The sequence below is a fragment of the Rhinolophus ferrumequinum genome, chromosome 9, assembly GCF_004115265.2.
Source record: "Rhinolophus ferrumequinum isolate MPI-CBG mRhiFer1 chromosome 9, mRhiFer1_v1.p, whole genome shotgun sequence".
Lineage (NCBI taxonomy): Eukaryota > Metazoa > Chordata > Mammalia > Chiroptera > Rhinolophidae > Rhinolophus > Rhinolophus ferrumequinum.
This window is the reverse complement of record NC_046292.1, coordinates 30066628-30201119: the sequence shown is the minus strand read 5'-3', so window position 1 is coordinate 30201119 and position 134492 is coordinate 30066628. Positions and strand designations below refer to the sequence as shown.

The 134492-nt window shown below is 45.3% G+C and overlaps 8 protein-coding genes across 17 annotated transcripts in view; 3 read left to right on the top strand and 5 right to left on the bottom strand.

Annotated features, from left to right (window-relative positions):
• Positions 1 to 23894: 23894 nt before the first annotated feature.
• On the bottom strand, positions 23895 to 30895 carry ZNF691 (zinc finger protein 691). Of its 2 annotated transcripts, XM_033113167.1 has the most exons (3): positions 30817 to 30838; positions 27729 to 28180; positions 23895 to 26687 (listed from the first exon to the last, which is right to left on the bottom strand). In XM_033113167.1, the coding sequence occupies exon 3, from the start codon at positions 26676 to 26678 to the stop codon at positions 25824 to 25826; it is 855 nt and encodes a 284-aa protein (XP_032969058.1). In that variant the 5' UTR covers positions 26679 to 26687; positions 27729 to 28180; positions 30817 to 30838; the 3' UTR covers positions 23895 to 25823. The 2 variants fall into 2 exon arrangements, with proteins under 2 accessions (XP_032969058.1, XP_032969057.1); XM_033113166.1 differs by lacking the exon at positions 27729 to 28180 and having other exon boundaries at positions 25208 to 26687; positions 30817 to 30895.
• Positions 30896 to 32786: 1891 nt separating this feature from the next.
• Positions 32787 to 46840, bottom strand: ERMAP (erythroblast membrane associated protein (Scianna blood group)). 6 transcript variants are annotated; one of them, XM_033115723.1, is made up of 12 exons: positions 46607 to 46840; positions 43498 to 43702; positions 42924 to 43262; positions 42362 to 42643; positions 40744 to 40860; positions 40179 to 40211; positions 39154 to 39186; positions 37383 to 37403; positions 36583 to 36603; positions 36458 to 36484; positions 36342 to 36368; positions 32787 to 34726 (listed from the first exon to the last, which is right to left on the bottom strand). In XM_033115723.1, exons 2-12 carry the CDS (start codon positions 43580 to 43582, stop codon positions 34002 to 34004), a joined length of 1710 nt encoding a protein of 569 aa, XP_032971614.1. In that variant the 5' UTR covers positions 43583 to 43702; positions 46607 to 46840; the 3' UTR covers positions 32787 to 34001. The 6 variants fall into 6 exon arrangements, with proteins under 6 accessions (XP_032971614.1, XP_032971616.1, XP_032971617.1 ...); XM_033115725.1 differs by having other exon boundaries at positions 43498 to 43657; XM_033115726.1 differs by having other exon boundaries at positions 42924 to 43293; positions 43498 to 43587.
• A 2825-nt stretch (positions 46841 to 49665) lies between these two features.
• Positions 49666 to 56048, top strand: SVBP (small vasohibin binding protein). 3 transcript variants are annotated; one of them, XM_033113379.1, is made up of 3 exons: positions 49666 to 49736; positions 50566 to 50715; positions 55636 to 56048. In XM_033113379.1, exons 2-3 carry the CDS (start codon positions 50602 to 50604, stop codon positions 55720 to 55722), a joined length of 201 nt encoding a protein of 66 aa, XP_032969270.1. In that variant the 5' UTR covers positions 49666 to 49736; positions 50566 to 50601; the 3' UTR covers positions 55723 to 56048. The 3 variants fall into 3 exon arrangements, with proteins under 3 accessions (XP_032969270.1, XP_032969269.1, XP_032969271.1); XM_033113378.1 differs by having other exon boundaries at positions 49687 to 49877; positions 55636 to 56042; XM_033113380.1 differs by lacking the exon at positions 49666 to 49736 and adding an exon at positions 50021 to 50209.
• A 2157-nt stretch (positions 56049 to 58205) lies between these two features.
• TMEM269 (transmembrane protein 269) lies at positions 58206 to 67956 on the bottom strand. Its single transcript, XM_033114484.1, has 6 exons — positions 67634 to 67956; positions 64275 to 64413; positions 60072 to 60169; positions 59252 to 59395; positions 58426 to 58626; positions 58206 to 58342 (listed from the first exon to the last, which is right to left on the bottom strand). The coding sequence occupies exons 1-6, from the start codon at positions 67647 to 67649 to the stop codon at positions 58206 to 58208; spliced, it is 735 nt and encodes a 244-aa protein (XP_032970375.1). The 5' UTR covers positions 67650 to 67956.
• Positions 67957 to 73698: 5742 nt separating this feature from the next.
• C9H1orf50 (chromosome 9 C1orf50 homolog) lies at positions 73699 to 82105 on the bottom strand. The gene is made up of 5 exons (XM_033114151.1): positions 81917 to 82105; positions 81683 to 81798; positions 76000 to 76086; positions 75218 to 75349; positions 73699 to 74881 (listed from the first exon to the last, which is right to left on the bottom strand). Exons 1-5 carry the CDS (start codon positions 81990 to 81992, stop codon positions 74696 to 74698), a joined length of 597 nt encoding a protein of 198 aa, XP_032970042.1. The 5' UTR covers positions 81993 to 82105; the 3' UTR covers positions 73699 to 74695.
• Positions 82106 to 82260: 155 nt separating this feature from the next.
• P3H1 (prolyl 3-hydroxylase 1) lies at positions 82261 to 99701 on the top strand. Its single transcript, XM_033114933.1, has 15 exons — positions 82261 to 82774; positions 85454 to 85606; positions 86808 to 86997; positions 87198 to 87329; positions 88229 to 88368; positions 93080 to 93169; positions 93712 to 93764; positions 93938 to 94059; positions 96205 to 96332; positions 96462 to 96557; positions 97022 to 97172; positions 97820 to 97937; positions 98336 to 98411; positions 98685 to 98825; positions 99253 to 99701. The coding sequence occupies exons 1-15, from the start codon at positions 82310 to 82312 to the stop codon at positions 99406 to 99408; spliced, it is 2211 nt and encodes a 736-aa protein (XP_032970824.1). The 5' UTR covers positions 82261 to 82309; the 3' UTR covers positions 99409 to 99701.
• Positions 99702 to 105179: 5478 nt separating this feature from the next.
• On the top strand, positions 105180 to 112760 carry CLDN19 (claudin 19). The gene is made up of 5 exons (XM_033114932.1): positions 105180 to 105964; positions 107090 to 107254; positions 107357 to 107441; positions 109239 to 109391; positions 110131 to 112760. The coding sequence occupies exons 1-5, from the start codon at positions 105742 to 105744 to the stop codon at positions 110177 to 110179; spliced, it is 675 nt and encodes a 224-aa protein (XP_032970823.1). The 5' UTR covers positions 105180 to 105741; the 3' UTR covers positions 110180 to 112760.
• A 9540-nt stretch (positions 112761 to 122300) lies between these two features.
• The window catches only part of YBX1 (Y-box binding protein 1), a 20778-nt gene continuing 8586 nt past the window's right edge, over positions 122301 to 134492 (bottom strand). The window contains exons 3-8 of one of the 2 annotated variants that reach the window (XM_033113879.1): positions 131701 to 131734; positions 128904 to 128993; positions 128302 to 128604; positions 127940 to 128022; positions 123484 to 123749; positions 122301 to 122687 (exon numbers count right to left, since the gene is read on the bottom strand). In XM_033113879.1, the coding sequence (XP_032969770.1) occupies positions 123515 to 123749; positions 127940 to 128022; positions 128302 to 128604; positions 128904 to 128993; positions 131701 to 131734 (745 nt within the window). In that variant the 3' untranslated portion in view covers positions 122301 to 122687; positions 123484 to 123514. The remainder of the gene's footprint in view (positions 122688 to 123483; positions 123750 to 127939; positions 128023 to 128301; positions 128605 to 128903; positions 128994 to 131700; positions 131735 to 134492) is intronic. The other variant, XM_033113881.1, reaches the window with a different exon arrangement.

The following is a 134492-nucleotide window of genomic DNA, read 5'->3' as shown; positions in this document are numbered from 1 at the left end:
GAACCTTGTTCACTGCATTGGCTCAGTGAGCTGTCAAGCTGCCTTCTCCCATCAGTTTCATTTGGAAATGCCTTCTGGTTCCAGCTCACATATCCTTTCTAAAGACTTCCGACCCCCCTTTCACATCCCTGAATTTCAAGAACACTTCCTTTCTTTCTTCCCTGTGACACTGTTCTCATCCACCCTTTATTACAAATCCTAATTTTTCCAACTAGTCTCAGTTGAATGGGAAGAAGTCTATTTGATATATCTGAGTTGTCAGCACTAAATGGGCAGGCTTTGGCACACGGCAGGCAGTCAATAGTTGATGAAATAAAGCACCTAGGATATTTGTCCTTAGAGGCTCAGCTGCAAAATCTGGAAGGAATTTGCCTGTCAGAAGCCTCCATAACTGCACACAGGCAAAACTATAAAATCTTGGCATAACGAGGGCTTGTAAGGAGTGGGTGAGAAGGGAAAACAGGTATGTAGTAATTGGAAGTGCCTATGTGGTGTGTATTAGGAAAAGGGAACCTGAGGAGTTATCCATCCCCATATCACAAAATGAGTAGGTTCAAAGAAGGGTTGTACTTTGCCTGAGCCTGGGGGGAGGGGGAAGGCAGCGCGATCAACTGATAAAGGGCTCGGGACAGAAAATGAGGTTGAGTAGGATGAAGTCTTATAAAAAGGCTTCCTGAAAAAGCTATTGAAAGGAGTTATCTGTCGGCTTCATTGTGGGTCACCAGAGGCAGTGTAGAGAGTCGGGCCCAGGTTGCCAGGGCTGCACTCAGGACTTTTAAAATCCTGTGATGGCACTCTGGCTTCTGTTACCAAAGGACGGAAAGAAAACACGTGGGGTGGGAGGGGCGCGCTAGAGGCCAGAGCTTAAGGATGCAAAGCAAATGGCGCTCCGAGCTCATGTGGCTCCTAGGCGCCCACGCGCCCGAAGCTCCGCAGCACCCCGGCCCCGCCCCGGCCTTGGGATCTAGATTCCGGTCTGAAAATGCCCGAGAACATACTGCCCAGTTCCCTTCCCCCACTGGGTTTGCGACAACGTGCCCAGCGCCAGCCATTTCCCAAACCGCGAAGTGCGCGCAGGCGCCGGGAGTCCGGGCCGGATCCAGCTTTGGCCCACAATGCTCCGGGAGGCACAGCTTCCGGTCCCTTGACGCCTTTTCTCTAGGGATCGCAGTACATCACGGCTGTAGATTTGGGGCCGCGACGATCGTTCATCCTCCCCAGGCGCTAACAGCGGTGCTCCACGCCTCACTCTGCTGTCGCGCAACCACATCGTTAGCCTCCTTTCGTCGCCTCGCGTGAGGAGCGGGGCTATGTGGTGTCTCCACCAATCAGAGCCGCACTGTTGGGCGGGCACGGGGCGGGGCCCAGGCGCCCACTAATCACAGCCCGGCTGCTCCCCGCGGTGGTCCAGGAGCCTCGCTTAGGAACGTTTTGCACGTAGATCTTCTCGGAGGTGCGTTTACTCCAGGAGCCCGCGGCCGCGTCTTGTTTAGCGCTGGCATCCTGGGGAATGTAGCTCACTGAGATGCATCCCACGCATTAGGTGACGTCAACGGTTTCTTACGAAAAGGGTAAATAGGTAACAGGGCTTCTCTCAGGCCCCTTTCTTTTCCAGTGCTTAAAGTTCACTGACAGTTTTGTGAGATCCTTTATCTGATAACCTGTGTTCAAAAGCCTCCTCTCCCTGGAAATCTGGATCAGGTTTCCCTCCTGGACCCCATAGCGTCCTGTATTTTCTCCATCAAAGCGCACTGTACAGGAGTTGACTGCCCTTCCACCAGATCGAGGAGGCAACTGCTAAGTCATTCCTTTGTCCCCAGCTCCCACCACAGACTCTCGTCAGGATTGTTGAATGAATGAAATTGAATTTAAACTTTAGTGAAGTTCCACAATCTTTTTCCAGTGCGGTTTTAGGCAGAAAATCCAACAATTCAGAATGTGTATTTAATAATAGAGGAAGAATCTTGATTTTCTTCTGTCACAACTACATTTTTAATGCATCCTTTCTCACTATGGTTTTTATTTCTTAAGTCTAGAAATATGACCCCTTTTGTCCATTGCAATTGCTGGCCCTAGTGCGGACCAATCATCTCTCCCGGGATCACTGAAGCACTGCCTCGCTGTCCTCTCTGCTTCCTGTCTCTTCCCCCCTCATTCGCCACACGACAATCTTGGTGATCTTTCTAAAATGCAAATGTAGTCATGTCTCTCTCTCTCCTTAAAACCTTACCTGGGTCCCCAGTTGCCTCAGGATAATGTCCAGATTCCTTAACCTGGAAATTCAAGGCCATTAATGATCACTTTCTAGCTCTCTTACGCAGCCTCATCTCACACCACTGCCCGCCCCCATCCTCCAGGCATTGATCACTCTCTCCTCTGATCCTCACATACTCCTTCCCCTATGGGCCTTTTGAGTTCTCGCCACACAAATTGCCCTCCCACCTACTCTTGTTGTCCACCAGGTTATCATATATCCTATTATAATAGCCCTAGAAGTTGGCTGGGGGAAGCTTTGGGCTGGTTCATCTGTTTCTTGGGACACTGCTGCCAACTAGTGGTTGTTGTATGAACATTTAGGTCAGGGCTGGTTTTAACCTCAACCGCTCAAGGGTTTAGAGCAGGAGTGTCCAAACTTTTTTCAACGTTTTTCACCAAGGGCCATATGCGGTAAAATACACAAACAGCCGGGCCACTCACTCGAGGTGAAGTACGTATTGCCTCACCTGGTTTATTTAAGTAAACTATATTTTTGGAATTTGCTGCGGGCCAATAAAAAATGGATCGCGGGCCGCAGTTTGGACACCCCTGGTTTAGAGAGTAAATTGTTTTGGAGATAACCCTTCACTGGGACATTTACAACAAATCTACCGTGTTTCCCCTAGTGGGACAATCAGACCTAGTGGGAAAATAAGACCTAGTGGGACAATCAGTTCTAATGCGTCTTTTGGAGCAAAAATTAATATAAGACCCGGTCTTATTTTATACTATAAGACTGGGTATAATATAATATAATTAATATATAATAAACATAATACTGGGTATATAGTATAATATATAATGTAATACCGGGTCTAATATAATATAAGACCAGTTCTTATATTAATTTTTACTCCAAAAGACGCATTAGAGCTGATTGTCCGGCCAGGTCTTATTTTCGGGGAAACATGGCGTTTGGTAATCCTTCCCCCGCACCCCAGATTGACCTTCTTAAATTAGTGTCTGACCATGTTACTGTACTGCTTAATGCTCCCCACTGTCTTATGTTAAAGCCCAAATTTCTTAACCCAGCAGACAAGATCTTAATGCTCTGGTCTTTAGAGACCTTATCTCCCAAACACACTTTCAGTGCCCTAAATTCCAGCCAAGCTGGTGTACTCAGTGTTCCCTGAACAGCTCCTGTCTAATCCTACAACTTTTTGTTCAAGCTTCTTCTTTCTCCTGGTCTGCCTTTAGTCTCTATAAGGCTGTTTGATATCAAAAAGACCAAATTAACTGTCACTTTATGAAGTGTTTGTTCATTCCTTTAATTGTTCCTTAGCTGAGCGCACACTCTTTGCCAAACTTTCTCCTAAGCTATGTGGTATCTTGGAAAGAACAGGTTTCTAGAGTCAGAGCTTATTTTAGATTCCTGCTCTGCTACTCAGCTGAATCACCTTGGGTAAGCCACGTCACCTTTCTGATCTTCAGTTTCCTCATCTCTTGTGATATTAGGATGAAATAAGATAATGTATATGTAATGAAGGTGTCAGCAGGAATTACTCCTTAGTCCCCCTTCCACCCTTTTCAGAAAGTCTGGTGCTCACCCCCAATATTTCTGTGAATTCCCAGGGATCTCTTCCTTTCTCAAGGTCATCTCTGGCTCTGCTGGTCAGCATCTGTTAAGCCACCTGGTGCAGAGTTTGCAGCTGTCCTGTCATGGAACTCCAATCTTTTTTTATTAGTTTCACTTGATTCATTTACTGAGCACCTACTGGGCACCAGCCGTTATTCCAGTGCTGGGAATACAACAGTAAACAAAGACTTGCCTTCATGGAGCTTACATTCTAGTGGGAAAAAACCAATAAGGAATCAACAAATGTATAATAAAGTGTCAGATGGTGATTTGTGTTACAGGGGAAAAAGGGCCAACAAAAGGATATAGGATGATGGATTGTGAGGGCGGAGGTAGATGGGTCAGATTTAGATGAGATAATTTGAAAGCCTTCCTGAGGGAGTATCTGAACACAGACTTGAATGAAGTAAGGGAACAAATCATACACATATGTGGGGACAAGGCTTTTCTAAGCCAAGGAAACTGCAAGTTCAAAAGTGCAAAGGCAGTACCATGGTTGGTGTATTGGACAACCAGCAAGGAGACCAGGCAGCTGGACCCGTGTGACAGGTAGATGAGGTCAGAGAGGTAGCAGGACATTAGACCATGTAGGGCCTCATAAATCACACGAGGACTTTGGGTTTGTTTGTTTGTATTTTGTTTTTTTTTTTTTAATGTAAGAAAAAACTTCACAGTTTTGATATTTTGTGTTAATTATAATAAACAGTTATGCTTAGCAGGTTAGTTATCGTAGGGTTACTGAGCAAATCCAACCTCCTAGCATCTTTTACAACTTTGACGGGACCAACACAATTCCCACATTGCAACATACATAGTCTTCTATAATAAAAATATAGTTGTAAGTTTACAACAACTCATAGAGGATAATTATGAAAACAAACTTCTGACTATTACAGGGATTTCGTTACCTTTCCTACTAAGGAAATTCAATTGGTCTCTAAGCTAGAAATAAGTACACTATAAAGAATAAGTATAGAGTTAACCAGACTTATAAAAACTGGTAGGTAAATATTCTCCCATTTCTCTCCTTTCTTTCCAATCAGAGAGTACAAGATCTCTTGGTGTTTTGCATTTTCAAAAGTGTTGTGCCAACAAGCTTTACTCAAAGTTTCTCATGAAGTACCATTGTGGTCTGGGGATTATTCAATTTAGATCTTTCCGCTTTTCTAATGCATTCATTCAACGCTATAAATTTCCCTCAAAGCACAAATTTTGACAAGTTGTTTTCATTTTTATTTACTTGAAAACATTTCATTTCTCTTGAGATTTCTTCTTTGACCCATGTTTTGTTTAGAGTTTCTTCTTATTTAAAGTTCATTTAATACTTTAAGCTCCACGTATTTTGGGATTATCCAGCTACCTTTCTGTTATTGATTTCTGGTTTAATTCCTTTATGGTCTGAGAGCAGACATTGTATGATGTCTAGTCTACTTCTGGGTACACCAAGCTGTCCCAGCTAGGGAGAAGGGCTATCACGGGTGAAATGAAATGGTTCCTCTTACCTGTTTCAATGCAGCTGTTCTTGGCTTTTAGGTTGCCGGAGTACTGTGACTTATCAACTGGTTTCTGGAATTCTCATAAAGGCTTTTTGGATTGTATATTATTGTTAAGTCAGTGTCTCTGTGGGGGAAATCTGGGGCTTCCAATTCCACTGTCTTGCTCTTATCTGTCCTCTTAGGCAGATTAATTTTTGTAAAGAGGACGTGTGGAAGCTGAGGGTCTTTACATGGATCCCCTTTAAGTTAAATATGCTCACACACCCCTTGGAAAGTTTTGTGAACCCCCAAGAGTATGCATACCCAGTGTGAAGACCACTTTACTGGAAGGTCCAGATTACTATCCCACTGGCTCCCCTTGGAGTTTTGGTTCTTTTTTTGTTTTGTTTTTTAAAGATTTTATTGGGGAAGGGAAACAGGACTTTATTGGGGAACAGCGTGTACTTCCAGGTCTTTTTCCAAGTTAAGTTGTTGTCCTTTTCAGTCTTAGTTGTGAAGGACACAGCTCAGCTCCAGGTCCCGTTGCCGTTGTTAGTTGCAGGGGACACAGCCCACCATCCCTTGCGGGAGTCAAACCAGCAACCTTGTGGTTGAGAGCCCACTGGCCCATGTGGGAATTGAACCGGCAGCCTGTGGTGTTAGGATCACTGAGCTCCAACCGCCTGAGCCACCAGCCCCCCCGAGTTTTGGTTCTTAACTCTGCCCCTGATATGCTATCAAGGTGCCAGCTCCCATACTGGGTCTCTCCCATCCCCAGCTTGGGGCATCTGAGTCAAGGGAATTGTCTGGCAGGACTTGAGTGATGAGGGATGGACAGCTGTCCTGGGCCCCCATATTGCAGCAGCAGGGTTTGCATTTGGTTGGGAGGATAGGCTATTCTGTCTTTGTTCTCAAAAGAAGCGCTCTATTTAGCTCAGGCCCACTGAGAAAGGTGTGTCATAGTGGGCTGTCTTCTCTCACTAGCCTCTCCCTCTAGGAAGATAGGAGGGAAAAAAAAATGAGCTGTTTGCTCATATAGTCTCAATGGCTCTTTCTGTAGCTCTGCTAAATGTTTTCCACACTACCTAAGTAAGACTTGGCTTCTGAATGACCAGAGTCAGGCTCTCAGAATGGGTGCAGTTTGTTAAAGACATCCTTCCTCTACACAGCCAAAGCAAAAAGTGTGAGCAGCTCTACTTCACAGAGTCTCAGGCCTCGGCTCCCCACACACCCTCCCTATGGAATTGCCGTGTCTGTGGACACGCTGTTCACTGGGTGTCTGCTTTGACCCAGTCTGCCCCCTATGTCTGTGGTTTGGTAGGTATCTGAGTCTATTTGTGGCTAGGTTCTTCATACTGTTAACAGAGTCATGGGTGTAACCCTGCTCCAGGACCTGGGTCTATTCTGGGAAGCTCCTGACCTGCCTGTCCCCATGCCATAGACCTTGGGTATCAGGAACTCGAATGGGGCACTCAATAAATGGAAAGTGAAAAACTTAAACCTAACTATCATTACGCATGACAACCCCAACCCTCTCCAGGGCTCATTACCAAGGACTCTGGGGTGGTCCATCCTAATCTACATCTGGGCCAGAAGCAAATCACAATAACCGATACCTTCCATCTGTGTCTTCCTCTAGACTGGTTGCTCCTTGAAGGCCAGTGGAACACTGTTTCCAACAGGGATCAGCCTAACAAAGAAGTTATCAATATATGTTTGGGGAATTTGACTTTCCCTCCTTATACAACGTAGCTACCATGCACAATACCATGAAAACCCTTTTCCATCTTCATTTTTCTTTATTTCTTTTCTGAGATAACAAACTCAAGCTCCCATAACCTGGGTTTCATTCATTAAAACAAGTCCCCAAACAGCTTTTATGTCAGTCCCTGAAGAAAGGCAAAATAGATACCTCTGCCCTCAAAATGCAGTCATGGGAAGAATAAAAGATACACAATTAAATTATAGTGTGTCATGATTCTTGGCTAAAAGGAGTGTGTATCAGCAGCAAATGTGACTGATATAGTGAGGTACTCCCAAGAACTTGAAGTAAGAAAGGTAAGTTTGGAATTTCTCTGCCGGGGCCTTTCTTCTTGAATAAATTTTCTAACTTCTGAAAAAAAAAGAAAGGTAAGTTTGCCCATTGTGGTGGACATCTATCTGTTTTTGCTGACTGTCATCCAATCACACCTGACCCCAGGCATGGCCAGTTAAAATATCACATTCCTCCAGTCACTCACAGTGGTTGGGTCCAGAATAGACCGATAAATTAATCTGAGTCAATGAAAGGCAGTGATTTTGTGGGAACAGTTGGGAGAGAGACGGCCACATTCTTTAATTGTACTTGAGCCCAGAGAAAGCTTAAATCATCTTGCATCACAAGGAAAAAGAAAGCCTATCTGAATTGAGCCAACACAGACGGGAGACAGACAGAAGCAGGATTGAGTCTATAGCAACCCTGCTTGCAGCCAGACTTTTCCGTTACATGAGCCAATAAAGTCTCTTTCCTTGAGCCGAAGTGGACTGCTTAGCTATAAAGTCAACCTATAATACACATTGGCTTCCACTAAGTAAATCACTTCGAAGCATTTTATTTGATTGTTCTGAAGTCACTTGACTTTTCAGGGGGTTGATCTGGCAGAAAAACCACATGCACATTGACTAAGAAAGAGCACAGGCTTTAGAGCCAGACATGCCTGGAGTTGATTGCTGCTTTCTCAACCTTTCTAAGCTTTCAGTTTCTTCATCTGTTAAATGCAGATAATAACAGCGTCCGTGTTATTTTGTTTTCAGTCTGAGGGAAGGTTTCATAAGCACAAAAGACTTTTTTACAGCATCTTGGGTTTTAAATGAATATTAAAATTTTTCATCTACAAACTCAAAACCTTGATTTTTATTTAAACCTTAAAAGTTCAATTTCTTTTTTCTTTTTTTAAGATTTTTTCGTTTTTATTGGGGAAAGGGAACAGGACTTTATTGGGGAACAGTGTGTACTTCCAGGACTTTTTCCAAGTCAAGTAGTTGTCCTTTCAGCCTTAGTTGTGGCGGCCCCAGCTCAGCTCCAGGTCCAGTTGCCATTGTTAGTTGCAGGGGGCGCAGCCCACCATCCCTTGTGGGAGTGAAACCAGCAACCTTATGGTTGAGAGCCCACTGGCCCATGTGGGAATCGAACCACAGCCTTTGGCATTAGGAGCATGGAGCTCCAACTGCCTGAGCCACCGGACCGGCCCTGAAAGTTCAATGTCAAGTATATTACTGTATTTATAAATTGCTTATATTTATATAAAAATAATTGGGTTTAAGGGGATCTTTTATTATTGTTCAAGTAACTCAGGTAGAACAATCAAAACTCTGTTAAAAAATTGATCCCATTTTTAAACTTATAAAATGTAATTCCATTAAGCATTTTAAACTGAATTTGTAAATTTACTATATTCTCTTTTCATTTTACACCCTTTATATGCCTGATCAATCAACTTTCATTCCTAATGAGCAAATCCTTCCCAGGGACTTAACAAAAATTTGTTTTTTATATATATATCATAAATCTAGTAGATCTAGTTGTCAAATATTCCAATACAAGTTACAAACTTAACTAAATTTTCTTACATCTAATAGATCTAATATATTGAATTAAGCTAATTGATCAGAATCTTCAATATGCCTTCTTTTTTCAGAATTATACTTTAAGTACTCCCCCACCCGACACACACACACACACACACACACACACTTATTTTAAACATGAAACTATTAATATGATAGGTTTGATTTATTTATCATCTCTATATTTAATTCTAAGCCTTTTCGGGTTTGAAAAGCCACTTACTCACTGAGAAAGAGGTTCTAGCATCTTCAGGGAGTTCAGATTACTGGGTCAACAATTCACAACCATGATAGAGTTACCATCTGGGGGGCCATGTCGAGGTGACTGGCTCAACAATTCATGGCTGTGATATATAGTTACCTTCTCAGGAAGGCTGAGGTTGACATCTTAAACAAGTTGAGGCTATTGGGTTGACAATATATTAACACAAGAAGGTCATTATTAGTCAGAGGCATGAACTGGAGGAGCAGGACCTGAGCTTTGCAGGCCTCCAGGATGATTCTACCTGAGCCACATGTGGATACAGTGAGCCCTTTTTAAAAGTCACCATAACAACGGGGGACTTCTAGTCCATATCCTTCTCCTGGGTTCATATTACACCCTTCTGTAATTTATCTGATCAAAGTTTGTAACCTCACCCAGGGTGCAAGAAAGGAAACTTGTGTCACAATTTGAGTGGATTCTTGAGCTCTCAAGATATTTTAATGCAATTATTCTTTCAAAACTACTGAGGCCTTTCCGCTCTCAAGATTCTGATGCAATTGTTCTGGGTGTGACCTGGGCATCAGGATTTTTCAAAGCTCCCTAAGTGATTCTAATATTGCAGCCAAGTTTGGGAACTATTATGCCTTCTTTTCTAGCTCTAAAGACATAATTTTCTTCCTTTTGGTTTGTTCCTTTTTTGACCAGATTAAGAAATATTTTCCTATCTTGCAGTCACAAAGACAATCTTCTATATTGTCTTCTCTAATTTCTATTTATATTAAGGTCTTTAATACTCTAGGAATTGACTTACATTGTAAGATAAGGATCCGATTTTATTTTCTCCTTAATCGATAATTGTCCAAACACCATTTATTTTAGAAAGTGTGTTTTTGTCTTTGAAATTTTTTGTTTTGAAATAATTTTAGATTCCTACTAGTTGCAAAGATAGTACAGAGGCCATGTATACCCATCACCCAGTTTCCCCCAATGGTTATTGAGTTAGAAAATCTTAGTTTTCCTCCTGTGTTTCTCCATTATTCTCACACTCACTACTATACCCACAACACTTCTGACACCAGAAGTGTGGAGGGTTTTCCCCACAACGATCAATTCCTTGCCACACCAGCTGGGAGTCCTACCATTTAACTCAATTCCGACCCAATCTACCTGAAGATAGCACCAGATCCCACAGGTTAAGGGTTCAGTTCCACAAGACTGCCCCCCCTTCAGATGCCAATCACAAGTGGTAGGTCCCCAGGTTACCCCCCACTTCTGTCCGACCTGGCCATAAATCAGAGGTTCCCATGACCTTCTCCCCCTTGGATTCAATTATTTGCTAGAGCGGCTCACAGACCTCAGGGAAACACTTACATCACCAGTTTGTGAAAGGATCTATATAATAAAGGATACAGATGAACAGCCAGATGAAGAGATGCCTACGAGTAGGGCAAGGTCTGGGAGGGCCCTGAGCACAGGTGCTTCTGTCCCATGGAGTTGGGACATCACCCTCCTGGTACATTGGTGTGTTCACCCATGTGGATGCTCCCGAGCCCCATGTGATTGGGATTTTATGGAGGCTCCCTTATGGAGGCATGATCAATTATTAACTCCATTTCCACCCCTTCTCAGCTCTCTAGGGGTCGGGGGTGGAGGCTGAAAATTCCAAGCTTCTAATCATGGCTTGGTCTTTCTGGTGACCATTCCCCGTCCCGGAGCCCACCCAGAGTCACCTCATTAGAACGAAAGACACTTGTATCACCCAGGAAATTCCAAAGAATTTAGTGCACTGTGTCAGGAACCGCGTTCAAAGACCCAATATTAGAACAAAAGATGCTCTTAGTGCTCTTATCACTTAGGAAATTGTATAAGGGCTTTAGGAGCTCTGCACCAGGAACCGGGGGCAGAGACTAATATACATTTTCTATTATCTCACAGTTGTAGCTTACATAATTATGATACACTATCCAAACCAGGAATATGCCATTGCTACGATGTGTATGTATAGTTCTGTGTTATTTGATCACATTTGTGTAACCACAATCAAGATACAGAACTATGCTGTCACCACAAAGATCTCCCTTGTGCAACTCCATAGTCACACCCCCACCCACTCGTCTTTTTATTCTCTTAACAATGTCTTTCAAAGACCAGAAGTTTTGGCATGAACCTCAAAATAGTTATGCTGAGTGAAAGAACAAACAAGAGTACATACTGTATGAGTCTCTTTATGTAAATTCCAGAAAATGCAAGCAAATTTTCTGTGACCAAAGCAGATTCCATCATCACCTGGAGCCACGTGGAAGGTGCAGATGAGAGGGAGGGATCACCAAACGCATGAGGACATTTGGGGGATGCTGGATGTGTTTATTATCTTGATTTTTGGGGTGGATTTACAGGTACATACCCGTGTCAAAACTTACCAAACTGTTCACTTTAAGTATGTGTAGTTTATTGTATGCCAATTATAACTCCATAAAACTGTCAAAACAAACAACCCATTAAAGATTTATTTCTTGCTCATGTTCCATGTGCATCATAAATTAGCTAGTGGTATTTTCTTCATCCTGACTCTAGGATCCGGCGTGACAGAGAAGGCAGTGTCTGGACAGTCCTGATTGCCATGGCAGAGGGAAACGAGAGCATGTGGCAAAACACACACTGCTTCTTAGAGCTTCCACCCAGAAGTAACAAGGCCACACATAACTTCTGAGGATTTATTAGGTGCTTATAGCTTCAGGATTGTTATACATTCCTGATGAATTATACCTCATTATTATGTGGCCCTTTTTAACCTGAGTACTATTTTTTCCCTTATTGCCTGATTTCTCATATTAACATGACTACATACTGACTTTCTTTTGGTAAGTAATTGCCTGGAATATCATTTTAAATCCTTTTACTTTCAACCTTTCTGTGCCCTTACATTTCATTCATTTATTTAATTATTTATTGTGGTAAGAACACTTAACATGAGATTTACCCTCTTAGCAAATTGTAAGTGTGCAAACAGTATTGTTACTATAGGCACTATGTTGTCTCTAGAACTTATTCATTTTGTGTGACTGAAACTTCATGCCCATTGAACAATACCTCCCCATTCCCTTTGCACTTGGCAATCACCATTCTACTCTCTGCTTCCATGAACTTGAACTTGATTATTTTAGATAAGTGGAATCATGCAGTATTTATCCTCCTGTGACTGGCTTACTTCACTTAGCATAATGTCCTCAAGGTTCATCCATATTGTTGCACATGGCAGGATTTCCTTCCTTTCTAAGGCTGATTAATACGCCGTTGTACGTATATATTACATTGTCTATCTATTGTACATTAATGGACATTTAGTTAGTTTCCATATCTTGGCTATTGCGAATATCACTGCAATGAACATGGGAGTGTAGGTATCTCTTTGAGATCCTTCTTTCAATTCTTTTAAATATATACCCAGAAATGGGATTGCTGGATCACATGGTAGTTCAATTTTTAATTTTTTGAGGAATGTTCATACTATTTTCCATAGTGGTTGTACCATTTTATATTTCCACCAACAGTGTACAGGATTCCAATCTATCCACTATCCACATCCTCACCAACTGATACTTGTTTTCTTTTTTGATAGTGGCCAGTCTATCAAAGGTGTTAGGTAACAACTAATTGTGGTTTTGATTTGCATTTCCCTGTTGATTAGTGATGTTGAGCACCTTTTCATATAGTATCTGTTGGTTATTTGTATGTCTTCTTTGGAGAAATATCTGTTTAAGTTCTTGCCCTTTTTTATAAAAATTTTTTTATTGGGGAATATTGGGGAACAGTGTGTTTCTTCAGGACCCATCAGCTCCAAGTCGTTGTCCTTCAATCTAGTTGTGGAGGGCACAGCTCAGCTCCAAGTTCAGTCTTCATTTTCAAACTTAGTTGCAAGGTTGCAGGCAACCTTGTTGTTAAGAGCTTGTGCTCTAACCAACTGAGCCATCCAGCCACCCTCTTGCCCGTTTTTTAATAGAGCTTTTTGCAACTGAGTTGTAGGAGTTCCTTACATATTTTGGATATTAAGCCATTATCAAATATAGGGCTTGCAATATTTTCTCCCATTCTGTAGGCTACCTTTTCATTTTGTTGATAGTGTCCTTACTGTTCAGAGCTTTTTAGTTTGATGTAGTCCCACTTGTCTATTTTTGCTTTTGTTGTCTGTGATTTTGGTGTCATAGCCAAGAATTTACCAAGACCAATGTCAAGAAGCTGTTCCCCTGTGTTTTATTCTAGGACTTTTAGTTTCAGGTGTTACCATTTTGAGTTGAATTTCATGTATGGTGTAAGATAAAGGTACAGTTTAATTCTTTTGCATGCGATACCCAATTTTCTCAACACCATTTGTTGAGGAAACTATCCTTCTCCATTGTGTATTTTTGGCTCTTTTGTCAAAGATCAGTTGACTGTTTTTGATCAAAAAAATATGATGCCTCTATCTTTGTTCTCCTTTCTCAAAATTGCTTTGGCTTTTGGGGGTCTTTTGTGGTTCCATATGAATTTTAGGGTTGTTTTTCTATTTTTGTAAGAACATGCCAGGATTTTGGTGGGTATAGCATTGAATCTGTATATCACTTTGGGTAGAATGGACATCTTAACAATATTTTCTTCCAATCCACGAACATGAGATGTTCTTTTGTTTGTGTCTACTTTAACTTCTTTCAGCAATGTTTTGTTGTTTTCAGTGTATGAGTCTTTTGCCTCCTTTGTCAAGTTAATTCCTAAATATTTCATTCTTTTTGATGCTGTTGTACATGGAATTGCTTTCTTAATTTTCTTTTCAGTTAGTTCACTATTAATGCATAGAAATGCAACTGATTTTTGTATGTTGATTTTTCTATTTTACTACTTTACTATATTTATTAGTTCTAACAGTTGTTTTTATGGAGTCTTCATGGTTTTCTACATGTAAGTTCATTTGTGAACAAAGATAATTTTAATTCTTCCTTTTGAATTTGGATGCCTTTTATCTATCTGTCTACCTATCTCATTTCTCTGGCTAGGACTTCAAGTACTATGTTAAATAAAAATGTCGAAAGTAGGCATCCTTGGTATGTTCCTAAAATTAGAGGAAAAGCTTTCAGTTTATTATTATTGAGGATGATATTCCCCGTGGGCTTTTTATATATGGCCTTTAGTATGTTGAGATAGATTCCTTCTGTACCTAGTTGTGTGTTTTTATCATGATAAGGTGTTGAACTCTGTCAAATGCTTTTCCTGAATCAACTGAGATGCTCATGTGATTCTTGTCTTTCATCTGTTAGTGATTTATTACATTTATTGATTTTCATATGTTTAAGCATCATGTACCCTGGGGTAAATCCCACATGGTCATGTTGTATAATACTTTTAATGTGCTATTGAGTTCAGTTTGTTCCTACGTTGTTGAGCATTTTTGCATCTCATTCAGTAGTTTTCTTGTACAAGTGTTTGCCTGGCTTTGGTATCAGGGTAATGCTGGCCTCATAAAAAGAGTTTGGATGTGTTCTTCCCCCTTCAGGTTTTTGGGAAGAATTTGAGAAGGATTAATGTTAATTCTTCTTTAAATATTTGGTAGAATTCTCCCATGAAGCCATCTGGTTCTGGACTTTCCTTTGTTGGGAGCACTTTGATTACTGACTCAATCTCCTTAGTAGTTATTGGTCTGTTCAGATTTTCTATTCAGTCTTGGTAGGTTGTATCTTCCCAAGAATTTATCCATTTCTTCTAGGTTATCCAATTTGTTGGTGTGTAACTGTTCATAGTAGTCTCTTAAGAGCCTTCTTATTTCTGTGGTATCATAATGTCACATACTCTTTCATTTCTGATTTTTGTTGAGTCTTTTCTTTCTTTCTTAGTTTAGCTAAGGGTTTGTCAATTTTGTTGATCATTTCAAAAAATCAACTCTTAGTTTTGTTGTTTTTCTAATCTCTATTTCATTTATATCTGCTCTAATCTTTATTATTTCTTTCCTTCTGATAACTTTGGGTTTAGTTTGTTCTTCTTTTTTCTAGTTCCTTGAGGCTAAAGTTAGGTTGTCGATTTGAGATCTTTTTTTTTCAATGTAGCATAAGCTTTCCTCTTAGTACTGCTTTCCTGCATCCCCTAAATGTTGTGTTTTCATTTTCATTGTCTCAAGATATTTTCTGATTTCCCTTGTGATTTCTTTCATGATTCATTGATTGTTCAAGAGCGTTTTGTTTATTTTCCACATATTTGTGAATTTTCCAATTTTCCTTCTGTTGCTGATTTATAGTTTAATTCCATTGTTGTTGTGTCCAGCACAACACAGGCAGTGAGGGTGTGAGAAGGGGCGGCGTTGGGTTAGGTTTTAAGAAAGAAAGAAAGAAACAAACAAACAAACAAACAAACAAACAAGGCCGGCCCGGTGGCTCAGGCAGTTAGAGCTCCATGCTCCTAACTCCGAAGGCTGCTAGTTTGATTCCCACATGGGCCAGTGGGCTCTCAACCATAAGGTTGCCGGTTCAACTCGGATGGCTCAGTTGGTTGGAGCTTGTCCTCTCAACCACAAGGTTGCCAGTTCGACTCCTCGACTCCCGCAAGGGATGGTGGGCTGTGCCACCTGCAACTAGAAACAGCAACTGGACCTGGAGCTGAGCTGCGCCTCCACAACTAAGATTGAAAGGACAACAACTTGACTTGGAAAAAAGGCCTGGAAGTACACACTGTTCCCCAATAAAGTCCTGTTCCCCTTCCCCAATAAAAAATCAAGAAAGAAAGAAAGAAGGAAGGAAGGAAGGAAGGAAGGAAGGAAGGAAGGAAGGAAGGAAGGAAGGAAGGAAGGAAGGAAAGAGAGAGAGAGAGAGAGAGAGAGAGAGAGAGAGAGAGAGAGAGAGAGAGAGAGAGAGAGAAAGAGAGAGAGAGAAAGAAAGAAAGAGAGACTTAATGCAGTTAAATCTCATAAGGCCAGGGGTCTCGCAGTCACCAGAGAATGGAGCCCCGAATCAGGCCGACTGGTGGCTTTTATTGATAATCACACAAGGAAGTAGCATTATCTTTTCCACGGTCTGTGACTCTCATACATCATGTCACAAAAGTGAATCAAATCAATTATCTTTGTCCCCAAGCAGCTGGAACAGAAAGTCTTGTGATGACTTAGGTGAGGTATGCAGCTCCCTGGGGTGCAAGTCTCTCATGCTGTAACAGTTCCGTTGAGATAAGTGGAGAGAGCTGACCTTTATTGCCCTCATGACTTCTCTCACAATCAGGTGAGAGAGGAAAGCCAGAGTCAGCAATGGCTTTTCCCAGGCAGGGGGAAGGGGAGGCAAGGCTCCTTCCCGGATCTTCTAAGGCAGCTCACTGGGGGTCCCCACTCGGTTCCGCCTGTCTCAGGTTGTATCTCACATGAGATAGCTTACCCATCTTTGGCTGAAAACCATCTTTTGGGGACCAAACAGAGAGACATAAGGTGTAAAACATTGAGATAAGCAAAGCCCCAAAAGGCACAGTCTCACAGACTTTTCTTTCCTCAAGGAAAGACACGGGGGGGACTCTCGGCTAGGCTGCTGTGTGACACCACATTGTAGTCAGGAAAAAAAAAGAAACTTGGTATGATTTCAATTTAAAAAAATTTTTCTTAAGACTTGTTTTGTGGCCTGACCTATGATGTAACCTGGGAGATGTTCCATGTGTACTTGAGAAGAATATGTATTCTGTTGATGTTTGGGCAATGTTCTATCTACACATTTTAAGTACATTTGGCTTACTGTGTTATTCAGGTCCTCTGTTTTTGTACTGATCTTCTGTCTGGTTGTTCTATTCATTATCAAATTGGGGTGTTGAAGTACCCTATTATTATTATGTTACTGTCTGTTTTTCTCTTTAGTTCTGAAAATGTTTGGTTTATATGTTACAGTGCTCTAATGTTAAGTGCATATACATTTAAAACTGTTGTATCTTCCTGCTGAACTGACCCTTCTATCATTATGTAATGCCCTTCTTTGTCTCTTGTGACAGTATTTGACTTAAAATCTATTTTGTCTGATATAAATATGGCCACTTCTACTCTCTTTTGGTTACTATTTACATGAAATCTTTTTTTTATTAGTTTCAGGTATACAAAACAACATAGTGATTAGACATTTATATACTTCACAAAGTGATAGCTCCAATAAGCCTATTACCCATCTGACACTGTACATAGTTATTACAATATTATTGACTACATTCCCTATGCTGTACTTTTTATCCCTGTGACTATTTTTAAATTATAGTTAACATTCAATATTATTTTATATTAGTTTCAGGTGTACAGCATAATAGTTAGACATTTATATAATTTATGAAGTGATACCCCTGATAAGTCTAGTACCCATCTGACACCATACATAGTTTTTTCAATTGTTGACTATATTCCCCATACTGTACTTTTTACATCTCCCTGACTCCTTTGTAACTACCAATCTGTACTTTTTAATCCCTTCACCTTTCTCACCCAGCCCCCCAAACTTCCTCCCATCTTGTAACCATCAGTTTGTTCTCTGTATCTATGAGTCTGTTTCTGTTTTGTTTGTTCATTTATTTTATTCCTTAGGTTTGACATATAAGTGAGATCATATGATATTTTTCTTTCTCAGTCTGACTTACTTCACTTAGCATAATACCCTCTAGGTCCATCCATGTTGTCACAAATGGTAAGATGTCATTCTTTTTTATAGCAGAGTAATACTCCATTGTATGTATGTACCACATTTTCTTTATCCAATCATCTGTTGATGGGCATTTTGGTTGTTTCCATATCTTGGCTATTTTAACATAGGGGTACTACAGTGAACACATGGGTGCATATATCTTTTCAAATTATTGTTTTGGATTTCTTTGGATAAATACCCAGGAATGGAATTGCTCGGTCATAAGGTGGTTCTATGTAATGTTTTGAGGAACCTCCATAGTGGCTGCACCAATTTGCAATCCTACAAACAGTGCATGAATTTTCCCTTTCTCCACATCCTCACCAACACGTGTTGTTTTTTGATTTATTGATGATTGCCATTCTGACCGGTGTGAGGTGATATCTTATTACGGTTTTTATTTGTATTTCTCTGATGATTAGTGACATTGAGCATCTTTTCATATATCTATTGGCCATCTGTATGTCCTCTCTGGAGAAATGTCTGTTCAGGTCCTCTACTCATTTGTTAATTGAATTCTTTGTCTTTTCGATGTTGAGTTGTATGAGTTTTTTTAATAGATTTTGGATTATTAATCCCTTATCAGATGTATCATTGGAGAATATCTTCTCCCATTCAGCAGGCTGTCTTTTTGTTTCTTGATAGTTTCCTTTGCTGTGCAAATATTTTTAAGTTTGATGTAGTCCCATTTGTTTATTTTTTCTTTTGTTTCCCTTGCCCAAGGAAATATTTCAGTAAAAATATTACTAGGATAATATCTGAGAAGAAAACTGCCTATGTTTTCTTCTAGTTTTATGGTTTCAGGTCTTACATTTAAGTCTTTAGTCCATTTCAATTTATTCTTGTACATGGAGTAAGAAGGTGGTCCAGTTTCATTTTTTTGCATGTCTCTGTCCAGGTTTCCCAGCACCATTTATTGAATAGACTATCTTTACCCCAGTGTATATTCTTGTTTCCTTTGTCATAGATTAAAAGACCATATAGGCATGAATTTATTTCTGGGCTCTCTATTCTCTTCCATTGATCTATGTGTCTGTTTTTATGTCAGTACCCTGCATGGAATCTTTTTCTTTTTTTCACTTTCAGCCTATGTGTGTCTTTACATATAAGGTGAATCTCTTATAGACAGTTGGGTATAGAGTTTTTGTTTTTTTTTTGTTTTTTATCTGTTCAGCTCCTCTATGTCATTTGATTGAGGAGTTTACCATTTACATTTAAAGTAATTACTAAAAGGGAAGGATTCACTATTGCCATTTTGTTCATTGTTTCCTGTCTGTCTGAGTGTTACTTTGTCCTCTTTTCCTCTCTTTCTGCCTTCTTTGTGCATTGTTGATTTATTTTTTTTGTATTGAAATGTTTTGATTCCTTTCTCATTTTCTTTCGTTCCATAGATATTTCCCCCCTGTGGTTACCATAGGGCTTACACAAAACATCTTATAGTTCTTATAATCTGTTTTAAGCCAATAACAACTTGACTTCAGTAGTGTACTCTTTTGCATCTCTCCACCCCATTTTCTTATTGATGTCACAAATTACATCTTCATATAAATTGTATCCATTAACATAGTTTTCTATATTTGTATGTTTTTGTCTTTTACATTCTAAACTAGAATTAAAAGTGCTTTTGGCAACACCATTACAATAGTACGGTACACTTATGTGCTACATTACAACGTTTCGATGAGCAATGACTACATGTACAATGGTGGTCTCATAGATTATAATGGAGTTGAAAAATTCCTATCACCTAATAACATTGTAGCAACATCACAACATTATAGCACAAAGTATTATTAATGTGTTCCTGGTGATGCTGGTGTAAACAAACCAGCACTGCCCGTCATATGAAAATACAGCATATACAAATATAGCATATCAAGAATTATGTACAGTACATAACACTTGATAATATAATAAACAACTATGTTACTGGCTCATTATTTACTATATGATATTTTAAAATCATTTTAAAGTATACTCTCTCTACTTATTAAAAAATATGTTTACAGTAAAACAGTATGCCATGTTATCTTGGCAGCAGCCTCATACATCTCATGTTTACTGAGTCTCTTATTAGATCATTTTCTCCTGTGCTTGATTTAATCTCGTGTTGTTTTGTACAGTAACCTGGTGTACTGGCTTATAGTCTAGGAGCAATAGGCTATATCATATAGCCTAAGTGTGTAGTAGGCTATACTATCTAGGTTTGTGTAAGTGCATTTTATGATGGTTACACAATGACAAAATCACCTAACAATGCATGTCTAAGAACATATATCCATCGTTAAGCAGTGCATGACTGTATTCTCCATTTGTTTATATTTTTACCTTTACCAACAAGTTGTATGTTTTTATGTGCTTTCATGTTTCTGTCTAGCATTCTTTTGTTTCAACTTGAGTACTCCCTTTAGCATTTCTTATAAGGCAAGCCAAGTGGTGGTGAATTTCCTCAGCTTTTGTTTATTTGGGAAAGTATTTCTCCTTCATTTTGAAAGACAATTTTTTCCAGGTATAGTATTATTGGTGGATAGTTTTTTTTTTCCCTTTCAGCACCTTGAATATATCACCCCACTCACTTCGTTCTGTAAGGTTTCTGCTGAGAAAACATTGATAATCTTGTGGGACCTTCCTTGTATATATTAATAGCAAGTTGCTTCTCTCTTGCTGCTTTCAAGGTTCTATCTTTGAGTTTTGACAGTTTGATTATAATATGTCTTGATGTGGACCCCTTTGAATTAATCATAATTGGAGTCCTTTGAGTGTCTTGAATTTGGGTGTCCATTTCCTCCCTCAGCTCTGGGAGTCTTTTGACCATTATTTCTTCAAATAAGCTCTCTGTACTTTTCTTCCTCTTTTCTTCTTCTGGAACTCCATAATGCATATACAGGCATACCTTGTTTTATTGTGCTTTGCTTCATTGAACTTCACAGATGTTGTTTTTTGTTTGTTTGTTTGTTTTTACAAATTGAAGACAAGAAGCTCCACCAGCAAAAAGATTACAACTCATTTTATTGCAATACCCGCTTTATGGCAGTGGTCTAGAACCAACCAAACCCACAATATCTCCTAGGTATGCCTGTATTGGTCTGCTTTATGGTATGTCATAAGTCCCTTAAGCTTTCTTCACTTTTCTTCGTTCTTTTTTTGGTTTTGTTCCTCTGACTCAATAATTGCAAATGACCTGTCTTTGAATTCTCTGATTTTTTTCTTCTGCTTGACGACGTGTGATGTTAAACCCCTGTAATGAGTTTTTCAATTCAGTTATTGTATTCTTCAGCTCCAGGATTTCTGTTTCATTCTTTTTTATAGTTCCTATCTTTTTGCTATGTCCACATTTTGTTCATGCATCATTTTCCTGATTTTAAGTAGACGGCTTCAGGCAGAGGAAGACCTTTAATAATCAGCCTGGCTAGAGATTCTGGGGACCTCGGGAAGCTTTTTTGGTGCTTATGAGCTTTCTGAGCTTGTAAGGCTAATTTCCCAATTAGAGAGGTTGCTGCTTTCTTTTTTCAGGTTTCTTTTTCCATATCTCTTGCTCCCTCTGGTGTCTATTTGTGGTACTGCAAAGTCTCTGGTGCTACAGCCCCAAGCCATCCCACTCAGCAGCATCCAAAAGTATGTTATGCTCAGTGGCATCCAGACTATTTTGGCTCCCCATCAGTACCCCAGATCAGATGAGACAGAAACCAGTTCCCCAGGCAGCCCTCTGAAAAGTCAGAATGTTGGACGCATGTTCCAGTCTTCTCCCCACTGCCCACTCCCCCATTGCCCCAAGAAGAAGAAAACTGAACTGAGCTGTGAGGGATTGTAGGTTTGTGGCGTTCTCATAAAGGTATCTTGGTCCATGTATTGTTGTTAAGTCAGTGTCTCGGGTGGAGAGTGAAGACTGGGACTTCCTATTCCGCCATCTTGTTGAGATCACTGCCTCATCTCTTTCTTGTAATGTGATATTTCATTTATCTAAAACAGCATCAATTATTAGACACACCCCAATTATGAATATGTAAAAATGTGGAGAAAAAACTGACTAAAGGCAATAGTAAGACACCATATATAGTAAGATGTGCCACAGTCTTATCATGGCAGAAACTTATCTCTAAGTATTAATTAGGGTAAAAGGTTAATGTACTTTAAAAAATAGACCCAACTGGGGCCGGCCCGGTGGTTCAGGCGGTTGGAGCTCCATGCTCCTAACTCCGAAGGCTGCCGGTTCGATTCCCACATGGGCCAGTGGGCTCTCAACCACAAGGTTGCCAGTTCAACCCCTCGAGTCCCGCAAGGTGGGCTCCGCCCCCTGCAACTAAGATTGAACACGGCACCTTAAGCTGAGCTGCACGAGGTTGCCGGTTTCGACTCCCGCAAGGGATGGTGGGCTGTGCCCCCTGCAACTAAAATTGAACAGGGCACCTTGAGCTGAGCTGCCGCTGAGCTCCCGGAAGGTTTGCCGGTTCAACTCCTCGACTCCCGCAAGGGAATGTTGGGTTGCGCCCCCTGCAACTAGCAACAGCAACTGGACCTGGAGCTAAGCTGCGCCCTCCACAACTAAGACTGAAAGGACAACTCGGAAAAGAAAAGTCCTGGAAGTACACACTGTTCCCCAATAAAGTCCTCTTCCCCTTAAAAAAAAAGAGACCCAATTAAGTAGTGGCTTGGAGTACAAAAAAAGTGTATTTCGCTCTCGAAGGAATTCTAAACTTACAAGAAGGGATCCCAAAATGCGTGGTTTGGGAATTTCTCAGGGAAGCCAATGAGGGTGCTTAGCCCTGTGATAGGGATAAAGGGAACAAAACAGAAGACTTGTCCAGACCACAGGAACCTCTGGCAAGAGGAGACAATAAAAGCGTAAGTCCTGGGAATTTGTAGAAATTGTGTTGAGGGTTTGGACTTTCCCATTCTGTGCAAGCATACAGAGCTCTCTACGGGTCAGGGGAGCCGCGACTGGCACCTGCTAACGTGAGCCCCTTTAGTTCATCCTCCATATTAACCTAAAGGGTGAATGTGATTATGACATTCCCCTGCTTTCAATTCTGTTGTCCACAGCCCAAATTTCTTTATTCTGGCATCTAACACCCTTCATGATGTGGCCTCCATCTACCTTACCAGCTCCGTCTGCTCCTCACACAGGACACTCTAAACTACACCAAATGTTTCCCAGTTCTCTAAAACACTAAGCCTTCCCTCACTCTTCTTTACCTAGTAAACACCTATTCATTCTTCAAGACCAAATTCAATCATCGTCTCCAAAGAGTTAGCCATTTCCACCTGTGTTCTCCCAACACCTTGTTCAGGTGGAAGTTTCTTTTCCTCTGGTTTCCTTGTAGGAAGAAGTTTTATTCACTTCTGGGCCCCCATGTCCAGGATGGGCCAGGTTCAGACCCTCCACAGGGCCCCTACAGAACACTGGGAACAACTGTAATGACAGCCATCATCCTGCACTGGTACGCCGGGTTTATGTGCCAATCTCCTGCACTCAGAGAACGTAGGAGCCACGTCTTCTTCATTGTCAATATTCCTAGTAGCTAGGACGGAGTTGGGGCGGGGAGGAAGGAAGGAAAGTAAGGAAGAAGGGAAGAAGGAAAAAGGAGGAGTGAAGAGGGAGAAGGGGAAGGGGGAAAGAGAATGAAGGAGAAAGTAAAGGAAGTTAACAAAAAAGGAAGTCACAGAGTGAATAAATGGACTAGTCAAGACTAGTCCAAACAACACAAAATCCCTAGCCTATGAATTTGGTCAAAAAAGGGCAAATGAGATTAGCCAGCAAGTATGTCCCATGATCAAAGCAGGTGCCTGGTACATTGGTCCTCGGTCTTACTGGTAGCAGAGACCCCCAAAAAATCACAGTAGTTGTCACTAAGGCTCTAGGTCTGGAAGGATAATGATACCACGCTCCCCAGACTAACAGGAGACCAGCTGATCTAGCTCAGTCATGGGTATAATGAAGGGCACGGCCTTGGAATCAGACATACCTGGTTTGGATCCCAGCTCAGTCATAGGTCAGGTCATTTAACCTCTCAGAATTTTCTTATCTTGAAAATGGGGATAGTGCTGGCTTGCAGGATAGTTATGGAGATCAAAGGTAACAGGTGTGCAATAACTGGTGCTCAGAAGATGTTTGATAGATGGTGACTTTTATTATTAGGGCATGTGGGAATTCATACATGTAAGTTTGGGTGACTGTAGTTTAAAATATTTTGGAGATTTTCAAGGAGTTGAAAATGTATGTGAAATAAAAGTGGTTTTTAAACTGTAAAGTGTCCTACAAATGTCAGGGAACCATTTGGGAAGACTTTTATAGTTGAATAAAATACAGGATTTGGATTTGGACAGAAGGTTCAGTTCTTGACCTTGCCATTTATCTACCATGTAATCTTGGGCAAGTCACTTTCTATCAACCTGTTTCTGCAACTGCCAAATGTGGATAATTCTAACTTCACAGGGTTGTTACGAGAATCCAGTAAAATGAAGAATGTAAAGCTCCTGGCACGTCCATTCCTGTGTGGGTGCAGGTCCCACGTGAAAGGTCAGGTCATGGGGGTATCAGTTCCAAGCCTGGTGCCAGATTCACATTCTGTCCGTTAGCTCCAAATGAAGAGGGCCCCTCACTCTGGAGGAGCAGGACCCCAGATTGACAAGGAGAGAGGTGTCTTTTGTATTTGTTAGAGGAAATCTGGGTGAACACAAAACTTCCGGGCAGAAAACACTGCAATCTGCCATGTGGAGCCAGGCCTAAACCACGGCAGGAAGCCAGGCATGATTCCTGCCAAGCTGTGCCACACTTGGGACCTAAACTATTGCTACTAGGGCAAAGACTCTCATGATTTCTTCATCTTATGCCACCCTTCACCCCCTACTCCCTGCCACTGTCATTTTTCCTAGGCACAGAATTAGCGCTGTTAATAAAGCTGAAAAGGTTGGCACTGACTTCCCACAGAACAAATGGTCCAGGGCCCCATCAAGAGGCCATGATAGCTCCCACCTCCAGGCAGTCACGTGGTCCCAGCCCAGCCCCTAAGTGGCTCCTTCAGAAGTCAGCAAGGTGAATGTAGTGAAAAGAGCATCAGCTCAGAATCAAGGGAGGCCCAAGGCTGACCTCAACCACATACCTGCTGTGTGACTTCACAGCAAGTGGCTTCACCTTACCTCACTTGTTTCCTCATCGTATTCCCTTGAGGGTTGCTGTCACAACTAAATGAAATGAAGAATGTAAACGTGACCGGTAGAATCTATGGAAGATTATACAGTGGATGCTCAATGAATGTTACTTCCTTTCCTTCCTCCTCCCTTCTGAGGCCCGGAGACTCAGCCTGCTTTCCTTTGCTCTTCAGAGCAACCACCACTCTATCTTTCTTGAAATTCAACTTCCTTCCAGAGTCACTGCAGAGAGACCATCTCCCCAACTCCCCACTTCTTTGATGCCCCCAAATAAGTACACAGGTCCTTTTCATTGAAGGGTTTTACTGCTAATCATTTGGGGAACAGATGCAGGTTGGGGTGGGGATAACGAGTCACAAACACCGGGAGTGTGAAGGTCCCTGGATCATGGCTCCCTGAGGGTTTCCCTTTCATTCCTAAGGCAGGACTTCAGTCTTCCTCTCCAGGCCAAGGAGGCCCCTTCCTCTGGGAAGGCTGCACCTCCCAGCCCAGTTGGGGCACAGCAGATGGGAACGAGCAGGCCACTGCAGTGCGCCCTAAGCAGTTCATATGTACCTTGGAGGACCTCAGACAGTGATGCCCATCTTACAGGCACTTCCTCAAAGGCCAGGACAGTCACCCTAATGACAGGGGCATTACTAGGCCTATCCAATTTCTCTTTCACCCCAAGGAGACGAAGCCAAGACTGAATCCTCTGACTTTTCCAAGGCAAAAAATTGGCCTGGAAAGGGGCAAGGATTTTTACTCAGAGTCCCTTTGCAGAACTTCCCGGAGATCCTGGCTTCACAGGCAACAGGAAACCATTCTCCAAAGTGGAATGAAGGGCTTGAGGTCAAGGGGCCAGCAGCGGATCCTAATGATCTTCCTACACTAGGTCGGGTCTCTCTCTCCCTCACTCTCCTTCAGCTGGAATCTTTCCCAGCCTGCTCTCCCATGTGAGTTTTCTGGTGGCGGATGAGATTGGAGCTCCGGGAGAAGTGTTTCCCACACAGAGTGCACCGGTAGGGCTTCTCCCCTCTGTGGGTCCTCTGGTGTGCTCCAAAGTTGGAGATATCGCTGAAGGTCCGCCCACATTCGGCGCACTCATAAGGCCTCTCGCCTGTGTGAGTGCGGTGGTGCACCCCAAAGCTGGAGCTGTTGCTGAAGCTCTTCCCGCACTCACAGCAGATGTAGGGCGCCGGCTCAAAGTGGGTCCGGTGATGCACGGCCAGCGTGGCACTCTGGCTAAAGCTCTTGCCACAGATGTCACAGCGGTATGGCCGCTTGCCCAGGTGATCTTGCTGGTGCGTGGTGAGATCCGAGCGCCGCCGAAAGCTCTCCTGACACTTGGGACATTTGTAGTGCTTCTCTTCCAGGTGGATCCGCTCATGCCGGATGCGGTTGGAGCTTCTGGAGAAGCTCTTGCCACATTCAGAACACTTGTAAGGTTTCTCGCCAGTGTGAATCCGCTGGTGTGTTCTCAGGTTGGAGGTATTATTGAAGGTTTTGCCACACTGGGCACATATAAATGGCTTCTCATCGGCCTCGGGTCTTGGATGAGCAATGGGGTCCCCTGGCTCTCCAGCAGGGACAGTGACTTTCTGCCATGGCTTTTTTGGTTGGATCCCTTGTGGCCCCTGTGACTGGCTCTCTTGCCCAGGCTCTTTCTCGCCATCGGGGATCTGCAAACCCTCTGAGTCATCCACTCGCCAAGGCTTACCCCGTTCCCCTTCCTCAGGCAGGTGCTGTTCTGGATCCTGCTCCTTCTCACTGCCCATCTCTGAACCCTGAGAATGAACACAAATGGCCAACACCTTTAATCCTTGGGTCAGGCCAGACCACAGGGAAACTTTTGTTCTATTTGAAGGGGTATATACCTTTCCCATGGAACCATCCATCAGAAATAGCCTCAATTAACTGGAATACTTGCATAGAATGGCTTTACCTACTAACTTTCAAGTGACAAACTTCCACAGATATTTAAAGCTACCAAACCAGAACAAAAAGAAGGCACTGCTTTGTCCACTACCAATAGATGATATTGGTACATGAGTTCAGTTTTTCTGTAAGTTAACTGAAACTCTTTTGATGTTTAATCTTTTTTGAAAAGTCTTCCTTAAAAGCATCCATCTAATTGCCTGCTTTCAAAATGAACATAACAGAACCTGTAATTATTGAGGCTCTCCTAGTTGTTTACAAGACCCAGCTCTGAATCCTCTTAAGAGTTCTACCAACCTCCTCTCCCGTCCCCTTCCTCCGACCTCAACACAATCCAGCAACTAAAGGGTTAACATCGGAGCCCTCCAAGACCTATTGCAATCTGTTGTGACTGGTCAACATACACTTCCACTCGCAAACACCATCCACAGCCACAGGCACACACACACACACTTGCATCACACACACACACTCACATCACACACATAGCCGTACTCACACACCAGACACATTCAGCCATTCTCATACCACTCACACACAGCCACACAGACACATATGCACTGTCACAGCACACACAGCACACATGTACACCAGACAGTCCTCCCACATACAAACACATACACAGCTACACAATCACACACCATACACACACACAGCTATACTATCACACCACATACAATCTTACACACATACACAGCCACATGCTCCCATGCCATGTACACAGACACACAGACACACCAACCACACTCCCCGTCCCACATAGCTACACATGCACACACTGCCCAGCACAAGGCCTACCAATGCAAGCATCAGTAAATGCTTGCTAAGCTCCACAGACTCCTTTGAGGTCCTACAGCCAAGGACAGGGAATGAGGGGAAGAAAAAAGTACTTCTGATAAGAGGACAGCGTGGTGTTTCCTCCGGGCCTTGAAGAATTACATTCCACAAGGCCGAGTGGGCCGGTGAAGATACTGTACAGAGGGAAATGAACAAAGGGATGAGGGCGGGCAGCACAGACTATCACAGGACACTGATGATAGAAAATGAAAGATTGGGAATTCCTTCACGTCAGCAAGTGCTTTTGGAAAACAGCAACACGGGCACTGACTACATTTAGGGTTATAACCCACGTGTGACACATACTGTCTTCATAACTCTGCAACTTATTCAACCACTCTGAGCCTCAACTCCCACATCACTGAAATCGTGAGATGTACCTACACTGCAGGACTTTGTGTTAGAGGAAATGCCTAAAACATGCTCAGTGTAGTGTGTGGCACACACTAGTCATTCAGCAAATGACAGCTGCTATCACAGTTGTCAAAGACACTATATCCCGGCCCTACAGAGAATACAAGAATGAAAAAGATCCTTTTTGTGATCTTGTTACGGAAAAAAATGTTTTAATTAAAACATGGTACAAGACTGTATATAATCTAAATTGTGAAATACGAACAGAGCCTCAAATCTCTAAGAAGTGGAGGTCAGCAAACTTTTTCTGTAAAGGCCAGACAGTAAATATTTAATAACTATTTGGGGCCATAGGATCTCTGTTGCAACTACTCAACTCTGCTGTTGTATTGCAAAAGCAGCCAAAGACAATCCATAAACAAATGAGTGTGGCTATGTCCCAATAAAATTTTACTTAAAACAAAAGGAGGCAAGCTATAGTTTACCAATCCATTAGTTTCTTGTAGAATCTAAATAAGCAATGTGAAAAATAACAGGCTTGCTTCACTTTCAAATATGCAAGTAAATGTCGGAAACAATATTCACTGTTTCCTGACCATCCTTTTCAAAATTACAAATCCCTCCCACACTCTGTCCTCCTGCTGCTCGCTTCTAACATTCCATGTACTTATTACGTCTGTTACTTTATTGTCTGTCTTCCCCTTTTAAACCATAAGGCCCACGAGGGCCAGTGTCTTTGTTTTCTTCACTAATGTAACCCAAACTTCTAGAGTAGCAGCAGTCAGATAGCATAGATCCGTAATAAGTATGTGTTGAATGAGTTGAATAAATGAAGGCTAGGCCTATCTCAGAACCCGCTTCATGCTTGCTTGTGTCCATTCTCACCCATTGCCCTCAGCCACCTCTTGATTCCTGCCCACTTCCTCCTTTATGCCGTCACAGAATCTCGTACTTGCTTTTCTAGTGATTTGCAATGATCTGTTTACATGTCTGTTTCCACTAGTAGTTTATAAGCCACTTGAAGGCAGGGACTGGGTCGTTTTGGTAATCTCTCCCTAGCATAAGGCCCAGTGCTCAAATGTTGTTTTGAATGTATGAGTGAATATGATCTTAATTCACTCCCTGCCCATGGCCACTCCACCTAGGGCTCCAAGCAATGAGCTACACAGCCTCCATTCACTTCCAATCCTTATTCTGAGAACCTATACTTTACCAAGCTCTGACTCTACCCAGGGCTGAATGCTGGGTCAAAATAAGAGCTGATTTAGAATTGTGGTTACCACCCTCAAGCTTATTGTACAGTGCAGTGACACAGGCCGTGAACTCCAGAAACTGTTGTACAGTAGAAGGTTAAGTTCTGGGGGGACAGGACTGTGCCTTAGTCACCTTTGTACCCACTCCTGAGAGCCTCGTACTCACCTAGCACATTACACGGGAACCAATAACAATAATAGGTAACATTTTTTAAGTTCACACCAAGTGCTAGGCCCTGGACTATGCAGCATAAACGAATCATCTCATTTCATTCTCATAACTTATTTTAGAGATGAAAAACTGAGGCTCAGAGAAATTGTAACTTGCCTAAGGGCACACAGCAAGTGAGTGGCAGAAATGGGACCTACGTCCATCACTCCAAAACCAGTGCTTTTATCCACTACACTAGTATTGGGGGAACAGAGAGGGAGGAAGAGAGGGAAGGAAGGAGGGAGAGAAAGAGGAAGGAAGGAAGAAAGAAAGAAAGAAGGAAGGAAGGAAGGAACAGTGCCACTGGAGTTCAGATGACACTGGCATGTCTCCTTAAAGAGATCAGGGATGAGCAGCTTCGTGGAAAAGGTGGTATTCAAGCTAGGACTTGCAGGATAGGTGTGCAAGATTGGGACTCACAGAGATGGGAAACCCACTATCTACTGAGAAGACAGAGACAGACAGAAGCACTTTCATTTCACATTTCAGAGATTTGGGGGAGAAAGGAGCCCACCTGGCTTGTGTTCCCAGGAGGCTCAAAGATACAAGGAAAACCAAGGGTGGAAGGGATTCAGGCAGTGGAGAAGGGGCTAGGTCTGAAAAATAGCCAAGAAGATGGGGCTAGTCAGAAGCTGAAGGCCAAAGGCCTGGGATAGAGGGAAGAGATCAAGTTTGAAGTTGATCTGAAGAGCCAAAGTTCGGGTTCTTTAGAATCAAGTAAAGAACTGGTGGGAGGACGGGAGTAGAGGAGCTTGGAAAGAGCTAAGGTGTTGAAGAAGAGGGAATTGTATAGGAGGGCAGGATAATGGGTCAGAGATAGAGGAGGACCAAAGGAGTCAGAGGTCCAAGAAGGTGGTCAGGAGATAGGGCGCAAACGCTGCAATCAGAGGTCCCAGGGGACCGGGGCCCAAAAGGCTGGCTTGTGTGTTGTGGGTGGGGGGTAGCCTATGGCGGAGTCCGAGGGTACAAGCGTTCTGGAGGGCAGGAGCTGGATTGAGTAGCCGGTGGGCTTGGGACCAGGGGAGTGGGAGAGGAGGGTCTGACCCCAAAGGTGTGGTCAGTGGCAGCGGAGCTGGAGTACTTAAAGGCCAACAGGAGAAAGACCGGAGGGTAAGGGCTGGGGCCAGCAGCCTGGCGCGCGGGCCGGGAGAGGGGTACAGGGATCGGAGCGGTGGGAATCACAGGGCCCCATTTGCCACGACTGCCTATGAGGAGCAAAACAATAGCCTCTGGCTCCTCAAAGAGAGGGAAGGGGCCAGATTCAGGTTCCCCGCGAAGTCGTGTCCTCCTACCCCCGCGACCTCGGGCCCAGCCCGGACCCACCTCGCTCCCGCCGCTCGGTCAGGGACAGCGCCGCCGCGGTGGGCCGGGGGAGGAGCCGGAGCCGGAACCCAGATAGGATCCGCCCTGCCTCTCCAGGATTGGTTTCTCAGAATTGTCTTTCCTTTCCATTGGCTGCTCTAGCTGCCACAACGGAAGAAATCCGGGCAGGACCGTCAATAAGCTTTGAGCCCAGTCGTGGCCTGCTGGGAGTTGTAGTCCTGAGGAAGATCGTAGACGGAGAAATATGCGAAGTTAGGAAACCAGAGGTGGAGATTGGGTTTCCTCCTAAAGTCGTCAAATTTCCTTCTGCGCTTCAGCGTTAAAAGCCCAACGTGCAGGGAAGTTGTACGATAGATAGAGCTAACGTACATGACCTCCAATGGGTCACGAAGTCAGAGTTTCTTCTTTACTTTGAGTTGGTGGCTTGTTGATCCTGTAGTCATCCCACGAAGCCTAGAGTCCCGTGCCTCACTCGAGGTTCACAGAACTTCATAATTTGAAGTCAAAGGATTGTAGAACTGGAAAGGAGTTTAACGATCAGCTAATCCGATTCCACTCGTCTGAGAAGCTAAACGTTCCCTATCCGAGGAGCCACCTCCAGGTCTCCCAACAACCCGGTACAGGGCTTTTTCCAAGTCGTCTGTAGTTAAACCTGACTGGTCATTCATAAATCCTGACTGAACAAGACTACTAATGCATATCCAGGATTAGGATTTTCTTTTCCAGGTTTCACTTTTTAAAAAAAGTCTAAATGAATAGGTAGGCTAAAATTCTATAGACTTCTCAAATCTGCACGGTATTTCAGTGCAGAGTGTATTGTCTTCAGAGCTAGATAACCCAGATTTATAATCCCAATTCTACTACCTAGCCATTTGTAGCACCATTTTTCTCCCCTATAAAATCCCTGGCAGAATTGTGGTAAGGATTGAATGAGTTAACATATATCAAGCTTCTGCCTCTACAAATGTCAGGTCTCTCTCCTGTTGGTAAGTTCTCTTAGGTGCAACCAGAGAGAAAACGTAAGTTAGTTTTAAGATTGTGATATTCAGGAAAATATGTTTGAAACTGAATATGGATGAGTGAAATATAAATACCCCACATACACTATAAGTTTATAAATTGATTTAAATAAAATGCTGAGACAGACTCAGAAATTTAACTGTGGCTTTATTTTTAACTGTGGTTAAAGCTTGCTTGGGTAGATTCAAAGCTGTCAGGAAATCAATCCCATAATGCGTTTTTCTCTTACCAGCCCAAAGCCTTTTCCTACAACTTCTCACTCACGATGAAAATAACAACATGCCAAACAAAGAATACCAAACTTTTATTTAAGAACTGTACAAAGGAAAACTGTACAAAGGAAAAAGAAATTCCAGTTGGGCACTGTGGTGGTGAATTTTTTGTGTCAACTTTTCTTGGCCTCAAGGTGCCCAGATATTTGGTCAAACGTTATTCTTGGTGTTCCTGTAACGGTATTTTTGGATGAGATTAACGTTTAAATCATTAGCGTGAGTAAAGTAGACTGCCCTCCCTAATGTGGGTGGGCTTCATCCAATCAGCTAAAGGTCTCAATAGAACAAAAAAGCTGACCCTTCCCCTTGTAAGAGAAAATTCTTCCTGCTTGACAGCCTTCAGATGGGAACATCCACTTTTTTCCTACCTTCAAACTCAAACTGAAATATTGGTTCTTCCTGGGTCTCGAGCCGGTCAGCCTTCAACCTGCAATTACACCATAGGCTCTCCTAGGTCTTGGGCCTTCCAGACTCAGACAGGAGATAAACCATTGGCTTTCCAAGTTGCTGACTAACCCTGCAGGTCTTGGGACTTGCCAGCCTCCATAATCACATGAGCCAATTCCTTATAATCTCTCTCTCTCTCTCTCTCTCTCTCTCTCTCTCTCTCTCTCTCTCTCCAAATCTCTCTCTTTATATATAGATAGATAGATAGAGATAGATAGAGATGATAGAGATAGAGATGGGTATAGATATAGATATAGATATAGATATAGATTCTGTTTCTCTGGAGAACCCGGACTAATACAGTGACAGAGAAAACTTGTGAGAGAGAGAAAGATCCAGTTTCTGTTGGGTAGAACCGAGTAACCATCTGCAAACTGATAGTCAATATCTCCAAAAAGAGGCCAGATCACATATGTGATGTGACTTGAAAGTGACTAGGCTTCTTTCTGCAATCCACACCAAAAAATCAGATTCATTATTTTATCTTCACACCTGATCTATCAACTTCCTATTTAAAAGCAATACTGTCTGATCTAAGAGTCTGTTTGCTACACAAGAAGTCAAGTCTTCCAGTACAATGCCTTGTGGAAAAAAACAATCCACACTGGTGGTTAAAACTGCTACTTTTTTATCTGGGCCTCTCAGAATCCCAGGCGAGTATTCAAAAGGGCCAGCGCAATAGACTAACTCATCCATGGCTGTCTTTTCAAGGCCACACACAGCTGGGCTGCTGTGTTTCAAGCTGTGCTTCCTAGGTCCCTGATTCTGCTCCTGAGGCTTTTCAGGATCACAGCTTCCACATTTAATGTCCCTGTACCTGGTTATCAACAGGTAAATTAGCTTTGAAAACATGTGCGTTAGCTCTGGGTGTCACCAAGCTATGTTGTAAACAGCATCAAGGAAATATAAAAGGATGGCATGTTTTACCCCTCTGGCCCACCCCACCCTATATTCCAGAAGGAAGAAAGAAGAGTGTGTGATCCAAAACATGTTTACTTTTAAAACACTGGCTTAGGGGGCTAGAGGCCTGAACTAAGAAAAGGAGAAAAGCAATTCTTGAAGAGATAAGCAAGGGGTTAGGCACCGGGCCCTGTAACTTTGCAACTAAAAGCCCAGGTGCAGGATGAAGTCCTTCTAAATAGCCCCTTGATTGGAGAACCCTTGGAGCTCAGTGACCCACATTCAACATCACCACCTAAACCCAATCTGGTTGTTCATTTGGTTTTCAAAAATTCTTCCAGGGCAATGGGAACTTCAAATCCCCAGAAGGAGATAGGATTTATTTAGAACTGAGCCCTGGGGAAAGGTGATACGAATAGAAACCACAAAAGGGTAATGGATTTAGGGGAAAGAGATGAGATGTTCCAGAATCTGACGTCGGCCCAGGACACTGAAATCCAGAACAATGGACTAGATGGTCAGGGGAGCAAGTAATAAGGCACCTCCCTAAAAAGGAGGAAACTCGAGCCCCTGGAGGGCTGGGCCCATATCAGAAGGCCAGGACTGGATCATGTCTTTGAGCGGGGGAAGCTCCGGTGCCGGAGGGGGCAGTAAGGAAGAGTCCACCTTCAGGGCCATATCTCCATTAGCATGGCTTTTTTCTTCTGGCTTGGGGACAGTTGGTTCCTCCGGTTTCTGGAGTTCTGAACAGATGACTAAAGGTGCTGTATTTTTCCCTCCATCATGAAGGCAAGGTTCAAAGAAAGGGCGAAGGGGGCCAGAGAACGTGTGGGTGAAAGTAAAGATGTGAGACTGATTGGTCACATTGTAGAAAGAGATGACGCCTGCTTCGTAATCCAGGAAAATCCCCACACAGCGCGGAGGCTCTTTCAGGCGGAAGGAAGTCTGCGGGGACGTGAGAGCTTCGTACTCATTCCCACGACTCAGTCGCACAAGCCAGTGTCCGTTGGCGGGAGAGGCGGTGACCTTCCCCTTCCTGCTCACTGACTCACTACACACCCCCAGAATCCATTTGGTCTTGTTTCCCACGTACACCTCCCAGTAGTGACAACCATCCATGAAGTACTCGGCGCCCAGGACGCTGACGACGAAATCAAATCTCTGGGGATTGTCAGGCACAGGCTGTCTTCTGTCTCCAAGCGTCACACTCCTGCCGTCCTCAGACAGGAGGAGTTTGGGATGCGCTGTGTCAGGGTCCAGGGTCACCGCCACTGCAGAGAGGCACAGAGAGGTGAGGCTTGGGAAGGCTATGTCTTCCAAGATCTTTGGGTAGCTTTGGAGGGAAAAAAATATCTCTGGGTCTGCAACCCCTGTCATTGGCACTTTTTCAGTTCATGGTCCCCTCCTCCCTCATATGTAGGAGAACCAAAGAAAAGTGTTTTCTGCTTTCTCGATCTCCTGGTTGTGTGTAAAGTAAAAGCGGAGAAAGTTTTTCATCTGTCTATGAAGCTGCCTTAATCCTTAGGAAATACTGCTTTTGTCTTCCCCAAAGGAATCTAATGTGTGATAATAAACATCAGCTCTGATGTTAGACCCAGAAGCCACACTGGAAGTTTCAGTCGCACCTCTGCCACATGCTAGTTATGTGACCTTGGGCTTGTTATTCATCTCCAAACCTTAGGTTTTTAATCTGTAAAATGGGAAAACCAGCAGCACCTGTATTGTAGAACTATTGTGCACATCTGATGAACTAATGCATGAGACGGTGAGTGTGTGATGCTCAGTTTGTTAGCCAAAATTACTGCTTATAATTATTATTTTTAAATGTTAATAGAGAGAGAGAAGGAGTATTCCTTAAAATTGTGGATTAGGAAGGTCACAGTGGGTCTCCCTCCTTCCCAGTACAGAAAACAGGCTCTTTTGGAGAGTTAAATCCATGAAATGCGTACTCTGCCAAGGTGGTGGGCTGAAGCCCGACCATAAGTGTGAGGCAGGTTTGCGAGTTCTCAGAATTCAAACCAAGGTGACCTGGTGTGCTGTCCTCCAGTGGCCTCCCCACCATTTCTACTGTACCTGCCTAAAGGAAGACGGTGGGCACAAAAGCGGGGTGAGCAGCTTGGAAAATTGATAAGGACCCCAAAGCAGTGAAAATAACAGATCATGTACAAACAGCAGCAACAAAATGCAATCTATTTAGGAATAAATTGAAAGAGAGATGTGCAAATCTTTTAGAATAAAACTACGAAACCTGTTGTAGTCTACACACATTCCCTTCTTCTCTGAGAAGGGAAGAACTAACCAGCAAGAAAACTGATCAGCAGAGAAAGAAGAACGTGGCAGATGTGTAGACAGAGATGGGAGCACCGGGCATTTACCCAATTGTGGGATAAGAAGGACTTCCCAAACCTGCAAGCACGGAGGAGACTACACAGGAAAAGATTAATAAATTTGACTACATAAAAATAAAACACTGATATATCATAAAAATAATACAAGGAAATTAAAATGCAAATGAGGAAATCAGAAAAATAATTTGTGACAAATAGGACAGAGAGTTTCCACACTTTACATAGAAAGAATCCTCACAAATCAAAAAGTAGCCACAATAGGACAGGAGCAGACAAGTCACTGAGAAGAAATACCACTTAGGAAAAATCATAGAAAACCCATAAGAAAATCAAACTGATTATTTATCAGTGCTCTAAAAGAGACATTTTCTAAATCGAAATGTGACCCCCTCCCCCCCAAAAAAAAACTCACAAAGATTTTTTAAAATGTGCTAAGCCAATCTACAGAGTTGATAAAAATAAAGAGAGGTAGTCTGCATTCCAAAGGAACAGAGCACTGGGCTCTGAAATGTGGATTGATTCGACTGGTGTCACTTACCAAAGTGCAACCGGGCCCTTCTCCAGCCTGAAAGACATTAAAGGGACTATTAAAGTGATGGAGAAATGGAGAACTCCCAGAGGGTGGGGATCAAGTATTGGGACAGTGCATCTCACCTGAGTTGGCTGCAGCTCTTTTCAACTCTATAGAAAAAGAAACAAGCGGTGTGAGCTATCACTGGAAATATAGAATCAATGGGCGAGAAGTTGGCATGGAAGTTATAAGAACATAGGAAACTTACTCAGTTCACTCCGGAGTTTCTCTAAAGAATAAAAACCATGTGACAAATGAGAACAAGGGCTTTCACATCCCTATAATGCTCCACACCCATCCCAACCAAATTCCCATGTCAGATCCTCACTAGCAATACCCCATGACAGTGCTTGCAATAGCAATGGCTCCCAGCTGTGAGCCCCGAAGTCACCAGCGATATCGCAGAGGGCCAGCAAATTCCTAAGTGAGCCAAACCTGATCTGCAGACCAAATAAATAACACATCTCACGTATCTAGGTAATGGCAACATAAAAGTATGTAGATGTTGTGAGAGAATATCAGTTCATTGAAAACATCACTGAATTTCTGTAAGATTTCCTTATGTATGTTTCCTCAATGTAAAACAAAATAGACATGTCATATGTCTGAAGATTCGTTTTTATTATAAAGAGGTTCTCGTACGTGGGTTGGTGGAGAAGCACTACTCCACATGTTCCATTTAATGAGGATCCATACACTTTAGGCCCCACCTAGGGGAATATCATGCCTGCTGCTAAAGGGGTCTTCCAGATGGATTCACCTACGGGAGCTACATCTCTTCTTGGTTAAACGTTTCCCATTTAGAGACTAGGTAAGAGTTGTGTGGGAAACAGGACCAGGGAATATTTGAGAAAAGAGGCTTTTGAGAGCCAAGAATTCCCCAACCCCATGGCTAGAAGTACCCGAGCCCCCTCTCCTCTGCCCAGGGAAGTGAAACTGAGACCCCCATCCCAAAGCAAAGATGTCTGCTGATGGAGGCTGGTGCCACAGATGAGAAGCAGAACTTACTGAGGGCTTTATGGAGCCTTCCTGAAAAACAGAGAAAGAGGCACGAGTGAGCAGAAGCTCTGCTTTATCCCTGAGCCTAGGAAGGCTCATCTTACCACTCCATTGCTCCCACCCATAATGGAAAGGATGATGTTCCCATCAGCCCCTAGTCCAGTCATATCTACCAAAGGGCAGACGGGGAAATCCAGTGGTGTTTGTGCAACTTTCCCGATGACCAGACTGCCCAGGTCTGTGGTTCCTCTCTCCTTTTCCATTTTTGCCTGGTTTCACTTCTGCTGTCTGCATGAGTGTTTCTGTAGGTTTGTAACTGTGTGCACATAAGTGTATGCCTTACTGCCCTTTTATAACCTACTGTTTATAATATCTGTAGTGAAAACTAGCTAACGGCCTGGCATTGACTTGTTGACACGGCTTTATTATTCTCCGCAGCAACTCCCCTGAAGTTCTGTGGAGAGATTCACAGAGTAGGGGATTCCAGAAGGTTTGGGGATGGATGAGTATGCTTCATATCCTTCAGAAGAGTACTTGTGGCTTCTCTGGAGGGACCAGTTGGCCACCATTTTCCCTCAGCATTGTTTCTGCCAGATCACTGAAGTTACACATTTGAGTCCACCGCCAGGGCCTTGTGTCAAGGGCTGGACATGTGTTAGACATTGGGCATTGGGGCAATGAAGCTGAGTAGGAGCTTATGGTTTATTTTTTACCATTCCCACTACCAATAGCTTCCATTTACTATGTCCTGTTGTCACGAGGTAGGCACTGACCCTCAACAGTGTGAGGTGCATATAATTATTATTCCCATTCTACAGAGCGATGGTCGGAGGCTCAGAGGGATATGGAAATTTGCCCAGGCCATCCAATTAATAAGTCACCAAGGCAGTAGGCTTCAAGCCCAAGTCTGTCTGACTCCTAGTCAGAGGCCTTCACCACTGTACCACTGTATCTTCTGCTCTTGGACAGAACAGCCACAGTGTCCCTGCGATGTGTACCCCCACACGTTCACCCGCTAGTTAGAGATATAACGGAGGAAGAGAGGAGATGCCAGAATCATTGCATGTGGAACCATTTCTGAGCCAGTGACTTGCCTTCCCTGCTAGACTTTCAAAAGAGAGAGCTCTGCCTCTTTGTTTGTACCCTAGGTGTCTTTTACCCTTCGTGGCCCAGAGCAAACATTCAATTAATGAAGACAAAATGGCAATAAGGGAAAGGAATTCCAGACACTCTAATAGGAGTTGTTTTTTCTTTTTTTAAGTTGTCTCTTTTAATCCTGAAAGCAATCGGGTGAAGGGATTTATTAATCCCATTTTACAGATGAGGAAACCAAACCTCAGAGCAACAATGTAACTTATCAAGGTCAGTAAGTGGCAGATGATCTGAGCCAGGTGTCGCCTGTGATGTTCCCATTGTATAACACTGCCTCTCTCAATGCAGAGGCTCTATGGATCCTTGAGATTCTCATACATCACACGTGAGCATATTCATATATTTTTAAATACAACATAGACCTTCTTTTTAGATGATTGGTGCAGCTGAGGAAGGGAGCTCATGACAATCCAGACCTATCAGTTTTTACTATGACCATCCCCTCACCCACTGCCACCAACCCTATCGCCTCTTCATATTGAAAGATAAACTCCAGTAATACTAATGGAGGAGATGTGTGTATACATATATAATGTATGGATAATAATGGACTGTCAGCATTTATGTGGAAGGAGAAAGAATATGTTATTTGTTCCCTACCCCTTATTCTATACATATAATTAATTACCTTTTTCTTTTGCATGGTCTGAGAGAAGATTTTCTAGAGAGGAAGAAAAGTAAAAGAACGTAAGATTCTGTGCCATGACCTTGAAGGGCGCTGATGCAAACTGATTTCTCCTGCTCTTGAACCTGTCCACCTCTATCACCTCCACCTCCTCCCTGATCCAGGCCCTCATCTGGATAACATACATAGCGCCCCAAACTGCCCCCACATCCTGTCTTGCTCCTTCTGGTCTCTTCTCAGACGAGAGCCAGAGAGAGCCTTTCGAAGCATGACGGCAATCAGGATATCCCTGCTCGCTGCTCTACCACCGCCCTGAGGTGAAGGCCCAAAATCCTTCACGTGCTCTACAAGACCTCACACGGCCTGGCCCCTGCCTAACTCTGCAGCTTCGTCCCCTGTCACCTTTCCCCTCTCTCCTGCACTGTGTTTCTTTCTCAAGCTGTTCCTTTTGCTGAGGATGGTTTTCTGTTCCCTCTTCCCCGCGCCTGCCTGTCCACCAGATCAAACATCACTTTCCCTCTATCACTCTCCTGTCCCTGAACCTTGGTCATCATCTTCATAGCCCCCAGAATTTCCATTTGTATAGTCGTAGTTTGACATTTAGTTGTGTATACCTCCCTGACTGGACTGAAAGCTCCAGAACGGCAAAAGCTGTATCCGCTTTTACTCACCATTGTGTCCCCAGCATCTATTACAGTCCAGGGCACTTAGTAGACAATTATCAATTATTTGTTGAATGAATAAAAGCTCGCCCCCACCCAACCCTATTAGGCCTACACAACTCCCACAGAATAAGATCAAGCAATGAGTTCACAGACAAAAATCACCAAACATACTGGAAGGCAAACTATTATAAGAGTCAGCAAAGACCAAACGGCAGGTAGAGACCCCCCACACACACACAATGCTGCCACCAAGGACAGCAGATATTGGTATTTTTCAGTTACAAAATTTAGATTAGTGGGCTCTGAGGACACACAAAAATGAGCAAAACAGAGAAAAATCCCCATGCATTCCAGGACACTTACCTACCTCCATCACCTGTTCATAGAGAAGCTTCTCTGGAAGGAGGAGCGAGAGAGAGATGTCAGCTCAGCTTAAGGAGGGGCTTTTTCTAACAGGTGGAGTTGTCCAGGGACAACAAACTGCCTGAATAGGACTTTGCTCCTTGTCACTGTGGGTGTGTGATGATTGGAGAGTATTAAAAGGGTCTTCAAACCATGAGGGGGAAAGAAGTGTTGGAATATGTGTCTTTCAAGGTGCTGTGCAACCCTGAGATCCTGTGAAATGCAACCATGTTTATCCAGTGGGTAAAACTGGATTTCCTAATTAATTAAAAGACTGGCACGATCAATTATTTTGAATTGTGCAAAAGATGAGAATTCACAGATCTTCCCAGGGGCTTTCTGCACTTTCTTTGATCCTTTCTGCAATATGAGTCCCCAGAGCGTGGCTCTCCCAGTTTTCTCCCAGCCAACTTGCAGTCTCCCACCTATGAATAACCATTACTTCGATGTCTCCTTCCTCCCAGCCTTTTTCTAGAAAAGCCAGTCTCACTTCCTTCCAAGCCAGGCTCCCTTACCACGTAGTTACCTTTTGCTTTTCTTTGCTTCCAGATGATGCAAATGCCCATCACTATGAGAAGCCCCAGGAGAGGCAGGATCATAGCCAGCGCCACTACGGTGGAGGAGACCCTCTCTGGAGGTGGGGCTGAAACAAAACCACCAATGACCATTCTCAGGAGGCATCTCAGCGCTTCTCCCAGGCCAAGGGTCCCGCTCAGGTGGGTGATGGCTCAGGCACATCCATTGTCTCCATCACCACTAGGGAGAGACCTCCAGCCAAGATGGGTGAGATTTTTTGTCTCTCTCAGTAACTCAAACCCTGGATGACCCAGGTATGACTTTAAAGTAAGATGGTCATCTCTCAGGAGTGGTTTCAAGACAATCGGTTAAACTCAGCTTCTTAATCACAACCTCATCCTGCCCTGTAATTCAATGGAAAAATGATCCAGCTTCTTTGGAGAATTGGAGGTGCCTCCTCAGTAATCACCTGTAGTCTTCTCGTGAGCACCACCTGCCTCACTCTGTCCCCACTCTGCTGTCGAACAGCAACCCCTTTGCCCTGAGCCCTATCAGCAGGGGCAAAACTATTAATACTTACATGGGGGCTATAGCAGCAGGCCTAACACCTAGGCAGGAGAGAAAGGAGAAAGGAAAGAAGAAATAGAGAAGAAAAAAAGAACAGAGGAGGTACTAACACAAGTGGTGAAGAGCCTGAGCTGCAAGTGAGTGCTCACTCATCCACTGTGAGACCCTAGGCAGAACACAGAGCTTCTCCGAGCCTGGTTTGCCATCTGCAAAACGGGAGTGATAATAATCTCTGTCCCACTGGGTTGTTGGGAGATTTAAAGAAAGGAGGATGTAAAGCGTTTAGCACTAGTGAGAGGCAGAGGTAGTAGTGAGAAGGGAGGGGGACAGAAAGAGAAAAGAAGGAAAGGATTAGCAGAGGTCCATGACCCCTCCCGACCTGGGACCCCAGGCCACACTCTACAATTCTTGGCTCTAAAACCACCCTCCTTGCCACATAGTTCCATGTTTCTAGGGTCTTTAAAAAGTTCACAATCCTCCGATCCATTAATTCTACTTCTAAAAACGCATTCTAAGAAAATAATCAGAATCACTTCCCGAAATATATGCAAAGATGTCCACTGCACCATTAATTAGAGGAAACATGGAAACCATTCTGATGTCCAGAAATAGGGCTTTGATTAATTTTATTATGCTATAACCTCACAATGAAATACTATGTGTTTCACAGTATTTCAAAATCATGTTGCAGAGAACTACTTAACGACATGGGTAAAAAATGCTCATGACATTGTAAGTAGAAAGGGGGGGAAAAAAACCCTACGCAGAAGAAGACATATACATAACACTCAGAGATGTATGAATGCAAGACTCTTGAAAGAAATACCCCAAAATGTTAGTTTAGGTAGCAGTGATTCTCTCTAGTTTATAAGGTCATAGGCCATTTTTTTTGTTTGTTTGTTTCTTTAAAACGTTCTGCATGCTTTTCAAGTTTTCTACAATAAACGTGTCATTCTTAGCATTTGAAAAATTAAAAAATTCTTTATAAAGTTTCCACGAGGGTATGAGTTTCCTCTGGAACCACAAAGGACTTCACACCTGTTCTCCGCCGCAGCGTTTACCTGCTATGAGCATGGCTGCGGTCTTCTCTTGGCCGAGCGCCGTGCTGCGGACCGTACAGGACACGTTGCCCACAGCGCTGTCCCTGACTCTGCTGGACAGCGCTGTTTGGAAGAGGCCAGCGTCGTCTGGGGAGTAGGCCTCCAGCTCGGACGGAAGCACCCTGCCTTGAGGGTCTCTCCATTGGGCCCACGGCTTTGGGAACCATCCCACCGATCTGCACACCAGCTGGATCCATCCAGCGTTGTAGCCCTTCACGTGAATGTAAGGGGCAGAGCCTAGAACTGGAAAGGAGGGCCACATGGCAGGGCATCAGCAACGCAGGGGTCCCCTGCCAGAGCCCTCTTCTCCACCCCACAGGCCCCCTGGGGAGCAGTGGTGGGGTGAGGGCGGTGGGTGGCTGCTAATGGCATTTGAATGCCTACCCTCTCCCCACCTCCGCTCTCCCAAGCGCTTCCCAAAGCGGTAAGACAGACAGTCTCTGGCTGCATCCTAATACCTTTCCAAATCCACCCCTGCCAGTAATGGCATTCCATAAGTCAGTCCCTTTTAAACTTAACTAACCTGCAACCTGTAGGGTTACGGTGCCCTCTCGACTCCGGTTTCCAATCTGGACCTGACATCGGTATAGTCCTTTGTCCTCCAGCCGGACGTGATGGATCTTCAGTGTGATATTTCCCTCTTGGTCGTCTCTCGCCATCTCCGTCCTCCCCTTATATTCCGGCATTACATCTTCCTCTCGGTCTTTCCCATCCTGGAACAGGTGAACCACCTGGGAGCGTCCGGGGGGCGGGGACCGCAGCCACCACACCTCCGTGAGCGTCGTGGACGGCCACGAGGATACAGGGCAGAGCAGCTCGGCTGTGCCCCCTAGCGGGGCAAGGTGGAACTTGCTGAGGTCCCCTGCAGTGCAGACAAAAAGGGACAACGCCATCTGGGAGGGGTGGGAGAGCGAGAACTTGGCAAGGGAGGAAGAAGGGGATATCTTGGGGAAAGAGAGAGCCTGGTAAGGGCATTGGAAAGGATTAGGGGAAGAACAGAACCCAAGAAGAAATAAGGCCTCTGGCCAGAGCTACTTATTCTTGGGATTCCTTGGTCAGATGTCCCAGGCAGGGAAAAGAGGTTCAGGAACTCCTACCTGACACGTGCATGGGCAGCTGGAGGCAGACGAGTGTGATGAGGCAGCTGGAGAGCCAGGAGTCAGAGGACCTTGCCCTCTCCATCCGAACTAAGAGGCCAGACACAGGGAGACAGACGCCAGAGAGGATTGGTGAGCTTGATGTGAGAAAGTGTACAGCCTAGGAGGTGGGACGGAGATGGAGGCTGCATACACAGCATTCGTTCTGGAATCACATAGACCAGGGTTCAAGTCCCAGCTTTGTTATTCACCGCCGTGTGACATTGTGACTTAACTTCTCTCAAACTCTGTTTCTCCATCTTTAAAATGGGCATACTAACTGACTCCTTGCAGGATGATTGTGAGGACTGAAGGAGGCAAGTACTCAACCCGCAGGCTGGCATCATGGGTAAGTCTATAAATGCCATGAGAGAGGACGATGGTGGAGATGAGGTGAGGACTGAGGGTGAGACACTGGTGTGACATAGAAGGCATAGGGAGGAGTCTGGAAGAGTGAGAACTTACACCCGGAACTAACCTGGTAAACACCAGAGCACTGGCTTCTTTTTGCATTTAGTGTCCCAGGCCAGACTTGGGAAGTGTCTGTTACAAACCAATCTTGCCCCCTCAATGTAGCCTGGAGCTCTTCCCTGACACCCTTTCCAGTTTGACTCTTGAGAAACAAAAAAACCAAGGCAGTGAGGTCCCTCCATTTCATCACGAAGGCACTGATCCCACAAACTCAGGTCTGGAGTTAGAAAGACCTGGGTTCAATCTCAGCTCAGCATGTACTATTTCTGTGTTAAATAACATCTGCAGGCGGGCCTCCAGGTCTTAATCTATCAAGCGGAAACCTTCTTCACATGTGACTGTGAGGGTTCAAGGAGATACTGCTTGAAAAGCACTTGCCACAAATGCCCAGCAGAACAAGTGTTCGATAATTGTACTATTCTTGCCCTTAATTGTTACCAAACTAAAAGAGGACAGTTATCCCTGGGAGGTGTGGGGCCCTACATGCATTAACCACAGGGAGACCCTAAAGGATTCCCAACTATAAAATCTTTCCCCATTGACTTGACTGCCTGGAATTCCTATAGCAGGAAACAAATCTTTCATGCCACCTTTGGGGAAGAAGTTTAAATGTAAAAACACTCAAGGAAGAGACAATATCTTTTAACATCTCTCCAAGATTTCAAATACTTTCCCAAGAGGAGGGTTTCTGTAGAAGTCATCAGGCCAGGTCCCTGAAGGTCTTGGAATAGGGCAAAGATGGGACTTGGAAGAGGTAGGGCTGTCAAAGAGAGGTTAGGAAATTGAAGATGGATTTAAGCTTTGAACACATTTCCAGTTCTGTTTTTCTTGTGGCAAACAGCACACTGGTTGAAGGGTTGTTTTTGTTTTTGAATCATGATGTATATAACACACTCTTCTAATGTCCCAGTGTTACAAATGGCCACATAACACTAGGAGACAGTGAGGTTAGGATTACAGATGTTTTTGTTTTTGTTTTTTTGTCTCTATCCCACCCACTTTCCTACAGTTTGCCAGCTAGTCAGAAACTGAATAACCGAAGTTAGGTAAATGAGAAAAGCTCTCTACCTTATCAATTATCATTGGAGATGGACGTAGGCAGGGCCCAGGATCCCCTGGAGTTACCCCAAACCCCCAAATCCTGAGTTAGAAGGTGCTTTTGAAACACATCCTGAGTAGACATGCCCAGAGTGACACAAAGCTCCAAAATGAATCAGAGCTGTGTGAAATCAAATAAGAGGACCCCCACTCACCATGGACCCATCTTCCTAGATTCAGATAGTTTGTTAAGTGGTCAGAAGGATGGGCTCTAGAGTCAGCCTGGGATTAAGCGCTGACTCTGCCATTAACTAGCTGTGTGACCTTAGCCAGGCTGGTTTACTCCTCCAAGTCTCCTCCACTCACACATGAAATGAAGTTAGTAATAGTACGTACCTCATAGGTAAAGCTATAGTGAGGATTTGTAGAAAATACACGTGAAATGATTTGCACCAGATTCTAAAAATAAAAAAGCCAATGAAGTCCTTCCATCAGATTGTCACTCTTGTGTAATGAGGGCAATTGAGGTGGCTTTAGGAGGGGAATCTCCCTGAAGCACATCACCAAGTTATGATTAACGGAAAGCAACCATCAGAGCAGACAAACCCAGGAGAGGATGACATCAGAAGTAGGATTTTTACTCTCTAGTCATCAGAGAAATGCAAATTAAAACCACAGTTAGATATGATTTGTCTTCCTTCAAAGTATAAAATATTAGAAAAAAATAATACCCAGAGTTACTACACATGTGGACAAACTGACTCTTTTGCCCACTGGTAAACAACTGTCACAAGGATAATGTAGCAATGAGTATCAGATGATTTATAAACACACGAAAGTTTTAATCCAGTCATTTTACTTCCAGAAAAGAATCCTGCTGAAATAAAGATGTCCATAAGGTTTTGACGGTGACAGTGCTCATCACAAAGTTATTTACAAAAAGAAAAAACTCAAAACCACCTAGAAGTCCATTATAACGGGAATGATTAACTATTTGTGGTACATTCTTGCAGTGAAATACTGTATAGCATTTCACAATCACATGAAAGAACAATCTTTAATAGCACTGGGAAATTTTCACTGTAACCCAAACAATAACATTAAAAAGCTCTCCATAGTATGATACAATGTAGGGGGAAGATGCTTAGAAATAGAGACAAGAATGTATATATTAAACAGTGGTTACTTCTGGGCATAGGAAAAAACATTGCAACAGAAGTTCCCTTGATAACTCCAAGCAACTTAAGAAGACCCAGCAAATCTACAAATGATCAGTCTGAAAACACACCGCACAGGACCTGGCTAATAGTAAGGGCTAAATGAATGCTTGCTGTAATAATTAATGATGACAATAACAGCTAAGTGAGAGTCTTTAGACAAAACCCATTCAGCCCCCTTGTCACTTGTCTGCTTTTGTGCTCATTTCCCAATGCCCCATTTTGTCCTTAAAATGTTCTTGTGAATAAAGAGAAAGGGGTTAGTTTCTCCAATGAACCTGAGGATCCTGAGAAAGTCAAAAGACTATAAAGAATGAAGAGAGGGGAGGGGAAGAAGAACTTACCACCTTTGGTATCGGGGCCCTTTGTCCCTCACCAGCAGAGCTGGGGTCTCCAAGCTGGGAACACTCCCTCCGTCCATTCACGGAGATCAGACATCAGGCAGACTTCGCAGGAAGGGCTCTGGAGGTGGGCCTGGGAAATTTCGTTTTTTATTCTAACTTCTGAAGCCCTCAGCCAGGGGCTCCCTCTGTCCTACAGACTCCCTTCTCGCTGTCCCTATACACAAACAAGGCACACCCTGCCTGTCTGCCCCTGATAAAGAAACAGAGCTAAGAGGAGCCTCCCTAAAAGCGAGGGAACTTCTGGGTGCCACCAGGTTTGAGGTACCTTTGCCCCTCAGCAATCTTTCCCTCCCAAGCTAAGTACATACAAATTCCCTTTTATACGTTTTGATCCTAAAACACCCTTTCTGAAAAGCTTACTCTCATGTACTTTCCAAATCTGAGTAAAATTGAAGATTGGTTTCAAAGACACCCACAATTAGCCGCCTTCTTTAACTCACTACCTTTATCTCCAGCTGCACCCTCACGTGTGCTTTCTGACAAGCAAATTTGCTTACTGTTTCCCAACATGTGATAAACCCTTTCCTGCCTGTTTTGACAACTTTCATTATATCCATAATGGTATATTCATAGCGTCCGTAATTGTATCTGTAACAAGGCATTATGTGCTTTCACGTAGTTTTGAGCACATTGTACGTAATTCTCCTTGACTTCCTTTTTTTTCACTCAGCATTCGTTTCTGAGTCCTGTGGCCCAAACCATGTCCCCTCAGATCACCCTATTTCAGAGTAGGTGAGACTTGCAGACACGCTGCCATCAGGCCACCCCAAAGGCCACAGCAGCTCTTTGCTCATTCAGCTCAGGCTCTCTACAAAGCCTGGCAGCCCAGGAGTTCAGGAAAGTTGACCCTAGGGGATCAACTTGTGGTGACAGGAGTCAATAGAGGGGACAGTTCTGAACTGTATTCTACATGCTTTTCAGACAGTTCCCAGTGGGAAGAGCACAGTAGCCCACAGTCATCAGCAGCTCAATAACGCATATTTTATTGTTTTTTCTCCCTTTTCTTCTCACTCGACATTTCTGGTTCCTGGAATCACCTCCTAAATAAACTCTTGTATGGAACGACTTGTCTCACACTCTGCTTCAAGTGGATTATAAATTAAGACACTGATTGAACCTATGTAATTTTCACCCATTGTCACCCCAATGAGTTTAATTTGAAAAATTCTAATTGAATAAATGAATAAATAAATTACGAATGAATATCTTAAAAAAAAAAAAAGACACTGAAATTCATCCAGACTCATTCGCAGAGCTCCAGTACATTCACTGCTGTGTTGGTAGACCATTGCATGAATATACCAACAGTTTGTCCCTTCTCTCGTTGATGAAAATGTGGGTTGTTTCTAGGCTTTTTGCTTTTACAAACAATGCCGCTAGGAACATTCTTGATATATGTTTCCTGGTTCACATGTGCCAAAGTTTCTATAGGACAGCAGTTCTCAATGTGTGGTCTCTGAGCTCTGGGAGTCCCTGAGACACTTTCAGGAGGTCCGCCAGTATCATTATGTTCATAACACTAAGCCGTTGTTTGCTTTTTCACTGTGTTGACATTTTCAATGATGCTGCCAAAGCAATAATTTTTTTTTTTTTAAAGATTTTATTGGGGAAGGGGAACAGGACTTTTATTGGGGAACATTGTGTACTTCCAGGACTTTTTTCCAAGTCAAGTTGTTGTCCTTTCAGTCTTAGTTGTGGCGGGCACAGCTCAGGTCCAGGTCCAGCTGCCGTTCCTAGTTGCAGGGGGTGCAGCCCACCATCCCTTGTGGGACTCAAGGAATCGAACTGACAACCTTGTGGTTGAGAGCCCACTGGGCCATGTGGGAATCGAACCGGCAGTCTTCGGAGTTAGGTGCATGGAGCTCTAACCGCCTGAGCCACCAGGCTGGCCCAAAGCAATAATTTTTAAGGTACACACACACACACACACACACACACACACACACACACAAATCATGCCATTACTACACCTATCAAATTTAACAATTCGGGCAGCCAGTTTACTCAGTGTTTGGAGCGCAGTGCTCCTAACACCGAGGTCGCCGGTTTGACTCCCACGTGGGCCAGTGAGCTGCACCCTCCACAACTAGATTGAAAACGACTTGACATGGAACTAATGGGTCCTGTAAAAACACACGGTTCCCCAACATTCCCCAATTTAAAAAAAAAAAAAAACAATGATTAATTAAGATTTAAAAAAACAAACTTAACAACAATTCCTTGGTATTATTTGATATCCAGTCTACATTCACGTGTTTTCAACGGTGTCAGTCATGTTACACGATTTGTTCAAATCCAATCCAAACATACTACTGGACAACTCTTCTGGCCCAATGCCACCTGGAAGTGCAAAGTAACTCCCTCTCTCTCTCATTCTCTCTCTCATACACACACCTCTCACTGATCCTCTTCCTCATTCTTTCCCTAGCCAGCTCATCATACCTTCACTTTTATCAGTGGCTCCACTATTTTTCCGACCTTCTAGTTTGGCTTTTCCACTCTTTCAAACCCTATATCCAGTCTGTTTAGTTTTTTTTTTCTTTCAATTTTTGGGTTTGTTTATTGAGGAATATTGGGGAACAGTGTGTTTCTCCAGGGCCCATCAGCTCCAAGTCGTTGTCCTTCAAACTAGTTGTGGAGGGAGCCGCTCAGCTCCAAGTTCAGTGGCTGTTCTCAGTCTTTAGTTGCAGGGAGAGCAGCTCACCATCCCCTGTGGGAACTGAACCGGCAACCTTGTGGCCACGAGCTTGCGCTCTAACCAACTGAGCCATCTGGCCACCCCTCAGCATCCCCACCTTTAGAATTAAGAAACTGAGGCTCAGAAAGTTACAATTCTAGTCCCAGGTTTCAGATCTCACCCTTCAGTGCCTAGCAGCAGTCCCAGAAAATACTCCAGGGAAGAGGTTTTATTAAGCATCCCCAACCCCAGCCCCAGCACCTATGCCAAGCTTCCCGGCAGGCTCCCGGCGCACGCGCGGCTCGGCCTGAGGGTGGGGCCTCCGAGCGCGCCGGCCCCGCCCCCGGCCCCGCCCAGGCCGAGGCGCCGCGGCTCGGGACTGCAGTCGGGGAGGTAGGGAAAGGCGAGGGATCCTAGCGTGGCGCAGTGTCCGCGACGCGGCGGGGCCCCAAAGTGCTGAGGCCGGGAGGGAAGGCACCGACTCCCCAGCGCCGCCCGTCTCCCGCCGCCATTTTGCAGCCTCTGAGAGCAGCGGTAGGAGGGAGCCTCCCCCGGGGCCGGGCTTGGGCCCCGGGCTGGCGGGACGGTGGGGGCGGGCCTGGGCGGGGTTGGGCCGAGGGCGGGCCCGGCGAGCAGTGGGGCGGCGGGCTGTCCCCGCGCGGACGGCGAGGACGGGGGGCCCTGCGGGCGGGATTGGGCCGTAACTGTCCCGCAGGGCTGGGGAAAGCGCTAGCCCGTAGGCTGGAGGTGGCGCGAAGCTAGGGCCTCCCTGACGCCCCGCTGCGAGACTTCGGCTGACTTGTCCCTCCGGGCCTCGGTGTCCTCGTAATGATAACAGTCCCACGTTGGGTACTGAACGCTCCAGTGTACGAAAAGCTTTCACATGGGTCTTGTCATTTGGTCTTTACACAGCAGCTCCTGGAAGGAGGCCAGGGAATGGACTATTGTCCCAGAAAACTAGGACTCAAAATGGGGAGATTTACCTGGGAACGCCCAGCGAGGTCGTATTGCTGGGACTCTCGTCTTACTCCTCCAAATGCAGCGCCCTTTCCACCGGGCCACTCTGCCTCACCGGTTAAAGGAAGGGGCTGAGCTAGGGCATTAGGCGAGTGACTGGCAATTCTTTTACCTTTCTTTCTTTCTTCCTCCTTCACTTCCCCCTTCCCATCTTCTTCCCCTAACTCTTCTCTTGCTTTCCTTTCCCTCTTTCTGTACCATCCAGGTCAGAGTTGACTAAGAAGTATTCAGAAGCCAAGTCATGGATCCACCTGCACGTAAAGAAAAATCCAAAGTTAAAGAACCTGTCAGCAGAGTAGAGAAGGCCAAGCAGAAATCAGCCCAGCAGGAGCTGAAGCAAAGACAAAGGGCAGAGGTAAGATTGAGGAGGGGCCCTGTATACCTGTAGTCTGCTGGAGACAATGCTAGAGAAATACCGTGTTTCCCCGAAAATAAGACTTAGCTGGACAATCAGCTCTAATGCATCTTTTGGAGCAAATATTAATATAAGAACCGGTCTTTTATTATATTATGTTAGATAAGACCTCTTATAGTACAATAACACCAAGTCTTACATAAATTTTTGCTCCAAAAGACGCATTAGAGCTGATTGTCCAGCTAGGTCTTATTTTCAGGGAAACAGGGTAATAGAGAGAACTGTGATGGAAAGCCCTACTTCCTTCCAGGCAAAATAGGTGTCTTCCGAGATGTAGAGAGGAGATTGTTGAGGTCCAGAATGGTGAAGGGACAGCTCAGAGTTACATGCCAAGTTAGTATCAGAACCCCAACCAGTATCAGGTCTCCAGATGACTCCTGGTGCAGAGCTTTTGTGGTGGGGAGCCAAGGGAAGGAAGAAGGGAGAGAGAGAAGGGACATGTAAGGCAGGGGTCAGAGTGAGAGAGAGCAAGTGTCAGACACCCCAGCCCAGATGTTCTGTCTGGATTTGGCCTGGAGGATGGCTGCTCATACCCTGAAAGGAAGGTCCAAGCTCTACCCCCACCAATGGGTCCTTTATTTAGTCAACACTTACCATCGATTTGTGAATAAAAAGCTTAAACTGTTTACACTGCCTAGGTTGAACCACATCCAGACATGAGTATTTTATTTTAGTATTTAATATCAAAGGAAAGCTTGATGCACTCTTTTCCCTCTTTCTGTTTAGTTTTTCATTTATTCCCCCCCCCCTTTTTTTGGAAAAATTTAAAAAATACAGAAAAGTAAAATATTATAACAAGCACCTGGGTACTCTGTACTCCAGGTTGATAGTGGTTAACATTTTGTCCTATTTGCCTGGAGACTTTTTAAAGTAAGATAAATAAAAATTACATATAAATTTGAAGTCCCCTTTGTCCATCTCCTGTCTTATACTCTTTTTCCCTCTCCATGGGCAAACACTATTTTTTACATTCAAATATATTAATAGATATCCTTGAACAATATACAGTATTCTTTGACATTTAAAATTTTACATTAGTAAAATTCCATGTTTTATTTTGCGTTTTGCTTACATTGTTTCTTAGAACTATTCGTATTAATATAAGAATCTAGTTTATTCCTCATCACTGCTTGCAATAGTCTTATTTTATGAATCCACTTTAATATATTTACGCATTTCTCCAGCGATGAACATTTAAATTATTTATCTTTTTTTGCTATTACGAACAATGCTGTAGTTAAAAAACTTTTAGATGTCTTCTTTGGCACTTGTACTAGAATTTCTGTAGGGCATGTATAACTAGAAATAGAACTACTGGGTATGTTTCAATTTTACTAGACATTGCCAGATTTCTCTCAAAGAGATGGTACAGGCTTGTACTTGTATTAGCAATGTAAGAGATTTCTCATTGCTCACTTCTTTTCCAACACTTGACAGTGGCAGATTTTAAATGTTTGCTAATCTGATCCATTCATTAAACAAATATTGAGCTGCTACTATGTGCTAGGCACTGTTGTAGGAACTTGAGATACAGGACCAGACAAGGCAGAGGAGAATACCTGCCTGTGGAGCTTGCATTCAGTATGCGAGGCAGGCGGTAAACATAGTAAGTAATTTTAAAAGTGTGTTTGAACTTAATCCATAAACTGAAATCTGCCTTTGGATTAAGGCAGACCATCTGAGAGCTGAGCACCTGGACTCTAACAAATTGTTGTCACCCCTTTTCCTTCGCCTCCCTGTCCCCACCTGGATCCAAGCCCTGATGGTTTGACGCATTGCACTTTGGTGCATAGTTTGAGGGCTGTCCTTTGTGCACGCCATGGGGATAGATGTCCTCACTGATGCCCTTCGGGTGAGGGTCCACAGGTTAGATTTGTCTGACTTCCAATCCCAGCCCCTCTGTAAATCCCAGTTCTTTCCGTGGGACCCCTGCCAAGACACTTAACCTCTCGGAACCTCAGTTCCTCAATTCCTCCTTGGTAAAATGAGGATGAGCTCTACCTCACAAGATGGTTATAAAGGACAGAAATGTTATGTGGAAGCACTTAGCACAGGGCCTGGCACAGAGAGCACTCCGTGAATGGCAGCAGTTGTTGTCAGGGATCACTGTGCTTCCAAGCAGTCGGCTTGCTTTTAGTGTGGGGACTGAGCTGAACACCTGATTGTGTTTGTGTGGACTTGCTGAAATGTAATACTGGAGTTGCACTCTAGCAGCAGCTGCCACTTGTTGAGCTCTTCAGATGTGCAGGCACGGGGCCCACCTGCACATGCATGGCCACATGTGGTGCCCACACCAGGGCTTTATTGTTACTCAGGTATTGTTGTCCCTCCCATTTTAACCTTGGTAAATGCTTCCTGCAGTGAGGTAGGGAGATACCAGATCCAGGGCTCTGTGAAGTAGAAAGTATCCTCATTTTAAGATGAAGTGACATGACCAGAATCCCTAATCAATGAGGAATTGAGGGGCAGGACTGCCATCTAAACAGGTCTTCTGTCCTTCAGCTCCTGCTTTGTGCTTTGCCCTGTAGCTGCCTTGCTGTTTTCTTTATTTGTGTTGCTTGGAATGTCATCTCCTAAAATAGGGAATGTGACAAGACCCCTTGTGGGGAGGCAGAGAGACAGTTTCCATTCAGTTCTGCAAGGATGCCACATTCCAGAAAGGCAGCTGTGAAGGAGAGAAGTGAGGGTGACTGGGAACAGGAGGCCATTTGGCAGTTCAAGCAGCAGTTGACACTCTTGGTGATTCTTTGTTCTTCTTGCAAGTCTCATTCCTTAGTTCGGACTTCCTGACCAGTTTTGAGTCTCTTTTATTTCTCTGCTTCTTTCATTTTCCCTTTTCTCCTCCGAGCCTGCCTCCTTGATCTGGGGGTCTCCAAGAAGCTATTTAATATTCCTCTCAGTCCCTAGGACAGGAAGTAATGTGCAGATTACAGATTTAAAGCATGAGTGAATAAAGAGGTTTCAAAAACTGTGTGTGTGTGTGTGCGTGCATGCGTGCGTGCGCAGCTTACAGAAGATGAGTAAAACAGACACCCTTGTACCTACCCCAACTACAGAAACAGGACATGCCCAATCACTTAGAAGCTTCTTGGGCCCCATCCTGGTTATGTCCCGACCCTTCCCAGTAGCACCTCCTTCCTTCATTTCATGCTAATCACTTCCTTGCTGTTTCTTATTAATTTATAATTTCTGTGTGTACTCCTAAATAAAGTTTCGTAGTGTAACAATATAGTCTAGTTTTGCATGTTTCTGAACTTTATATCTGTTACTGTAGTTTGTGACTGGCTCTCTTCAGTCAGCCTCTTCTTTCAAACTTTTCATTTATTTTAAGTGTGTTTTTCCAGGCCCAGTGAGCTCCAAGTTAAGTAGTTGTTTCAATCTAGTTGTGGAGAGCACAGCTTGTAGTGGTGGCCCATGTGGGAATCGAATCGGCAACCTTATTAAGAGCACCGCGCTCTAACCAACTGAGCTAACTGGCCGCCTGAGCATCTTTTTTTAAACCATTCAAATTTATTCACTTGTTTCTATTGTGGTAATTTATATAAAACTTAACCATTTTAACCATGAGTATTATGTTTTTTAAGAATCATTTGTGTAGTTGTAACTATTTTCATCAGTTTGGAATTTCATTTTTCTTAAAAATTGTAGGCTCTTGTCACAATAAAAAAGATTATAGGATCGTTCAAGCTTACTGTTTAGTCTTGATCATTTTGCTTTCTAGGAATTTATTTCATTACCTTTTCAAACTTATTGACACAAAGTTCATAATGTTTTGTTGTAATATCCATTACATCAGTAATTATGTTTTCTTTTTAATTGTAATAGTATTTATTTGTGTCTGCTCCCTTTTTATCTTGATCATTCATGTCAGAGGTTTGCAGAGTTTGCTTCAGTATTTTCAGAGGACCATCTTGCAATTTTGGTGATCCTCTCTATTGTACATTTGGTTGCCTTTTCATTAATTTCTGCTCTTATTTTATATTTTCTATGTGTCTTACTTCTCAGTTTCTTTTTTTTCTCTGTTCTTGTCTTCTTTTTAATTAATCAAGTTATTTCCTCTGTACACAAACATGCCCCTTCATTTTTTTCTTCTACAAATTGGGAAGTTTTATGATGTTTCTGTTCTTTAGTGGAGACATTGATATTGTAAGGATAAAGAAAGGTGAGGAGTAAGGTCGAGATCCTGCCTTTACCTTAGAATGTCTCTTGCAGTTTTCGTTCCACCCAACTGCCTGACCTCGATCCTATTCCCAATACCCCCGCCCTGTACTGTTGCAATAGATGCCGCCTATAATCTGTGGCCTGTAATCTCTCCTCCCCCCACTGCATCCCGCACATGGTCTCCAGCTGTCCTTCCCAAAGCCCGGATATAACCAAGCTGCTCCCCAGCACACTTGCCTTTGCTGGCTCTCCAGAGTCAGCCAGATAAAGTTCAGACCCCTTGGCATGGCATTTAAGGCCCAACGTACCACTTTTCTTGTTTTCTCTGGCTCCCCAAACCCCGCTCTGTAATACCCTTCATATTAGCATACTTGAAGTTTCCAGAACTAATCCTGTGTTTTTCATTAATTGATTAATTAAATCATAATGTCCCTTCCTTCCCCTATCACCTATCAAGTCCCTTCCCCAATCTCTACCTGTTCAAATCCTACTGATCCTTTGAAGGCCAGATTAAGTCACCTGCTTCATCGCTTGTTTCCTGATATCCCAAATGGAATTAGTATCTACTTGTCCTGTTCCCTTGTCACTGTCCCTGCACTACTGGTGCAGTTCTGGCATTTTCACTTGACAGAGCCTATTGTGTCTGAAGATATGTTGAGCAGCTGCCTCCATTGCGACACATGTTTTTCTCCCATTCAGATCTATGCCCTCAACAGAGTCATGACTGAACTGGAGCAGCAGCAGTTTGATGAGTTCTGTAAACAGATGCAGCCTCCTGGTGAGTGAGCCGAGTGTTCAAAGGAGCTGGACCCTGGAGACTTTGTCTGTGAGCTACCAGTTTTAAGCTGAGATGGCCCATTTGGAGCCTGACAGAACTAAACAAGAAGACATTTGTGTTATTCCTAAAACTGGATAAATCTGAACTTCCTGTATGTAACTTTTGCTTCACTGGTTCCTCCAATCAGAATTGGCCCAATGCTTGCTGAAGAGACTTGTTTTATTCTTTTAAGACAGTGTTCTTTTTTTAAAAAACCTTTTTATATTGTTTGAGAAAAAAAAAATCAGTGTTTCTTGTGAAACTGCAAATTTTCTCCAAAAATACAAATAAAATACTAATAAAATGTGCATTTGCTCATACTTTAGTTTGGGGGTGCCTAGCCATAGAAAGTGGAGTCAAAAAGAATGCAGTAGAAAGAAAAGTTGAGGTGAGCAGAGGGGAGTGCCGAGGAGAGGGGAGAAGAGCGTGACTGCTTCCAGTTCTCCTTCTTCCCGGGCTGAAGCTCCGCAGCCTCTCCTGCCCTCCATTTTAGCCACACAGGTATAAGTCTGTGCCCTCTTACTCCACTGCGCCACATCAGAGGCTGGAAGCGAGGAGCCTCTCACCTTGTGAGTGCAGACAGCTAGCCCCGGACCTGCACCAACAGGGAGGGGAGTGCAGGCACTTTTGCTTTTTAATTTTGGGGTGACTCTCAGGCCCAGAAATAGGTTTATGATGGGAATATTCAGACTGGAATGTCTGAGTTCATGGATATTTGTAAGTTTGTTACCACGTGGTAGTCACCTTGCATATAGCTCACTAGAATGCACAACTAAATAAATTCATCTCCAAAGTAAACATTTTTGAGTGCCAGGCACAGCAGCAGGCAGCACAAATCCAAAAGCATAAGCTGAAGGAACTTAAAATCTAGTGGAACACAGACATAGTCATCTAACAAAAAACATAAATGCTAGAGATACGAATAGGGAGCAGTGGGGAAGAGGAGGGCCTCTGTTCCTGTAGCATCGGATCAGCAATGTGGACGTCTTTGGATTTTTGTTTTTAAATCCTAATTTTAGATTTAATGCATATTTGTCACAAACATTCAAAAAGTTAGCCCTGAGGTAAAAGGTGGTCTGGTGCCCTAGCTGAGGACAGGGTGGACCAGCCAACAATCCTTGGTATCCCATCTGCGGGTGGGAAGTTGAGGCAGTGCGGGGGCTCATCTTTCAGTGGAGCTGCGGTCTTTTTGGAGTATAATGTTAGGGTTCCATGCAATACTGTTTATTTGCTTTGGATTTGAGAATAAAGTGGCATTTACATATCTAGAATTTAGTATTTTAGAGCTTAGGAAACACATAATGAGGACCTGGTACCAAATGATGCCCTCAAGCTGCCATGTGTATGAGCTCTAAACAAAACAAAAGACAGAAGCTTAGACTGTTGAAATACAGAATTTTAAGTTACAAAATCCTACACATGTTCAAGTTGGGCAATGTGATTGTCCTGGGATTAGCTCTGCTCTATGGAGCTAGACGCTGTAAATTCATTGCAGCATTATTTACAGTAGCCAAACTATGGAAGCGAGCTATGTGTCCATCAATAGACAATTGGAAAAAGAAGATATGGTACATATATATACAATGGAATATTACTCGGCCATGAAAAAGAATGAAATCTTAACCATTTGCAACAACATGGATGGACCTAGAGGGTATTGTGCTGAGTGGAATAAATCAGACAGAGAAAGACAAATGCCATATGATTTCACTTACATGTGAAATCTAAAAAGCAATAAATGAACAGAAACTTATAGATACAGAAAACAAACTGATGGTTGCCAGATGGGAGGGGAATGCTGGGTGAGAAAGGTGAAGGGATTAAGAAGTACAAATTGGCAGTTAGAAAATAGTCATGGGGATATAAAGTATAGCATAAGGAATATAGTCAATACTGTAATGACTGGTGTCAGGTGGGTACTAGACTTGTCGGGGGTGTTACTTTGTAAGTTATATAAACATCTAACCACTATGCTGTATATGTGAAACTAATATATTGAATGTCAACTGTAATCGAAACATTTTTTAAAGGAAAAAATGCATTAGTGCCAAACCCCACCCTACCAGTGGAGTAGTGACCATCAGGCAGGGCCAAGGTGGAGGCTGTACTAATTCTGAAGGGTTTCACTCCTTTCTAAGGAATTAATCTTAGTGCACAAGGTCACCCAGGTGGTAACAGAGCTGGAACTCAAACCTGGCTCAAATTTACCTTGGAAAAATATCCTGTTCCACGTGACACAAACAACTGTTGTCCTTAAGGGATTCAGATCCCTGAATAAAAGGGAAGAAGTGAAGGCCGCTGGCCCTACCATGGGTTGTTCTGGTTCAAGGCCATATGTATCTACCACATGCACAACACAGGAACAAGGAAAGGTTTAGTGAAGACAAGGCAAGGCTTGGCCCACCAGGCTGGCATAAACCCCACAGAGGCCAGTGGACGTGAGTAGAGCTCCTTAGTTTCTTTGGTGATGTAGCCTAAGACATGCTGCCTTGCCCCACAGAACATCTGGAAAGAAGATGTAGGAGAGTGACCACATCAGGCAGTAAAAAGCAGTTAGTGAGAATGGACACAAAAGCAGCACAATGATACCTGGAAGAAGAAAAAAGGCAAACAGTTTTTATGAAGCTGTCTTACATGTATTTCCCACCCTCTACTCTCCCATCCCCACTCACCTCCCAGATAAACCATTTTTTTCCACTTCTCAGACTCCAGGATTTCATCACGTGGGTAGTAGCTCTGGTCTATCATGAATAGAATCATGAGTGAGGCCATGCAAGAGAGAATGAACGTGTTGCCTTTGGTCAGAAGGGAAGTGGAGGCTAAAACACAGGAAGCATAGGGGGAGGGTAGACCCTGGTATGTGAGGGTAATGCCTGCAAGAGAAGGAAAAGATGGGGGTTAGCTGCTTCCCACTGCCCTAAAGGTATCCGCATGAAGAAGCCTCTGTCTCTCTGGGTCTTCCTGCCCCCCTCTCCAAATCCCCTTAATCCCAGGACAGTGGCAGACTGTGAAGCATTCAGTTGTCCACAGAGATGATGTGTGCGCTTTGCATTGGATCCCAAGGTCAAGCCGGCCAGCTAGGACCAGACGTGCCCCCTGGTCCCTAGGAAGCCTCTATAGAAGGCTCCTTTGAGATCTAGTCACATCTGCATTCCCTTGCATTGGGATCTGAGCAGTTCCCTCACCAGAGCTCATTCTTCCCATCTGTTTTGGGAAATTGGAGTACGATCTCTAGTTCTAGAGTCTGAATCCATGTGCTCCATCCAGAGTTCACACAGTGAGAAAAAGGCACAGCTGGCCCAAGAAGCGAGGGCCCCCGCCCCCCATACCAGGGCTCTGCCAATGCAGCCTGCAGCCTCCAGTGGGGCTGGGGCACAGGAGAAGGAAGGAGGAGGGACTTTATAAAAGGAAGGAGTCATTTACACCCCAGGCTTCTGGCATCCAGCAGCTCCTCCCCCTCCATTGCCTACCTCAGCCATAAGGCTGGGTTCCACTCACCAGCTGAATAAAAACACAGGCGGAAGGAAGCAGCCAACACATAGATGATGGCCAGGAACGCTTTCAGAGGCCCATCCACACCTAGGAGCAGGGCAGAGGCCAGGCCAAAGGTGGTGAAGACAGCAATGTCATTCAGCTCAGCTCCTGCTCCAGAAGGCCAAGGTTAGAAGAACTTACATTTACGTGTCTTGTACCTTAGTTCCCTCTGGTGGGGGAGCTGGAATGGGGACAAGCAGGGTCTGAGGTCCCAGAGGGCAACAGCTGCCTGCGGTTGTCTACAGATCAAAGACGGGTCTCCTTGCGGCTCTGCCTCAGACTGACCATGTGTCCTTAGGCAAGTCTTTCCCTGTCCAGGTCTTAGCTCCCCAATCCTTTCACATGCAAGGGTTGGACTTCAAGTAGATACAAATTGATAAACTATGTAGGAATTCTTTTTCAAACAAAATCTTACATGGAAATATTGTATTTAAAACCAGCTGCTCTGCTCAGAGTAATTTTTCCCCTCTCCCCTCCTCCCCGTGCCAGCACAACCACCACTCCCACCCCCAGTCCCTGGATTGGCCCCGAACAGGGAGGCAGGGCAGACAAGGTAACTGAAAGCCAGGACAAGGATGGCCAGAGATCAGTACGCGAGCCAACAGAGGAGCGAGAGCTAGGCTGCGGGGCTCCCAGCTCCTGCTCGAAGGCTGCTTCTGCTGTACTCGAGGGATGTGAACAGGGCAATGACTGATGAAGGCCTGTTGATGTTAGAAGATGGAGAAGCTGACCTGACATGGGTACTTCTGGGGTCAGGGATTAGGGGCCTGAGGCCTGGACTCACCCAATTTAGAGCAGATGTTGAGGTGTCTGGTCATTGCTCTGACTGCCATGTCTAACAGGAAGCTGACCAGAAGCATCCAGGAGGCACAGTGGGATTTCCTAAAGTGTAGGCCAGCAGGCCCGAACAGGACAGCTCTTTCATAGTCTCTACGGGACAACCACTCCACACATCTCCAAGACAGGAATATATTTCCTACACTTGCACACATACACACCCCTGCAAAGTCCCCACACTCACATCCTTTCTGATATACACTGTTTTGCACCACACACACACACACACACACACACACACACACCTATATCCCTTCCATACTCTCAACCCATAGTCTTAAACGGGTGCCCCAAATCCCTAGGTAATCACCAAGGTTCCTTCCAACTCTAAATTCCAGGTACATTCAATTGCACAAAGGTCCTAGGATCTAGCCCAGCCTCTGCAACCATCTTACTGTGAATTCTCAGGTAAATCACTTCCCCCTTCTCTAGGCCTCTGTTCCTCCATCTGTAAAATGAGGGATTTATGCCAAATGATTTCTTTAATACATATAAGCCTATTCAGATTATTTCTTCTACTGTGAGTTTTGATAGCTTAAGTCTTTTAAGGAATTGGTCCATTTCATCTAGGCTATCAAATTCGTGGGCACAGTCATTCGTAATATTCTTTTTTTATACTTTTAATGCCCATGGGATCAGTAGTGATGCCTCTGCTTTCATTTTTGATATTGGTAACTTGTGTCTTATCTCTTTTTTTCTTGCTTCGCCTGGCTAGAGGCTTATCAATTTTATTGATCTTTTCAAAGAACCAGCTTTCGGTTTCATTGATTTTCTCTATTAATTGCTTGTTTTCATTTTTTTTAATTTAAAAAAAATTTTTTTTTATTGGGGAATATTGGGGAACAATGTGTTTTTCCAGGACCCATCAGCTCCATGTCAAATCGTTGTTTTCAATCTAGTTATAGAGGGCGCAGCTCAGCTCCAGGTCAAGAAGTTTCTCAATCTAGTTGTGGAGGGCGCAGCTCGCTGGCCCATGTGGGAATCAAACCAGCGAACTTGGTGTTTTGAGCACTGTGCTCTAACCGCTGAGCAAACCGGCCGCCCCAATTGCTTGTTTTCAATTTCATTAATTTCATTCAGCTCTAAGCTCTAATTTTTATTATTTATTTTCTTCTGCTTACTTTGGATTCCATTTGCTCTTCTTTTTCTAGTTTCCTAGGTAGAAGTTTACATTATTGGTTTTAGGTCTTTTTTCTTTTCACTTTTTTTCTAAGACTTCATTTTTTTATAGAAGTTTTAGGTTTACAACAAAATGAAGAGGAAAGGACAGAGATTTCCCATATACCTCCTGCTCCCACATATGCATGGCCTCCTCCATTATTAACTTCTGGCACCAGAATGATACATTTGTTACCAAGGAGGAACCTACACTGATACATAGTCACCCAGAGTCCATAGTTTACCTCAGGGTTCACTCTTGGCATTATATGTTCTATGAGTTTGGACAAAAGTATAATGACGTATATCCATCATCATAATATCATTATAATAGCGTATAGAGTTTTCACTGTTCTAAAAATCCTCTGTGCTCTACTTACTCGTCTTCCCCAAACCCCACCCATTTCTGGCAACCACTGATCTTTTTATTCTCTTCATATTTTCTTTTCCAGAATGTGTAGCCTTTTCAGATTGGCTTCTCTCACTTAATAATATGCATTTAAGTTTCCTCCATGTATTCTCATGGCTTGATAGCTCATTTCTTTTTAGCACTATATTCCATTGTCTGGATTACCATAGGTTATTTTATCCATTCACCGAATGAAGGACATCTTGGTTGTTTCCATGTTTTGGCAATTATGAATAAAACATCATGAACATCCAAGTTCAGGTTTTTGTGTAGACATAGTTTTCAATTCATTTGAAAAAATGCCAGAGTGTGATTACTGGATTCGCATGGTAAGATTATGTTAGTTTTGCAAGAAACTGCCAAACTATCTTCCAAAGTGGTGTACCATCTTGCCTTCCCACTAGCAGCGAATGAGAGTTTCTATGGTTCCACATCCTCACCAGTATTTGGTGTTGGCAGTGTTCTGAATTTTGGCCACTCTAACAGGTATATAATGGTATCTCATTGTTATTTTAATTTGCATTTCCCTGATGGCATATGATGTTGAGCATCTTTTCATATGCTTATATATCATCTATATATCTTTCATAAGGTATCTGTTAAGGTCTTTGGCTATTTTTTAATTGTTTGTTTTCTTACTGTTGAGTTTTAAGCTTTGTATATTTTGATAATAGTCCCTTATCCAATGTATCCTTTTTATTTTTTAAGGGGAGGTTGAATTACACTCAAAATTTCATGGAAGAAGTGTCAATGAACTTGCAAACATGTTTTACTTATTTTAATTAAATTTATTTGGCTGACAATGGTTAGTAAAATTACATAGGTTTCAAGTGTACAATTCTGTAATACATCATCTATATATCACATTGTGTGTTCATATAATACACACATAATAACATCAGGGAGAACTAATGGTTATATCAGTTCTCCCTCCATAACCATATATTTGACCCCCTTTTCCAATGTATCTTTTGCAAATATTTTCTCCCAGTCTGTGGTTTGTCTTCCAATTCTCTGGATGTTGTTTGTCATAGAGCAGATTTCTAATATATGCATTTAATGCTATATGTTTTCCTCTAAGTACTGCTTTCATTGCATCTCACAAATTTTGGTAAGTTGGATTTTCATTTTCTTTTAATTAAAAATATTTTAATTTCTTTGGAGTCTTTTATCCATGTATTATTTAGAAGTGTGTTGTTTGGGATTTTCTAGTTTTCTTTCTGTTACTGACTTCTAGTTTAATTTCCTGTGGTCTGAACACATACTTTGTATGATTTCTATTCTTTTAAATTTGTTAAGGTCTTCTAGCCTGGAATGTGGCCTATCTGGGTGAGCTTGAGAAGAATGTATATTCTGCTATTGTTGGATGAAGCAGTCTATAAATATCAATTAGGTCCAGATGATTGATGGTGCTATTCAGTTCAACTATGTCCTTACTGATTTTCTGCCTGCTGGTTCTGTCAATTACTGATAAAGGGATGTTGAAATATCCAGTAATGATACTAGATTCATCACGTTCTCCTTGCTGTTCTGTCAGTTTTTGTCTCATGTATTTTGATGCTGTAAATGACTTCCAAGAGCTCTTTCTGACCCTACATTTAAGGATTCTATGCTCTGTCCAGCACATGCTCCCAGACCCCCCTGAAAGCAGCCTCCACAGTTTCAGGCAAACCTGCCCAAGAAAGCTATTCCCAAGTCTACACCCTGATTGCAATGCTTGGGTGGCCCAGAGAGCCTGTCCCAGCCCTCAGCTGTCCCCAAACAACTTCAGCATTTCCTTTGTTTAGACTTATACCTATGTGGGAGCTGGGCCCATCATAATGGCATAAAAACCACACTGCCAGAAAATCAAGCAGAACTAAGAAGATAAAGATTTTCTGCTGCAGGTAGGCCCCACTTGATGAGACTCCAAAAACCCAGATTTAGAGAATCATAAAATTTTCAAAGTGGGAGGGAATTTAAAACATCATCAGGTAAAATCATTTTAGGAATGAGAAACAGATCCAGAGAAGTCACCTGCTGATGGTTATAGAGATTCAAACAAATTAGGAGGATGTTATTTGCATTATAAAGGATTTATCTATAAAGAGCTGATTTGCCAAGGCATTGAAATATGATTCAATTTATAAAAATATAATTCACTTACAACATTTGGGGGGCCCATATACGTGTCTCAGATTTTCCAGAACAGTGCTAACTTAAATATTCTACCAGATCATATGTTCTAATTTACGAATAAAAAAATTTGAATGGTATCCGCCCTACCCAAGGATTGTGTAAAGGCTACCAGAGCAGACTCTCTTGATTTTCTCATAAAAACCATTCTAGACTGCCATAGATGGAAGGAACTATAGAGATCATAGTGTAAACTCCTTGTTTTAAAGATGGAGAAGCTGAGGCTCAGGGACAGGACCTAGCCAAGGTCACATATCAAGTTGGTGGTAGAACTGAGGCTAGAATCTTGACCTCTTGACTCCCAACCATGATACTTTCTCCTGACCGCAGGCCTCTGGGCCTGGCTCTCCTTCCCTCATGCCCTTGGCTCCAGCTGTTCGCTGAGACCTTGCTGGGCCCCAAACCTACTTGCAGAAGCTGCAGAAGATGGAGAAGAGCCCCAGGATCATGTTGACCAGGGACAAGACGTTGGTAACATCCTTCCTGGAAAGTGCATTCATCTGGGGCTGACTCTGGTCGTTGGTCAGGAAGAAACTGGTGCACTGACCTAGGGCCGAGGGGAGAGGGGCAACGGGTTCCCAAGATCAAAGAGGCTCCCAAGGACCAGGTAGCTCCTGTTCCCCAAGACCTCATCCCAGAACTGTACCCTGTCAACACTGTCTCACTGGCTGTAATGAGGCAGACAGGAGGTGTATGGAGGAGACCCAGGAGGCGAAGACAAAGGTGTGGAAGCTGAGAGTCTTGGGAAAGCCCATCGGCAAAGCGAATGAACTGGCACAAACACAGTGCCCACCCCTCTCTGACTGCACCCCCTGTCCCATACCACAGCCATTTCTCCAGCCCATATGATGACCCTCCTGGCACCCCCCCATGGCCCAAGGGGTATGGGCCCTTCCCCCATTCTTTGTCACAGAGCCCTTTATCATAGATGAGACCTTCTTCTTCTTTTTTTCCCTTTGAATTACAAAGCTATTTCCAGTACTTTGGGTTGAGCCCCACAGGAATAAAAAACACTGGGAAGGGGCAATGCCCTTCCCCTAGAAGTGGTCCAGGGGGAAAGAGGCTACCTGAGGGGAAGGAAACACAAAAGGGACCGACTGCAAACTCAGGCTCCTTTATCCTGCAAGCCTCGCTCACTCTCTCAGAAGAACAGGGCTGCGGCTGAGATGTCCCAAGGTCCTGGTTCTGACATGCCCCAATCAGATCAGCAAGCCCGCTCCAACAGGGGAAGGGATGAGAAACAAAAAAAATGGATATGCCCAGCACGAAATAGTACACAGGCACTTTTCACTGTGTGCTCTCTTCTGATCCTGACGACTTTGGGGGATGGTGCTATAATTCTCCCCATTTTATGAATAAGAAAAGTAAGGTTCAGAGAAATGGAGACGTTGGCTCCAAGTCACATACTAGGTAAGTAGGACTTAATCCCACCTGTTTGATTCTAAATCTGGTGCTGCTTCCCCTGGGGGCACCGATCTCAGCAGGAGGAGGTTTGTGGGGTAGGGGCAAAAGAGCAGCCCTGCTGGGCAGCTACAGCCTCCACACAGGGGGCAGGCCCTGCCTGGGCCTCCCCACCCCTCCCAGCCTCTCACAGCAGCTGGCCTTGCCCATTTTCACAGCTCGTCTGTTTTCACTCATGCACACTCCTTACCTACACATAAACGGATTGTGACACCAAGTTTCTTTTGGAGAAAGAGCCCCAATGCTCTTTGAAATGGGGAAGCCCCACTGGTTGGTGTAACTATATTACCTACAAATAATAATCCTGCACTTGTGTAAAATATTCAAGTTCCAAGGTGTTATCACGTCTGTTTTCTCATTTAATCCTCACTCATTTTTAGAGGTAAGGAAGCTGAGACTTTGCCCCGACTCAGTACCTCTGTACAGCCCCGGGCCATTCTGCTCTGGGCAGCAGCTAAGACAAAGCCCGTCCTTTCCTATAAAGCCTGCTGCTAAGATGGTAGCGGCTGGGAGGGGCTAGACGTGAAGTTTGGGACTGGGAGTTTACGAGGGCAGTGCTGTGGGCTCACTGCTCCCACAGGACAGCCTGAATCACCAAGGCTGTCAGTGGCCACATCACCAAAGCCACTGGGACTCCTGAGACCTTCTCATGCCAGGGCCTCTCAAAACCTAAGACAGGAAGCAATGCGAGGCAGAGAAATATGGGGTGAGAGGGTGCACACCCCAAAGGACTGGGTGCACACTCCTTTCCCACAAATCTTTCCACCCGGTCTCTCCCAATCTCAGGGCTGACCCAGCAAGACCAAACAGCTCTGTTCCACAGTGGCCCCCTGTGGGCTGGAGGAGCAGTGGCCCAGCCTCTCTGCCTCTCAGGGGCGGTCAGCACATGCCTGGGTCTGTCTGCTGATAACCAGACACACCTCATCTAGTTCACAGTTTGGTTTTGTTTTTTAAATTAATAATCAATTGTCTACTTTGTTAGCTCTTTCCTTCACAAAGCACTTGTACCTCTGTGATTTCCATCGGCCCTGTGAGGTCTGCCAGATAAGGATCACTATCCCTACCTGCTCGACAGGTAAGGCAAAGAAGACTCAGAGAGGGGAGAAACTTGCTCAAGGACACACCGGAACTGGCAGATCAAGACTTACGACTTCTGTAAGTTTCCTCTGGACTCTGCTGTCTACCAGCCAACAGGACTGAGCACTGTATTCGTTGTAAGCTCAGACTGAGCTAAGTGCTGAGAAAACCCTTAGCCCCTGTCATCATGGAACTTCCATGGAACTTGTATATTTTACACAAGTGCAGGATTATTTGTAGGTAATATGTTTACACCAACCAGTGGGGCTTCCCCATTTCAAAGAGCACTGGGGCTCTTTCTCCAAAAGAAACTTGGTGTCACAATCCGTTTATGTTTAGGTAAGGAGTGTGCATGAGTGAAAACAGACGAGCTGTGAAAATGGGCAAGGCCAGCTGCTGTGAGAGGCTGGGAGGGTCTCTAAGGATGAACAAAGCAGGGGGAACTTCTTGGCAAAGGGAACTGCAGGTATGAAAGCACAGTGAGGAAGCTGGATCCAACGGAGAGAGAGGAGTGACTAGAGGGGATGTCGGTAGTGTGGCCACAGTTGTGGCACAGCTGTGTGACCTTGACTTACAGCCTATAGGGAGGCAGTGATGTTTAGTTAGAAAGGTGTCTTGGTCAGGTAGAGGCTGGGAGTGGAAGGTGGTCTGGAGGTGAGAAACTGCAGAAAAAAGACACCAGCCATGAGACTGGTGAGTGAGGAGATGTGAGGAGCAGAACTGGCAGGACACTGGGACTGTTTGCAGAAGGCAGGCAAGGGGACACTTAGTATTACCCTGAGGTTCCTCAGGAAAGGAAATGAATGGCGAGCAGGGTCCTTGCTGGGAAACCCGGGCACAGCACTGGCCTGAGCAAGTCCAGGTGGACCTACCTCTCCAGCAGGCAGTGGACACAGGGCACAATCACTCTAGTTAGAGACGTCCTCCCCCCTCCTCTCTGCCCCCACTCCACCCTCCTGCCGTCAAGGCCAACATTCCCCAACAACAGAGAGCCAGCCTCTCTGGACGCTGGTCCCTCTGAATTGGAGACCTTGGCGCTCCCCTCCCCGCCCTTCCCCGCCTGCTGTTCTGCCTCCAGTCCAGGCGCTACTAGACAATGGCGACACCGCCGACAAGAACGACATCCGTGCGAAAAGCTGGAAGAGATGAAGTTGGGGCTGGGCGCCCACAGCTCGTAACAACTTCTTCCCCCACTCTGGGGAGGGACAAGCACTGCCACAGATGCTCACCTGGGGGACGGGACATTCCTAGGTGGCACGGGGCCGCACTCCTTCCCAGCTTCCTGTGCGATGGAGAGGGGCTGGCCCAAGCAGGGCCGGCAGCACCGGTCCCAAGCCTCTTACCCCTGGCTCTTAGCTCACAATCCCCGAGAGGCGGGGGAGGGGCGGCCGGACTTTAGCTGGCAGAAGAGGGGCCTCAATTTGCAGGGCAGCCCTAGGTCTTGCAGTGGGCGTGGTGCGGATTGGAGGGGTCTGAGACGACTAGCCTCTCCATCAGCGGGCGTGTGGGAGGGCTTGGCAGGTGAAGAGAGCAGAGCGCAAGGTCAGTGGGAGGTGGGAAGATAGGGCTGTAAGGGTTACTGGGGTTCAGCTTGTGAAGGACCCCTAGAATGTAAGCCCCGTGTGGGGAGGGCATTTATTAGCGCTGTGTGGTTCACTGCTGTATCTTTGTGTCTATAAAATGCTTAGGCATACAGTAAATCCCCCCACCCCAGTATTTGTTGGGTGAATGACAAGCTGAGTAATTTACACTCGGTCCTGAAAAGAGTACGTTTTAAGTAGGGAAGTGACCTGGTCAGGTTGGGTTAGAAAGATTATTCTGGCAGCCATTGTGGAGGAAGGCTCTGTAAATCTGCATGTGAGGTGAGGTTGCAGGAGCAACACTTATAGTTGGACAGCAACAGACAGGAGTGGGAAGTAGCCAGACTAGGAGCCACAGTAAAACGGAATCCCAAAGGTGTGGGAGAGGACCGAGAGGGAGAAGGCAAGAGCCTCTCTGAGGTGTCTAGAGTTGGCAACGGTTTGAATAGTGTGCTGCGGAGAGAAACTTGTTGGTACTGGGTAGGATCCCAGGCACCACGCTAACACTTGCCCCACATCCTCCAACCTCGTCGAACGCTCAATTAGAGCAGCAACAGCTCCCAGGCCCCCATAGGAGAATACGCCAAAAGAAGGGGTGGAGCTAGAAGGCCAAGTGACACTGCCTTTTCCTTTCATCCTGGTGGGGAAAGAGGAGTTTAGGATCTAGCATGTCCGGAATGGCTGGCTGCTAGTCACCAACCACAGGGCTTAATGTGTTACAGACATTATCGTTGTTTACTGGATTTTCTCAAATGCCCAACGCTAGTATCAGCATTCCTGTTCTCCAGAGGAGAAAACTGGTTGATTTTATAGCATATGGTTGGACAGCAACTGACGAGAATGGGAAGTAGCTCAGTAATAATTAGTGGAACTGAACAGTCTGACACTAAAGTCAGAATTAAGGTTCTGAGAAACTAAAAGGGGGAACCAAGATGGAGGCAACTAGAGGTGTACTGAGTCCAAGCCAAGAGTCAGGTGGGCTTCTTTCTGTCGTTTTTCTCTTAATTTGTCCATGCCATGTGGACCATTAAAGTGGTCAGTTAAAAACGGTAGCATAATGGTTGTAATACTGGCTTTAACTTTTAACCATGTAACGTTCCAGCTCTAACACTTTCCAAATGTGTAAATTGGAACAAATTACTTTGTTTTCCTGAACCTATTTTCTAATCTGTAAAATGAGATTACATGACATGCTTAGCACAGAGTAAAATCTCCATATTATTATTGGTAGTAGTATATTATTAATATTATTACATGATCATGCATTTGTTACCCTAGACATCTCCAAGGCTTCTTTCAGAAGGAGAGAAGCAGAGGTAGCTAAGAAAGTCCCTCTTCTCCATCTGCCAGAAGTTTCTAGCTTCTTCCCTTTCTGGACATCACAGGAAGTGGAGAACAGAACAGTAAGATTAGACTATCTATACTTGCAATAACATGATAGCCACTAGCCCATCTGGCTCTAGAGAACTTAAAACATGACGAGTCCAAATTGAGAAGCGCTGTACATACAAAATATACACACACCAGAGTTTGAATACTTGATTCAAAAAAATAATTTAAAATAACATTAATATTTTTTACTATTATTTGTTGAAATGTTAATACTTTGGATATACTGGGTTAGAAAAAAATGTACTATGAAAGTTCATTTCACCTGTTTCTATTTTTTTTGTTTTTTAAATTAAAGTTTGTTGGGGTGACAATTGTTAGTGAAGTTACACAGGTTTCAGGTGTACAATTCTGTAATACATTATCTATATACCGTGTTTCCCCGAAAATAAGACCTAGCCAGACATCAGCTCGAATGCATCTTTTGGATCAAAAATTAATATAAGGCCGGATCTTATATTAATTTTTGCTCCAAAAGACGGAGCAAAATATATAATATATAATATAATATATCATATATATATTATATTATACCCGGTCTTATATTAATTTTTGCTTCAAAAGACGCATTAGAGCTGATGGTCCAGCTAGGTCTTATTTTCGGGGAAACACAGAATCACATTGTATGTTCACCACCCAGAGTCAGTTCTCCTCCCATCACCATATTTTTTTTTTTTTCTTTTTCTTTTTTTTTTTTAACTTATAAGAGTTTATTTGTGTCAACCTGATGACAATTGCTGGGAAACAAAATCTCAACAGATTGAGAAAATGCTCCCTCTATTTTTTAATGTAGCTACTAAAAAATTTTAAATCACACATGTGGCTCTCGTTATATTTGTTAGCTACATTGACTAAGATCCTTAGCAGGATGTAATTAAGTGCAGAGCTCCAGATGTCCCCCCATTCATCCATTCGTTATTATTTATTATGTGCCAGGCACTATTTTAGGTGCTAAGGATTAGCAGTAAATAAGACACCATTTCTGTCCTCACAGAACCTACACTCAAGGATGGGGGAAATGCAACCAATAATGTCTGGTCATGGTAAGTTTTGGGGAAAACAAAGCAGGGTCAGAAGTGATTTTGACATGAGAGGAGTTGGTATTTCTGATAGGGTCATCAGTAGAATCATATTCGAGCAGGGGTCTAAATGATGAGAAGATGCAAACCATGGAAAGATCTTGGGGGGGAAATGTTCCAGGCAGATGGAAGAGCAAATGTGAAAGCTCTGAAGTGGGAACAAACTTAATTTGTTAGAACAAGGTCAGCAGGACCATGGTGAGTACAGAGAGTGGTAAATCACATAGTACCTGGGCAAGAAGTGTCAGGAGCAATTCTTGGGTCATTTTTATATAGAAGTGTTGTGACCTGATTTATCATTTTAAAAGATGATGCCTACAGTCTCTGTGGAGACAGAATAAAAGAAGGTGAGAATGGAGGCAAGGAAGCCAAGTTAGGAAGCTACTGCATTAGTCCAGGCTGGGAATGTGGGTGCTGTGGATTAAGGGGATACAGGTGGAGATGGTGGGAAGCAGTCAGATTTGGGATGTATTTTAAAAACAGACCTAAGAAGACTTGCTGATTGTTGTGGGAAGAACAAACGGAATCAGGAATGCCTTAGTTTTTTGGCCTCGACAACAGAGTGAGAGAGGTGTTGATTCTTTAGTTGCAGGGGGCGCAGCCCATCATCCCATGCGGGAATTGAACCGGCAACCTTGTTAAGAGCTCGCGCTCTAACCAACTGAGCCATCTGGCTGCCCCTCCGGCAGCTCAGTGGCAGCTCTTTGTCTTCAATCTAGTTGTGGAGGGCACAGCTCACTGGCCCAGGTGGGAATCGAACAACCGGCAACCCTGTTGCTCAGAGCTCGAGCTCTAACCAACTGAGCTGTCGGTCCGCCCTTGGACATGTTAAGTTTGTAATGACGTCAAGTAAGGCTTTTGGATAAACAAGTCTACATAAAACTCGAGAGGGAGAGATCAGGCTGGACATGCATTCGAGTCAGCAGCAAGTGGTGGTATTTAAAGCCAAGGGAATAGATTAGATCACCCAGTAGAGAGAAAGTAAAACGGGCCAAGGGCTTGGCCCAGAGCAGTTCAAAATGATGTGTCAGGAGACTAACTTGTAAACGGAGTTGGGGGGTAGGGGAGGTCGGGTAGTGGTGTGTGTGTATGTGTTTGTGTGCATACACACAGTCTACTGCTTATGAGTTGTGTGACCTTGGTTAAGTTACTTCTCTGAACCTTGACATGTATCTTATGTAGGCTCATCACTCAACACTCAAGGGGAATACTCCTATACTATCCCACATACACATCTTACACATATACATCTTACTCTATCACTTTCATATTTTAACTTCTCTACCCCCTACACTGAGATCTTCTAGGGCTATCTTAATCTGCCAAAACAGCTGTTTCCACTCTGTAAAATAGGGATCGTATATGCCTCATCGATGGTGAGTTATATGAAAATTAGATCAGACAATGGATATGCTTGACAGAGTAAAAGCTCCCTAAACAGTATTTATCATCTTTGTATCTACAATACCAATATTCTCAATGCTTGTGGACTGATAACTTGAGAAGGTAAGAATACAGTAAGTCCTCCTTCCCTCATTCCAGAACCCTAGGGTGCAGAGAGGGAGGGAGAGTAAGCTGGTACTCACATCCAGTGAATCTGGGCAGGGTCAGCACAGTAGATTACAAAAGGAAATAAAGATTGCTAATTATTCTGGAAAATATCAGGGATGTCTTCCTCTTCCACATTTTATTGAGTGGATCCCCACCATCCACACACTCAAGACAGAAATTCAAGCATTATCTAAGATTCTTTTTTCTCACTCATCCTCCTACATGTTATTAGTTAACAAGGTGCAATCTTCACTTAATGTCAATAGGTTCTGTGGCTTTAAGCAAAACGTTGTATAACAAAACCAGTTGTACTATAGGCTAATTGATATAAACAATAGTTAAGTTCCTAGTGTTTTAACATCAACGTTTTAACAAAACATTAAAAGAAACATTATTTGAAGACCTGCTGTACTTTCAAAATGCCATAACCTCATCAAATCTAAGATGCCTCCATTAAGACACATTATTTGATGTAGCTCTAAGGAAAAAAACTATGACATGCCATCGACTTTTAGAAGCATTCAGGTTTCAGAGATTTTAAAATGTGAGGGAAGAAAAGTGCATCTTACAACTGATGAAATATGGCACCTCATTGTACCATCTTAGTTCAGACCTCCATCATTTTACCTGTACAAGGGATGGAGGCGCCTAATGGTCTTTCTTCCAACTCATCCTCTGCTACCAAAATGAGGCTTCTAAAAGGCCAGTATTACAAACTCACTACCCCAAACCCTTCAATTAGCTCTTCTTCCATAGCCCCCAGCCCACATTCTTCACTTTAAACTGGCTGCAATTCCCTAAATGTTATATTACTTCTGGTATTCATGCCCTTGTATAATTCATACCTTTGTATAATTCATCGCCTTGAGTGTGGACTGGCTTACTTCTGACTTACTTCTAATCAATAGAATATAGCAAAAGTATGAGATTTTACTCTCGTGGTTAGGCTAACTTCTATCCTGCTAGCCGACTGTCATCCTTGTTGGCTTTGATGAAGAAAGTTGCCATGCTGGGGAGACCCATGCGGCCAGGAACTAAGGGCATCCTCTGGCTAACAGTCTGTTAGTAAACAGTCAGTAACCTCAGTCCAACAACCCTGGAAGAACTGAAATTCTGCTAACACCGTAAATGAGCTTAGAAGCAGATCTTTTTCCAGCTGAGCTTTCAGATGAGAACCCAGCCCTGGCCAATAATTTGATGGCAAGCTTGTGAGAAACCTTGAAGCTGAGGACCCCTTAAGTGTGTCTCAACTCCTGACCCATAGAAACTGAAGTAAATGTGTGTTGTTTTAATCCAGTAACTTTGTGGTAATTTATACAGCAATAGATAATTAATGAAGCGCCTTTTCAAAATGCAAATGAGGACCTTCTGGAAACCTGGGAAACTTTCTGTAGTCAGAATCAACTACTGTACCATTGTGTGTGTGTGTGTGTGTGTGTGTGTGTGTGTGTGTGTGTGTGTGTCCCAGCATCCCAGAGGCTTTTGCAGCTTACTCCACAGACCATCCCCTTGTGATCTGATTGACCAAGTATCACCTGGTCAGTTTCTAGCCCCATATGTGCTAGGCCATCATGGACCACTTACAACTCACAAGGAGTGCAACGTATAAGGAAAGACCAGGTTGGGGTTAGGGTTTTACCAAGCAGATCAGCATGAGGGACACCCCTTGCCAGAAAGGAACCTGGACAACTGTGATTTCAAGTACACATCTCTACTTTTAATTCACGCTGTAAAGGAAGTACTGCCATGCTGAATATGCTATAAATTTCATTAATTCCACTGAATAAACAGGAAGTGAGGTGGGTTCCCACAAGAGTCCAATCAGGTTTAGTAACTCAGCCAGAAAGCCTGTTAAGTTCTTGAACAATTTAGGTCAAAATGAGTTTTGATCTAAGTTCATTCATAACCAACGAATTGGCAATTTTTCTTCTCACCCACTGCCCCATTCTCTCTTCCACAGTATTTTAAAGTTCTTATTTAAATGGATTTGTCTTGCTGCAGATGGCTAAACTCTGCATCTCCTCCTCAGTGAGGCTATCAAGTGAGGACTCATATAAAGGTTAGTAGCAGCCTCCAACATCTCTGTGAGTTTAAAATTCTGTGAGTTTAGAGGTTGACCCTCCCCAAACCTGGCTATTGCTGCTGCCTCAGATACTCCGGTCACTCTAGCAAGACAGAAAGAGCAGAAGGGGCAGGCCAAACCTCACTAATAGTGCAGCAATATCAGAATCCCAAATTCTCTAGTGCAGCTAAACTAATTTGTTTACCATCCTCCATTACCCCTCATTCTTGCTCCCAGATGAATTTGAAGCTGGAGTTCCACCATCTGTTAAGTAGCCTAAACCCAATCTTCAAGACTAATTACAGAAAAAACTAAAAAGAGTCGCCTCTGGAGATCCTTGCCAACCTTTCTGTGGGAAGAAGAAACTTGTCTTTCTCTAATGAAGTAAAGTACACTGGCTAGTATGCTGAAACGAACTGGGTGGGTATCTGAGCACCAGAGAGGATCTCCCAATCTCTCAAGTGATTCATTACAGTCCCAACTAAAAGTAATGACAGCATTACAATCACAGAGGGTCATGATTCACATACATGCTCTCAATTCTCATGTCACTTCCCATTAAGGCAAAGAATGGGGGAAACAAGGAGGTGACAGGTCCTTGCTGTGAGAGCCGTTTGTCAGCGTCTACTCTCAGTGAGTCAGTCTCTGGAAGTTGGGTTCAGAGCTCAGAGACAGGGCCAATGGCTGGCTTAGCAACTTGTCCACTAGGCTGATTTTAGCGTCTTGCTTCTCAATGTCCTCATACGGAGTCCAGGAAAAGTCATGCTGTAGCTTGTAGGCACCAAGGAAGTCATGTGGACACCCTGTCCCCCATTCCTAGGGAAGGCAAAGGAGAGTCAACTCTTGATCAGGGTAGGACATAAAGAAACATTTCCTAGTTATGGCACATTTCTTTTTTGGCTTTTCACTTCAGACCATTCAGAATCATCCTCAGAAAGCATTACATTACACATCAGATTTCTCCCTTCACAGAGATAATGGCTGGGAAATGAATTAAGCACATGTATATTTTTTAGAGTCATGTCTAGCTGGGCTCACACCACCTCCAATTTTCTCAGAAACCATTTACCAATGCCCATGCCTACATTTTCACACATGTGCGCCAAGAATTTTCAAAGACTAGATTTTTGTGCAAAAAATACACATTCTTACCGTTGGAGATATAATGGAAAAATACTTCTGACCACTTTCCCGTCTATAAAGGAAATAAATGTTGCCAGGTTTTTTCACTATATTACAAGCTACGTGGTGCAAGTCAGCATCTCTGAGACCATCTTCTAATACCTAAGAACCACAGAGAGGTAACAAATTAGGCTTTGGAGGTAACAGGCACTCACATTCAGTGATTATCCCAATGGAAATCTGGAAACTCTTCAATGTTTATGACCTTGCTCCCCCATTGCAATGAATCACGTTACTGGGATCCAGACGATTTTGAAGAGACAAAATTAGACTATAATTATACTGTGCTATAAAAAATTCCGTTAGAAAAACTGTATTTCAAAATGTTAAGCATTCTTTTTATTCATTTATTTATTTATTTAGGGCGCAGATCACAGTGGCCCATGCAGGGATCGAACCGGCAACCTTGGTGTCATTAGCACCACGCTCTCACCAACTGAGCTAACCGGCCACCCCAATGTTAAGCATTATTATTGGCTTTAAATGTCTTTCTTAGTTTTCTGTAGTAAGTATACGTCTTTTATAACTCAAAACAAATGTTTTCCTTAAAATGCTTTACCTTACTGAACTTTCTCCTAGTGAAAAAAAACGTATCTTATACTTAACTCTTGGGCTCATTCTATTTCGCTCAACACCTCTATATATTTGTAGGAGGTACTGAAGGCAAGCTACAATGATTAAAATAAGCAAGCTCAGTCAATCCTGGAAAGCAAATAAAGAAAATGAAAACCAGCTTAAAAGCCATTACGTACCTTCCTGGCTTGTTCTTGCAAATGTTGGATTTGCTCAGCTATCACTGTCAGCTTGTTGGTGGCATTTGCTCGGATGAATTCATTAGCCTAAAGTTGAGACAAAACTGAACTGTGGGTCAAAAAAGGATCAGACTTCTATGATGTTCTTATTTAGATACCAATGTGAAGAGTTATGGCACCTTTGTGTAGGCCTAAAATATTCTTCCTTCCTCACCATTTCCCCATGAACGCCCATTCATCTCAAAGCCCAGCTCAAACTGCACTGCTTATGAGAAGCCAATCCTGATGTGACCCCACACCACAGAATTAAGTGCTCCTTCTTTTCTATTCCCCATAGCTTTCTACCTTTTCACTCTATGTTCTAGTCACACTGAACTTCTTCAGTCCTCTAACATGCCCTGTTCTCTCTTGCTACCAAATATGTTGAATATGCCCTCTCCTCCATCTAAGACATTTCCCCTTGCTCTTTGCCTGACTAGCTGCACTTATTCCCCTGGTCTTCATTTATTTTCTCATGTTTAAACATTTCTGAAATCATGGATTGGTCTTAATGAAAATCCGAAGACACTTGCGATATAGCTCTTATCACCTGCTACATAGGAATCTAGCTATATATAGAAAGTATCTGTTAATCTGACCATTACCTCAGTTAAATTATTTACATCACACCTAGTTATATTTTAACTTATATTTACATTCCAGTTGTGAATTTTAAAAGACTGCCCTATGATGCAGACCTGAAACAAAGTGATAATGTACACGTAAGACTGCATGTCATATGCTACAAAATGCAACTGAAGGCAATGGAAACTGCTTAAAATAAATCAAATAATTTTCAAAGCTAGGAGAGACTGGTGTTTTCAATTCATGTATTTTCAATTCATGTACTGGGAAGGATTATCACTGAGGCATCAGAAATCTGTCAAAACTTCCGGTTTACTTTCAAGTAAAGCTGATTCACTTCCCGTGGAATACAATTAAGTTAAGGAAAAGAAATTAGAAGGTTAAATCTGAACTGGAATTAAGAAATATTAAGAGAATTTCCTGCCTAGTTGAGGAAGCTTAAGGTAAAAGTAAGGAATAAGCCCGTGAACAGAAACAGTTGAGTAAATTGAGCCAATCATTTACCGGTTCCACAAATATACATTTAGTAACTACTGTGTGTCAGAGACACCATGCTAAGCACTGGATGCACTGGCAAACACGAGAGGCAATTAACTTCGACAAGATTACTGTCCTTGCAAGATTACGTCTAATGCAACTGTCCTTTAGAATATGAAGCAAATCGCATATGCAATTTTTAATTTTCTTGTAGCTGTGTTACAAGTAAAAATAGATCCGGTTCTCCCAGAGCTCTGGCCGCGAGTCCCAGCAGCTCCCGCGGCTGCGGCGGCGGTGGGAGCAGCGGCAGTTGCCAGGCGGCACAGCTACACGAAGGATCTTGGTGCGCTGCGGCCCGCAGGCACCCGGCACGCGCCCGCCCCGACGCCAAGGTGCCCAAGAGGAGGTCAGCGAGGTGGTCGGCTAAACCTGCTCCTTCAAAAGTGGAAACGAAGCCCAAAAAGGCGTCAGGAAAGGATAAATCTGCAGACAAAAAGGGGGAACCAAGGGAAAACAGGCCAAAGTGGCTAACCAAGAAACTAAAGATTTACCTGCAGAAAACGGAGAAACTAAAAATGAGGAGAGTCCAGCCCCTGATGCAGCAGGAGAGGAAGAAGCCAAGTCTGATTAATATCACACCACGTCGTATCAGTGCTCCCTGTCTCTCTTGTACAATCCAGAGGAATATTTTTATCAACTATTTTGTAAATGCAAGTTTTTTCAGTAGCTCTAGAAACATTTTTAAGGAGGGAATTCCACCTCATCCCATTTTTTAAGTGTAAATGTTTTTTTTTTGTTTTGTTTTTTTTTAAGAGTTTAAATCATTTGCTGGTTTTTTATTTTTTGGTCCAACCAGAAAATAGTGACATATTATTGACTATGGAAGGCTTTGACTGTCTTTGGCTCAGCTTAAAATTCCATAGATGGGGGTAGTTTTTATATCCCATAATACAAAGCATATTAAATGGCCACTTGGAGTCGTGCATTTAATACGTCTTGGACATTTTGAATTACTTCTATTCTGTTTTTGGTAGAATTGTTTCCTAAACAAAACCACTCCTTGATCTTGGCTCTCCTTGTCCGGATTTTTTGCACTCTGTACCATCTTTGGTCGCGGTTGTCCAGTTTTTCAGTCATTTCGTGAATGTGCTGTGAAAGACTGAAAATTTGAGTATGTAGTGTATGTAATATTAAATTGTGAATTCGTGGGACTATGATATAACAGCATATCAACATCTGAAGATATTGGTACTTGATATTCTATTAAGGAAAATTAACCTCCAAATTGTAAGCTGAAAAGTCACTGGAATAACTTTAGAAAAGAATCACAACTACATTACTTTATAGGTTTTTGGTACGTACGTTAAAAATTTTGTACAAACTGAAATGTCTGTGTACTTATCCTCAAAACAACCGATAAAATCTTGGTTATGAAAGAAAAAAAAGTAAAAATAAATAAGTAAACCTAATTCTAATAATATGTTATTTAACCCAATATATCAAAAATGATCATTTCAATATGTAATTAATATTTTAAAAATTATTGAGATATTTCACATTTCATATTATGTGTATATTTTATACCTACAGCACCTATCAATTTGGATGCTAAATTTTCATTGGAAATACATGATCTGTATTTCAACTTCGGAAAAGTTACAGATGAAAGAGTTGATTCACACAAATTGTTCCAAATATACTTAAAAGTTTCCAATAATTAAATTATCAGGTTTAAAAGCTAAATGAAAACTACATAAAATTTAAAATTTGGTTTCTCAGTTGCAGTAACCAAAGGTTCCTACTCGACAGCCATTATGTAGCTAGTGGCTACCATATTGTACAGCACAACTCTGGGGAGTAATACAGACACCCAAAAGAAAGATAATCAAAGCTAGTATTATATGTACTCAGAACAACGACAAACTATTATGAAGGAAATAACCATAATTATGTGATAGAAGCAGATCAAAGAAAGCTAATGAGTGAAGTAAGTGGTTTACTAACAAGTAGTGGAACGCATGTGCATAATACTGTCATTTGGATGACGTGGGGTATAGCCCTCTACAGACAAGAAGGCCTCACTGAGGATGTGACATTTGACTTGGGTCTGGACAAAAGGAAAGGGCCAGCCATGCAAAAACTGGAGAAAAATCTTCCAGGCATTTTTGAAACCAGAGCAACTGAAGAGTAGTTAGTGAGGGGGAGGCATAAAAGAGGACGGGACCAAACCAGGTCAGGCCAGCTGTTATGGCCTGGGCAAAAGAATCTGCATTTTGTTCCAAGGACAATGAAGCACCTTATGGCCAACGAGAGATTAGGTGGTTTCTAGAACTAAGGTAGTTCCAGGTTAGGAGCAGCCTTGTAATAAATGTTTTTCTTAAGGTGGTGTCAGCAAATCTGTTCCTTATAAATAAAAGAGCCTAATTAAAACAGAAATGAGCGAAAGAGCACCTATAAACCTATAACTACTAAGCACATACCCAATCATTCTCAGTGAGGCCCTTTACATATAACATTATGATTTAATTCTCATAACACCTTATGAAGGTAAAGATGATAACTTCACTTTCTCATTTTAGGAATTAGACTCAGAGAGGTGAAGCAACCTGTCCAAGGTTTCACAGCTAACAAAATGGCAGTTGAAGATCTGAACACAGATCAGTCTGATTCCAAATTTCATGTCTTCACACCAGGTCTCCAGAGCTTTCTAAACACACAGTATCTAAAAGGCAGGTTCAGAGGTCAGTCCTGCTAGAAAGTACGTTTCAGTATACAGACACTAAATATGCGTGATTCAATTTGTCTCTAGAGTGTCTTTTTTATAGCTTCTCAAAGATTTATAGTATTGAGAAAATGGAGGCAGTACAATAATGAGTCCTCTGTATTTCACTAGATTATAGGCTGAAGTAACAAAAATTGCGTTTCTTCTTTGTTTCAGGCCATTGTAATAAACACGATGGTTACTCAGTTACCCAAGAAAATGTGTGCCTAAGATTTGGCCCTGGAAGCCTCCCTCTCAATAACAGTGATCTGATTAAACACATTACATTCTCCTAATCCATAAAAGTCATACTTTGCTCTCTACCTCTAGTAAAGGCATAAGGTTTGAATCAAAGCAGCTTTCCTAAGCATTTGTAGTCCTTAATTAAAAAAAAAACAAAACTGAAATACAGGGATGTATACGTGAGGCAACTTGAGCAAATTAAATTTTTTTTCTCCCTTCTTCCGCCTCCCCCCGCCCCCACTCCAGTTCAAGCCGGTGTTTCTCAGCCTAGTTGTGTAGGACACAGCTCCCTGGCCCATGCTGGTGTTATGAGCCCTACCCCGCCCCCCCCCAGTCGTTCGCCAGTCACCAGTCGGCCACTCACAACAGTTCAGGTCAGCCACTACAGCTCTCGCCGGATGCCGGCTGCTCACACTGGCTGCGGTCCACTGGCCACTCAGGGCAGGAAACATCAGCTCACACTGGCTCCCGGCCACTCGCGCGGGCACAAGGTAGCCCACCGCAGCACTAGGCAACCCCCAGCTGCTCAGGGCAGCCCAGCTCCAGGGAGAGCGGTTGTTCACAATCTTAGCTGTAGAGGGCGCAGCTCACCGGCCCAGGCGGGAGTGGAAGCCGACCTCCGCGTTAGGAGAACACCCTCGTCAGCCACGGCCCCACCGCCAATTATTAAATATTTCTGAGCAAAACAAAGACCTTTGAACATAATCAAGGCCAAACGTGATAGTGTATACAAGGATAAGGGGACATCATAAGCTTTAAAGCCCCAAGGCCCTATGTAGGTACAAACTGAAGAGGGTTCTACAACTGGAAGTCTTGATAAGAAATCAGATGGAATTTGGTTCTTCACAGCTTTGGATTTAGGAGCTCTCTTCGTTCCAACCCTGCATTTTACAGGTAAAAAAGTTAAGGTCCCGCTAAAGTAATCTGCCACAAGTCACAGTGCAAGTTAATATCAAAAGTGGGATTAAAACTCATCCAAATTCCAGTGTTTTTTCCTGTTATTTCGCATTTCCTCCTTATTTTACTTCTTTTAGCCATCAATACGCAAGCACTGGGCTTGTCCAAGGTTGCGTCCAATGAATGCGGACGGGGGGCAAAGTCAGAGTCCTTGCCCTTCCATAAGATGTTACGCTCTAAAATGCTCCTGAGATGACGATGTTACGGAGAGAAGCAGTTTGAAGTGGACTACGCACCCCTGCAGAATCTGCATGAGTGATCTTGACACTTCCCCAGAAAATTCTCGTCACGTGTCAAATGAGAAGAACTAACTTCTGTACCGCTTAATCCAAAGGGCTGTCATAAGGCCCAAAGGAAATAAATGTCGATTGAAAGTGCTGTGCAAACCTTCCCACGAAGGGACACCGCGCACCGGCACTCAAGTGGCCGCTGAAGGTGCCTTTGGTCTCCGATCAGAGTTCGAGTCAGGCCACTGACGCAATTACAATCAGTTTTCCCCGTGTGTACAATGGAGACGAGAACAAACGCTACCCCAACACGAAGTGTCTGTGAGAGTCGAGCCGTGAGACCCTGAGCCAAACGTAAACAAAGACGGTTATTTCCCCAGCGGCGTCTCCTCACCTTCCGCACCTGCTCTGCGAGCACCACGAGGTCCAAGGGGTCCCCGGACCGGTGGGTGTGGTAGGGGCTCACTAGGGCCATGCCGCCGGGGTTCGGCGTGAGCTCCACCAGGGCTCCTGCGACACACACGCAGAACACAGGCCGTGAGCGCCCGCCCTCGGCCTCCCGCGGAGGCCGGCAGACTAGCTGCTCCCTGAGGGCCTCTTTCCCGCTTCCGACTCCCGCCCCGCGTACCTCCCAGATGTGTCGCCGACTGAACTTGGTTTTCAGGGACCCCCTCAGTCCGCCCGAGCGTTGCAGCGTCCTCCATGACGGGACCTTCTGCTCCCCACTACTCAAGCGGCGCGAGGCGGAAGGGAATGCACATAAAGGCCGGTGGCCAATGACGCCGTGCTCCCGGACCTTTGGACGTCAGAGCGGCGCAACTGGGAGGTGGGGCTCCGGCTCACGCACGGGACGACGCTGAGGGGCGGAGTCCACGCAAGCCTCCGGTACATGCACCGCCCAATTTAGGAGGCGGGGCTTCACTCGGAGGCGGGGCGGGGCGGGGCGGGGCGGGGCTTCCCGGGGGTGGGACTCCGGTCTAGGTGGCGGGTGGCGAACGATAGGGTTAGGTGTGAGGCGGCGATGGCGGCAAGCGCTTTGAGTCTCCTGAGCACATTGCTGACTGTAGTCACGACTGCTTCCCGGGCCCAGGTCGAGTCCGAGGCAGGGTGGGACATGTCGGCGCCGGATCTGCTCTTCGCCGAGGGGACTGCGGCCTACGCACGCGGGGACTGGCCCGGGGTGGTACTGAGCATGGAACGGGCGCTGCGCTCGCGGGCCGCCCTGCGCGCCCTCCGTCTGCGCTGCCGCAGCCGGTGTGCCGCCGACGTCCCGTGGGAGTTGGACCTCAACTCGCCCCCGAGCCTCACGCAGGCCTCGGGCGCGGCCGCCCTGCAAGACCTGCGTTTCTTCGGGGGGCTGCTGCGCCGCGCCGCCTGCCTGCGCCGCTGCCTGGGGCCGCCGGCCGCCCACTCACTCAGCGAGGAGCTGGAGTTGGAGTTCCACAAGCGGAGCCCCTACAACTACCTGCAGGTCGCCTACTTCAAGGTGCCGACCTGCCTGGGCCTGGGCGGCCGGGTTCCATCTGGGAGTGGTTGCAGGCGATGCGGGGGAACTTGGGGGACCAGGGAAGTATCCGCGGTGACGGAAGGTGGTCTCCTGACCTCGGACCCAGGGAGAGCAAGGGCCCTGCCGGGAGACCTACCTCGCCCAGTTCGCCAATTCACTGGTAACCCCAAAAGGTCCAGCCTGGGATTAAGGCACCCACCAAGCAAAACTTGGGTTTGTGTGTTTTCCCCGGGAGGCCTCCTAGAGGGAACTAAAGCGGCACCTTGGGTCTCTCATCCTGATTTCATTGTAAAAGTCTGAGTGAGAAGGTAGGACCTTTCTACAATATCTTCCTTCCGGTTCGATTTTCAGTGATGCTTTTCCTGCCGCCCGAGTGCTGCAGCTTTCTTTGAAGACGCGAGGTTGCCACGTCGCCAGTAGGGGCTGTCTGGCCCTTCCCTGTACGGGACCCTCTGGCTGGTCTGTTAGGTTTCCAAAGAAAATGAGTAATTTTAGGAATTCCAGAGTGCCTTCAGTCCAAGTGTATACATGGATTTGGAGCCCTCTTGGCCTGTTTGATGGTGATGATGATGGAGCCAGCACATAACTTTCAGGCACCGTTTTAAGTACTTTGCTTTTATTAATTCACTTACTCAGATCCCAGCAATATTCTATACGGTGGGTGCTATTATTGGCCTCATTTTATTGGGTGAACAAAGAAGGAGGAGCTGTGCAGCATATTATTATATCCGTAGTGTAACAGACGTTCAATTCGACCTAAAAAGAAACTTAGAAAATTGAGGCGACCTCAGATTCCCACCTCTCCACAAGCATTTTGCATGCACAGTTTTGCTCCATTCCTCCTAGTTAGTCAGCATCGTGCTGGGCTTGAAACCAAAATAACTGGGCTGTGTTTTAGGTCATGTCACTTACCAGCACCTTTAAAAATTCTTTGATAAATGTTTATTGCATACCTACTACATTCCAGTTCTTGTCCAGGTCATTAAAGTGCTTGACTTTATGTTTCATTGTTTGTCTTGCTTTGCTATTGAGAATCACTACAGGGAGGACTACTAAAAGGGTACATACATAGGGCTATGGGAGCACAAAGGAGGGAGAATGTAGCTTTGTCTCGGAGAAATTAGGCTTGAAAAAAGAGATGACATTTGAAGCTGATCCTAGGTATTGCTAGAGGAGAGCAAGGATGGCCATTCCAGATAGAGTGAGGCCAGAGTGGGAAGTGAATTCTGCAGGCTTCAGGGAGCCATCATCAGAATTGGGTTTTAGAATGCTAATTCTGGAAGCCATGTGGAATATGCCTTGGAAGAAGGAGAAAGTGGCGGCAGGGAGAATCATTAGGAGATGAGTGCGGTTGTTCGCGTGAAAGAAGGAAAGTAGGTGCCTCAGTGCTTAGGGAGTAAGAAGGATTGGGAGTAGAGAGAGGAGTGAGGAGATGGGGGCGAACAGAAAGTCAAGAGCAATCTGAAAGATAGGAGAGGGAATACATCCATAAAAGGGATAGGCTTGAAAAAATTCCTAATCTTACAATTAAGGAAACTGAGGTACAGAGATGGGGATTATTGATCGTGGGTCACTTAGCTATTTTAAGGTCACAGCCAGGCAGTCTCCTTGTTTAGTGTGCATTTACTAGTACCAATGATCAGAAAAGAAAAAAATTAGCATATTAATATGCTAAGATTTACATTTACTGAGCGAACATTTATTGAGCACTTACTTCATTTGCGCTCAGCACCATACGTCAGAAGCGTATATATTATCGCCTTTAACTTTCCCAACAATGCTATGAGATTGTGAGTGCTATCTCCAAGTGACAGATGGGGGAACTGGGTTTAGAAACTCAGCTCTTAACTTGTCAAAAGCCCCAGCAAGTGAGTAATTAAACCTAGATTTGTCACTGGTCTGCCTGACACCAAAGCTCATGTAGTTAATCGTTAGATCATCAGTAATTTATTTTAGATTCTACATATGATCCTGTGTAACTTTGGTATGCTGGAGTCCCTTGCTATGGACAGTATTGTGGCCTGTAGCACAATTTTTCCCCCTCAGTTCTGTATAGCCACTTGTTTTAACCTCATGAGCCCTGGACTTTGAGTCAGAAGATGCTGTGTCTGGATTTTATAAAGAATCTAAGGATTTTCCAGCCACCCACCTTTTCCTTGAAAGTGTTGAAAATACTTATTTGATGCAAGAAAAAAGAAAAAAATTCTAGGCACATTCTTAGGCAAAGTCTACTTGTTAACTGCTCTTTCTCCCCTACTCCTAAATCCTTAAAGTCTTAGACTTCCTTCAGCTCGGTCGGTACATCTGAAGGTTGAGAATACATTCTTTGGGCACTTAGTTTTCCACAGTGTTCCCCCTACAATACAACCTTTGTTTTAAAACAGAATGTTCACAGTGTTGAAGCGTTACCTCCTGTAATTCAGGGAACCCCTAAGCCTGATTTGGGAAATAGCTGAAAATCTGCCCAGGGCCCTATGCTCCTAATCTCTGCTATGTAGTTCCTGCCATAGGTGTGTTTTCTGAGCCAGGCGGGGGCTGGGGCACACCGAGTAGAAGGTTCAGGAAGACCGAGATTTCCTGTTTACTGTGGACTGCACATTTGGACACAAACCTTAGGGTTTGCATGTGAAAATTACATTGCCTGTGCTTCATTCTTAGATAAACAAGTTGGAGAAAGCCGTTGCAGCAGCACACACCTTCTTCGTGGGCAATCCTGAGCACATGGAGATGCGTCAGAACCTAGACTATTACCAGACCATGTCTGGGGTGAAGGAGACTGACTTCAAGGATCTTGAGGCCAAACCCCATATGGTGAAGAAACTTTTTCCCTCTCTCTCTCTCTTTTTATTCAAGTGACATTGACGGGTTGTTTTCAGATTACAGAAGTAATATATGTTCATTATACACGATTAGAAAAAGGCAGATACATATAAAACAGAAAGCAATCATGTATAATACTGCCACCTTAAGAAAACTGGTAGTTGATATTTTGACCTATTTTTTTAAGTCTTTCATATGTAATGTTTTAACCTCATTTGGTGTCATATTGCATATGTATTTTTCATCGTCCTTTTTGAATTTACATTACATCATGAGCCTTTTCTCATGTCTTCAGATTTTCTTTCAAAACACAATTTTTAAAGGATGCATGATAGTCCATCTCATGCATAGATCGTATTTATTTACAAGTCACATTTCTTTGGGTCATGTAGGTTTGGCTTTTCACTATAATAAGTGGTACAGTATTCCTCAATGTTGTTATTCTACTTGTTTAGCAGGAAAAGTATGGATTCTATAAAAGAGATTGTGTGTGATGATATAGCATTTTTATAAAGTTTTTATATTCTCTTAAGTTTTAATAGTATAGAAATAGAGGTATTGGAAAAAATAGCAGAATGACTTTTAAAATAAATCGTGTACACCTAGTATATTATACAACCATACACAGCTTTCGGGTTATTTTTAAGTAATTCTGTGATCAATGAAAATAGTTATTGTCCACAGAGTGGGAACTGTGTCCCACAGAGAGCGAAACTAAAGTCTAGAATGTGTTGCATGCAGCAGCTCAAATCATCCCTCATTGCTGGAAAGATTGCTTTCATCACCACAGAGCACATTCTAACATTAAAGAGTTATATATATATATATATTTTTAGCCATTGGTATTTTTTTTTAATTTTATTTTTTAAATTTATTTTTATTAAATTTATTGGGGTGACAATTGTTAGTAAAGGAGTTATATTTTTTTATTAAACTTTTATTTTGAAAACTTTTAACCCTACAGAAAAGTGCAAGCAAATTACATATATCTTTCATCTAGATTTAGTTAAATGATTTTAGATTTCAAAAGAAACAAGTAAAGACCCCTTACGCAAGGCCTTTATTATGTAGCAGCCACCCTTTCCACCCATAGCCCAAGGTGAGCAGGCAATGAGATCCCTCGTGAAGGTGGACAGGAACAAGGAGAGGGGATGTCCGTGGCCTGCGTTTGAGTACTCCCTCCTCCCAGTAGGATGAGTTCCGACTGGGCGTGCGACTCTACTCAGAGGAGCAGCCGCAGGAAGCCGTGCCCCACCTAGAGGCGGCGCTGCAGGAGTACTTCCTGGCGGACGAGGAGTGCCGCGTGCTCTGCGAGGGGCCCTACGACTATGATGGCTACAACTACCTGGAGTACAACGCTGACCTCTTCCAGTCCATCACAGGTGCGTGGCTCAGAGCCTGGCCCCGGGTCAGGCCTGCCTGCGCTCAAGAGCAATGTTGTGAGAATACTGTAATACGTACGCACAGCATCTTCAGGCTCATTCCTAGGTTTCCTGAAAATTGCTTCCCCTTCAGTTTGTTCATCTTAACCAAAGCTTGGGTCCTGAACGTTGACCGTAGGTCCCCCCTTGGTTGCTTTCAGATCATTACGTCCAAGTCCTCGGCTGTAAGCAGAACTGTGTCGCCCAGCTGGCGTCCCACCCAAGTCGAGACAAGCCCTTTGAAGACTTCCTGCCGTCGCATTATAATTATCTGCAGTTTGCCCACTACAACAGTAAGGCCGACTCTCCTCTTTCTCTGCTGCTTTTGTGTACGAAGCCGAAGGCGAGGTAGGCAGGGATTATGGCCAATGTGCTTCTTGAACACGTTCGCCTTCTCTCTGGCCCTGGAAGCTACTGTGCCGCGGGATCCCTGGGTGTTTTGTCCCAAGCCACTGGACGAGGCAGCCAGTACCAGCAGCCCAAAAGCTGGGAGAGGCAGGCTCTAGGATCTCTCTCTCTCGTTCCTTCTATGACATCTATACTCTAATTTTGCATCTGAATTAAGTCACAGCAAAGGCGTCCCACCATTGAAACCAGCTCTCAGGGCATTTCCCAGCCCTTCTGCCTTGTATAGCACCGGTGTTCTCAGGAGGGCTTGTCAGTATCCAGAAAAACAAGTCAGCAGGTCCTCACGGAGTTCCTGCTGTGTGTTAAGCATTACAGCATATTCAAGAGTCTAGGATGTTTATAGTTGAGTTGAGACTAACACATATCAGTAAAGAGGCAACCTGCTATCGTAGTCTCCCCCCTTCTGAAAATCCATAGGGAAAAGAAGGTAGGAAAACGGGAATATTCCTGAATTGGTCTAATATTGAATCCAGTGTTTGAGTTACTGGAGAATTTGTGAATATGTGGGTTTGCAGAGGGTTCTACTTTCCATTTCAATCTCAGGCTGCCCTGAGGACGTTGAGCACCTTAAAATCAATCCTATATTCTATATTTATATAACTCTTGTTACTCTTACTCTTCTATAACGTCTCCTTCCCCCCCATCCGGCAGTTTTATTTTGCAGCTAGGCTACCTTGTTATGTCACCATCGCTTTGAGTTGTAGTGAGACTGAACACTAGTGGTTCCTGGGCCCCAGGATTAGACCCTTTCTCGTCAGCCACTTTTTTTTCCTTCACTTTGCAGTTGGGAATTATACACAAGCTATTGAATGTGCCAAGACCTATCTCCTCTTCTTCCCCAATGATGAGGTGATGAACCAGAATCTGGCCTACTATACCGCCATGCTTGGAGAAGAACAAGCCAGATCCATTGGGCCGCGTGAGGTGAGAGACAGCTGCTAGCTGAACCCAGACCAGAGGGCAGAGAGCGGGGTAGAGAAGGGTGAGCTGGCACTGCTTGGGTGTAGTGGGGACACAGTACCTGGGCGTGTGGGAGTGCGCTGAGCGGTTGTCGCTGGGAGAACAAGGAAACACAGGAAGCAAGGAGCCTTATTAACATAATTAATTAGCACGATTAATTAGCAGGATCTGGGCCCAGATGTCTGTTGTCTGAGTCTTCAAAAGCAGAACTGCAAAGCAGCACATTCTTTCCCTTTTGGCACCCCCTACTTTGAGACTTGGTACCATTTGGCCAAGATTAATCATTTTTAACATAATACTCATTGTTTTTTTGTTGTTGTTTTTTTCTCACTCACTTTCTGTCTTCATTTTCTTCCCTACCCTCTCTTCTTTCTGCCATAGTCTCATCTCTCCCTCTTTCAGCATTATTCCCATCCCACTCCAATACAAGTAGAAAAATCTATATAACACAGTGACCAAAATGAAATGCACTGAAATGTTAGCAATGGTCTTTCTGGGTGATGGAATTATGATGATTTTTGTATTTTGCTCATTTCTAGTTTCTAAATTCCCTACAGTGAACGAGTATTATTTTTGTATTAAAAACATAAAAAATTATTTCTTTTAACTTAATGAAGTTTGAGACTATGAACCTCGATATTTGTACATATGCCTTGCATAGACCCCAGACCCTCTTCTTGAGCAATGAGGTGGATTTGAAGTCACTAATCTGGGCTCAAGTCCTGGTTCCCCCACTTACTAGCTGTGTGATCTTTGGCACGTCATTGTCCCTCTGCATCTCAGTTTCTCCTTCTGTAAAATGAAATTATGGTTCTTGTTCTGTCTTCAACACAGGATAAGTGTGAGGGTCAAATGAGGTAATGAGCCAACAGGCGCGGTGTCATGCAGGGTGTCATGTGGGGTCTCAGCTCCCGCTCCCCACATAAGAACGCAGGACATGGTGAGGCCAAAAAGGAACATCCATGGAGCCATAGATAGGAGAGTCATACCACTATATCCTCGCTGGCGGCTGGGTTGGAGACACAGGAAGCAGGAGCCACACTATCCGCAACCTGCCGTCCACTTCTCTGCCAACCAACCTCACTTGCTAGCTGCAATCCACCCTGCTAACTGCAATCTGCTCTTGCTAGCTCAGCCACCATCTTCTTGCTAGCCCCCATTTTCTGCTAGCATAACCACGGCAGTTATATTAGTGGCCAATGGCTCACTGGTTACAGCTGACGGTCAACTAGCCACAGCTCATGGCCATCCAATCACAGTTGATTGGCCATTTACTACCTGAGTGAGCACCTTTCCACGTGAGGGCGAGAGCCTGGAAACTGCACTCCTGCACTCCTGGCTCTGTCCCCACACGCGGTACCATGTATACAAAGTGTTGTGTGGTTGGGTAGCATCACGGGTGTCTTGCTGATAGAGCACACGTGGCAGGTGGCCAGCTCCCTCACCTCTAACCTCAGCCACCTCCTGGAACAGAGGGTGACCCTCAATTGCCTGTGTCCTGCTGGCCTCTCTCAAACGCCATCTATGTTCTGTGTAAAAATGGCTGTAAACTTTGGAGCAGTTTTTCATCTTGTCAAAGAAAAAATGGTGAATAGCTATAATTACTCTAGAGGCCACTCAGGTATTAATACAACAAATATATTGGAGAAATGTAGGGGGTGAGAAACAGACACACTCATGCACTGTTCATTGAACCGGCAGTGGGACTGCTGCGGATTTGCCTCACGGTACTGGCATGCTGAGGTAAGTGCACAGGTGTGCATCGGAACATTGCCAGGGAAAGCAAAAAACTGGCAACAAGGTAAATGCCATCAATTTGGAGACGGAGTAAATTAATTTTGCTGCATTCATTCAGTGACATAAAAGACAACTATTATATTGCATGAATAGATTACTATGCACCGAAATGAAATTGTCTCCATGATACAATGTTAGGCAAAGAAAATAAAAGATATAGAATTGTAATTATATTAAATTCTATTTATGTTTTTTTGAACTACATATATATGCTTTAAAGTGTAAACTTTCTGGACAGATTGATAAGAAATTGTTAATCGGGATTACCCCTGAGAAATGAGGTCTCGGGTGGGGAGGGAGACTGAACGTTTCTGTTTATGGCTGTTGATACTCTGGGAATTTCTTTCAGCTATATATGTATTACTTTTACATCTTTTTGAATGCTATTTAAAACATACCTTATGGCACTGGTGATACAGAAAAATATAGAATCCAAAATCTATAGAATACTATAGTGGATATATTATAATAGACATGCGTGCAAGCTAGAGTGGAAGCATGGAAGAGAAGTAATAAGTGGCGAGTCAGGGTAAGCCACACAAGAGGAAGTGGTGTTGACAGTTCTTTGTAAAAGCTTTCAGAAAGTGAATGAGGCAGGGAAGGGCCTTTTAGACAGAGAACAGCATGTGCAGACGACCTGGACAACTGTGCCATGTGAATGGAAGATGATACTCGGGAGTTATAGGCTGTGAGGCCTGGGGTGTCAGATTTTGAAGGCTCTTGAGTGCCCCTCCAGGACCTTGGGCTCTAGTGCTTGAGATAGACAGTGGGAAGCCCTCGATGGCTTTGAAGCCTTAGTCTGATAAGATGTGATGGTGATTGACTCCAAATGGGAAGGTACTGGAAGCAGGACACCAGATGGAGGCTATTGAGGTGGGACCAAGGAGAGCTGCCACGGCCCGAGTGAGGCAGTGGCTAGAAGAGAGGAACTGATTAGGTGGAGGTAGGAGGTGGAATTGGCAGACTGGGGGGGGGGGGGGGGAGGGTTTCACTCCTCCTTCCTCTTCTTATCTAATTAGGCGCCAGATTCCCAGCTTGGGAGATGCATGCATGGTGCTGTCCACCTGGCTCAGGAACGCACAGGTCTGCTTTCCTCACAGATCTTCTGGCTTGCCTGAACTGCAGCCCAGGGTGGCTAATTTTTCCTCTGCTCACTGGGAGAAGTAGGTAGATGATGTGGCAGTGAGTTCCATTCGCTTGTTGAGCCATTTATTATTGAAAATAACTACTCATCAAATGTGTGTGGCATCTTACAGCTTACAAAATTCTTTCATCGCTTTTATTTCATTTAATTCTCATAACAACTCGGTGAGGTCGGGGTCACCAACCTATGCTGAAGGGAAAAAACAAGGTTCTTCCTTAGCTCTGGAATCCTGGGATCTCTAGTCAAAATCATCCTCTGGCCATCTCCCACGTGGGGACGGGTTATCTTGCAGTTGTCCTTTTTGGCCACTAGATGGGACCATCTGGTTTGGAGATGGCACTTCTAGTCTCTGTCATGCTGGGTTAATACTTTTTTTTTTCCCCTTTATGGTCACGTTAGTGAGTCTGGGGCAGAGAGGAAAATAAGCCCATATGGTCAATGTACCATTTTTAACTAGAACTCCCCTACTTGAAAGAAAGTAACTAACATTTGTTGAGCCCTGTCCCAGGCCAAGCCCTGTCCTGGGTGCTTTACACCTGTCATCTCATTGAATCATCACAGCCACCCTGTCAGGTGTGTGCTGTTCTTCTCATTTTAGAGATGAAGACATTTAGGCTCCAAGAGATGAGTTAACTCGCACTGTGACCTATGGCTGGTAGTGGTGACTGGAATTTGTTTCCCTGCTTTATACCACTGCTGGCACAGTTCCTGACACATAGCTGATATTCAATAAAATTGGTGTTGAATGAATAAATGCAGAAGCAGGATTTGCTCCCTAGCAGCCTCCCGCTTATAGAGCTGTTGGGAGCGTTAAATGAGATAACATCCCTAGGTTGGTGTCTAGCTCTTCGTGAAGAAAACCAATCATTTAAACTCCATAGGAGAAAATTCCCATCTTCCTCTTGGGTAAATATAATAGATGGTATAAGACTCATTGATGCTGTTAACATTTTCCTTACTGCCCTCATCTTTTAGTTCATCTGATGGTGTCTTGTTTTTCTTTTCCTTTCTTCTGCTGCTTGGAGACTAGCAGGGCACCTAGGGAAAGATGGGATGCCAGAAGGTAGTTTTCGTGCCCTGGGTAAGCCCTACCTGTGAGCACATCTGGGAAGGCCAGATGCCAGACCCAGCTGCTGTTGCTACAGCTGCCCATCTTCAGGGGAGGACACAGCCTGTTCCAAGTCTCAGGAGAGGCAGTGACATAACAAAAAGCACATGGGCTTTAGGATTGAAAGAACTAGGTTTGAATGCAGGTCCCTGCTCTACCATTTCCTACAGTGTCACCTGAAACAAGTCGCATATCCTCTCTGCACCTCAGTGTCTATAGAATGAGGATAACAGACCGACCTCAAAGATGACTGTAAATAAAACACGTAGGTTTCCTTCCTGAGGATTAAACTCCTGCAGAAGTCAAGAAGGAACTCTCCTCTGAGAAACATTTCTGTATCTCCTGAGAATCATCAGATTCTCCATCTCAGAGATTAATGGGGGTGGTGGAAGGGGGCTTTTTCCCTTCAAGGGAAGTGGTTTATGCCACCCTCAGAGGTGCTGCTTGAGCCAAGCAAGAGGAACCCTTGAACGTAGAAGTCCCACTTTTGTCCCAGATGGGGAATAACACGCTACTGGTGGGAGAGGAGCCTCAGGTCACACTGGGAGCAACACGTCGCATGCCAGGGGGCACCCCCAGGAGTTACAGAGCTGATTTCCAGGGCATTTCTTCTACTGTTTCCTCAGAGCGCCCAGGAGTACCGACAGCGAAGCCTGCTGGAGAAAGAACTGCTTTTCTTCGCTTACGATGTTTTTGGAATTCCGTTTGTTGATCCGGTGAGCCAGGGTACAGAGCTAGGGGTCAGGGAGGAGCATGAGGGCACAGGGGATGGGGGTGAGTGGTGTGGCATGGAATTCTAGGGAGAAAGCTGTCAGGGGGTTGAGCCAAGCATGGGATCTAGGAAATCCGTGGATGAGAGACAGAACGACAAAAGGGAGTTCTGGACAGCTACCGTGTTTCCCCGAAAATAAGACCTAGCTGGACAATCAGCTCTCAAGTGTCTTTTGGAGCACAAATTAATATAAGACCTGGTCTTATTTTACTATAAGACCCAGTATAATATAATATAATAATATAAGACCGGGTCTGATATTAATTTTTGCTCCCAAAGACGCATTAGAGCTGATTGTCCGGCTAGGTCTCATTTTCGGGGAAACAGGGTAGCTAGCAGTGACTGCGATTCAGAGACCTCTCACTTTATCTGCTGAGATGAGGCAGCAGATAGGTGGATTCTCCTGTAGGCCCTGTTCTATGCATCGAGACCTGGAACGTTAAGTCGGTCCCTACACTGTTAATTTTTTTCCTCACCTGCTTTTAGGATTCGTGGACTCCAGAAGAGGTGATTCCCAAGAGATTGCAAGAGAAACAGAAGTGAGGACCTTGAAGAAACTGCATGCTTGGATCGGTCTGATGAAGCACTTGAGGCTTCCTGAGCCCAGGCAGATGTGAACTCCTGGCACGGGGTGGGCAGGTCCAGTCTGGAAGTTGGGGTGGGAGCCAGGGCCAGCCCCAGAATCCAGGCCTCAGAGTGGCTGTACTCACAGGTCGGAACGGGAAACAGCCGTCCGCATCTCCCAGGAGATTGGAAACCTGATGAAAGAGATTGAGACCCTTGTGGAAGAGAAGACCAAGGAGTCGCTGGATGTGAGCAGGCTGACCCGGGAAGGTGAGAGGACCGAGCTTGGAGCCATCCATGGCTGTCGCGGAGGCAGCGACGCAGGTCAGCCCCACGCTAGCTGGGCGGCACCAGGTTCACTGTGGGCCAGCGTCCGGATCTGAGCCAGCGTGGGTCAGGGCTTACTCTGCCTCGGTGTCCTTCCTAACTCGCCAAAAGGACGTCCCCCGGAAAGAGCATAAGAATTGGCTTTTGGTAGGAAATAGACTCCTGTGTCGCAGTCACATGGGTTTAGTTCACTTTAGTGAGTATTTGTAGGACGACTCATCCTGTTTTCCTACTTCCAAACTGTTTTCTGCCAACTTCCATCATTCGTCCTGTTACTGAGCCTCAGAGTGTTCCGGGCTCCTTTGGTCCTCTCCCCTCCTTGCCGGTCCCCTCCGGTGCTCGGGGAGACCTACTGACTATAGCTCTGCTCTGTTTCTCCTCGCTCTCCTCAGCCCTTTTCTTTTCCCATTGCCTCAGACCTGCTTCGGGCCCCAGCAGCTCCTGTATGCCCGCATCTTTCCTGTTCCTGTCTGTCCCTGCCCCTGTCTGTCCCTGCCTCTTCCCACGTGGGGGCCAGACCAGCCTTCCAAACACAGGACTCTAACATCCTCCCCGCCGGCCTCGTATGTCCTGCTCCTCCCCAGCTTGCACCTTCTCTTCAGCCACACGGGCTCCTCCTGTTCTTGGAGCCTCTCTCTGCCAGAAGTCTCTCTTCATGCCTATCCCTCCTCCTAATTCACTTCCTGTCATCTCTCCCTGTTCGCGTCTCACATACACCCTACAAAGCCTCCTTAATCTCCCGGCCATTTGGAATCCCCTTCCTCTTTCTACTGAACTTCCAGGGCCCTTTCTTCCTCCTTTCCCCAGGTCTGCCAGTTGTTTGTGTAAGTGTTGGAATGGGTGCCGTCTTTTGGTGTCAACCCCTCGCCTTGTCCAGCTCAGTGCCTGGCACATGCGGAGGCCTCAGTAAATAGAGGCAGTTGGATTGAGTCTCTACTGTGTCCCCAGCACAGAGAGACATCATGAGAGAGAAGAGAGAAATGTCGGCCTTTGCTCTACAGTTGCTTCAATTAGCAGTGATTAATTGAACAAGATTGGCATGTGAAAGAATTTGTCCAGACTTCCTTTGTTTTCAGGGACCTTTCATTCAATATTTCTCTTGATTCTCATAACTACCTGGGAGGTGGGCTGGGCAGATTGTAAGATCCTCGTTTTTGTTTTGTTTTGTTTTTTATTGGGGAAGAGAAACAGGACTTTATTGGGGAACAGTGTGTACTTCCAGGCCTTTTCCAAGTCAGGTTGTTGTCCTTTCAATCTTAGTTGTGGAGGGCGCAGCTCAGCTCCAGGTCCAGTTGCCGTTGCTAGTTGCAGGGGGCACAGCCCACCATCCCTTGCGGGAGTTGAGGAGTCGAACCGGCAACCTTGTGGTTGAGAGGACGCGCTCCAACCACCTGAGCCATCTGGCCGCCCGGGAGCTGAGTGGCAGCTCATTGACTTCATTCTAGTTGCGGAGGGCACAGCTCCCTGGCCCATGTGGGAATCGAACCGGCAGCCCCGTTGCCCAGAGCTCACGCTCTAACCACCTGAGCCACCCGTCCACTCCAAGATCCTCGTTTTAAATCGATGATGATGATGATGTGATGGGAGCTAAATATTTTAGCATTTACTATGTGCCAAGTATTGTGCTAAGCTTTTAACTTGCCTTACTGTTCCTTACATCAAACAGGCATCACCCTTACAAGGTAGATGCTGTTTTACAGATGAGAAAATTAAGGCTCGAGGAGGTTAGGTAACCTACCATCACCATACATGTCTTACATGGAGGATCAGGAGTCAAACCCAGTTCTTTCTGATTCTGGAGCTCATGTTTTAGGAATGTGTTTATAACGTTTCCTCAACAACGTGTGAAGGCCCAAGAGGTAGCAGCTGTGTGGGAGTCGAGCTAAGACTAGGACTTGTCTCTCCGATCTTTCAGCTCTGAGTTCTGCTCTCTGGACCACCTACCTTCGGAAGTGACCGAACCAGAGATTTTTCTGGTGAACAGGAAACAACTAGAATTTCTCTTCCTTACAGGGAAGCAGTATCCAATGGTGAGTGTCTGGACAGAACAGCTCTTGGATTTAGCCCGGTCTTGTCATTGCTTTGCAGGTGGCCCCCTGCTCTATGACGGCATCCATCTCACCATGAACTCCAAAGTCTTGAATGGTTCCCAGCGGGTGGTGATGGACGGTGTAATCTCTGATGCTGAGTGCCGGGAACTGCAGAGACTGACCAATGTGAGGGAAACCCAGTGACCCCTCCTTCTCCCTAAGGGCCCAGCCTCCCCCAACTCAGTGCCTCTTAGGCTGAGGGCCTCAGGTGGTCAACTGCCCTGACTAACTCCACCTGTTTTTTGGGCCTTGTAGGCAGCAGCAACTTCAGGAGATGGCTACCGGGGCCACACCTCCCCACACACCCCTAATGAAAAGTTCTATGGCGTCACTGTCTTCAAAGCCCTCAAGGTAGAGTCAGTACTCAGCGTTGGAGTGTGGAGAAGGGGAGGGGTGGCCCAGGCTTTGGGAGGAGCTGGGGATGGTGCTAGGAAAGGTTAAAGATGTCTACCTGTCGACATTCCAACTGCCATGGAGGGATGATAGATTAAGCTGAGAGAGGTTAACTTTTGAATCCTGGCTATTAGACCAAGTGTAATAAAATGAGGCAAGCAAGACACGACTGATATCCAAAGCTATGAGAGTACTTTCTGAAGAATGGCTGGCTCCAGGGGTCTGTGTTTCTGCATAGCACGCACAATTATTCACAAAGAGAAGTGTGAAGGAGCAGGGCAAGTAAATACAATAGGGATGTGTGGGAAGCAGAGACTCTGCCCCTTTGGTGGGGGGCTGAGGAGTGGGGCGTGGGGCCTCAGTGGTCCCTGTTGGCCCACAGAGGGGCATTCAGGGCAGCTGACCACTGGTCTCCTTGGCAGCTGGGACAGGAAGGGAAAGTTCCTCTGCAGAGCGCCCACCTATACTACAACGTGACGGAGAAGGTGCGGCGCGTCATGGAGTCCTACTTCCGCCTGGACACCCCCCTCTACTTCTCCTACTCCCACCTGGTGTGCCGCACCGCAATCGAAGGTGGGCGTCCTTCAGCCCTGCAGCCCTCCTTGAGCACACACTGTGTGGGCCCTGGCTAGATGCTGAGGACATGGAGAACAGGATATGGTCCCTTTCATCCTGGTTTGGAAACCAACATGAACAAATAATTTGTGGCAACACAGTGTGATAAGTGCAGTGGAGGAAGTTACACTTAGTCTACCCGGGGAGTCAGGAGGGCTTCCTGGAGGAGGCGATGACAGTTGTGCAGGATGAATAAGGGTTGTAGAGTACTCAGGGTGATGGAAGGATGTTCAAGCCAGAGAAAACAGCATGTGCAAAGGAGTGGAGGTGTTGAGCAAGGAAGTTGGGGGAAGTAAGAAAGTTGCCATTCTGCAGAGTAAGGTTAAATGGGGGAGCAATCAGATAAAGCTGGTGAGATCCTCAGAAGCCAAATTATGGAGAGCTACAGTCAAGAGTTGTTTTAGGCCAGTGATTTTTAACGATGGTATTGGGCACACATATGATTCTGTCCTGACTCCTGGGCTGAGATGGCTTAGCCAGAGACCCAGCGTTCACTGGGCATTCCCACAGACCCAGGAACATTTGGAGCAGTACCCCCCATGCAACAGGAGAGTGGTGGTGTCTCCTAAGGTACCTCAGTGCTAATGTGTGTTACTTGGCCCCAGAGGCACAGGCTGAGAGGAAGGACAGTAGCCACCCCGTCCACGTGGACAACTGCATCCTGAACGCCGAGACCCTCGTGTGCATCAAGGAGCCCCCAGCCTACACCTTCCGTGACTACAGGTGCCAGCTCGCCCTGCACTTTGTCCCCCCAACACACACACACACACACACGTTTCGGACCAGCTGTTCCCAGAGTGCAATCCCTTATCCTCAGACTCCCTGAATAGGAAGTCAGACAATCAGGGAATCATTCCAGTGTAGTGATGAATAGAACAGTGAAAGGTGCAGAAGGATCCAGGGGGAGGGCATGGCAGATTCTCTGGTGTGAGAGGGGTCGGGTGGGAGGTTTGGGATACATTTGGGAGGCTTCAGAGAAGGGTCTAGAATGCTTTCTTCCTGTGAAAGGTCGCCCTCCAGCTGCTGGTTGAGAGCACTTGGAGATGAAATCACGGGAGCTGTGGGTTGTCTGGGGAGCGGGAGGAGGAGGTCTGTTCCAAGATGTTCTCTGCCTTTCCCAGCGCCATTCTTTACCTAAATGGAGATTTCGATGGAGGAAACTTTTATTTCACTGAGCTAGACGCCAAGACTGTAACGGTGAGTGTGCCCTTGTCCCACCCCTGGCAGACAGAAGCCCCCAAAGTGCAGGGTAAGGACAGCCACTTGGTTTTCCTAGTGGCCAGCGCTCCCCCCCCAAACCAGGGGGCGTGGAGGTATGTCCCCTGCTCCTCTGACTGGTCACCTTTCCTCTTCAGCTTGGTCTTGGGGGAGCCAGGCTGAGAAGCCACCCACAACCGAGAACCCTGATGACTCCGTGCCTCTTCAGAGGCAGGTGACAGTCTGTCCTGTGTCCCCTTTTGTGCCCTTCAGGCAGAGGTGCAGCCCCAGTGTGGAAGGGCCGTGGGATTCTCCTCGGGCACCGAGAACCCGCACGGAGTGAAGGCCGTCACCAGAGGGCAACGCTGTGCCATCGCCCTGTGGTTCACTTTGGACGCTCGACACAGTGAACGGGTGAGAGGCTGGTGCTGCTGAGACCGGGAAGGGTGCTGTTTGCTGCTTCCACCCCCACCCCCTCACCCCCCTGCCCCGTCCCCTTGCCGATGGCTTTGACATAAGAGGAGCACTGGGCTCGGGAGTCCAGAGAGACTCCTTGCTCCAGCACTGTCGCTGTGGTTGCTTTGCCTCTTCCTTCCTGGCCCTTCTTCCTACTTGCAATGGGAGTCCTGATGGGGGTCCAAGATGGAGAATGACCTTGGCTCTTGGTTCCTCGTTGGCCACCACCTCAGCTGTCTTTGCCCAGAGAGGAAGACCTGCTGGGAAGGAGATGAGCTCAGAGGCCACCGAGGAAGAGCCTCCTGTTCTCCAGGAAGTGGCACCTGAGAGGTGGTGAGTACCTGGTCCAGACGCCTCTCTGAATAGCAGGGGTTTGTCCTTGCAGGACAGGGTGCAGGCAGATGACCTGGTGAAGATGCTCTTCAGCCTAGAAGAGATGGACCTTCCCCAGGAGCAGCCCCAGGAAGTGCAGCAGGGCCCCCCCAAACCTGTAGAGGAGTCTGTCTCCAGCAGTGAGTCGGGGCACAAGGATGAGCTCTGACAGCGTCCAGCCCCCCACGGGCGGGAGACCAGACCCACCGTGAGGAACTGTCTCGCACTCTGCACTGGCCAGCCCTGGGGCTACGTCTGCTGCCCTGCCGAGGGGACCCTGCTCACAGCCGTCTGCTCGGTGCTGCTGCTCTTGGAGTGGACATGGCAGGACGGCCCTCTCCCCTCTGGACCTGGCTGAGGGCTCAGGACACAGGCCCACAGCCACCCCCGGGGCCTGCACAGGCAACTGTGTGAAGCAATACAGTATTTAAGTGTCTGTGTAGACAATCAAAGAATAAATGATTCGTGTTTTTTTTACTCAGTAGTTTGTTCAGAGACTAGAAACATGCCCACCTGCCCCAGAGGTCTCACCTGCTCTGGGCAGGATGCAGTGGCGGACACGGTGGCTCAGAAAGCCGGCTTGGCCTCTTCCCATGCAGCATCAGGCCAGACACTTAACCTGAGGGACCTCAGGGTTGTCGTGTATAACGGAATCACAGTCCTCGCGCGGGCCCCCGTGTGGGCAGTTGTGTGGCCCAGATGCAATGTGGGACATAACAGCACTTTATAAACTGGAGGAGTGGCAGGGATTATTATTAATCCCTCCTGGCGGGGAGCCGCCAGTCAGCAGTGCTCTGGCGCACTGCCCCTGTGTCGGCTACGTGCGTCCTGCTCCGCAGTCTGGCGCAGAGTCCACATACCTCAGGGGCTCCGAGTGGAGGGCGACACACACCTCTGGGAGACAGGAAAGGCACAACTGGAGATTCAGCTCCTCTGGCCATGAGCCCATCTCCCCTCCTGGGCTTGAGATGCGGTGGGGGCGTGAGTTTGGGAACCTGCACTCAAAGCTCATTTATTCAGTCTACTAATGTTTGTTTATTGAGCCCCAGCTAAGTGCCAGTGCTGGGGCTATGTAGCAAACAAAACAAGTCCCTGCCCTGGTAGAGCTTATGTTTTAGTAGGGGAGACAGGTAATAAGTGTGTGTGTGTGTGTGTGTGTGTGTGTGTGTGTGTGTGACAGAGAGAGAGATCCTTTGAGGTGGAAAAGAACAGCAGTAACCTCGTCGGCCACCATGCGCACTGGGGCTTTGACTCATGGGGACAGCAGCCCGCAGGGGGGTGGGGCAGAGAAAGCATCCGAGTTATGTTTTAAAGACCTCCATGAAGAGCGCGTGTGGAGAATGGACTGTGGTGATGAGAGAGGACAAGGAGAGCGGTACGGCTGTCGTAACTCCGAGAGCGATGAAGGTGGTGTGGCCAGAGTGTTGGCAGTGACAGGTCAGGTTCTGGGTCTATTAAAGTAGAGCCAACAGGAGTTGCCGATGGATTGGATGGCAAGAGAAAGAAAAGCATCAAGAAGCGTTCCAGCCTACGCAGTTGGAAAGATGGAGCCGCCCCTTCCTATGACAGGGAAGGTTGCAAGAGGGGTGCTGATGTGGAAACCAGGGGTTTGGTTTTGCACGTGTTGCTTAAGTTTGAGGAGCTCCCTAGGTATCCAAGTGGAAATACCAAATAGAGAGTCAGATGTGTGAGTCTGATGTTCAGGGAGAGGCGGAGGTAGGACCGTGACTTTGGGAGTCGTCACTGACGTGTGGATGGTGCTCAAAGCCGGGAGTAGTCCGTGGAGACAGAGGAAGAGTCAGAAGACAGCCTGGATGGAGGCGACGGGCTAGAGGACAGTGGGATCCAACAGAGGCTATCAGGACCTGCCCTGAGTGGGGCACCAGGAGGGAGGGTGTCCTGGAAGCCGATGGCACTGTCTTATGAAGGAGGAAGGACCTGAGAACCCACTTTTGGGTTTGGTGCCATGGCGATCAGTGAGAACTTCAGCAAGAGGTGTTTTGGTGCGGTGGTGTGGACGAAAGATGGGCCGGAGTGCGCTCAGGTGAGAAGGGGCGGAGAATACGTGGTGCTGGTGGGAATAGACAGCTCTTTTCAGGAGTTTGGCTCTACGTGGGGGCAGAGAGAAGAGCTGAAGGGAGATGTGAAGTGCGGGAACGGTTGTTTTTTACGCTGGGAGCCAGCACCCCATGTGAGTACGCTCATGGGAATGATCCCGTAGGGACGGTCACTGTTCCTTTAGTCACTGATGACCCTGTGTCCTGTCTGGTGACTCACTTGCCTTATGGAGAGAGAAGCATGTTAGTGGGAAGAGCATGAGCTTCACCCACGTGCTCAGTGGGCAAGACGCCCACTTCCACCTGTTGGAGTTGTGTGACCTCCGGGTGTGTTTCCTCCCCAGGGACATGGGGTTGCAGTGCTGACCTCCCAGGATGCTGAAGAGGATTCCGAGGGTCCCTGAGGGAAACCTTATAAAGTGCCTGGCACGATGCTTAGCACATAGCAGTTACTCACCATGACAGAAAACTATAGCCACCTGATTCCGGTCTTCCAGAAGTTTCCACATCAGGGCAAATAGTAACCTTTACTATTTCAATGTATGCTAACCACATGGAGACAGCAGACCATCTCAGCTGAGCTCATGAAAGGCCAAATGTTTTCAACAGCAACAAGACCAGAATAAGTGCATACAGTTAGGGTGGGTGAGCCGGCCCGGAAGCAGGAGGTGACTGCCCGTCAGGGCTGAGATTCGGCTGTGATTGCGCGGTCTGTGTAACGCACGTGCAAAGCCCTGTCAGCCATGGGGAGTCTGCTTGAAATGAAGAGAGTGCCCATGGGGCATTACAGGGGTGCACGCAGGTCCACCAGCGTGGGGCAGATGTGGACGTGGGCCATGTTCACAGCCAGATGGCATGTGTGCCACCGAGGCGCCCCGCCCTGGGTCAGGCGTGGGGCACAGACATGAGGCTGATAGCAGGGCCACAAGGTGCTTAGAGTCCTGGGGAAGGGGAGCAACGCACCAAGCACTGTGAGGGGACCTATGCGGGGATCCCAGATCAGGGGCCCAGCCTGGGAGGGCAGGGTGGCTGGGGGGGCACATTGCTGGCTGAACTGAACTGCTGTCTAGCTGTGTGGCCTGAGGCAAGTCTTCTCCATGCCGAGCCTGTGCTTCCGCAGGAAAGTCAGACTCGGTGGGGGAAGTAAGACCAGCACCACCTCCAATGTTCCAGGTGGTAGCTGCATAGAATGTGCTGCATGGCAGCCAACTGAGTCAGACCCTCCTGACTGGCAGTGGGGAAGGACCCGGGAAAGGGCTCCGGGATTCCATTGGGAGGGAGGCAGAAACACGTAGTCCTCATGCTAACCAGTCAACGATCAACGCGTATCTGCTCAGCGCCCGCTCTCTGCCAGGCACCGCCGGGCAGGAAGTGGCAGTGGGTCTTCACCCCCAGCCAGGACGAGAGGGCACAAAGGGGAGACCCAGGCCGAGGGAGTCTTTGGGGAACAGAGCTTCCATTAGCCACATTTCTTCAGGCATATTATGTTTTCCAAAAGCAGTTCTCACCCATTATTTGATCCCTGTAAACTCTGCCATGACCCAGACAGGGCAAGTGGTATTAGACCTACTTTTCAATTGTGGGACTAGGTACAGAGAAGCTAAGGGACTTGCCTAGTGTCACACAGCTTTCAGTGGCAGAGGTAAAGCTGGAACCCTAAGCTCCTTATAATCATATGTGGAAGCACTTTTTAAACTGTGAAGTGTGACACCCCGGGGCAGTTTCTAGTTGACTCTTAATGGAGGCTGGGAGGGGCCCTGAGCCTGCCTGCTCCCCACATGCCTGGGAGTCACTGGGCTGGGTTGGGGGAGCACCAGGGTGGTAGGAGCCATGCCAGGTTAGGGAACTCTACTCCGGCATCAGGATCTGGATTCCAAAAGGCTTTGGAACGTTGGTGACAGAAGACCATCAGGGTAGGAGAGGACATTTTGGTAGAACAGACACAAAACCTCAAATAAGAAAGACAAGGAAAAACAGAAGGGCTTCACAGGGACATGTGAGCACCACCCTAGATCACAAATGGCTAGAGCCTTTGTTTGAGGGAGGTTCTGGGGCTGCCCAGGATGGAGGCACAGGCAGGCATCCTCTGAGGCCTCAGAGCCCCAAGACTTTGGTCTTGGGGAGAGGGGTTCACTTCCCCTCTTTAGCTCTCATTCCCTCATTTGTCAGTGGAGGCAGTTATAGCCCCTGGTTTTAGGGGCCTGTGCGGCTCTGACACTTAGTTTCTTTGCGGCCTTGATCCCAAGTCTCAGAGACGCCCCAGGTGCTCCCAGGGACCAGGATGGTCCTTACAGAGAGAGCCCCTGAAGAAGGGCAGGAGAAGGGGTCAAGCCCAGCTCAGAGACAGAGCAGGCCTGACCTTTGGGGAATAACCTGTGCCAAGCGGCTGCCATGTGTGGGCACCCTGCCCTCCCTCAGATATTGATCAGCTCCATCGTCAATCATGACCCCATGAACCGGATGTCCTATTTAGAGGGAAGGATGCAGGCTGCACTGCCCGCCAGGCATCACCTCCAGAGCAAGCTCCGACTGACTACCCCCAGTCCTCCTGAAAAGGGCAGGGTGGGGGGTGAACAGGGCAGGAGCCCACAGTTCTGACGGGAAGGCCTCCCCTGCTGCTTCCTACCTTGGGGTAAGTTACCCCACTCAGCTCTGACTCCTCAGTGAAGGGCTGCCTGGAGGACAAAATGATTAATGCATGAAAGGGTGCTCACTGGGTCCCCAGGAGTGTCCACTCTGGGCTCTGGCAATGTCCTCTGCTCCCCTTGATTGAACTGTCTCAGCATTGTCTATGCTGGAAGAGGAATCTGAACTCAGGACTGACTTCTCTACAGCTGTTTAGGCCCTGTTTGATCTGGAGATTTGCAGGCCTTCCCAGGAAGCAGGTTGGCCTGCACACAGATCCACGTGGCTCTGGCCTTCCCAGCAGGGAGGGCTACAGGGGGCCCAGTGTTCAGAACTGCAGGCCAAACAGCACCCACCCCTGACCCCTCAGAGAGCAGGCTGCTCCCCCAGCCCCCACTGCCCGCAGCTTTAGGCCATACCAGGGGCCCACGCCTTGGGCGGGCACACAGGGCAGCCATTGTTTGTGCAGTGCCTGGCACCCTCTCGTTTTGCATAGCCACGTGAAGAATGCAAGGGTGCAGGACGGGGACATGTCCCTGCAGAGGGGCGCTGGGGCTGTGGGGGAGGAAGTTGGCCAGGGTGTGCGTAGGGGGGGTCGGCAGCAGGACCCTGCCTTCCCCCAGTGCAGTCCAGGAAAAGCAGGTGGCCTCTGGAGATGAAGGGGGTGTCCTGGGGGCTGGTGGGAGTGAGAGCAGTGTTCTGACATTCCCCCTGCACCCACTGAACGTGAGGGGATTGCTAATGAGGTGGAGGAGAGTTAAACATTCCCCTGCTCCAGAGGGCTGAGCTGGGCTGGGAGAGAGAAGGGAGAAGTGGGCCCTGGGATGGGGAAGCCTGAACCCCAGGAATGTGCAGAGGCCAAGGCTCCCTCCCTCCAGGCTGTTCTGGAGCTGGGGCCCGAAGCCCTGGGCCCCTCTGGGCCCAGCAGGAGCTGCTAAGCCAGCCAACAAGGGGATTAAGGGGCTGAACAGTCTGCCTTCCTTCAGGCTGATGCCAGAAGGTGCTATCTCCTACCTCCCTGCCAGGCCCCTGGCTGACTGGCAGCTGGGTCTGGCCCAACTTTGACTGGGTCCCTTCTTCTGCCCCTTTCACATCTCAAAGAGACCCCACGGTGCATATTCCCTGATCTGTTTTTGATATGCATGGTCCCCAGGTACCCAGGACCCCCCTCTCCCCAGTACCCTTTCTCCAGCCCAGTCTCTCCATATCTGGCTTCAGAGCCCACTCCCAAAAGTTTACCTTGATGTCTTACCTGCTGCAAAGTGGAATTCCATTTCCTTTCTGTCCTACAGTTAGAGAGGACAGACAGTCCCCAGGGTCAGATCAGCTGTGCAAGAGCAAAGTCCGTCACCTCAGGGCTGGTGCTTGGGGTAGGCATTAGGAGAATTTTAGGGCACTGGCATCAAAGGGGTTTCCCAGCGGAAAGGCCCTGAGGGAAAGCAGGGTCCCTCCTCCTAGGCCCTCCCTTCTCTATCCCTGGTGGGGGCGGGGGCAGGGGCTCCTACCTGGGCCAAGGCCCCGCCCCCTTCCCCAGGGGACTGGGCAGGAGCTTTGCTGGGGACCCTGCCCTGGCTTAGGCGGTTGCTGTGGGCGGGCCCCTGGCCCGGCCAGTGCCTGGGCCTCCGCCTGCATTCTAGAGCCCCAGCCGCTCCACTGCTGTTGCTGCTGCCTTGGCTGGGCTGCCGCCTCTCCTCAGCCGCTGACCACTGCTGACCACCCCATCCCAGCCCAGCTGCTCTGCTCTCCTGGCCATGACCCCAGCCCCTCAGGGACTCTGGCCCAGCCCTGAGCTCTGAGGCCCCCTCCCTCTCCTGTGGGCCATGGCCAACTCGGGCCTCCAGCTCCTGGGCTACTTCCTGGCCCTGGGAGGTTGGGTAGGCATCATTGCCAGCACAGCCCTCCCGCAATGGAAGCAGTCCTCTTACGCTGGTGATGCCATCATCACCGCCGTGGGCCTCTACGAAGGGCTCTGGATGTCCTGCGCCTCCCAGAGCACCGGACAGGTTCAGTGCAAGCTCTACGACTCACTGCTCGCTCTGGAAGGTAGGCCTCAGGCCAGCTGGGTAGGGGTGGGATCCGGGGTGAGGGAGGTCTGCAGCATCTTTCCCACGGCCTGCCATCTGCTCTGGCCTCCACTCTCCAGCCCCCTGCCTCGCTGCGCTTTTGAAAATCTAGGCTAGCCCAGTGTCCCCACACAGGGAAGGAACTCTGGGCTCTGGCAGCTCTGGGTCCAGATCCCAGCTCTGCTGCTGTAACCTTGAAGGAGTCACTGGTCCTCTCTGTGTTCCGGTGTCCTCATCTGTGAAGGGAGTGCTATGACTTCTATAGGCTGATGGGAGGGTCAGGTGAGATGGGCGCCTGGCACTCAAAAAGGCGCAGTCAAGACCCTCCCCTCCACTTCTCCCCATGCTCTGTAGGCAGACATGCTTTGTGCACATGCCAGCCCAGCCACTTAGACAAGCATGCCGGCATGCAGGAGGGTGTACCCACACACATGTACACACCCCCCACACACACACACACACGCATATGCACACACAGGTACTCAGGCCACAGGTCCCTCCCAACTCCTCCTGGGGTATGGAATTGAGCCTGATAAGTTTGCTCATAAACAGGCACCACTGTGCTCTGTCCCTGGCTCTAACCCACCTGCCATCTGCCCAGGGCCCCAGGCCAGGGCTGGGCTGCCATCACATGGCCCCTGTTTATGCCCATCCCAGCAGGTCACCTCAAGGACCCAGATCCCCTGAGTTGCCCCCTGGCCCAGGAATGACCCAAGACGCAGGCATGTGGCTGCCATAGGTGACTCACAGGGCAGAGAGGAAGGTGACCAGAGTCAGAATGGCCAATGGGGGAGGTGTCCCCACCCAAGGGCCACCTGGGCTGAGCTGGGCCTCACACTGTTCAACTCCTCATTTTGCCTCTACTGCTCGGGAGGCATGGGCCAGGCCCAAAGAGAGTCCCCAGCCACAAAGTGGCAGATGAGAGAACTCAAACTGCCCCGTCACCACAGGCCACCTGGAGGGGCCTGCAAGGGGGAGTGAACAGTGAAATCACACGGGGAAGCTCAGCCCCACCCCTGGCTTCAGTACCCCTCACACCTGCCCAGGTGGCAGCCCCTCCCATCCTGGGCTCCCACCACCTGCTCAGTCCCTCCTGCCCACCCAGGTCACATCCAGTCTGCACGAGCCCTGATGGTGGTGGCTGTCCTCCTGGGCTTCGTGGGTATGGTCCTGAGTGTCGTCGGCATGAAGTGCACCCGGGTTGGAGACAGCAACCCCACCGCCAAGGGGCGCATCGCCATCTCTGGGGGCGCCCTCTTCCTCCTGGCGGGTGAGTGCCTCTCGCTCCTTCTCCATCATCTTGGCTATGGCAGGTAGCTGTGCCCTGGGTGGCCAGCTGGGGCAGCTCTGAGCACCCCTCCTTTGTCCTTAGGCCTCTGCACTTTGACTGCTGTCTCATGGTATGCCACTCTGGTGACCCAGGAGTTCTTCAACCCGAGCACACCTGTCAATGCTAGGTGAGTGGCAAAGCATGGCTTGGGCCACAGGCCAGGCTGGGCCTCCTTCTCCACTGGGGCCACCGGTATTTACCCTGCAGGGCACTTGGAGGGGAAAACAGGACGCCCCAGATGCTGTCACTGAGAAGCTGTCTGGAGCAGGGAGCCAGGCAGGATGTGGCTGGGCTCTCTGAAGGGACAGGAGACCTGTGAAGGACACGGCAGGAGCTAAGTGCCCTGGCTCTGGGCTGAAGTCCTAGCTCTGCCCCGCTGGCTGTGTGACGGGCTAGTTCCTTAATCTTTCTGCACCTGGTTTCCTCCCTGTAAAACAGAGGTGGGACCTGAGGACCCAGCTCACGTGGGATTGTGAGGGTTCAATGAGATATGCAGGTAAGGGCCTCAGCACAATGCCAGGCCCTGGAGAGCACTCAGTCAAGGGGGCTGCTGTTATTCTTGCAGGAAGCAACTGTTACTTTGGGCAGGAAGGGGGTGGGGGTGAGGCTGGAGAAGATAGGGCAGATCATGGAGGGCCGTGCAGACGTAGGAAGGTCTTATTCCCCACCCTGGGGTGGAAGGCAGCTGACACTCCTTCCAGCTGTGGTATGAGTGGTGAGGAGAGGGTAAGGGCAGTAAGGCACTGCTGCAAAGGTCTGAAGCAGAGGGTGTGGCCAAGGGTGCTAGCAGGGGACAGTAGGTTCAGAGAGATTTAGAAGGTAGAATGGTCAGGACATGTAGGTCAAGGGTGTGGGAGCTGAACAGGGGACTATGTGCAGGGCCTGGGCCTCTCTTGCTCCTTCTTCCCCTCTCAGCGCTGCCAGGAGCAAAGAACGAAACAGTGTCAACCCCAGACATTCCAACAGGCCTTGGTCCTGGGGTGGACGGACGGTGAGGAAAGATGCCTGGGCTGTCTAGTCAGGAGAGCTCGCTGGAGGAGGCAGAGGTGTGGAGAGGGGAGGAAAGGGACCTCAGGTGAGAGGCTTGTTCCCTGGGGCTGGCAGCTCTATGAAGACCTGCCAAACAAGAGGCATCTCAGCTCAGGGATGCCAGGCTGGCACTTGTCCCTTCATCCCTTCAACACTCCCTAGAGCCGCCTGGGTGGCAAGCCCTGTGCTGGGCCCTGGGGACACGGATGAATCCGGAGCTGTCTGCCCTGGAGGCCTTTCCCCATGAGCCAGACAAGCAAGGGACTGAATGGCCACCTAGAGAGAGTCAGCTTAAGGCAGGAAGCACAGTGGGGTCTGGGGAAGTCCCCTGGAGGAGGTGGCATCTGAGCGGGGCCCTGAAGTAGCGCAGGAGACGCAGAACGGGAGACATTCCAGGAGGGGGCGCCTCGTGCGAAGGCGCTGAGGTCGGGAGACCCCGGGCGCCGCTGAGAGCGGTGGGCTGGCCTGCAGGGCCCGGGTGAGGAGAGCCCGGGAGCGCTAGGGGGAGGGGTGTGACCTTCTCCAGAAGGCAGTGGGGACCCCCGATGGGAGTTCTGTGGGCCGGACGGTGACAGAGATGTCAGGGATTGTCCTGCCCCTCCGGACTAGACCTGTGGGCCCTCCCCTCCCCACTCCACTGGCGGGATGGAAAACCAAAGCCGAGGCAGTACAGAGCAGGCCTCTGAGCCTGGGTCACCTGTGGTGTTGACATGCTGGGGGGTTTGGGGGGAGAGGAAGGATGAGCATGCATCCCTGCCTATCGGGAGAGGCTTCAAGGCCTGTGAGGCCCCCAGTCTCAGCTCCTCTGCCCAGCGAGGCTGGGGAGCCCCTGGGGAGCACTACGGAGGGCTGGGCTTGCAGCCACACCTGACGGTGTCCTCCCTTCCCCTTGCAGGTACGAATTTGGCCCGGCCCTGTTCGTGGGCTGGGCCTCTGCTGGCCTGGCCATGCTGGGGGGCTCCTTCCTCTGCTGCACGTGCCCGGAGCCGGAGAGAACCGACAGCAACCCGCAGCCCTACCGGCCTGGCCCCTCAGCTGCCGCCCGAGAGTACGTCTGAGCCCAGCCCACCCGGCCATGCTGTCCCACCCAGCACTCCGCTGACCCCTGCAGCACCCTGGGCAGGACCAGTAGGGCACAGGGTGTTTGTTCCCCGAGCTCGGTTACAACCCTGAGCAGCTTGTCCCCAGCACAGGCACCTGCCCTTCGCTCTGAGACCCAGACTCAGATACTCAGAGAGAGGCCAGAGGCAGGACCCAGCCACAGGTGCAGGCACAGCACCAGGTGCCCACATGGCACCAGGATGTTTCTCCACACCAGCCCAAGTGCCAGTCCTTTTACTGGCAGCTTATTTACTCACTGAAGGGATATGTGAGTGTGTACTCGGCTGAGCCTTGGGGACACAGCAGTAAAGATGGGACACAGCCAGAGCCCTTGGCCTCCCCAGGCCCACAGGTCCTCACAGCCACCCCCCAAAGGAAGCAGTGTCCCCTCATTACACATGAGGAAGCAGGTTCAGAGAGACCATGAGGCTTGGCCGTATTGTCTCTGAATTCAGGTCTCAGGCTCCTCCCACAGGCTCAGCGCTGCATGGACACCCATAGAGAAGTTTACCCCAGACTGCATTGCCCCTGCCCCCAGGAATGGGCCCCAGGCCAGGCTGCTGAGAGGACCCAGGTCTGACCCTGCTGGCCAGTGCCTGCGCCTGGGCCTGACCCCATAGCCCCTGCTCCCTTTCCTCCACTGCTGCTCACCCCACTAACCAGCTCTCCTCTCTTTTGACTTTCAGACCAATTGTTAAATTGTCTGCCTCCGCCAAGGGTCCCCTGGGTGTATAATGTCCAGGTCCCCAGCCTGGCTCTGTCCCCCTGCCACACCTAGACTGTGTGTTTGGTATTTTTTGGAAAGAGAAGTGAACGTCAAGCCCCAAGTGTGGTGTCTGTCCCTGGCGTGGCTAGGGTGGGGCCTAGCTCAGAGGTCAGAGCAGGTCCTCGGTTTTGTTGGGCATAAAAATGGGGACACAGAGGTCCAGGGTGGGTTACAAAGCACATCCAAGGCTGATCAGGGCGGCTACCCTATGCCCAGGGCCCTCCCCAGCCTGGCCTCGGGTTGGCACCAGGACCTCCGCGATAGGACACGCTACTCTGAGGCCGGGTCCAGCGCTGAGAGCCAGCCCCAGGGTCAGGGAGCCTCTGGTCTGACAGACACACAGCCCCACCCCTGTTACTCTGCCTGCCCCTGGGAGCCCTCCTGGTGGAGGGGAACGTCCCTGGGAGGCCCTCCAGCTGGGTTCTGGAGGTCAGAGCTGGGTTTGCCGGGAAAGGGTAGGAGTTCGTTAAGTGGCGAAGGGACTGGGGGAAGGATGGCAGGGCCTTTCGGGCATTTGGACTGTCCCGAGCAAGGTTGGAAGCTCCAGCTCTGCTCCCACCCAAATGCGGCCCCTTTCCCACACCCACCATTCCTCCTCTCCGGTCTGCGCTGCGAGGCTCGGCTATATTCCTGTCCTAGAACCAGAACAGGGAGGGGGTGGTCTGATGCTGCCCGAGACTGGCCAGAGCTCCATCCTCATGCAGAGGTGCAGCCAGAGCCAAAGGGCTTTCAGGCTTGAAGTACAGGGAACCAACCATCCCCTTCCTCGAAAAGGGGAAATGTCCTCAGAGGAATGTAAAATTAACACAGATCAGCTCCTCCCCTATGTTCAGGCCTCTCCAACCCCAAACATCCTCCCTAGAGCCTGGGTCTCTCTCTGACCACTTCCTCCTTTCTCTTCCATCTGGAAAGAGCTGACCATAACTGTCCCTTGCCTCCCCCACACCCTCCTCAACCAGCTTCATTCTGGTTTCCTCTGCCAGCATATGGTGCCACATCTCCCATCAGGTCACACATCCCAGAGACACAGCTCCGCCTTCCCGAGCTTAAATCTGAGAGGCGAAGTTGTGGACTCCAGTGGGGGCCAGAGGGATGGGAGGAGGGAAGAGCTGCAGAGGGATAATTTGTGCGGCGCCCTGGCCTGGCAACTGCCTGTATCCATGGGAAGCCTTAGGAGAGGCTGTTGCATGAGGCCTGTAAAGCCTCTGACCACAGGGGAGGGACACCTAACCTAAATGGGTTTACCAGAGTCCTGCCCTCCCCAATTGTGAATGAGAACTATGGAAGTCCCACTAGGTGCCTGAGCTATAACGCAGTGGATGCACATTTGAGTCACCTGGGGAGCTGACACCCAGGCTCTACTTCCAATATTTCGATTTAATTGGCTTGGAGTGGACCTGACATCTGAGTTCAGGCAGTTCCCTGAACGGCTGCAATGTGTGGCCGGCAGCAGTTGGGGCCTCATTTCTCACCACTCTGAGAAGGCTCAGAGGGAAAAAGGCACCTACAAGAACAGAAGAGGAAAGTCAAGTTCTGTCTCCTTCTGCCTTTCCTGAGACCAGGCTACTCCATGAGATTCCCACATCCTCCCCATAAATATGCCCTTTCGGCTGAAATAAGTTTGAGTTTGAGTTTTTGTTACACACAACCAAAAGACCCCTGACAACACCAAATGTGGAACCTGGACACTGAGTGTCGCAGTGAGAGCTCCTGTTATGGGTGCCAACTGAGCATGGTGGGACGCAGGGCACAGAGGCTCCACCTCCCTGTCCCAGGCTGGGACTCTGTCATCCCTTACTATCTGGTCATGAAGCAGTTGTCCAGGAAATGGTACATCGTCTCTTGAGGTTCAGGGCCTACCAGAGGCTTAGGACTCTTACCAAGCAAGGGTTCACTGCTGATGTGCATAGAAGCCACTACTATGGCACCGGCTTTTGAGAAAAGAAAGCAGCTTTATTTGCAAGTAGATTGGCAAGACAGGAGGCAGGGCTCAGATTTGTCTTCCTTAGTCCAGGATATGGGGTGGGGTTTTAAGGGGTAGCACTTAAGGGTTCACGAGTGTTACCTTACTCCTGAGTGTAACTTTTGTTCTGGGTCTTGTCGGAAACAAGATAAAACCAGGTTCTATGCGTATAGGACTTGGTAGGAAGATATTGGGATAGACTGTGCTGTCTGCTTCTTGCGGCTTTCAGGGACAGGCTGTGAGAGAGACAAGCTCCATGCCAGCGGGCAGGCCTGACAGGGATAGAAAAAGCGTGGGTGTTCCTTTGTGAAGGGAAGCCCTTTCTGCCCCATAGCCAGAGACTGGAGACGTGGAGTCAGATCACCACATACAACCCAGCTATAATCATACACTGATCAACAGCACAGTGGGGTGCTGGCCATGCGTAGGAGACGTCTGGAAGAAGTTAGAGGGCTTTGAGGCTAGAAGATTTGGGGAAGCCTGACCCCCCCCCCAGGCCTCTCTGAAGCAACCTCTTTCAAATGTCCACATCAAAGTCACCTGGGGGGCCGGCCCGGTGGCTCGGGTGGTTAGAGCTCCATGCTTCTAACTCTGAAGGCTGCCGGTTCAATTCCCACATGGGCCACTGGACTCTCAACCACAAGGTTGACAGTTCAATTCCTCGAGTCCCGCAAGGGATGGTGGGCTGCGCCCCCTGCAACTAAAATTAAACACGGCACCTTGAGCTGAGCTGCCTCCCGGATGGCTCAGTTGGTTGGAGTGTGTCCTCTCAACCACAAGGTTGCCGGTTCGACTCCCGCAAGGGATGATGGGCTGTGCCCCCTGCAACTAGAAAACGGCAACTGGACCTGGAGCTGAGCTCCGCCCTCCACAACTAAGATTGAAAGGACAACTTGACTTGGAAAAGTCCCGGAAGGACACACTGTTCTCCAATAAAGTCCTGTTCCCCTTCCCCAATAAAAATCCTTAAGAGAAAAAAAAAAAGTCACCTGGGCTGCCAACCTGCAGCAGGGCCAAGTTTGCAGCCTCATGGCTGGGTCCCTGTTTACTGTCCCAGCCTCAAGGCTAAAGGATTGGACGGAGACCCAGGAAGGTGGGTCAAAGAGCATGATCCTAAAGCTTTTCCATTGTTTATTAGCAAATCGTTCCCGAGAATGAAATCGGCATGCCATGAAATACGGTTTGGAGAGTAATATACCTGTGTGCCAGCTCCTAAGGAATGCCCAGGTAACTAGGGGGAGCAAACCCAGGGCACTGAAGTTGCTGGTCAGGGGACTCATCCATTTCCTGCATCTGAGAGCATGGATATGGACTGGGTGTTAGCCGATGTCAAGGAATTAGGGTTCATTTTGTTCTACGTATTGTTCACTTGTGTGATGACACTGGTTACTTTTCTTTAAACCCGTCTCTGTTTGAGGTGCACACTGACATGATACAATGGCTGGATTTGCTTTTAAATACTCTAGGAACAAAACGGTCAGGGGCAGGGGAAGTAAGACTGGGAATCAGTGGTGCTTAAGGGTTCACTCTATTCTCTCTGCGTGGACATTTCAAATGAAATAAGTAAAAGGTTAAAAACCCCTTCGAGTTCTGCTGGTTGTATAATTTAATGTATCCCTGCTGACCATGGGAATAAGCAGGATGAATAGAGATTCACTACTCAAGGCACAGACCTGACAGCAGTGTCACGTGCACATGTTGGAAATATGGCATTTCTCAGACCTCACCCCAGACGAAGCGAAACAGACTAGGCATTTTAACAAGATCTCCATATCCAGGTGATTTGTGCTCACACTGAAGTTTGGGAAACGCAGAGACCTACGCTAGTGAGAGCTGTGTGGTGCCTGTCTTTTTCTAGAGGATTTCAACTGAGCTACCTTGTTCTCCTCCATCATTTGGATTCTAGGTGTACTGGAAGTGGGTCAATTTATGATTTCGTCTAGAGTTAGCAAGAGTAGGGGAAGCCCCAACTAAACTTGATTCAGGCAAAACTAAAGAATGGACAATACCCAAAGTCAGGCTTCCTGACTTTTCTTCTCCTCCTAGAGCACATACAAATAATATGTTTCAATTCACGAGAAATTGCAGGCAATTTAATTCTGGACAACACTCCTGTTGGAAACAACTAAAAATTGTTTGGGAAAGTGTAAAAAATTCCTTAAAGCATCAGAAGGCTGAAATGATGCTATGGAATCACCAAGTCAAAATCTGAAAAGCACTCCCTCTCAGCCACATAGTGGCCTACGTGGCCACCACAGGGCGGAGGCGTCCTTGCCTGGCCGGGCGGAGATCGGTGACATTGAACAGGTTTGAACAAATAAGTAAATATACTGAAGATAATGGAAGCCAGGCTTCTTATGGTCAGAGAATCAATTTACAAAGGTGAGAACAGGAAAGACTAAGATAAATCCTGTGGTGGTGTATTGGAATTGGAGGTGTCTGGATGAACTCCTGGCTTTTAATATATGTAGATAAGTATCGAAATAGTTATAGCTGTGTATGTACATACATGCATGCGATATACCTATATACATATATCTATAAGCTCTATCCCCTCGGAAGGACTAAAAGCAATGACACTCTAGCAGCAAGCCCATATCTTGATTTCTGAATCCCATTCTCCACTGAAAGGTACCAGACCTCCATGGAGAAATGGCTGATTTGAGGGGTGGGGTAAGAAAAGTACAAAACAAACTTGGAGTGTCTTGTTCCAGAAAGTGAGAAAGTGCTCAAGGAATGATGAAGACTTGTCTAAAGGATAAAGATTAAAGGAGTTCCCACTGCCTTTACCTGGGACAATTTGAGCATTCAAATAAATAATGACAGTAATGGATTTTAACTTAGTGAATAAAAATCAGAATTCTGAATAAAAATAAACATAAGTCCATACTGATATGAATAATTAAGAAAAAGCTCTACAGTAAAATGCCAACTAATGTGAATAATTTATTCTAGTAAGTACAAAATATTTACTTTACAGTGGTGAAACATAGCAGACATACCTTAATTGATAAGAGTTAACACCATCAATAAATAGGACAAGTCATGTGTCCCTTGATATAATGCACTGAGATCACAGCATCATTTATGATATTCCTGCCAAAGGTATATAAACTGAATCTACTTATGACAAGTCAGAAAAATCCAAATTGAAGTTATTCTATAAAATAACTGCCCGTACTCTTCAAAACTGTCAAAGTTATGAAAGACAAAGAAAAACTAAGGAGCTATTCCAGACTGAGGAGATTGAAGAGATATTACGACTGAATACAATGAGTAATCCTGGATTGGATTCTGGACCTGTAAAGGATTCTCTTGGGACAACCAAAGTGAATGGTGTCTGTGGTGTAGATGGCAATACTATATCAAAGTTAATTTCTTGAGCTCGATAGTTTACTGCGGTTTTGTAGAACAGTGTCCTTACATTTTAGGAAATACACACTGAAGTAGTAAGAGGATAATGAGGCATCAGAAAAAATATTCATAGATACACATGAAGAGTTACAAGACAAGTATTGACAGTGTAATAAATAATTGGGCAATCTAAGTGAAGGGCAGACAGGAGCCCTTTGAACTATTCTTGCAATTTTTCTCTAAAGTTTCAAATTATTTCAAGATAGAAAGTAAAAAAAAAAAAAAAGTGAAAATAAAAAAAGTCTAAGGAAAAGCTAGAACACTCTATTGCTGCTATTCGTAGAGGGCATTTGAAAATCCGGGCAAACGTAGATGCCTCGCAAGATGGAGATGGAAAGGAAAGCTTTGGGTTCACCTATGGTGAAAACAACAAAATATTTATTTCATGCTCATTTTTAAAAGATGTTTTCGCTGGGTATAGAATTCTGGTTTGAACCCACCCCCACCTCCCACCTTCAGTACTTGCTGGGATATAGCAAAAGTGAAAAAAAAATAGACAAAACCCCTAACCTTATGAAGCTTACCTTCTAGCAAAGACAGAGAATAATGTAAATGTAGATTAGCAGGTGAGAATATGCATTACCGAAAAGAAATGGAGCAGGGTAAGTAAGGTCAGGGGATCTGGGTGGGGGAGGGGCTGCTACATTAACAGTTCAGGAAAGTCCAGACTAGTCAGAGACCTGAATGAACTACTAAGGTAGAAAGTCCTTTCATTTTCTGAGGAATCTTCCTGTCAGAGGGAAAAGCAAGTGTAAGAGCCTTCAAGTGGGAGTGGAGTAAACCAGGGAAGAGCAGAAAATGGGAGTGGGGTAGGTGGGGACACATTGTCAAAGGAGGACTGGATGCGTCTGGAAGGTTTTGAGCAGAGAAGTGACACAAAATCTGACACGGTTTTTAAGACACCTTGGCTGCTATGTTGAGAACTGCCAGCGGGAGAAGGGTGGGGGTGGGATAGAAGGTCACAGGGAGCTCACCTTGGAGGTTACAGTTGTCCAGGTGAGATGATGAAGGTCCGGATCCATGTGGTTGGACGTGGTCAGATTCTGGAGGTTTCAAAGGCAGAATCAACAGGCTTTGCAGACTCATTAAAGGTGGAGTGTAAGGAAAAGTGACAAGTCAGGATGGATCCTCAGGGTTTGGGCTGGGACACGCCCGATAGGCCGGTGGTCACTGAGATGAGGAAGGCAGTGGGAGCAGCAGCTGTCACCCCTCCGTCTGCCGCAGATGGAGCCACATTTTCACAGGACTGCTCTCCTCAGTAGTCTCCTTGTTGCTAAACTCAATGGACACTTGTCAGCTTCCACCTTCTTGGACCTCTTGGCTTTGATGGCAACTGAACCATTTCTACTTTGTTCTCTAGGATTCTATGCTGCCCACCTTTCTGGATGTAACATCTTTTTCTGGTCATCCCTTTATGTCCTTGGCCTTGTTCCACAAGTTTGGGCCTCTCCCCTCTGCTCTTCGCAGATGCTCCTTGAGTGATGTGACTTCACCCATGACCACAGCTTTCAATAGCCACCTGACGAGTGTCATTCAGCTTCAACCTACATCTCAAACTCCAAATGTGCTTCCTCAAACTCCCCACGGATGCCCCATACGCACTTCAAACTCCAAATCTAAAACTGAACAGACCCCTTCCCTTTTATTAGGATGGTGCAAAAGTAATTGTGATTTAAAAGGTTAAAAATAATTGCAAAATCCGCAATTACTTTTGCACCAACCTAATAGTCTCTATTCCAGCAGATGGCACCATCTGCGTCCTTCTGCAGTAATGCTGGATTCTTTCCTCCTCCTCTTCCCTACATTGCCACCTACACCTGTCAATTCCATTTCTGAAAACATGTCAAATTGGAGCCCCTGTCCTACTGCTATATTTATGGTCCAGGTCTCATCATTTATCTGGACTTCTGCAACAATGTTAAAATCGGTTACTTTTGATCAATTTTTTTTGCCCCAGAATAATCAATCTTTCTAGAGTAAAAATCATTTAAAAATCCACATTCCCGGGGCCAGCCCAGAGCCTCACGCAGTTGGAGCTCCGTGCTCCTAACTCCGAAGGCTGCCAGTTTGATTCCCACAATGGCCAGTGGGCTCTCAACCACAAGGTTGCCGGTTTGATGACTAGACTCCCACAAAGGATGGTGGGCTGCGCCCCCTGCTACTAGCAACGGCAACTGGACCTGGAGCTGAGCTGCGCCCTCCACAACTAAGATTGAAAGGACAATTTGACTTGGAAAAAGTCCTGGAAGTACACAGTTCCCCAATAAATTCTTGTTCCCCTTCCCCAACAAAAATCTTAAAAAAAAAAAAATCCAGATTCCCCATCGATGACCAGCTCTTCAGCCCAGAAGAGAATTCAAGTGCAGGTGAGCTGTACCAACTAGTTGCCCTGAACCTGTAAGAGGTGTTAAAACACCATTTGGATAGGTGTAAATACGGTGCAAATTAACGGCCTATGAGTTTCTCCTGTATTCTTTACAGCTTTTATAAGCAGGTGGCCAGAAGGAAATAGGCCTTCCTCTACCTGGAGCACCATTTAGAGTACGAAGCAGCAGAGTTCCTAAGACTACTCCTTCCCCAGCCACAAGCCAGCCTCACTAGTGTCATACTAATCCTTCCTCTAGGACTAAGCTTGCTACAAGCTATACTTCCGTTTGCCTCAGTTTCTACCAGATGTTCAAGCTTCCCCCCATTCAGCTGTCACTACCTCAATTCCCATTAGCCCTTGTACTAATCTGACCCAGTATTTGCTCCCTTCCCAAACCTTCCACTGTTCTGTCTAGAATTCAGTCACCACCTATTATTATTCACCTTTGTACTCTACCTCTAACCAGACTCACCCCTTAGGACACTATTTCCCTTGCAGCCCCTTCAGTAGTGGCTTTTTCCTTCTAATCCTCCAAGGAGCATGGTGCCTGCTGGTGGGCTGGGTCTCTCGTTACACCATCGCCACTTCTAAACCATTTTCCTCCCTTGTAATCCCTCAGAAACTCCAATTTCTTTGAAGCCCACACCTGCAGACTAAATCCGTTATCTAGCAGCATTCCTTGAAGATTTTAATTCCAGGGTCACCATCAACTTCTCCACACCCACTACTTCTACCATCACCTGCAGCAATTTCAACACCCAAGGAGATCCTTTGAACACCATGGCCCATTTTTAACCTCTTCACTTGCAGTAGTTTCTCTTCCTCTTGTCTTCCACTCACATGACCATAAGCCAAACTTTGTCACGACCAGTTACTGCACATCTCGAGGTTAAGCAAGCCAGTCTAGGACCATCCCATATTCTTCCAGCTCTTTAACTAGTACACCTATTCCACTGAGTCAATCTGGAACACTGGCCAACTCCTGGATCAATTCATTACCAATGTTCTGGATCTGGGCTGGAAGCAAAGTGGATGCTGGGAACATTACTGTCAACTATAACCCTACATTCACTTTCAGTACCTTTGTGCTTTTTCTATTGAATTGAGTTAGCAAAGTCTTGGTTAAACCCAACCCATCTGCTGGCTATTCTATTTCCCTAGTATACTTGTTTCTCGTTCAAGACAACTATGTCAGTCATGTGCTGCGTAACAATGTTTTGATCAATGGCAGACCCCATATATGACAGATCGTCCCCTAAGATTGTAACAGAGCTTAATTTCCTGTAAGAAACGGACAGGTGGCTCAGGAGGGATTTTTCCTCTGATGGGAACACTATCTGTGGGACTGGGCCACAGACCCCATCTCTCTCAGCACCTCGATTGTTTTTCCTAAAACTTTTAAGTGTTTTTCCAGGACCCATCAGCTCCAAGTCGTTTCAAGGTAGTTGTAGAGGGCGCAGCTCACACTGGCCCATGTGGGGAATCAAACCGGCAACCCTGGTGTTACGAGCATTGCGCTCTAACCAACTGAGCCAAAGGACACCCCAGTACCTCGAGTGCAGATTATATTCCAGTCACTGAACTTTCCCAGCAGGAGCCTGCTCCCCTAGCACTACAGCCATCCAGATCTACCTCGATGGTCCTTCAGAGTACCTTGCTGTTAAATTCTTGGTGGAGGACCTCAGATCCTGTACAAGGACATTGCCACGGAACTACCTTAGTGAGGTGGCACTGTCACTTTAACAAAAGCTTTCCGTGGTAGTGTGCAGCCAGCCTGTCCCTGGACTTTGGGAATATTTTCACGCTGTAATGATGTAAAGCATAGGTTAAGTTTGATTTCTTCCATCACTTCAATGCTCGAGAGCCCTTTGTGCCAGACGGGATCAATGAAACAAATTTCCAAAGTCAAAATACGGAGTCCCCAAATTCTAATCCCTCTCCATGTTAAACACCCCTTTTTAATACTGCAGTTCCTTAATCTGACCTCTGCTCCAACATGCAATAGCCAAAACCACACTGCTGTAACAATTCCGTTCCTTTATCCCTCCCATCTTAAATGTTCCTTCTGACCCCCAAGGCACCACCTTTCATTCCCCCTCCTGACAGTCACTATTAAGGTGATCTAGGTCCTACCTAGCCAGTTTCTCCTTGGTATTTCCAACCAATCCAGCTCACCTTCCTGTTCATGGAGCCCTGTTGACAGCTTTGATGTATTCCTGACCCTGCTGGAGAGCAGGGGGAGGGCTTGTGGGATAGTCATTACCAAGTCTACAGTCGTGTAACGTCCTAGGCCTTCATTCACCATGACTCACCCAGAGCAACTTGCAGTCCTACAAGCTCGTCACAGTAAATGCCCTATACATACTGCATCTGTTCTGTTTAGATACACAAATACCATTGTGTTTACAGTTGTCTACAGTATTCTATACAATCTAGGCTGTTGTAAGGGAACTCTGTTTGTACAATGAAATCATAACCTACCCCACTTCTCAGAAGGTATCCGTTTTTACCATCGTAATATGGCACATCTTTTTCTCTTCAAATCTCCAACCTCTAAGATCACTCTTTCAAATTTATTGAATTGACATCGTCTCAATACCCATGAACATGAAAACTTCAATTTTTTCAACCTTTGCTTCCTCCCAGACTTTGAAAATGTTAGTTCTAAATATATTTCCTCGATATTATCATGATGTACGTTTTACCAGCTTATATTATATGGAAGTTTTAGCCATTTACTAAGTTATCCATTAATTTGACTGTATTCTTGGTTTCTCTGTCACCAGTATCTATACATGACATATTCTTGCCAATTATTTTTCTCACTGTACTGCCTAAGCCCATCAGTGCAATGAGCAACAGAAACCATGACAGCAAACGTCCTCACCTTCTTCCTCACGTCTGATGTGATATGGCAACTAATTCCTTACCACCCTCCCATGCTAACTCTGGCCAGCCACATAGGTCGTCTTCTAAATTAGGTTGGTGCAAAAGTTATTGCGGTTTTGCATTTGTTAATTTTTTAAACACCAATTACTTCTGCACCAACCTAATAAGAAGATGAGGTATTCATGGTTGTTAAGGATGGAGAACCAGGCTAAAGGCCCGTCAAAAATCTAAGAGGCAGAGTTGTCAGGTGAGGAAACCACTGCTGCTGCTGCCGCAAAGCAGCTTCCACCCTCCTAACAGACTTGGCTTCTCCCAACTCTCATGGGGGTGCATCTGACAGGTGGACCATGTTCTAAACCTGCTTTCTGCTTGCAAGAAAGATGAATGTTTTCTCTGGGTGGTCTTACAGTCACAGGCTATATAATCCTTACACAACATGAAAGAAGTGCTGGGCAAGACACAAGATAAAATACATAGGTAAATTTTGTGTTAACACTAACAGAGTATCACAAAAAACACCCATTGCACTCTTGCCAACACAAAATATCTCCCTAAAAGGCAGAGTTGATCCCAAATTTGGAAGGAGTTTCAAAGAGTGTTGACTGATAGTAGCCTCGCCTACTTAAATATCATTTTCCCACTTATTCACCAGTCCCCTAGAATGAAAGTACCAGCGCACTGTAATCTGTTCTGCAAATTCTGAGTACATTCTGGATAGGGAACCACCACGTAGACTTAACACAGCAACGCAGGGCTCTTGGACGTACCACACTAGCCTGTACCCCCACCATCTTCCCCCGACCACTCCAAAGCTGGTCAGGATGATTCAGAAGGTGTCTCTTCATAGCAGTCACTAATTATTCCATAAAGTATGTCAGAGAGCATCTAACAAGACATTATAAAAATATACCCAGAACAGGCTTAGGCTACAAGGAAACTGAGACCACATGATTAGTATCGTTGACCTGCGAGTTCTTTTAGCAGCCTTCTCAGGCATTATATTATTTGTTGTTAACATCTCTTCTCATCACACAAAGGAGCTGAACATACCAGGCTATGTGGCAGACATCAGGCAACCCGTCAAGTAAGTATCTTCAATTGGCAGGCTGAAATAACTCCCACAGGGACAGAAATAAGGGGCTTCCCGGGATTAGAATCTGGTTAAGTCTCTGCTACAGCAGGCCCTCACCACATTACCACTGCCTCCCAGCAAAAGGAACTTAATAAAAAGGAAAATGGCCAGATTATCCTAGTAAGTATTTTCTAATTTTCAGTATGAACCCACAGGTATGTCACTCAATGAAGGATTACACATTAAAAGACTTTCCTGGAGTAATGACCCATGAGCACCATCTATTTTCAGATAGGTTAAATTTACACAAAGACAATTATTTAAGAGCTAAGAGTCCTGTAAACCATCTAAGGACTTATAAACTAAAATAGAACCAGACAGAAATTTACACAAAGACAATTATTTAAGACCTTTATTAACAGGTGCTTGCAGTTTGTTGACTTTTTTGAAAAAATCAAGTTGTAAACTTTTATTACAAATTAAAAATGAAGTTCTTAAAAATCTCAGCTTGACCAGATATGAAACAATTTAAAAACCTTTAAAGGTGTATTGAGAAAAAACAGGTTTTTTTTTTTATTAAAAAACACGTTTGTCATTACCAAAAAGAGACGTCTTTAGGTAAAAATAATAAAAATCCCATGCTGCATAGATAATGCAGATAGTTCTAGTTATCTGGTCAATGGGCAAAAAGCAAGCACTTAAGGTCTTTAGCTCCACTCTTTCATTTCTTATTGCTGGAATTTCATATTCATTTCTTCTTGGATGACTAAACTGCAAAAGAAAAAAAAAAGATTATCTTGTACAATTCACTGCAATATTCTTTTAGTATACCAAACTGTTCTAGATCACATTAGCTAAGTAGGGAAGGCATTAACCAATCTCATATTGGTTTATCCTAAGACAGTGATTTACAACAGGCAGGGGGACATTGCTGTGACAAGAATCGTTAACTTGTAGGTTCTAGATGATCTTTTGCCACGCAGAAAATAGTATAGGGGGGGAAAAACCCCAAAACATCACTGGCTAAAAGTGTTAATTCCAAAAATAGAACAATTACATGCCTCTCAGTATCAAGTAAAAAAGGAATTCCTTAATTTTGGAATTAATAATATGATTAAACTCATATTAAACTCACCACTTTCCCTAAACAGACTATACTGGTCATCATCATCTAGCTTTATCAATTCTATTAGTTATCCCACTTCTTTTTGAAAATGCAGAGTAACAATGTAATTAACATACTTCTTAGGACTAGGTTACCAAGACTCTTCTCGGCTTACTGGTGAAATCACAGAACGTCCAGAAAGTTCATAAAAAGCTCTAATATTCAACATACAATGTGAAGACAGGCCTCCAGGTGTTAGAACTGAGGTGGATAAAAGGCCAAGTATGGCTCTGATACATGCCATTACCAAAATGGGATATTTAGGTAATTTTAAGATTAATTTGGGAAGACGTTATAAGTAAAAATGGCTTACCAGATTTCATGAACTGGGATTTTCTCTCTTGCATTAATGAACACTACTCATGACTGCTCAGAGGCCAAAAGGCCATCTAAGTTACTTACCCGGATGATGGTAGAGATGGTAAGCCGGCATTTACTCAGCCCCGCCCTGCTCAGCCTCGGGAGCGGACGAATTCTCAGCTGGTGGATCGGCTGCTTTTGTCTCTTTGCCATCTTGTGGTTTAGGGTTTTCTGGGCGTCTGCGTCGGTAATTAAAGTTACGGCGGTACCGACGTTGAGGTGGCTGCTGACCTTGGGTCTCATCTCCTTGATTTTCTTTATCTTCTTCATTGCCGTCCTCTCTAGGCTGTCTTTGGCGAGGAGGGCCCCTGGAATGAACATTGTGCAAACCTGCAGTGATGAAACTTCCTTTCCCCAGTGCCAACACACCATATCTGGTTTTTCTGTTTATCAAGTGGTCTGCAGGTAATTTAGCCAAAACAAAAGAGCAGACTTGATCTGTATTTTATAAACTGAGTGTGGTGACTTTGTATAAGGCCTTGGAAGTATAAACTAAAAGATGAGCATTTAACACTGGTTTTTGGACTAAACTTTCACCAATAGCGTAATCTATTAGAAAATTAACCATGAAATGATTTTAAAAGTGGCACAATACCAACACTTTATGTCATTTAATAACACTTTTAAATGGGTAACCAGGTTTGGGAACAACTATTAACTTATATAATAGATGAACACTTGCTAAAAAAGTAGGAAATCCAAACCAAAGATGCCCTCTTCATATAAATGAAAGTACACAGTCACTAGGGAAATGCATGAAATACCACTTCATATCCACTAGGACGGCCATAATCCAAGGGTCAAAAAATAACCAGTGTCGGTGAGGATGTAGAGAAATTAGAACCTCAGACACTGCTGACGGGACTATAAAATGGTACAGAAGCTTTGGAAAACAGCTTGGCAACTCCTCAAAATGTTAGTTACTATGCGACCCAGCAATTCCACTTCTAGGTCTATATCCAAGAGAATAGAATATTCACAATAAAAAGTTTTTAAAAAAGCAAACAACCCAACTGTCCATCAATTGATTAATGAAACAAAATGTGATACCCATACAATGGGACATAATTTGGCCATAAAGTACTGATCGATACACGCTGCAACATGGATGCACCTTAAAAACAGGCTAAGTGAAAACAAGCCAGACACAAAAAGCCATATATTATATACTTCCATTTATATTAAATGTCTAAAATGGGCAAATGCAGACACAGAAAGTAGATTAATAGTAGCGGGGGGCTGGGGTAGAAGGAAATGGAGAGTGACTGCTAATTTTATTGGGGGGGGGGGAGATGAAAAATGCCTGGAATTAAGACAGTTGTAATGGCTGCATAATTTGGTGACTAAAAGTTCAAGTGTCAACATTCCAGCAATTATCTTCAATGGCCTAAAATTAAAGATATCAGGATCAAAGATAGTGTTAGAACTTAACCGCCAAGGAGAAGATACTATGATTTCTTTTGCTGCTGATTATACATGTTGATAACAGTGATTTTTTCTTGGCCTCCCCCCATCCATATGAACAGCATCCCAGAAAGCCCTATAAACACCAAGATTTTTGACTTATTTGGTCATCATGGGCTCCAATTCCCATTTAGATCTCTACATTCCATCTTCACCGCTAAGCTCCCAACCCCCCATCCCCAATGCTTACTCCCCACCCCATGTTTTAGAACTCATGGTCTGTCTTTGGCGAAATTGCTGTGGCTTTCCGCTGAAGCCACCAAGTGGCGGCTGTTCCACCCCTATCACTGTGGCTTGTAAGTCAATTCTCCCCATTTCTTTCTAAAACGCTAGCTTTCAAACCTTATGTGAGGCTATATGGTTCAATTTACTTTCCCTTTTTCTGTTGTACTCATCATGAAAACCCCAAATAATCTAGGCTTTTAGATTCTTTCCCTTCCATCTAGTTGTCTTCCACCTGGGTTTTCTCAATTTCAAGCATTCCAGTCTCCAATCACTCCCTATTTTCCCAGTTTCTCTCTTCCTGTTTTCCCATACTCTATTTCTACTAGGACCTATAATGCTATCACCTGTTCTGCCCCTAACTCTCCCCGTAATCTTTTTCCCTCCTCTACCCCCAATACAAAGTCACTGATTAATCATAATCAACCGCAACCCTACCATCTTCATTTGGATAAACAAATGCCAGACAAATCTAACTCTCTGCTCAATCTGAGCCTGCTGCTCAAATGGCTGGAAAAACACAACCGTGACGGTTAACATTTTAAATGTGTGATCACTACTCTATTTGATTTCCTCTATTTCTCTTTCAGAGAAAATTTCACAACCTTTGTCCCAAATTTCCCAAACCTCCTCTTACTTCTTTCAACTCCACTAACAAACCAATGCCCAAGTACTCTGGCTTCTTACACATGAAACAGCCATGGTTCAGAGTAAAAGACCAACTTCTTACTTGTGGACAAAATCCTGTCCTAATTCATGTTTCAGCACTCACTTTTAACAGTCTTCTTCTTTTCCATTTTTTTCAGTCTACAAATACACTGTTATTTCTCGTAAGCAAAAATCCTTTCTTCACACTTTCTCCTTATTGCTACCTCATTTGTGTCTTTTCCAACAAAATTGCTAATACTTGTCTCAGATTTCTTTCAATTTTCTCTTGGACTTACACCACTCAGGATTTCTCCCCACTCATTACAGGCAGTGTATGTCATTTAACTACTCATTGGGGGGGGGGGGGGAATTAAATTCCTGGCTACACATTTTGAAAGCTCTGCATTCAATGTAAATGTAAACTTCAAGGCAATTGTATGTCATCATAGCAATATCTGGCACTGTCAACTAGTCTATCCATTCAGACTATTAAGTCAACATAAACCAAAAGGCAAACAACAAAACTTAAGCTCTCAACAACAAAAATTCATGTGGTTATTTAATTTTAAGGACAACAATGAAACTAGACAGAAAATTTAAGCCAGCTCCATAGTGCAATAAAACTAAACCAAGGAATATGCTGTTGGTACCCAAGGATGTAATGGATAGACTACCATGAGCTTGTTTAGACCTGCTTTAAAAACATTTATTACTGTTTTAAAAATGGCATTGTGGTATTATTTATAATATTTCAAAAGGATTTATGCCTAGGTTTAAAAATTCGAACCATAGTTCAGTTCAAGATCAACAAAGCCCAACAATCTATCAGCATCAAAAATCATCTTTCCCACTGACAGTGGAGGCCCCATCAATTTCCAACATGCAGCACGTGGCTGACACAATGTGGTGGCTTGAGAATTAGAGACCTCCAATTTTAGTTAACAAGCTAGGACTCCAGCCCATTTCATTAATGAAAAACTCAGGACAGGACATACATACATCAATGAAGAAAAAAAAACCATTATAGATACTGACTATCACAAAACTAAAATTGTACATATACTGATGTAGGTGGTAAAATCTTAACTGGGTTCCCCAGTTACTAAAGCTTCACTGAATGCTCCATCTTTGGTAAAGCATACCAAAAAAAAATCACATCTGGACACTCAATGCTTTGATGTAAATAAGACCCTTAAAAGAAATAACCGTTACATTCTAGCCTACCATTGCCAAGACTGAGAATATTGCCTCAAAGTGTACTACATTTATATACTAACCATGTCTGGCAGATGGAACTCCTCTTTCCCAATTACTCTGTATTCGAATAATTAAACATCTTCTGTTAAAAAGGACACCCAAGTAGGTAGGTTGGTTGGTTAATTCAAGTCTAGAACTGGGTTTCTTTTCCCCAAAATGTAAATTCTTAATGGAATGGTTACATTTTGTAGCTTTGACATAACAATCCAAAAGTACACACCTAAACTGAGGAATGATTAATGCAAAATTATGCTACCTCCAGAGGTAAAACTGTCACTTCTTCATGTTTGATATGGTACAGTTCAGATACTCCTAATGCTTAACAGATAGTTCTTACCTTTGCCTTCTCCTTCCCAAATAGAGTTTCCAGGCGGGAATTCCTGCCTGTTCTCAGGAATTTTTTCCGTTTTCCCGTGCCCGAACTATAAACTGTTTTCTGTTCTCCACAATGAATCGTTTCCACAAAGTGATGGCCGATACTACCAACCACCTGGGTTCAAGGAGCCGATTTTCCCGATTTCCCGACCAACTTTTCTCAGGATTCGGGAACGGGAAAGCAGAAAACAATCATGAGAACGAGCAGGAATTCCCGCCTGGAAACCCTACTCCCAAAGAAGCAAATCTTAAAGATATAATATAATGCAGTTTAAACTACTCTTTTACCTGTTCGAGGACAGAATATTTGAAATTCCATACCCTCATTACAGAACAAAAACAAAACCCTGTATAAAGTAGACCTCATTTATGCAAGCTGTTTTTAACCAGTGCCAGCAAAAAAGATGCACAGAACATTCTCAAAAATAACTGACTTCAGGTTCACCAGAAAAATGATTCAAACAGACTGCAGGGGAAGCGTGATGCAAAGTCCTAAAACATGGCTCAGGAAAAATTTTAATACAAACCGTACCTGCGGAATCGTGGTCTATAGCCTCGATACATATTCTGTCTCACTGGTCTACCTTGTTCTCCTGCACCCTGGTTGTCAGCACCCTGAAAAGACAATGGAAATTAAGCGGAGTGGGTCAGTAACCAAGTCAAAACCCAACCAGAAAATGCAAAGTCTGAATACAGGAGTTAAGAATAAACAAAATCATCTCTAGTAGTGTGATTATACTATAAATTAATCCTTTTGGTTGTTAAAAAAAGTGCTTCCCATCATGATTAATGGCTCCAATGTAGGGGAAGTCAGCAAGAAAATGCTTAAAATGCAGTACTGTCCAAAGTTACTACATGCTGTTGTTGATCGTTTTACTTTTTGGTGAAACTTACCTCCATCACTTCTCCCTGCACTGGAGGGTTGGAATACTGTGGTCGACGCCCGTAGGGTCTCCGCATGTAGTAAGGTGGGAACCGTCGCCTGCGGTAGGGCCGGCGCTGTTGGGCCTGGCCTTCGGGAGCGCTCTCCGATCCCTCATTCTTTTCCCCACTCTCACTGTTCTGGTAATTCTGCTGGTAATTGCGTGGAGGACCCCTGCGACGTGGATAGCGTCTATAATGGTTACGGTCTGCTGCATATTTACTGCCTTGCACAGGAACTCCACCAGGGCCTGTAACATTTGCTGCCTCCGCACCCTACAAAAGCCATCATATATTGACAGTGACCGTAGAATTAAGTATACTTAACAAAATTTACACAAAGCAAATAAAAAAGGGTCTATGTGGCCAGGGGTGCATAGAAATGATTAAATATTAGCTCCTCACTTTTCTGAAGAGATTGCCCTCTAACTGCAGCCAGCACATTAGGCTTGATGCACTTGTGTTCATGGAGTCACCGGACCCATCCATCCACATTAAAGCCACCATCCTAGCGGATGAGATCTCCAAAACATTTCCACACTGAAGTCAAACCTTTACACAAAAAGCATCCTCACCTTTTCTCCTTCAACAACATCAAACTCCACAGTCTCTCCATCTCCTACACTGCGAAGGTACTTCCTGGGGTTATTCTTCTTTATGGCAGTCTAGTAATATCACATTCCAAAAATAGATTAACAGGGGAGAATAATGTGCTTTTTCATTTAAAATGTACCAGAGTCAATATTATTTTAGCTTGGAGACACACTTAAAATTAGCTTTAAATAAGACCAAACCATCAATAAATTAAGGAAAACAAGGACCAATGCTAACCCCCAACCTCAACCAAAATACTCCAATCTTACAAGGCCCCAGCATTTTACCACTATTTTCCAAACTAAAACAAGTAATTTAACACAAGACACAATGTGTATATATTTTAAATGCTTTTAGCAAAAGCATTACATGTAGCTTTGAACAAAATGAGGATTTCCACCTATGCCCCAAAGACTGCACTTAGTAGTAGAAGCTAGCCCCACGTAGGGCCAGTTTAGATGACAGGCGAGTTTAGTTTTGCATGCTTCAAAGTTGACCAAACCAACTTTGTCCCTGTGCTACTATATCAAACTTAATTACAAATGTCAACCAAAATCCCTTCGGACCTATCTGTGATAATACTTCAATGGAAATGCAACACACGTGTTTTAACTATGCCACTTTTGAAATTATCTGACTGCGTGGGACAGTTGGTTATTGGCGCCCACAATATAAATCTCACATTTACTTCTTCTCCAGACTGCTACAACAAAGTAAAAGGGGAGAATAACACCTCACATTTGTGTAATATCTACAAAGTTCTTTCACATATTTCCTATTCAATCTCATTATGACAGATGATGTGAGATATTATCACTCCTTTTTTTTAACAGGTAAAACAGGCTTTAAGAAATTCGGTGACTTGCCCAAGGTCACACCAAGAAGTAAGTGGCAGAGTGAGGACTTTTCTAAATCCAGGTCTTGGGACTCCAAATCCCATGTTCATTGTACTACCTCACAGCAGTCAGTATCCATTACAGGATCACTCATGCATTTCCATTCCAAAGGAGGCAGGACAACCAACAATCTGAAGCTGATTAACAAAGTTGCCCAGAACTGCAGTCTCTTTAATACACCACCAAGACCTGAGCAGCCAAAGTCCCCAAGAAACAACTAGATGTTGAAACCACTTCCAAAATAAAGAGGAAAGCATATTGGTGAAACCCCAAAGGTCAGTACAAGTGGGTGACACATATTCAGCCAAATAATTGATCTCATCTGTCATCTAAACTGTCACAAAGTTTTCATACCTTTTCACATATAGCCAACTCTAAATTACCTGCAGTCATAGGGGATAGCAGAAGTATGGATAATTAAAATCCCCATACTCTGAGTTCAGGCAGCATCTTCAACACCCTCCCCAATGTCCCCAAACCCTTCCTTTAGTGTTGCTAACAGGCAGCAAGGCTGACAGGCTTTGCTGTCTCTTGTTCCTAAGTCTGCATATTCCTTTGAACACAAAGAAGGGAGATAAGAAACGCGTAAGAGTTGGTATTCAATTTTATAAGAGAAACATGTTTTAAAACAACATTTTGTCTGAGCAGTCCTGTACTTATGTTTAGAATGTAAATGTTTCCACACTTACATTTGACCCTTGATTACCTGATAGGGTTTTGGGTGTACTGGAAACTGACCTACCCTCCCTCTTGATTGCCAGTGAATACTGTGTATGACACCTCAAGAGAGCTACAAAGCACCAACCTAAGATAGCCTTTGTTAAGTGGTATGCTGCCATCCAAGCTCACAAAGGCCTGAAAAAAGGTTGTGTTTGGAAATTGACTTTAGTCTTTTGATGTCTGGATTACAGTAAAAAAAAAAAGTGGCTAAAAAGTTCTTAAGAGTGATTTTCAAATACAAGCTGACAATATTTCTAGTCTTAGTAAAACAAACCACATAAGTATACATATACCCCACCCACTGCACACCCGTGAGGATAATTAAATCCAATGGAGCCTGTGATATAATGTATGGGATACTAAAATAGCGTTCACTGCGCAGTGGCTCACTTTAACAATAAAATCCTTAATGCTCAAGCATTTTTCAAAATAGTTTCCTTATACGATACTTGAGAAAAGTTCAGCATGTAGAACCTACACTGTTTTTTTCCTCTCAAAACACTGAAGTCAATCTAAAAATTATCGGAGTAATTACCAACTTTGCCACACCGCCTCTTTCCATTTAACTTTAAATTAGTGAGGAGCTCTAAACTTTCCAAGCCAGACAAAATTCTCCAAAGGTAAAAATATACCTGACCCATTCAAAGTGCTTTAGACTAAATAGAAGGACCTGTTACTTTGCTAGTTTTCTAGCATTCACTTCAAATTAGTATCCTGCAGCTTTGTACTGTCTCCCCCATGATTCCTCTAATCTGTCCTTGCCACAAAGGTAAACCTAACCGCATCTGAAGACATCTTCAAGTTTCTGGGTATTTTTGGTAGCGTTACTAGTTCAAATTCAGGTTAGTGGAAGTTTTTCACTCATCTGAAATTAGGTTTGAAAATTTACTGTAATGACTTAAGTGATTCAGTATTTTAAAAAGCTACAACTATTAACAAAAATACCAATATGAAACAGCTATCTTAATTTAGCAACCTACCAATACAATGTTTCTATGTATACATTTATGCAGCCACCACTCTTCTTGTAGGAATTAAGTAACTTGCTTGGTGGTTGGACTCAGCAAGCTACCTTTTTGTAAGGAACAAAAGATGGGAAAACATCCCTTTTTCTTCCCAAAAACCTTGAGCTGAAAGTATAAATGTCCACATAAGCACTCACCTGGTGTACAAATACGTCTTCCTTGGTGTCATTCCTGCAAGACAGGGAATCAAGTTGAACAGGTTAGAGAATGAAATACATTTCATGTTGCCAAAGATTAAGAACTCGCTGGGGTCATTTTATGCATCTCCCTCTATTTTTCCTACTCTTAGACTTTCTGACTGCCAACCAGCCATTAGGAAACTTAAAAAATCGAAACAAAGAAAACAAAGCTAGTAAGCCACTACAATTTCTGCTTTAAAGACTAAGCAGTTGCCAACAGTTGTTCACCTCACCACCTATAGAACGATAAAACAAAGTATAAGAAACCAGTGACCTACTAAGCCATTAAGAGGGTAAGTGACTAGCAACATCTACTGTCACGCCTTGTACGACTAAACGTCACCACTGTTCCAGCACACCCCACTCTTACCTCTAGAGCACGGTAGGAGACCACAAATATTTCCTTCCATTAATTACTAGCTTTCTTCTTTCTTCTTCCTCAATCATTTCCTCTTCACTATTTCCAATTCCCAACTCTCCTTGAGGTCATAAAAATAACCACTGAAACCCCCACAGAACGCACACCAGGAGTGAGTTCTAATGTAAACTATGACGTAAACTATAGCCAATGATGATGTGTCCATGCAGATCCATCAACTGTAACAAAGTATCACTTTGCGGCAGGATAGTGGGGGACTTCAAGCATGTATGTTATGGGGTACATGGGAACTCTGTTGTCTGGTCAATATTGTCATGAACCTAAAACTGCTCTTAAAAATAAAGTATTAATTTTTTTTTAAAGACCACGGTGAAGTGCAAACATGGACACCACCAATACGCACCCACATCATTCACTTGGCAAGCATTATACTGGAAAACTAAGGAGGTGAAGATGAACGAGCCTTTTTTTACTAGCACACACAACCCCTTCACTTCACGTTAGACACCATTTTACATCAATCCTTACTCTAGTCAAACTGTTGATAAATATAGTTGCAGTATTTACTTCAGAACTTTAAAAGTAGTTGTTAACGAAGGCATTTACCCTAGGTCTTAAAAAGGAGTTTATAGAAAATGAGAAAGATGTTCCAGGTAGAGAAGGCTATGGACACGGGAGAACAAGAAACCAGTAAATTCAAAGCAGGCTGAATTCAAACTGCTGGAGCATAAGCAATATGGCTGTGTGAGAGGATAAAGAACAGGTGCTAAATCATCATGCAGGTAGAGGAGCCAGCAAAGGCTTTAAGTTGAACTAGAATGTGACACCACAGACTTATTGGATGTTAAAATCTAGTGGCTGCTATTATGGCAAGTTTGATACCAAGAGTGTCCAGTTAGTTAGAAAAAGCTACTCCAGAAGTCCAAACCAGGACTGTGTATGATAGTGTATGTGATATCTGTCTTGAGGTAAAATGGGAAAAACTGTGGATAAATGGATGTTAGATGGGAGGGGGGAAGTAGAGAATGTTTTGAGTTTTTAACTTGGAGATTGGGGTAAAGGTGATGGTACTATAAGCAAGAAGAACCACTGGAAGAGAAATAGATTTGCAGACCTTTATATTGACTTTCTCCACCCTCTTCATGCTGGTAGTGTATCAGAGCGGAGAAAGGGCTCAATAGTAGTTTCTAGTGTTTAATGACAGAAGGAACAAAGGTTACATATGAACTAGACTGGCTGACTGTTGGCTCCTTGCTGATCCATGGAGCAATGCATGCACCAAATACATATAGCTTGGAATATCATAACATGAGGATATTTAAATTTACGGGAACAGGACAATTTTAAATCTTCAGAACAAAAACACACACAAACCCAAGAACACTACAAAGCTACTCAAGGCATGTGATTGAAAACTGACCTTACAAGCTAGGTGAGTATTAGGTGCACCTAGGGAATTAATGGCTGGTTATAATGTCCATCTGCAAATAGGCATCACACAAAACAGTTCCATAGCCATCAATAGTTTTCATCTCCAACACGATTTAATTTCAAGCCCTAAGTTCTAAGGGGACAAAAAATTGGTAATTTAGAAAATTGGTAGAGAACAATAGAAAAGGTGGGCCAAGTCTAGAACAGTGATTCTCAACAGTCCTAACCACCACAGGGCCTTTCAAGTTCTTCTAACTGACCTGAAAACTAGGTATTTACATATCAAAAACACACACTGCAATAAAAAGAAATAAAAGTAGTTATCTATGAATTTTATTTCAGGGCTGTAAAAGGAGTATTAGAAAATTTACCAAAACCACGTATCTAGTCAGGACAATCCTCTTGAAAATAGTACCAAGTAGGCAATATACAAGATAACGTCATCCCCTGGAAAACAGTTAAGGGAGATGTTTTGTGGGCCTGTAGATACAGACAGCCCTCTGCACCTGCAGCTTCCACATCCATGGATTCAACTAATCGTGGACAAAAAATATTCAGGGGAAAAAAAAGTACTCAAGTTGTTGCTGATGTGTATGTACAATGTGCTTAGACCTACAGTGGTTGTTTTATACCAAACATGTACAGGCATTTTTCTTCTATTATCTAAACACATAGGACAACTATTTGCATAGCATTTATGTTGTGCAGTCATGTGTTGATTAACAACAGGGATAATTTCTGAGAAATGCATCATCAGGTGATTTTGTCCCAGTGGAAACAGAGAGAACACTCACACAAACACAGGCTACAAACATGTACAGCATGTTACCGTGTAGACAACTCAAACACAATGACGGTAATTATCTGTGTATCGAAACACAGGTAAGGTACAGTAAAATACAGTGTAAAAAGATTTTGAAAAAATGCTATACCTGTGTAG

Excerpts from the sequence above, each read along its gene's own strand:
- SVBP (XM_033113379.1), top strand. The coding sequence starts at position 50,602 with ATGGATCCACCTGCACGTAAAGAAAAATCCAAAGTTAAAGAACCTGTC. Across the intron at positions 50,716-55,635 it reads AGCAAAGACAAAGGGCAGAG|ATCTATGCCCTCAACAGAGT; the intron begins GTAAGATTGAGG and ends TCTCCCATTCAG.
- C9H1orf50 (XM_033114151.1), bottom strand. The coding sequence starts at position 81,992 with ATGGAGGACGCTGCAACGCTCGGGCGGACTGAGGGGGTCCCTGAAAAC. Across the intron at positions 81,799-81,916 it reads GTCGGCGACACATCTGGGAG|GAGCCCTGGTGGAGCTCACG; the intron begins GTACGCGGGGCG and ends TGTGTGTCGCAG. Across the intron at positions 76,087-81,682 it reads TCGCAGAGCAGGTGCGGAAG|GCTAATGAATTCATCCGAGC; the intron begins GTGAGGAGACGC and ends TCTCAACTTTAG.
- TMEM269 (XM_033114484.1), bottom strand. Across the intron at positions 60,170-64,274 it reads ATCTTCTGCAGCTTCTGCAA|GAAATCCCACTGTGCCTCCT; the intron begins GTAGGTTTGGGG and ends CCTACACTTTAG. Across the intron at positions 58,343-58,425 it reads AAAAATGGTTTATCTGGGAG|GTATCATTGTGCTGCTTTTG; the intron begins GTGAGTGGGGAT and ends TTCTTCTTCCAG.
- ZNF691 (XM_033113166.1), bottom strand. The coding sequence starts at position 26,678 with ATGGGCAGTGAGAAGGAGCAGGATCCAGAACAGCACCTGCCTGAGGAA.
- ERMAP (XM_033115723.1), bottom strand. The coding sequence starts at position 43,582 with ATGGAGAGGGCAAGGTCCTCTGACTCCTGGCTCTCCAGCTGCCTCATC. Across the intron at positions 40,212-40,743 it reads GAAGCAAAGAAAAGCAAAAG|AGAAGCTTCTCTATGAACAG; the intron begins GTAACTACGTGG and ends TCCTCCTTCCAG. Across the intron at positions 36,369-36,457 it reads AAGAGCTGCAGCCAACTCAG|GCTGGAGAAGGGCCCGGTTG; the intron begins GTGAGATGCACT and ends AATGTCTTTCAG.
- P3H1 (XM_033114933.1), top strand. The coding sequence starts at position 82,310 with ATGGCGGCAAGCGCTTTGAGTCTCCTGAGCACATTGCTGACTGTAGTC. Across the intron at positions 88,369-93,079 it reads GATCCATTGGGCCGCGTGAG|AGCGCCCAGGAGTACCGACA; the intron begins GTGAGAGACAGC and ends CTGTTTCCTCAG. Across the intron at positions 96,333-96,461 it reads AACTGCAGAGACTGACCAAT|GCAGCAGCAACTTCAGGAGA; the intron begins GTGAGGGAAACC and ends TGGGCCTTGTAG.
- CLDN19 (XM_033114932.1), top strand. The coding sequence starts at position 105,742 with ATGGCCAACTCGGGCCTCCAGCTCCTGGGCTACTTCCTGGCCCTGGGA. Across the intron at positions 107,255-107,356 it reads CGCCCTCTTCCTCCTGGCGG|GCCTCTGCACTTTGACTGCT; the intron begins GTGAGTGCCTCT and ends CTTTGTCCTTAG. Across the intron at positions 109,392-110,130 it reads CCCTCAGCTGCCGCCCGAGA|ACCAATTGTTAAATTGTCTG; the intron begins GTACGTCTGAGC and ends TTTGACTTTCAG.